Source organism: Dysidea avara, chromosome 1 (assembly GCF_963678975.1).
Source record: "Dysidea avara chromosome 1, odDysAvar1.4, whole genome shotgun sequence".
NCBI lineage: Eukaryota > Metazoa > Porifera > Demospongiae > Dictyoceratida > Dysideidae > Dysidea > Dysidea avara.
The window spans coordinates 32,689,524-32,833,702 of NC_089272.1; the positions used below are offsets into that span (position 1 = coordinate 32,689,524).

Below are 144,179 nucleotides of genomic sequence, written 5' to 3' on the forward strand. Positions count from 1 at the left end.
AGTGAATATAGCTAGTCAGTTGACTCTTCAATATTGCACTCAATCTGCAGACCTCTCACGCAGTGCACGTGGTAGCAAAAAATAATATCATGTTCCATTGGAGCTAGTGAGTCTGCATGTATACTGTATTCTCCATCAAGCATTTGACAAAACAAGCTAGGCTTCCAGCCTTCCACACACACCCAGTTTTAGGACTTTGAAGCACCATATATAACTCAATGTAGAAGTATGCAAATAGTTTCAAATTTGACCTGTTATTTCACTATGCTATGAAAGAATTATGCAAAATTTTTGAACAATAGCTATAGCTTACTGAGTAGTCAAGTTGAAGTCAGAGAATTGGATGTGTGTGTGGTTGCCCCTTGTTTTGTCAAATTTGGTCACAGTAAGGGCATACTCACTAGTACTGTAGGTCCATACAAATGGCAAATGCAGCCTTAAACCTCACTGGAGAAAATTGTCCTGTGGACACAGTACAAACGGACATCTGATCATTTATAGTTGTTTGACACCAGTTTGACTTACACGTGTAGTTATTTACTGAGTAAAAATTGTTTTGCAACATATGTTGTACATGTTTTGTTTCACTTTGAGTGGAATTGAATTTGCAACTATCCCCATGAGTGCCATTGAATGGAGAATTTGATTTACAGCAATTGCCAACACCTTGCATTGCTCTTCTATGTCAGGTAGTTTCTCTATATTAAATTGATTGATTTAGATTAATTCACTGTTACGTGCATGTGAAACTGTATAAAATAGCTAGAATGTACATCTTATATTATAAAATAAAACAGTTAAGTTCTGCTCTCTAATCCTCTGTCAGTACCAAGTATATATTGTCAGTCCAAGAACACACCCTCTGTGTGGAAAAATACTTCAGTACCTATGTATAAACACAAAACAATAGCTTACCAAAGAATTTGAAGACACATAACTCCATTTGCTGGGACAAGCCAATCATATCTATAGAATATATTAACACCAAGTATACATTACTGATTTACTGTGGTAATACAAGTCCATTTCCCTCCAATTAGAAAGCAACATGGCAGGATAATAAAAACCCCAGGATTATAAAATGTGCAAACGCTAACAGCACTGCAAAGTTAATAAATCATTTTTGTATGAGAAGCTAGTGTTGCACAGATTCGGATTGGTTATCAAAAAAACCATACGTTGGCTACTTTTTTGTATATCAGGCTGGCACCATGACAGAAAAAGTAGCAGATACAGATATAATTATTTATCCATGGTTATATATACAAACTGTTAAACTTTGTACATACACGTGTCAGTGTGCTAGAACATGTTTTACATGCAGCACTGTGTGCCGTGTAATGAAAATCTTGATGGGACAAAAAAAATTCCTGTCTCCTCACTGAAATTAACTTCCCTTTTAAGCTTGCTTGTATTTACTAGCTTACATGTATACCCTCACATGACAAAATCACGACATAAGATAGTCGTAGACTTTACCCCAACACAACTGGTTATCAAGGTTACATACAAATATAAGAAAGTATCAAATCTATTTTTCAAACAACAAATTTAATCACAAATACTCAAAATTTTTATTTATTAAAAAGCACTAAATAATGTATTTGACCCCAAGACTGGTATGCGTATAGCAAATGCTAACGGTCCATGTCTTACACAATGGTCCAGGTGGGACTTTGGGTACCCACCCCATTATCTGTGAGACATGGTACAGCCTCCTGTGGGTTACTAGTCTTGCTCCAGGAGGATTTTCTAGTGCCGACTCAAACCACCTGAGTAGCACACAGGTGTTCCAGTGCTGACCAGTATGGGTAGTCTAGGAATGGGACATGTCTATATTGTGTGTATGTTGTGTTCATGTGTAGTGTGTGTGTGTGTGTGTGTGTGTGTGTGTGTGTGTGTGTGTGTGTGTGTGTGTGTGTGTGTGTGTGTGTGTGTGTGTGTGTGTGTGTGTGTGTGTGTGTGTGCGCGCACAAGCACTATGCAGTGCTTGTGTATGCGTGAATGTGTGTGTAGTGTGTCTTGACATGCCTGTGTCTGTGACTAGACCTTGCTTAGTTAATACAGAGATGGCTCTGCACATTTAGCACATAAAATACACACCGAGGCAAGTACTGCACTGTAAAGCAGTTACTACAACAGTATGTACAAATTCATGTCTTTTGTTGTCAGAATTTCAAACATCATTAATGATTTTACATAAGCGTGCATAATAGGACAGGTACTACTACTAGCACCATTTGTACCTGTATGGTAAACACTATGGGTAAACACAATATACTACAGTTTGATTCTGAACATTATTGGTGTAACATTTTCTGAATGTGTGCCTTGAAGCATAGTCATGTTAAATTAAGTTAAAGTATAGACAAGTAATGTTTTAAACTTGGGTTTCCAATGCTGTGTAGGAAATTGTGTCACTAGACAGCTACAAGATTAAACTTAGTGTAAAGTGCATGACATTGCAAGCAGTCTTGCACTGTAGGGCAGGTACCAGTGCTAGTATGTGTATATGTGAATATGGGAATATACTCTTTGTTTAGTGTGTCCACATCATGGACGTAGATACACTGCACATACTGTACACACAACACTAAGCACACTGGACACACACAGAGTAGACACACATACTACACACACACACACGTGCGCACACACATACGCACACACACACATACACACACGCACACACACACACAAACACTCACATGCACACAAATATACACACACACACGCACACAAACACACACCAACACACACACAAACACATACATGCACGCACGCACGCACGCACAAACACACACACATGCACACACACACATACGCACACACAAACACACACACATACACACACACGCAAACACAAACACACATGCACACACACATACATACACACGCACGCACGCACGCACGCACGCACAAACACACACACACACACCAGCTACATATAATTGGGGTGTTAATTGCCGCACAGGAAAATCCACCTGGGGAAGAGCTAGTGCCCCGCAGGAGGGTTACATGTCCCAGGCTGATGGTGTGGGCACCAGAAGTCCCACCTGGGCCACACCCATTAGTGAGACATGGACAGAGGTTTGATATTTGCTTTCCCCAATGAACACCAGGCTTCCATTAAATCAGCTGGGTAGACTAGAGCAATTTCTTGCTCAAGGAAACAACAACACCAAAGTGGCATAACTAAGCATCGAACCTGGAACCTTTGGATTACTAGGCTGATGCTCTAACCACTCATTTATGCTGCCTCACACACTAAACTAAACTAAAGTGAGCTAAAATGTGTGCGTACGTATCACTGTATGGTATGTATAGTGTGTGTAGTGTAGTGTGTGTGTGTGTGTGTCTAGTGAGTAATGTGGAGTGTAGTGTGTGTAGGTGTAGTGTGTGTAGGTGTAGTGTGTGTAGGTGTAGTGTGTGTAGGTGTAGTGTGTGTAGGTGTAGTGTGTGTAGGTGTAGTGTGTGTAGGTGTAGTGTGTGTAGGTTTAGTGTACAGGTGTAGTGTGTGTGTAGTGTGTGTCTGTGTGTGCGTGTGTACATGGAACTTACCATAATTATGTGTATCCCTCTTCATCACCATTATTGCTGAATTCATACCGATTCTGTCCGCTCTTGAGAAAATCTAATATAAAATGTACAGCAGTGTACAGCTTGAAAACTGTCATCAAGAAATTAATCACACATGTATTCATGTTCTATAACACAGTGTAGATGGCTGCTTGTTAGTGCATACCATCAAGCAGAAGTTACACAAAGTGAACGATTTCATCTGTGAATATTTAAATATCATGGCAAACTACCTCTCTCTCCTTACACTATATGCATGAACACCCACGCACACACACACGCACACGCACACACACACACACATAGTCAAGCAAAGCCTTAGGCTACCTTGCCTGCCCAGTGTGCCAGCACTGTGACACCTCTGTGCTACTCAGGTGCTATGATTTAGTGTAGGCAATTCCTTCTGTGGTAGGATTAGTAACCCACAGGAAGCTGTACCATGTCTCACAGGTAAAGGTGTGGGCACCCGAAGTACTATCTGGACTTTTACCCACTATGTTACATGCTGGACAGTTGACATTTGCTTGCACTGTCCGCATGCACGCAGGCACACGCACACACGCACGCACACACACCTGTTTAGGCAATTAGGCAACAATCCTTCCTTACCCAGACACACCAGCCCTCCCTCTTATCTTAACACCTAGTAATGTCTCTTCTTGTCACTCTCTCCATTGATCTAAAGAAGACATAATTATGATTCATTTTCAAGGAAAGCAATGCACAAACACACACACAGCACACATACCCATGCAAACACTGGGTTCAATGTTTATAAATACACAATTAAAGGTAAGGAGTTAGTGGGAAGTGTGTGAAATTCTTATTCACATAGCTACAGCCATTGGTAAGCTACAATACTTTGAATACTTAAACCAGCATTTGTATTTTGGGGGATAAGACTGGTTTTCGCACATGAAGTCATAAATATATGCTCGGATAATACACTATGTGTGATTTTTATGTAACTGACAGCAAACCACTTTTTCTCTGTCACGACACTTATCAATTAGATTTATAAGAGCCAACTCCGAAAAACTCTACACTATGGCTACAGCACATATGGCAAGATTTTGCTCTGGACACATTTGCACAAACATTACGGTGTAGGTATAAACTAACTATATATTCTATAGACCCTTTTCAGGTAAGCTGCTGCCATAGCAACATCCGCCATTTTGGAGTAAAACCCATTTTGAAACCCTGGTAGCGTGGGGGAAAGCGTACGTTTAACCAGGTTAACCTTTGCTGTGAAATGCAGAAGCTTTACTTCCTGGGTATTGTTTTACTCTTATAGAAAGCAACGCTACCAGGGTTGCAAAATGGGTTGTACCCCAAGATAGCAGATGTTGCTATGGCAGCAGCTCACCTGAAAAGGGTCTATACAGCAGCTGGTGTACTGATAAGAGTTCATCTGACCATGTTACGATTTGACAGAACATGTTGCTGTCAGGCCTTCAGTGCTGGTCACTGTAAAGCTTTACAGTAACAACAACCATTCTTCCTTACACACTCAAACAATGTATGGTTTTTTTTGTGTTGCCAGGGATCCAGCTACCTGTGTTTCAGCTAGCTGTGTAGCCCTGAGTCTAGACCCCTTTTCCTTCCCTGTATGTATGTATGCATCATTTATTATTATTATTATCAAACTGTTTAAAGGGATACACAAAAGGCATGTGCCTGTACAAGGTGATACCCTTACAGTTACAAAAATACAATTACAAAAACAGAACAACATACACAATACAAGTACAGAATTAAACAATCACATTAAAATAAACTAGATCTGAAATGTTTAACCTGACTTCGTGCCAAAATGTCCTCAGGAATAGTGTTCCACAAGAATGCCACGGATACAAAAAATGTATGTATGTTGTCTTAATAAAACAAGACGTTTTCTCTCTTATTTTTATAATTATCATTATAAATATCCATATATGGTACTAGAACATACCTACAATCAGCCATTGATTGGAGTGATGATCATAATATTTCTCGCTGTGTCTTACAATGGCCATAGAATTTCTCAAATCATCTGAATACGTTGCCACGGCATCCGCCGTGACTCTCGCCATGACTACAACTAAGCTGTCACGTGCGAATAAATATTCCTATTAAACCCCATCAATCAGATGAGAGTGTTCCCCGGGAGTGTTCATGGGTTATTACTGCTTAACTATCCCTCTAGGGACAAGGAGGTAAAAATTAGCCGGTGGCACAGATTTAAAAGAATGGAAAAGATTGTTCAGTGTAACTGGAGGTGATCGGTGTTGGTATGTGCTTTGGAGTATAGTCTCGTGCACCCGACTGACCCTTTATGTCGGGCGCACGAGACTACGTGGAGTATTGTTGTACCATAGTTTGTATATATATATGGTTGTACCATAAGTGCAGCACGGTATACAGCCTCTGCCTATTAGGCCACTACAAATACAAGGGGGTGACACACAGGCACTCACTGTAGGTAGATCTGCGACCGCGGTCTAAGTCAAAGGTCAAGGCCACCAAAATCGTGCCAATTCAATGGTCAAGGGTAAAAGCTTCCAACCCACAATCGAAAAGTGCTGAAATATCGTCGCTAAGTCACCGGTCAAAGGTCGAAAAAGGCTCTTAGTCACAGGTCAAAGCGAAATTTCGGCTGGTCAAGACTTTGACCACGGTCGCAGATCTACGTACAGCGCATACCTACGTGACACCCCCTTGAAATAAATTTTCTGTTTCCCGTCCACCACCCGAATCTGGTTACTGCCAGTTCTAAATATTCCATTATTCCGTATTCTTCCATTATTTTACTGATAGGTTCAGTAAAAGCTATCTTGAAACAGTGTCGGCTCACATGTTAGTATTGCTATCAAGTCAGCACAAACTTCATGTTTGTGTTATTTTGCAACTTACAAAGGAAGGAACAAGCTTAAGCATGCTTTTAACCTTTGTTTTGAATTCCTTAATGCAGGAAGAATCATCATCATTGACTTCCAGTTTTGTAATCAGCCCAAGTACAATTGGCAACACACCAGAAATTGACATATTATTTTCTTCACTAAGAAACACTGTAGCAACCTCTAAATGCTCCAACACCTTTGACAAATCCTTCAGAATGACCCAATTTGCTGGTGACAACTCTAGGTATCAATACTGACGTTTTGTCACACTCTCATCAGCAAGCACTGCAGTCAGAGGCCACCTGTTGTGCAGTATACTCTGTATCATGTACAATGCACTATTCCATCTAGTAATGCAGGCCAGCTGCAACTTCTTTGGCTCAACAGACATTGCTTCTTGTTGTCTTCTGAGTTCAGCAGTGGCAAGAGCACTGTGCTGAAAGTGAGTTACTAGTTTCTTTGCTACACCTAAAGCTTGTGAAATGGCAGTGAGACTCAAACCTTCCTCAATACAAAGTTGCAACCAATGTGCACCACAACTGTAGCTCTGACAATTACCAGTCTCTTCATGCAATTTGTCACCAGCCAACTCCATGTTTGAGCACTGGTCATGTACCACAGATAGCAGGTGTTTCTTCTCCAAACCTTAATCTGCCATCACTTGCTGCACATTCTCGACAATGTTGTCTGCTGTATGGTGCTCAGGGGATGGAGATGTTGCTAGAACACAAGTAACCATATTCCATCTGCTGGTAATAAAGTGACAAGTAAGTGATAAGTAAGCATCATTGGCTCGACTGGTCCAAATATCCATTGTAAATGCAAATAACTCCATCTCTGTTTGAATGTAATCTTTGATGGCAGCTTTTCCATTTGCAAACTTCCATCTTGCCACTTCAGCAATATGTGTAGCAGATGGCACATGATATCCAAAATTCATAAGAGCCTGAAACCCTATTCCTTCTACCATGGCAGCTGGGCGAAGATCGCGTACAACCATGTCAGCGATGTGCTCTGTTATTCTCTTCACACGACCCTCCAGACACTTAGCTTTTGATAAATATGCATTTAGACAAGGTTGATCCTCTGGCGGACACAACTTCAAAGGGTGAGCAAGGACCAAGTAGTCTCGCAAATTACTGGTTCCTCCGTGATAAGTGTATTCATTCTTACAAACTTTACACAAGGCTTTCTGCCCTCTTTTCACAAAGAATTCCCATACTTCTGATTGTTTTCTTCAGCGGTATCAGTGTCATTGAGGTGTCATTTTCCTCAAGGTTATCTTCGTGGCCTTCCGCCATTTATCATTGTCACGTTTTTCGATAGTGATGTCATGATTTCAATTACGCATGCACTTGCAAACATTCGAATCTTGGCTTTTCCATTGAAATTTTACTACATTCGAATCATTCAACGAACATTCAACATTTGTTCATGCCCTAACACCTACAAACTCCACTACAATCAGAGGATTGAGTGGCCTCAGTCTTGACTGAATTGGTGACCAAGCATCAGCATTGAAGTATGATAGGAGTTTGTCATAAAGAAGGTGAGCTAATAACATTAAGCCATATCAAGACACACGATAGTGTGTCGTGCAGCCCAAGAAGCCGGCGTGTCACACCGTGGGTACAGTACAGCTCACGGGTAATGTCGCATGTACACGCATGGCGCGCGTGACGTTCACTCGAGTGACCCGTGTGGATGCAGCAAGGCTACAGTAATGCTCCACAATAGCTAACTTTACTCGAGAGCGTCACGCAAGACCAGATAACAGGTCTCACCTATGGTCTTGGGAGGCGGCACTGGCTCAGTTCCGCCAGCTGTGAAGTCTCCTATTGCAATGCAGTGGGGGATCTAGGATTTTAAAAGGGGGTTTCTGAATGTTGGTATAGCTGAATAAGGCATCTGATGACATCTCTCGGGAAATTTTTGAGACTATAGAAGTTCTGAGATCGGATTTTAGGCTATTTTTAGTTACAAATTGCAATAAATTCAATGCTTTAAATAAATACTATAGCTAACTATAGGGCAAAGATGGTGACTACAAGCTGTAGCTTTGATTGCTCTATTAGAGTAGTTACTTGACTGCTCTATTAGAGTATCTCGATCGTTTTTAATGCAGTGAGAGATGAAAAGTGAAGTGTTGCTGATGGTTTAATAGCTGTAAATGGTGTCAGTTAAGTGCAACTACATGCATGCTACTGAAATAAAGTGGTATATAGTATTTTGCTATGACAAATTGTCAGTGCAACAATGTTTATATATTTAGACTGCCACTGACCTAGATTTAAAAGGGGGTTTCTGTCGAAACCCCAGAAACCCCTCTAGATCCGCCACTGCAATGCCTGTGTTGTAGCTACCGAATACTTGGTAACTTAGCTACTGACTTGACCTTGACTCCGGCTGTCACGGACTACAGTCAATACTGTAGCTATAGCAGTAGCTACCGTAAACCTAGATGGATTGGTCGCCAAGTAATGCCACAGAACCCCAGTTAGTGCATTTTTCTAATTCGTATTTTCTTTATCTAGATAGTTAAAGGAATGGTCAACCAAAGTTTCAACTCTAGAAGCCAAGAAATTTCGAAGTTACAGCGCTACGAAGGGGCTTATAAGTGCTAATAGCAAAAAATCGATTTGTACAGTGACAATAAACTACAGGCGTTTAATAAAATGATCATAACATACGGATGCAGTCCTCTATCAAGATGAAACGTGTACCATCGAATTCTCCATGAACAAGCAAATCCATTGATGGGTACGTTTTGTCTTCCAGCTATATAGGCCTTTCCTACGTCCACGGGAGACCGGTGAAGGCGAACAAACGTGAGAAAAAGCAATAGTGAACCGCTCATCCAACTCAAGGCAGACTAACGCTGATATATTCTGTCTCCTTGAGAGTACTGACACAAAACAAAAGTTTTGGAACTCCTCTTGCTTTTGGGATCACGATGCTACCAAGGTTTTTGGCATTACCACTTTCCTTCATTGTGAAACAAGCGCTTTAGAATTTACAAATTTTTTCAGTTTCGTAAATATTCCACCTATTGCGTTCTGCTGGCCCAGCATCCATTTATTGCTTTCTACTGTATAATTAGCTAGCTAGGCTTGCACGAACATAATTATGGGACCGATCACAAATGTTTATGTGATTTAAGTGTTGTATGAAGTTACTAAACTCAGTAGCGAGTGTTCTCGTGTTTGGCAAATTTCTCGCACGGCTAGTGCATATCCACACGATATTCCACAGGTATTGTACAGTACATTGCAAAAGAATGATCCCGCGAGAAGATGCGAGCATTACTCGCATGTGTATACTCGTGACGTTACCTGTGAGCTGTGCTGTATATTGACAGGAAGAAAGAAAACGTCATTTTCACACTTTTGTATCTCGGTGATCCATTATCCGATTGGAACCACATTAGCTACAGAGTTGCCTGCCAGCCAGGGGAGTAATTTTTTTTCCTTGTTTTTTTTCTTCTTCGTGTTTTCGCACACTTGCAAAAATTGCTATAAAATGCAGACGCGTACTCCGATTGCCTTGAAATTTGGCACACAGAAAGAGAGTGCAACGGCAAACTCTAGCATCAAATTTGGTGCAAATCCAATGAATGGTTCGGGAGTTATGACCGATTATTTGCATAAAACAAGACCAATTTGTTGTCACACCTACAGGGTAAACCGCTTCATGGATGAGTTGAAAATTGCTAAGTAGATGGGATAACCATCGTAGAAATGCCTTTTGGTGGTTTGAAAGGAATCAAGATAAAGAGACCATGGATATATGACACAAAACCCAACCTGTGTCACAATTACGCGATCGATTTTTATGAATAAAAAAGTATTCATTTTTACGCCTACTAGGCAAACCACTTAGAACAATGAGCTGAAAATCAGGGTATAGCTGGAATAATCTTCATAGAAAGTCCTTGCAGTAGTACAGAAGAATCGGATTACAAACCACTCAGTTATGATCTGAAAGCCAACTCCGTATAGCAAATGCAAGATGTGTGTCATGTGGCCTAAGAACTGGTGCGCCACACCGTGAGTATATTAACAGGAAGAAAGTAAATGCAATTTTCACACCTTTGCAGCTCCGTGATTCCTTATCCGATTGAAACCAAAGTTGCTACAGAAGTGCCGGCTAGGTAGGGGAGTCCGCATTACAAATTTGAAGAAAATCGCTCCAGCCATTTCTGAGATACGAGCGGCCAAAGTTAGGGGTTTTTTTTCTTCATTTTTTTCTTCTTCTTTTTACACACTTTCCAAACTCCGCCATAATACACGAACGCGTGCTCCAATTGGGCTGAAATTTGGCACACTTAAAGGGCTCATTAAGGCAAATCTCAGTACCAAGTTTGGTAAGACTCCGATAAACATTCATGGAGTTATTACCGATTATTTGCATAAAATAAGGTTGAAGGTCTGTCACACCCACAGGGTAAACCGCTTGAAGGAATGTGCTGAAAATTGCTTTGCTATGTAGATAGAGTAACTATCGTAGGAGTGCCTTTTTGTGGTTTGAAAGGAATCCAGTTAAAGGCCATCGAGATATGACACAAAACCCAACCTGTGTCACAATTACGCGATCGATTTTTATGAATAAAAAAACTATTAGTTTTCATGCCTACCAGGTAAAGCACTGAGAGCACTTAGCTGAAGTGTAGCTGGGCCTACTTTATTCCACGGACTGGACTGGACTGGACTGGACTCACGGACTGAGCTGGAAGCAGCTTTTAAACAATAACCCAGGAATTATCCATCTCTTGCAACACTGGAGACACCACTATCGAGCTACAACTGCTGCTGCTGGCTCTTCCTTACATAACAAGTCATGACAGTAGCGCATGTACTAATTAATTAGAATACACTTACAATACATGCCGTACTAGCAGTGATACAGTGTGATAAAGGCTATTCTTGTAGCGTAGATGTTTTCTTTGTTGTTTTAACACTGGTGTTACAGCTGTAGAGATGAGCCAATAATTATTCTTAGCAGGTAGCTAGCTAGGTGGCACCACCAGGCAAGGTGATGGGGCTATGCAAATAATCTGACTCATCACTACAACCCCAACGCTAGTGTTAAGTACTGAAGCAACAAAGGAAAACATGCACGCTACAACAATAGCCTCTGTCACGCTATATCACTGCGAGTACATGTGTATCGTAAGTGTATTCTAATTGATTAGTGCATGCGCTAGTGTCATCTGACTTGTAAGGAAGAACAGTACCAGCAGTTATAGCTCGATAGTGGTGTCTCCAGTGTTGCAAGAGATGGATAATGCCTGGATTATTGTTTAAAGCTGTTTTCAACTCAGTCCACCAGTCCAGTCCAGTCCACGAGTCCAGTCCAGTCCGTGGAATAAAGTACGCCGTGTAGCTGGAATAGTTATTATAGGAAATCCTTGCAGTAGTACAGAAGAATCAGATTACAAACCACTGAGTTATGATTCCAAAGCCAACTACGTGTAGCATATGCAAGGTCGAGATACTCTAATAGAACAGTAACCCTAATAGAGCATTCAGCTACGTTTATAGCTTACTCCATTATAGAATTACATTACATTGCAAGTTATTCTGTAGGGAGTTCAGCTACAAACAGTTAATCTTATAGACAATTCAGCTACAAGCAAGTCACCCTGTAGAGAGTTCAGCTACTAATATGTTGTTGTAGAGATTCAAAACATTGTAAGCCAACTGAAGAGAATTCAGCTATAAAAAAGTCACTTAGTAGAGAGTTCAGCTACAAACAGATCACCCAGTAGAGAGATCAGCTAAAAGAAATCACCTTGTAGAAAGTTCAGCTACAGAGAAACCACCATGTAGAGAGTTCAGTTACAAACAAATCATCTGTAGGGAATTCAGCAAGAAACAAGTTCACCCTGTAGAGAGATCAGCTAGAAATAAGTCACCCTGTAGAGAGATCAGCTACAAAGAAACCGTGCTGTAGAGAGTTCAATTACAAACAGATAACCCTATAGAGAGTTTAGCTAGAAACAAGTCAACATGTAGAGAGATCAGCTAGAAACAAGTCACCCTGTAGAGAGATCAGCTACAAAGAAACCATCCTGTGGAGAGTTCAATTGCGAATAGAAAACCCTATAGAGAGTTCAGCTAGAAACAAGTCACCTTGTAGAGAGATCAGCTAGAAACAAGTCATCCAGAGATCAGCTAGAAACAAGTCACCCTGTATACAGCTAGAGTTCAGCTACAAACAATGAGAGTTTCAGCTACAGTTCAGTTATGTAAGAAGTCACCTTATGAACAACAGTATGTGATAATCATCATTCAATGTTAAATATACAAATATTCAATCAGACAAAAGCTATACACACGATTACTTCCTTTATTCCACAATTCCTGCAGTAAAGGAAAAAACAACAAGGTAAAAGGAAGCATCAAAACCATATGGCCAGCTTTGTGGCTTGCAATACAAAAAGAAGTGATATCTAAACCAAAACAGCCAAGCTGTAAAAAAAGAGTGTGGCCCCAAAAAGGCCAAGGTAGGAGGAGGCAACACAAATTCACCTGAATTGTCGTAATTATAACTTTTGCCATTAACCTACCATCACAGCCATTTCTTGGCCACCACTTTGGATTTCACATCTTTTTTCACCTTGGCCTTTTTGGGGCCGCACTCTTTTTTTATAGCTTGGCTGTTTTGGTTTAGATACTCTAATAGAACAGTCACCCTAATAGAGCATTCAGCTAATCCATCTACTCTGGTTCTATTACATTACAAATTATTCTGTAGGGATTTCAGCTGCAAACAATTAATCTTATAGACAGTTCAGCAACAAGCAAGTCACCCTATAGAGAGTTCAGCTACAAATATATTGCTGTAGTGATGCAGACATTACAAGTCACACTGAAGAGAGTTCAGCTACAAACAAGTCATGCACCCTGTAAAGAGTTCAGCTACAAACAATTCACTCTGCAGAAGTTCTGCTACAAACCAGTCTTCATGCAGAGAGTTTAACAACCAAAATCCACCATGTAAAGACTTCAGCTTTACTAACAAGTTACTCTGCAGAGAGATCAGCTAGAAAATAAGAGAGAGCTCAGCTAGAAAACATCACCTTGTAGAGAGTTCAGCTACAAACAAAACACACTGTAGAGTGATTGTAGAGGGTTCAGCTGTGAAGTGATCACCCTAGAGAGAGTTCAGCTGCAAACAAACCACCCTGTAGAGAATTCAGCTACAAATAAATCGTCTTGTAGAAAGATCAGCTAAAAGAAGTTACCTTGTAGAGAGTTCAGCTACAAAGCAACCATCATGTAGAGAGTTCAGCTTCAAACAAGTCACCCTGTAGAAAGATCAGCTAGAAGAAGTTGCCTTGTAGAGAATTCAGCTACAAAGAAACCATCAAGTTGAAAGTTCAGCTACAAACAAGTCACCCTGTAGAGAGATCAGCTAGAAGAAGTTAACTTGTAGAGAGTTCAGCTACAATGAAACCATCATGTAGAGAATTCAGCTACAAAAAAGTCACCCTGTAGAGAGATCAGCTACAAACAAGTCACCCTGTAGAGATATCAGCTGGATACAAGTTACCTTATAGGGATCAGCTACAAACATATCACCCTGTAGAAATATGTGTTGGAAACAAAATCATCTATCATTGTTAAATATACAAATATTTTTAATCAGACGAAAAACTGTACACAACATTTCTTCCTTTGTTCCAATATTCCTGCAGAAAAGAAAGAAAAAAAATAAGTTAGAAGGAAGCACCAAAGCCAGTTAATTGCTGGCTTTGTGGCTTGCAATACAAAAAGAAGTGATAACTAAACCAAAACTGCCAAGCTGTAAAAAAAGAGTGCGGCCCCCCAAAAGGCCAGGATGAAAAAAGATGTGAAATCCAAGGTGGCGGCCAAGAAATGGCTGTGATGTGGCAAATATTTTAATTACAACAATTCAGGTGAATTTGGTGCCGGATCATAGTGGAGGAGGCAACGCAAATTCACCTGAATTGTTGTAGTTAAAAGTTTTGCCATTAACCTACCATCACAGCCATTTCTTGGCCGCCACCTTGGATTTCACATCTTTTTTCATCCTGGCCTTTTGGGGGGCCGCACTCTTTTTTTACAGCTTGGCTGTTTTGGTTTAGATTACTTCTACAAGCAAGCTCTGGTCTGATGGGGTAAGAATTAATGCACTTTCTTTTTTATAACTACTGAACCATTAATGATTTTCTTTTTAGGGTTACCATCTTCCTTTTCAATGTCAGATTCATCCCTACTTGATAAGTCAGTATATCAATTTCAGCAGTGGGAGTGCTACACACATAATGCACTTAGTTAGTACATCGTACTGTAGGTGCTGCACCTCTACCTGTAGCTTGGGTATCATTCTGCTCATGGTAATTGCAAGGCTAGAAAAACGTTTGAGTTTGAGCACCTTCTGCAATAAGCTTGAGGACCAGTTACAAAACAATACTGTGCTTCTTAATTGTAAAAGTGTTTTTGTAATGCTATTGGATCTCTGATGACTACTCAAATTAATCACAAATCTTGAGAAATTTGTTGCATGCTAGCTATGTGTGCTGACCAAGTAATTTGTAAATTTCACTGCTTGCCCATAAATTTTCCACAAAAATGCAAATTTTATAGCCTCCAAACTAAGTAGCCCTGTGGTATAATATTATAACCTAATGTATCAAAGAAAAATGCAGTCTCGTAAGAGGATGGCGCTTCAAGTCCCTAGCTTTTTTGAGCTGGCCAAAGTGACAGTATTACTACTACTGTAATATAATGCAATCTTTGTAAAGAGGTGGTCTTTGTAAAAATGTGGCCACTATAAATGAAGTGGTCTTGTTACATGATCATTAAGTGTGCTAGTTTTGGCACCTAATTACATACAATGTGGTTTTTGTTCAGCAGCGGTCTTTGTAATAAGGTGGTCTTTCACTAAGCAAAGGTTCAGACCTTGAAGACTACCATAATTGCAAAATTGCATATTCCTTCATATCAAAACCCCTCATATGCATACAAAATTGTTAATTTAAGAACAGACTCAAGACTTTGTTGAGAGAAATTTTGTAAGAAAATACCATAGACAAACTATATATAAACATAAAAGAGTAAAAGAAGATACTGTAGTAGTGGGTATTGTTTTTAAAATCCAATAACATGCCATATGCATTTACTAATCCCCCCCAAAACACCTTTGCTGTAAAAAAAGGTGTGTCCAAGAAACTACAAGTATCTGCAACCCCATATACAAACAGCTCAGTTGTAGAAAAACACTCCATGAAATTAACTGGTAACTGAAAGAGCTGATAGCTGGGGTGGCCAAGAATTAATGTTACTGCAACTGACTATGTTTACCAAAGTTTTACCAAGTCCATGCAAGAATACCTTGGCTGTAAAACTGGCAAATAAAAGTAACTGGCAACAAAAACAGCTAATATCTGAACTGGCCAAGAATAAAAGATAAGCTGTATTTTATTCTTGGCCAGTTCAGATATCAGCTGTTTTTGTTGCCAGTTTTACAGCCAAGGCATTCTTGTATGGACTTGGTAAAACTTTGGTAATCATAGTCAGTTGCAGTAACATTGATTCTTGGCTGCTCCAGATATCAGCTCTTTCAGTCACCAGTTGATTTCATGGAGTCTTCTTCTACAGCTGAGCTGTTTGTATATGGGGTTACGGATACTTGTAGTTTCTTGGACACACCTTTTTTTTACAGCAAAGGTGTTTTTGGGGGGATATCACTAATGTTTATCAGTTATATAATTTATAGACTCAATGTTCAAGCCACTGGGTGTATGATGAATTCTACCTTGTAGGTGTTGTGAACAAACACAAATCTGCTGATAAGTGGTGAACATATAACATACAATCCTATAGTAGCTGTTAATTCTTATTAGGACAAGAGCCAGTGGAAATTACTGCAATTAACTGATCAGGCCAAGTAATGCCGGGCTACAGTCAGAGTTATCAAAGATGTGTGTAAAGCACTTATTTGCAAAGCATGCTTTTCTAGGTGATCTTGGGGAATGCAACCATCTTGAAATAGCAACTCTGAGATTGCATCATAGAATCACCAAAATTTTACTTGCCATTTTTCTAAACATGAAAGTGTACTAGTATAAACTATTCTTCATTAGTGAGTGGTTAGTCTTCCGCAAGTATCCTACTGAATACAGTATGGTTTTAGACTAGGAAATAGCTCTGGAAGATGGGCAATTCAGCTGCTTATGCACATGCCTCTCTACACATGTTCTAGTCTTGATTACTGACTTAGCGAGCTCAGTAGTGCATGTTGTTTTTGTCATAGCTAGCTAGCTATTTACATAAGAAGAGCACGTCAATTCAAATGAGAGGCTTTGAACTGTGTAGTGTACTTTGTCCGTAGACATCGCAGAGCTCCTTTGCCAATGCTGTCAGATTAAAATTGCGTGGGCAAAATATTATTTACCAATTTCTGTCAATGATCAATTCGCCAAAATTTTCTCCTGCCAACATTTTCCGCTATATGGTACTATGACCACATTACACATGGTACATACATACCTTGGAACCAGGTAGGAAGTCATGAATTTCAGAGATCATTTTACATACAGAAGAATTGTGTTATTATGTGTATTCTTTTTAGAGTTTTCAATTGTCAACTGTACATGGATCGACTATAGTGACATCAAGGGTGTAATAAATTTCCAGGTCGGTCTATGTACATATTAAGGAATATAGTTTTTTTATTATTTCTGGATCAGGGGAGTGCCATGGCACCAAACTAATACCCCTGTCAGTTTACATGTCGTGCTTATAAAGATGTTTTCCTGTATCCAGATTTTATGAATATTGTATTTAATGTCCACTTGTTGATTTTTGTAGGCCAATTGTATCATCAGATATCCAAGCAAGTGTACATGTCTTTGGTGCTGCGACCGATATTCCAGGTTAGTTACATGTGTGTTTAATTCAAGGTAAAGTTCAGTGCCTGCCTGTTCTTTTACAGGTCTCACTTAATTTTATGTTGTCATGCAGACATCCAAGAAATCATCACTGGTGTTAAAACTACTTTTAGTAATGTCTTTATGTTGATTGAAGTTGTGTTACATGTAATAGCATTGTTGTATGTTTACCATAAGGCAAGAAATTTTCATGGATTTTGTGGCCATCTATCCATCAAATTTGAATATTGTGCAAGTTGTGTTGAACAACCCCAACTCATATACACCATCATTCCAGCAATCCATTACAAAACTCGAAAGCCACAACAGAAGCTCATACACAGTCACTGACAAACCACATTCCATTACAAAATTTTGTTGTGCCATGGTATGTGCAAAATGAATAATGCCACAACACAAGCTCCATGGTGCACACTACAGAGAGATGGTAACCCCTATAGGCTTGTTGCCTTTTGTATATATCTTACCTTTGTGATTAATCTATTAAAAATTAAATAGAGAACTTGAGGATTATACTTAAAACATCTTCCCTAGTGGCTTTCTTCTTCACACCTTGTTCATAAGGCATCTGGCAATTGCAAATGCTCTTCACACCTTGTTTACAAGACATCCAGCGAATATAAATGCTTGCATTGGGAATGGCACTACACGGAGTCTAAAAGATTTCTGCTTAAAAAGCCATTCCAAGGGAACTTACGGTTCTGCACACTTTTGCAACTTGTTTATCAGACATTAGGGCTTGTGTCTACATTGTGTCTTTAAAAGTTATTGTAGGGATTAGAGGTTTGATCGAAGAAAATATGCATATGGGCAAACCAGAATTAGATAATGTCAGTATTAGATGGACTACACAAATATGGCTATGTTGACTGGTATAACATGACGGTGGACGTAACATAACATAGAGAAATAAAGTGAAATATGTGTAAATATGCATATTTTTTATTTTAACGAGGTCACAAAACTAAAGTTTTTTTATCACGTAACGCCAAACAAATCTATTGAGAGATATTGCATAATCCAGGGCTAATATTGTGAAACCGACGCTACGTGTAAATAACTCACAGTAGTGGCTGCACATCTTTTATATGGGTGTGCACTTTGTAGTTTCTTGGCCGCACAACTCGCTACCGTGAGTCTTGATACAAACCAAAGTGAAATTGACAAAATTAAAACAACCACAGTTCAACATAATTGGCGATAGTATTAACTGGGCACCTGGTTCTTTGCAGCATCATGAACCTGTTTCCTTATGGTGCTAACCTGATATTGATACACAAAAATACAGCCAGGTTTTATTCTATAACCAATTAATGCAACACGACACATATCAAACACTAATATATATATGTAAACATGGTTTAAGATATGACTATGCTGTGACTGTTCATTCCTGTATAACCATAGATAATGTATGTCATATGGATTGGAAACACCTGTATTACGTATATACATAGTGACATCATGGGCCATCCTTGTTTCACTGTGCATAAACTTCATAGCCTCGACAGGTGGAAGATTTCACTGTTCTTGTAACCAGCAAATTAGTGTTTGTTGTTTACAGCTGGGTTAGTTACCACCTACGTACACTAACTGGAGGCTGGACTGGGTAGGGACGCTGGAGAGTAGTAAACAACAGCATAAGGAAATTCAATTCCAAAGGTGAAATATGGTGTTTCAAAGTGGTTGTGCAAACTTCCTGAAGAAACAGAAGGTGCAGCATTGTTTCTTTGCTACTGTTTACACCACTTGTAGAAGGTAGAGTGTAGTAGGCTAGCTTGATATTTACTGCTTCGCTGTATATTTCCACTGTTTCGGTAAAACGTCAGAAAACAGGCACTACTTTGTTCAATTTTTTAGCTCAAACTGAGCAGTACTGTGGCATAAAATCTATTTCAATGTATCAGACATTCCCTTGGTTGTGTAAATGCGGTTAAAAGAGAAGTTGGCTAAGAGTACTGCTGCTGAAATATTAGCTGATACATCTCTGCCATTATCACCTGTCGCAAAAAATATTCTCCCAATGTCCACAAACACGCTGTGTTCTTGTTCAGTACACAACGTAACACAATAAACAATGTAAAAGGAATGTCCACACCTTCAAACTGGCCTTCAACAAGCCAGAGAAAGCCAAACAGTCACCCAGTAAATTTCCTAATGTAGGAAAATAACAAAAGGATAGGAAAATAAGTAACAGGCGTTTCCAATCCATTAGGAACACATACATTATCTATGGTATAACATACATATCATAATATCTGTTGCTTAAGATAATACTCACTAGCAAATATTCTCATCACAGGATCTGATGACCCAACACTGTTATTAGCAGTTATTGATATAGTATAGTTAACAGTGATGATGGGTAAAGTGTAACTGATATCAAGTGTGGTAACATCACTACAAGTAACATGTGTCACTGGACACACTGTGTTATCACTACAACTTGTAATGATAGTATAGTTCAGTATGAGATCAAAGTTAGCAAATGGTACACCCCAGTTGAGTGTGAAGTCAAACTGTGTAGGTTGTGCTGGGAACTGTGGTGTGGCACTGATAGAAGAAAGATCAACCATCACACCAGGAACCATGTTTGGAGCAGCTGTGTAGAATGCAAAAATAGGCAGAAGTATATTGTGCTATATGCAAGAATATTCTATCAACAAGCAGCTTGAAACTTTTATGTATGTACAAGAGCACTTGTGGGGATAAAAAGGTCCAGTTTTGTTGCAATAAACCAGAAGCTATACCACAATAGAAGTATCAAAAAGAATACACTGTATACAATGAAACTTACTGGTGATTTGCCTTTTTGGCACATTGGTCAATTTTCTGTTTTATAGTTAAAATGAAGAGCTAGGTGTTTATCTACCTTGTGTTAAAATTTTTGTTGGATATCTTAAAGCATTCCAGAGATATGTATATGTTAAAGCATTGCCACAAATGCTATAGCATGAGGCTTTGGCTTTATTAGAATCTCGGCTGCACACCTCATGCTTTATTTTTCATACAGCACTCGCGGCAATGCTTTAAATAATTTATGGAACTCTCCAGTGGCAGCTTGCAGCCAAACTCTAGGACTCATAATTAACATGCAGTTCACAGACTATTAGCAGCCTGAATGCACACAAACTAGTTTAACAAAGTAACTCACACGCAGTTCACCATATGGTAGACGTTCATTGCATATTTTGGCATGCTTTTGTCACAACCCACAATCAATTCTATTATGACACATGGTGAAGTATTTCTATGATATCTCCAGGACTTGCCCATTTACATTAACAAACATAACAGTAACGTTACCTTCTCTCACCCATCATCGAAGTATTTAGATATGTCCATAAAAGTAATCCAGTGGAAGAACTCAATGTGTGGAAGCCTTGTTTAGTCAAATTCGGTCACTCATATTGGCTGGGGTGATGATTGACCACTCAGCACGCCGTGGGCTTTCAGCCTGCACTGGCTTGCGTACTGCTGTAAGTGCCACAAGCTATTAGCCTGCACTAGAGCACATGGGCAACTGTTCTTTATTGCCCACAAAGAGTGCTTTATTGCCCACAAAGAGTGCTTTAATCATACATTATTGTATTTTGGGTGAAAAGATCAAAGTGAAAAGTGTACTTTTATTTCCATATTGTACACCTGGCTGCACACTTCAAAGCTGGCAGGATGCTGTATTTATTTCAACTGTGCTGTAATTGCCCAAGTGTGCTGTATTTTCCCTTTGATCCCAATACAGCACTGTTGAAACAGTAAACAAGTTGACCAAAGCATGACACATTATCGAATTCTTTTCACCAAACCACTGCAATGTTATGAAGCCATTCAACAACTATGACGTATCATAAACACAGAACAATGCCATGACCTAAACACAAGTGGGCGAATTACCCTGAGAGCCATTCTTAGCGAAAAGGAACAGAACACATGGCGTTATCAACACTACAAAATGACTCCTGTCCACGTTGTAAAGCCAGGTGGAACACAATAAGTTAATTCGCTCCAGTTGCCTTTGTGGTATCGTTCCCAGCACCACACCATGGCTTCTATAAATGCACTCGCCCGCCAAACACAATAGCAAGTCTCTCTATAACAAAGTCACAGACTTACTCATGGGCTTTAAGCCAGGCCTCAACCGAGAAAGAAGCAGTTGGCCACTTACTGTAGCTCTCAGCAGCTCAAATCAATTAAAGCTACGTAGCTAGCTAGCTTCATCACACTGGTGCTCTGACGCTGGAGGCAATATGAACGAGTATGAATAATGTTAATCACTGCAGTGAATACACACGGTTTCGAGCTTACGCAGATAGGCACTCACCTCCTGCTACTTGGCGTCACCCCCACTCTTCACAGCCACTACTTTAGTACAATAAACCAGTTAAAGCACCGCCATTGCTTGTGCAATATGGAAAAAAATAGCACTCGGGCATGGTCTCGAACCTAATACAGCACTTGGCTTCGCCTCGTGCTGTATTAGTCTCTCACCCATGCCCTCGTGCTATTTTTTCCATATTGCACTCGCGGCGGTGCTTTACCTAGTATATAAAGCATTCTTTGGGCAATAAGCACTGTTTGCCCTAAAGTGTACTTTATGAAATTTAAAATGCCTTTTTCCTTTGATCTTGCCAACGTGAAGTTCTATAAGGCTAATTTACTGTCTAATACATACATTACAAACTACAGTAACTTTTTGTATTAATGCAATGAGTTCTGTTAATGATTAAGCATGACAAAAGGTGACAAATCACTTCGTTGACAAATAATTCCATCTCTACCATCTAAGACATGTATATAAACAGATTTCTGATAGTTGGTACTTTTCTGCAATTAAATAACATGAATCATAGTCAAAGACTTAGTTTTATCCATTTTATCACCTGAACAAATCACCTAATTTGTAAATTAATTTGTGTTTGATGCATGTAAAATTACTACGTGGTCTGATATAGTAATCATTCATAATAATCTCCTAGAGAAAAGAAGCTATGAGAGTGAAACTTCACAGTAAGAAGATTTAACAGTTGCTTTATTCAAATGTGTAAAAAAATCAGTTTTAAAAAAAATGCTGAAATTACAATTGAAATTTCCCTCAACTTTGCTTGTCCCCAAAAGGTAGGTTTTCCAAGATACGGTTAAAGTCTGAATAATATTATCAAGAGTATATAATGGGGAGGGAGAGTATCGAACTACACTATATGCTGTGAAAAATGAGCCCGTAAAGTAACCCACATACTTTTGTTTCTTGTCGTAAACCTGACCGCTGTTGATTGTTCAGATTTAACACCTTAAATGTTTTAACGGGTGGTCCGTATGGAATCGCAATGGCTGAAATTCCATCTAGACGTGTCACTTTAACTAGTACAATTGTCGAGGCGAGGCATGGCATGGCGACCATGATGAAATCTCTACCATGATGAAATATCGAAATCTTGACCTCGCTCGACCATGATGAAACCTCGATGTTTGCTTTCCAGGTGTCTTTCTCTTTGTACTTTGAGTTCCTCTGCGTAATGTGCCATACTTTTCTCGAGTACACCGTTCTTTCACTCAGTAGTCACATGTACAAAGTGCGCCCACTGCGCTTATAATTGGTCACCAATTAACACAAATCACCGAGTCGTTTGAACGATGCCATAGGACTTTACGGGCTCATTTTTCACAGCGTATAGCGTAGTTCGATACTCTCCCTCCCCATTATATACTCTTGATATTATATAATCCAAAACAGCCAAGCTGTAAAAACAAGTGTGGCCCTCAAAAAGGCTATGGTGAAATCCAAGGTGGCAGCCAAGAAATGGCTGTGATGGTAGGTTAATAGTAAAAATTTTAATAACGACAATTCAGGTGAATTTGGTGCCACTTGGTCTTGGCACAAAATTCACCTGAATTGTCATCATTAAAATTTTTACCATTAGCCTACCATCACAGCCATTTCTTGGCCGCTATCTTGGATTTCACATCTTTTTTCACCATAGCCTTTTTGAGGGCCACACTCTTTTTTTACAGCTTGGCTGCTTTAGATTAAATTTCACTTCTTTTTGTATTTGTATACCCCAAAGCCGGCCTGTGGCCGGCTTTTGGGCTTTTTAACCTCTATTTTTTCTTTACCATAGGAAGAAGAAAAGATGAAGCAGATGTTAAATACTTTAAATATTTCTGACTTTATCAGTAAATGTACAAATTATATATAATACATATATTTATTACAGAACACTCTACATGGTGGTTTCTTTGTAGCTGAACTCTCCACAAGGTAACTTCTTCTAGCTGATCTTTCTACAGGGTGAATTGTTTGTAGCTGAACTATCTACAAGGCAACTTCTCCTAGCTAATCTCTCTACAGGGTGATTTGTTTGTAGCTGAATTCTTTGTAGGGTGATTTGCTTGCAGTTGAACTCTCTCCATGGTGGTTCCTTTGTAGCTGAACTCTCTACAAGGTGACTTCTTATAGCTGATCTCTCTATAGAGTCATTTGTTTGTAGCTGAACTCTCCACAAGGTAATTTCTTCTAGCTGATCTCTGTACAGGGTGAATTGCTTGTAGCTAGACTCTCTACATGATGGTTTCTTTGTAGCTGAACTCTCTAAAAGGTAACTTCTTCTAGCTGATGTCTCTACAGGGTCACTTGTTTGTAATTGAACTATCTACATGATGGTTTCTTTGTAGCTGAACTCTCTACAAGGTAATTTCTTCTAGCTGATGTCTCTACAGGGTCACTAGTTTGTAGCTGAACTCTCTACAAGGTGGCTTCTTCTAGCTGATCTTTCTACAGGGTGATTTGTTTGTAGCTGAACTCTCTGCAAGGAAACTTCTTCTAACTGATCTCTGTACAGGGTGAATTGTTTGTAGCTGAACTCTCTACAAGGAAACTTCTTCTAGCTGATCTCTCTACAGGGTGATTTGCTTGTAGCTGAACTCTCTATAGGCGATTTGTTTGCAGCTGAACTGTCTACATGATGGTTTTTTTGTAGCTGAACTGTCTACAAAGAAACTTCTTCTAGCTGATCTCTCTACAGGACGATTTGTTTGTAGCTGAACTATCTACAAGGTAACTTCTTCTAGCTGATCTCTCTATAGAGTGATTTGTTTGTAGCTGCACTCTCTACAAGTGATTTGTTTGCAGTTGAACTCTCTATATGATGGTTTCTTTGTAGCTGAACTCTCTACAAGGTAACTTCTTCTAGATGATCTCTCTACAGGGTGAATTGTTTGTACCTGAACTCTCTACAGGATGATTTGTTTGTAACTGATCTCTATACAGGTTACCTGTTTCTAGCTGATCTCATGAATTCTCTTCAGGGTGACTGCTCTATTAGGATGACTGCTCTATTAGAGTATCTGGATCTTGCACTTACTACACCAAGTTGGATTTCGTGTTATAACTCTGTGGCTTTAAGTCTGATTCTTCTACACCATTGAAGAGCCGTTCTAAGATTATTACTCCATCTGTACAACGATTTTCAAAGCATTATCCCAAGTGGTTTATCTGGCAGGCATGGCAAGTAGTCATTTTTTATTAGCTAATCTTGATTGCATAATTGTAACACACTGTTGGTTTTTTCGTTGTATCTTCCTGGTTTTTAACTCGATTTCTTTCACACCACAAAAGGTTTGAGGTTCTATAGTTAACCTATTCACACACCGATTTTCACCTTCTTCCCATAAGCAGTTTAACCGGTAGGCGTGACAACACATTGGTGTTATTTTTCGTAAATAATTGCTAATACCTCCTTGCCTGTTTATCATTTTCCAGCCAAAGTTGGTACAGAGATGTGCCTTTATATCCCCCTTCTGTGTGCCAAATTTCTAGGCAATCGGATTAGGCGTTCGAATTTTATAGCAGTTTTTGTAAGCGTGCAAAAAGAGGAAGAAAAATAAGACGAAGTAGAATAAAAAAAAACCCCAAGAAACTAAGCCAATTTTTGAAGTCACATATCTCGGGAACACTTGAAGCGATTTCACTCAAATTTGGTACGTGGAGTACTGAAGTTGGCGGGCATGTCCACAGCAAAAATCGTCTTGTTTCATTAAGGCAGCACAGAACTACAGAGGTGTGAAAATTGCATTTTCGTTCTTCCTGTCAATATACTCACAGGTGTTGCACGCCAGCTTCTTGGGCCGCATGACACACTACCGTGTGTCTTGATAAGTTAACCAAACCTGGAATTGCAAGCTAACTGCATACTTACATAAGTACATAAGTAATTGCTTCACTTGAGAAGTTGAATGTTTACTTAGAACAGGCAGTGTTCTATTTTATTATTAAAATTTGTATCTAATCCAAAACAGCCAAGCTGTAAATGAAGGTGTGGCCTCCAAAAAGCCATGATGAAAAAACATTTGAAATACAACCAAGAAATGTCTGTGATGGTAGGTAAATGACAGAAATTTTAACAATAACAATTCAAGTGAATTTGTACAGCCTCCTCCATGTTTCACTAGGACTTAGCAAAAATTCACCAGAAGTATCATTATTAAAGTTTTTGCCATTTACGTACTGTACCATCACAGCCATTTCTTGGCCACCAACCTGAAATTCGTGTCTTTTTTCACCATGGCTTTTTGGGGGCTGTACCTATTTTTACAGCTTAGCTGTTTTGGATCAGATATCACTTCTTTTGGTATTTGAATACTGAATACTCCAAAGCAGGGCATAGGCCAGCTTTGGGGTACTCTACCAGACAATTAGGCACCACAAAAATTTTATACATGCTCCCATAAAGACTTGTCTGGATTACTTTCATATTTGATTAATTATCAAGTTGGTTAGCTATACAGATTATGTAGTTTATCCTGTAGTGCAGTTTATTCCTAAAGTGCACCAGCTATTATTTTCAGAATACCTGGGTAAGAAAATTAACAGTAGTACTTGTATACGTATTCATATGACTTCTCATAACTTTGGCGCTTTGTCTTGCACTTTGTAGAATAGGTAATACAGAGACAGTGTTTTCTGCATTAAATGATGTAGTTAGATCGACTGATTGTTGTAACTGGCAATGAACCTGTGTCCGCGATTAGCAAGGTGTTGTACTGTAGTGCTTGCTATGTCTGGGAATTGTGCAGTGTCTGGTTTATGGAATAGAGAGGTGTCCACTACTGAGGGTGGATTAATACACAGATATTGGAAGTCGCATTTGAAACTTTATTAATTGTTCGGTATAAAGAGTCTGTCCGCCATTCAGGGGTGTCCGTTAAGAGTGGTTCTGCTGTAGTTACAAAAGTAGCTGACAGGTGAGTTGTTTGTAGCTGAAATCTCCACAGGGTGACATATTGGTTTGTAATTGAAATTTCTATGGGGTGATTAGTTTGTAGCTGAACTCTCTACGGGGTGGCTTGTTTGTAGCTGAACTCTCTCTCTACTGTGTGATTTGTTTGTAGATGTCTCTCTGGAGGGTGGTGTTTTTGTAGTTAAACTCTCTCAGTACAGGGTGGTGACCTGTTTGTAGCTGAACTCCACAGGTGACATGTTCCTAGGATGGCTTGTTTGTATCTGGACTCTCTACTCAGTGATTTGTTAGTAGCAAAACTCTACAGGGTGATTTGCTTGTAGCTGAACTCTCTACTGGGTGGCTTGTTCATAGCTGAACTCTCTACTGGCTGATGTGATTGTAGCTGAATTCTCCAGTGGGTGACCTATTTGTAGCTGAACTCTCTACAGGGTTACTTTTTGTAGCTTACCTCTCTACTGGGTAGCTTGTTTGTAGTGGAACTCTATAAACGTAACTTGTTTGTAGCTGAATACTCTACTGGGTGACTTTTTGTGGATGAACTCTCTACAGGGTGATTTGTTTGTAGCTGAACTCTCTAGAGGGCAACTTGTTTGTATATAACTGAACTCCCTACAGGGTGATTTGTTTGTAGCTGACTCTTCACAGGGTGATTTGTTTGTAGCTGATTTCTCTAGATGATGGCTTGTTTGTAGCTGAATTCTCCACAGGGTGATTTCTTTGTAGGTGAACTCTCTATAGGGTGACTTGTTTGTAGCTGAACTCTACTGGGTATCTTGTTCATAGGTGAACTCTCTCTATAGGTGATTTGTTTGTACCTAACGTCTCTACTGGGTGACTCACTTGTATTCTTCAAGATGATTTGGTTATAGTTGAACTCTCTACAGAGTGACTTTTTTGTAGCTGAATTTTCTACTGGGAGTCTTGTTCATAGCTGAACTGTATACTGGGTGACTTATTTGTAGCTGAAAGTTCAATAGGGTGATTTGTTTGCAGATAAATTCTCCACAGTGTGACTTTTCTGTAGCTGTACGCTCTAAATCAGCACAAATCCATCAGAATTGTTGTTATTAAGTTTTTTTCCATTAACCTACCATCACAGCTATTTCTTGGCCACCACTTTTTGTTTTACAACTTTTTTCACCCTGGCCTTTTTAGGGGGCCGCACTCTTTTTTTACAGCTTGGCTGTTGTTGTTTAGATATCACTTCTTTTGTATGGCTTACCACAAAGCCAGCCATAAGCTGGCTTTTTTGCTTCCTTTTAACTTGCTTTTTTTTCCTTTACTACAGGAAATGTTGAAAAAGAGAAGCAATTATAGAATAGGTTTTTGTCTGATTAAATATTGGTATATTTAACACTGAATAAAACGAATGATTATCACATAAGTAATAAGGTGACTTGTTACATAACTGAACTATAGCTGAACTCTCATTGTTTGTAGATGAACCCTTTACAGGGTGACTTGTTTCTAGTTGGACTCTCTACAAGGCGACTTAAAAGTAGTTGAACTCTTGTTTCTAGATGATCTCTCAACAAGGTGACTTGTTTCCTGCTGATCTCTCTACAGAGCAACTTGGGTGATCTCTCTACAGGGTAACTTGTTTCTAGCTGAACTCTCTACAGAGTGACTTGAAATGTAGTTGTACTCACAGGGTGACTTGTTTCTAGCTGATCTCTCCATACGGTGCTTTGTTCTAGCTGAACTCTCTACAGGGCGATTTTTTTCTCTCTACAGGATGACTTTCTTTCTAGCTAAAGTCTCTACAGGGTGACTAGTTGAACTCTCTACAGTCACGTTGATCTCTCTACAGGGTGATTTGTTTGCAGTTGATATATTGGGGTAATTACTTGTTTCTAGCCAGGTTGAGGTAATGCGTTACTTATGTAACAAGTTATGACTTTTTGTGGTAACTATGTAGTTAATAATTATTATAATGAAATATGCCATAAAAGTAGTAATATAACTCAAGTTACTTTACTTACAAAAATAACGTGTTACCTAAGTAATGAAGTTACTGTAATGAATCTAACATTAAGTAATTTTATTACTACAAGTAACAAAGTTACTAATCTTGTTATTAATGCCTAGCCACAACAAAGTAACAAAGCCCACAGCTACAATTAACAAATGAAGCTTATTGAATGGTTTTTTCTTGAATACAAGATTTACACATCGGCCAACAATGCAATCACATCACATGTAATGGTTGCAACACTGTAGGGAGTGCATTGCCTGATATGTGCACACGATTCCCGAGGGCACGCAGCACCCAAGGGCGAGTGTGTACATATCAGGTAATGCACGACTTACAGTGTTACAACTAATATGTTACACTTCAAAGTAGCTTTGTAAGTCTTTGAAGGTACTTTGTAAAGTAGTTTTAAGCCTTTCAAGTTATTTTTAAAGTAGTTTTAAGCTGCTAAATTCACTTTTTAGGTTAAAACGCTTTTGATGTGGTTGAGGGTACCTTTAATGTGGTCTAGTATTTGTCCAGGATCCTTTGTGATGGCTGAATATCATACAGTACAATAGTAACTGTATAGTAGGGACCACAAAGGAGTAGGTGTGGCCCACGAAATAAAACCACCCAAAAAACCAGCCTCAATTTTCCCTGATGACGATGAGGCAGTATTGGTCAAGTAAAACTAAGCCCAAACAAGCTTTCAGATCGACCCGAAATGTTTTCAATAAGTTGTTACAGAATTTTAAAAATTTTTATTCAACGGAATTTTCTACTGACTGACTGAGTAAGTAAGTAACTGACTGACTGAGTGATGCCTTCAGACAAGCGTAACTCGATAACGGCTAACACTACGGGCTTCATTTCTTCACTGTTTGATGTCACTTTGGCCCGACAGGTGCCTTTTGGCATACCACAGTACGTACAATGCATTCTTCATGGACTTACCAGTGTCCTCCATTGTGTCCCATTCATCTTTACTGACAGGAAAAGGTGTCGATTTGGTGTGAGCAAGTGATGGCTTCCCTTCGAAATGGAAATTGTCCGTATTTTTCATAGTGGTTATTTTGATTGCAAAGGTGCTTTTCAATCAGTTCTTGATTCGTACTGCTGTGTAAAGGGTTGAACATAGCCGACAACAAAGTGTAATGGATACTTCACTTTTCAGTCGATAATTAATAAAATTAGGCCGCGTCACCATTTCATTTGGTATGCATAGATTGTAGACGTGCTTCCGGAAAAGTTCTTGATTCGTATTGCTTTGTAACGGATTGAACATAGCTGACAATCAAGCATAATGGATACTCAATAATCATGACACACGGTAGTGTGTCGTGCGGCCCAAGAAGCCGGGGCGCCACACCCGTGAGTATATTGACAGGAAGAAAGAAAACATCATTTTCACACCTTTGTATCTCAGTGATCACTTATCCGATTGGAACCAAATTTGCTACACAGTTGCCCGTCAGCCAGGGAAGTCTACATTCCAAATTTAAAGGAAATCACTCCAGCCATTTCCGAGATACGAGCTGCCAAAGTTTCATATTTTTTTCTTTGTTTTTTTCTTCTTCGTCTTTTCGCACACCTGCAAAAATTGCTATAACAAGCAAACGCGTACTCCGATCGCCTTGAGATTTGACACAAAGAAAGGGAGTCCAACGGCGAATCCTAGCATCAAATTTGGTACACATCCGATGAATGGTTCAGGAGTTATGACCGATCATTCGCGTAAAACAAGATCGATTTGTTGTCACGCCTACAGGGTAAACCGCTTCATGGAATGAGTTGAAAATTGCTAAGTAGATGGAGTAACCATCGTAGGAGTGCCTTTTGGTGGTTTGAAAGGAATCGAGATAAAGACCATGGAGCTATGACACAAAACCCAACCTGTGTCACAATCACGCGATCGATTTTTACGAATAAAAAAGTATTAGTTTTCACACCTACTAGGCAAACCGCTTAGAGCAATGAGCTGAAAATCGGTGTATAGCTGGAATAATCTTCATAGAAAGTCCTTGCAGTAGTACAGAAGAAACCACTGAGTTATGATTCTAAAGCCAAATCCGTGTAGCAAATGCGAGATCGAGATACTCTAATAGAACAGTCACCCTAATAGAGCATTCGGCTAATTTATTTACTCCATTATAGAATTTTATAGCATCACAAATTATTCTGTAGGGAGTTCAGCTGCAAACAGTTAATCTTATAGACAGTTCAGCAAGAAGCAAGTCACCATGTGGAGAGTTAAGCAAATATATCACTATAGAGGTTCAGAACATTACAAGTCACACTGAAGAAAGTTCAGCTATAAACAAGTCATGCACCCTGTAGAGAATTCAGCTACAATTAAGTCACTTTCTAGAGAATTCAGCTACACAGAATTCAGCTACACACAAGTCACTGTGGAGAGAGTTCAGCTACAAACAAATTACCCTGTAGAGAGATCAGCTACAAATAAAACACTTTGCAGAGTGTTCAGCTACAACAAATCAACCTTTAGAGCGATCAGCAATGAACAAATCAACACAAATCTACCTGTAGAGAGATAAGCTAGAAACAAATCACCCTGTAGAGAGTTCAGCTACAAAAAATCATCCTGTAGAGACATCAACTAGAAACTAGACACAATGTAAGGCGTTCAGCTACAAGCAATCACCCTGTAGAGAGTTCAGCTGAAACAAATCAACCTGCAGAGAGATCAGCTACAAACAAATCACCTTATAGAGAGTTCAGCTACAAACAAATTACCCTGTTGAGAGATCGGCTACAAACAAATCAACCTGCAGAGAGATCAGCTACACACAAATCAACTTGTAGAGAGATCAGCTATAAAAAAGTCACCCTATAGAGACATCAGCTAGAAACTAGACACAATGTAAGGAGTTCAGCTACAAGCAATCACCCTGTAGAGAGTTCAGCTAAAACAAATCAACCTGCAGAGAGATCAGCTACAAACAAATCACCTTATAGAGAGTTCAGCTACAAACAAATTACCCTGTAGAGAGATCAGCTAGAAACTAGACACAATGTAAGGAGTTCAGCTACAAGCAAATCACCCTGTAGAGAGTTCAGCTAAAACAAATCAACCTGTAGAGAGATCAGCTACACACAAATCAACTTGTAGGGAGATCAGCTACAAACAAATCACCCTGTAGAGAGATCAGATAGAAGAAGTCACCTTGTAGAGTGTTCAGTTACAAAGAAACCATCATGTAGAGAGTTCAGCTGCAAACAAATCACTCTGTAGAGAGTTCAGCTACAAAGAAACCGCCATGTAGAGAGTTCAGCCTCAAACAAACCACCTTGTAGAGAATTCAACTACAACAAATCACCCTGTAGAGAAGAAGTTACCTTGTAGAGAGTTCAGCTACAAAGAAACCATCATGTAGGGAGTTCAGCTACAAAGAAACCACCATGTAGAGAGTTTAGCTGCAAACAAATCACCTGTAGAGAGTTCAGCTAGAAACAAATCACCCCGTAGAGAGATCAGCTGGACGAAGTCACCTTGTAGAGAGTTCAGCTACAAAGAAACCATCATGTAGAGAGTTCAGCTGCAAACAAATCACCCTGTAGAGAGTTCAGCTACAAAAAAATCACCCTGTAGAGAGTTCAGCTAGACGAAGTCACCTTATAGAGAGTTCAGCTACAAAGAAACCATCATGTAGAGAGTTCAGCTACAAAGAAACCACCATGTAGAGAGTTTAGCTGCAAACAAATCACCCTGTAGAGAGACCAGCTAGAAGAGGTCACCTTGTAGAGAGTTCAGCTACAAAGAAACCATCCTGTATATAGTTCAGCTACAATTCAAGTCACCCAGTAGAGAGATCAGCTGTAAAAATATCCTGGGGGGAATAATGGCCATGTAATAAATATATGTATATAATTTGTATAATTACTAATAAAATCAAAAATAATTGAAGTATTACAAATCTTCTTTAAGTTCTTTTCTTCTTCCTGTGGTAAAGAAAAAAACACATGGGTTAAAAAAACCCCAAAGCCAGCCATAGGCCGGCTTTGCAGTATACAAATACAAAAAGAAGTGATATCTAATCAAAAACAGCCAAGCTCTAAAAAAAGGTGCGGCCCCAAAAAAGGCCATGGTGAAAAAAGATGTGAAATCCAAGGTGGCGGCCAAGAAATGGCTGTGATGGTAGGTTAATGGTTACATTTTAATAACGACAATTCAGGTGAATTTTGTGCCACTTGGTCTTGGCACCAAATTCACCTGAATTGTCGTTATTAAAATGTAACCATTAACCTACCATCACAGCCATTTCTTGGACGCCACCTTGGATTTCACATCTTTTTTCACCATGGCCTTTTGGGGGGCCGCACCTTTTTTTACAGCTTGGCTGTTTTTGATTAGATTGATATAGCTGGGGCACACAGCACTATTTCAGATGCGGTATACGTTGGTTCAACAGTCATAATGAAATTATTTACAAAAAAAGTTAACAAACAAGTACACGGAAAAAATTGGAATTTTCAACTAGAGTAGGGACCATAGCACATCGATAAAAAGTACTGAAACAAGTTGGAATAGCGCATGATATTAAATCGCAGTAAAACAATAAGAAGTGTTATATCTTTACTGTGCATTAAGTTCCATTATGGTATCATGAGCACAGAACGGATATAGCACTTCTTATTGTTTTACTGTGATATAATATCATGGACTACTCCAACTTGTTTCAGTACTTTTTATCGATGTGCTATGGTCCCTACTTGAGTTGAAAATTTCCTTGTGTACTTGTACCATTATGGTTACTGTATCAAAGTTTCATATTAGCTCTTACTATAACACTAGTACTTACTATGTAAGGTTTTCAAAATGTATAAGAATCCTTATCACCAAAAGACAGTTTTGACTGTGGGATTCAGTTGGTCTCAATTGAGAGCCACAGGAGGCTCAATTGTAAGCCACAGGAGATCACTGAAGCCCACAATGTAAAGTGCATCTTGCTCATAATTATGTTACCCAATTTTGGAAAACCATCATTTTTGGCACAATGGTCATTTGTAGCTAAAATGGGGCACTGGGTGTTTATCCATTTTGTGTCAAAATTTCAGCTTGATATCTTGAAGGGTTCTAGAAATATGGTCAATTTACCATCTAGTACATTACAAAGTAACTTTTAATATTAATACATTGAATTCTGTGAGTGATTAAGTGTGACAAATTGTAACAAATCACTTTGTTTACAAATAATTCCATTCCTACTGTCTAAAAATACTATAAAGTGTTAAATACTATAATCAAGTGTTCCTGGTCTTTTCCTTCAATTAAATGCCATGTATCATAGTCTAAGACTCAGTTTTAACCATTCTAGCACCTGAACAAATCACCCCATTTGTAAGTTAATTGGTGTCCCACGCATGGTGAAATCACTACATGGTCTGATAAAATCATCCATGTCATCTAGCAGAAAGAAGTTTTGGCAGTGAAATTTCACAGCAAGAAGGTATAATAATTGCTTTAACCAAATGTGCAACAAAATTAATTTTAAAATATTGCTGAAATATTCAATTGAGTTTTCCTACAAATTTTACATGTGCCCAAAAGGATGGTTTTCCAAAATTGGGTGACATATAGGTTTCATATCAAGACACATGATTTTTTTTCTACAGAAAGTATAAGATTGTAATAATGACACACAAGTAGCTATAGTAAACAAAACTTTAAGTAAAATCAGGTCATTAAACGTGACTCCACCCTAACTAGATCCATTAGAGGTGGAGTTCTGTCAAAGCAACCAAATGATGACCAAGCACCACGGATACATGCAATAGCAGAATGCAGCAAAGAAAAGGAAAGACAACAACGGAGCCAGCCTAGATAGTGTATTGTGCAGCCCAAGAAGCCGGCGTGCCACACTATGGGTATATTGACAAGAAAGAAAACATAATTTTCACACCTTTGTATCTCGGTGATACCTTACCCGATTAGAAGCAAATTTGTTGCAGAGTTGCCCGCCAGCTAGGGGAGTCCACAGTTCAAATTTGAAGGAAATCGCTCAAGCCATTTCTGAGTTATGAGCAGCCAAAGGTTCGTGGGTTTTTTTTCTTTGGTTTTTCTTCGTGTTTTTGCACACTTGCAAAAATTGATATAAAATGCAAACGTGTACTCCGATCGCCTTGAAATTTGGCACAAAGAAAGGCAGTCCAAAGGCAAACCCTAGTAACAAAATTTGGTGTAAATCCAATGAACGGTTAAAGATTTATGACCAATTATTCGTACAAAACAAGATCGATTTTGTTGTCATGCCTACAGTGTAAACCGCTTCATGGAATGAGTTGAAAATCGTTTTGTGGATAGATCAACCATTGTAGGAGTGCCTTTTGGTGGTTTGAAAGCAATCGAAATAAAGATCATGGAGATGTGACACGAAACCGAAGGTGTGTAGCAATTGTGCAATAAAGATTAGTGAATAAAAATACCAATAAATTACACGCCTACCAGGCAAACTGCTTAGCTGAAAATGGGTATGTAGCTGGAATAGTCATTGTAGATAGTCCTTGCAGTAGTACAGAACAATTGGATTACAAACCACTGAGTTATGATTCCAAAGCCAACTCCATGTAGCAAATGCGAGATCGAGATACTCTAATACAACAGTCACCCTAATAAAGCATTCAGCTAGTTCATGACTTTCTCCATTACAGATTTCTATTACATTGCAAATTATGCTGTAGGGAATTCAGCAGCTACAAGTAAATATTGTAGACAGTTCAGCTACAAGCAAGTCACCCTGTAGAGAGTTCAGCTACCAATATATCACTGCATCAAGACACAGTAGTGTGTTGTGCGGCCCAAGAAGCCGGCACACCACACTGTGAATATACTAACAGGAAGAAAGACACACCTATGTAGCTCCGTGATCCCTAAGCTGATTGGAAACAAATGTACTACAGAAGTGCCGGCCAGCCAGGGGAGTCTACATACCAAATTTAAAGAAAATCACTTCAGCCAATTCCGAGATACAAACGAACAAAATTTCATCTTAATTGTTTTGTTTTTTTCTTCTTCATTTCACACACTTTGCATAATCCACCATAAAACATGAATGTGTGCTCAGATTGGGCTGACATTTGGCACACGTAAAGGGCTCATTGAGGCGGATCTCAGTACCAACTTTGGTAGGAATCCAATGAACATTCACAGAGGTATGACTGATTATTTGCGTAAAATAAGGTCGAAGGTCTGTCACGCATACAGGGTAAAACCCTTGGAGGAATCAGTTGAAAATTGATATGTACATAGATGGAGCAACCATCGCAGGAGTGCCTCTTTGTGGTTTGAAAGGAATCGGGATAAAAACCATGTAGATATGACACAAAACCCAACCTGTGTCAAAATTATGCGATCAATTTTTATGAATAAAAAAAACTATTAGTTTTCGTGTCTACCAGGCAAACCGTTTAGAGCAACGAGCTGAAAATCAGTATGTAGCTGGAATATAATCATCATAGAAAGTCCTTGCAGTAGTACAGAAGAATCAGATTACAAACCACTGAGTTATGATTCGAAAGGCAACTACGTGTAGAAAATGTGAGATCGAGATACTCTAATAGAACAGTCACCCTAATAGAGCATTCAGCTGTGTTTATAATTTTACTCAATTATATTACATTGTAAGTTATTCTGTAGGGAATTCAGCTACACATAAGTCACCCTGTAGTCAGATCAGCTAGAAGAAGGTACCTAATAGAGAGTTTAGCCACAAAGAAACCATCATGTATAGAGTTCAGCTGCAAACAAATCACCCTGTAGAGAATTCAGCTACAAACAAATTGCCCTGTAGAGAGATTAGCTAGAAGAAGTTACCTTGTAGAGAGTTCAATTACAAAGAAACCATCATGTAGAGAATTCAGCTGCAAACAAATCGCCCTGTACAGAATTTAGCTACAAACAAATCACCCTGTAGAAAGATCAGCTAGAAGTTACCTTGTGCTACAAACAAATCACCCTGTAGAGAGTTCAGCTACAAATAAGCCATCCGGTAGAAAGATCAGCTAGAAGGATCACCTTGTAGAGAATTCAGCTACAAAGAAATCACCCTGCAGATAGTACAGCTACAAACAAGTCATCCTGTAGAGAGATCAACTAGAAGGATCACCCTGTAGAGAGTTCAGCTACAAAAACAAATCACCCTTTACAGAGATATGCCAGACAAAATAACCCTGCAGAGATACTGTATCAGTAAGAAACAAACCACCTTGTAGAGAGTTCAGTTACAAACAAAATCACCCTGTAGAGAGTTCAGCTACATTTCAAGTCACCCAGTAGAGAGATCAGCTGCAAACAAATTATCTATAGGAAATAATTGACATGTAATAAATGTATCAAGACACACGGTAGTGTGTCGTGTGCCGACGCACCACACCGTGAGTATCAAGACACATAGTAGTGTGTCGTGCGGCCCAAGAAGCCAGCGAGCCACACCGTGAGTACATTGACAGGAAGATCAAGACACACGGTAGTGTGTCGTGCGGCCCAAGAAGCTGGCGCGCACACCGTGGGTATATTGACAGGAGGAAAGAAAACGTCATTTTCACACTTTTGTATCTCGGTGATCCCTTATCCGATTGGAACCAGATTTGCAACAGAGTTGTCCACCAGCAAAGGGGAGTCTATATACCAAATTTGAAGGAAATCGCTCCAGCCATTTCCGAGATACGAGCTGCCAAAGTTTCGATTTGTTTTCTTCGTTTTTTTCCTTCTTCGTGTTTTCACACATTTGCAAAAATTGCTATAAAACGCAAACACGTGCTCCGATCACCTTGACATTTGGCACACAGAAAGGGAGTCCAAAGGCGAATGCTAGCATTAACATTGGTGCACATCCGATGAATGGTTCAGGAGTTATGACCGATCATTCGCGTAAAACAAGATGGATTTGTTGTCACGCCTACAGGGTAAACCGCTTCATAGAATGAGTTGAAAATTGCTATGTAGATGGAGTAACCATCGTAGGAGTGCCTTTTGGTGGTTTGAAAGGAATCGAGATAAAGACCACGGAGATATGACACAAAGCCCAACCTGTGTCACAATTACGCGATCGATTTTTATGAATAAAAATGTATTAGTTTTTACGCCTACTAAGCAAACCACTTAGAGCAATGAGCTGAAAATCAGTGTGTAGCTGGAATAATCTTCACAGAAAGTTCTTGCAGTAGTATAGAAGAATTGGATTACAAACCACTGAGTTATGATTCGAAAGCCAACTCCGTGTAGCAAATGCGAGATCGAGATACTCTAATAGAACAGTCACCCTAATAGAGCATTCAGCTAATATATTTACTTCATTATAGAATTCTATAACATTGCAACTTATTCTGTAGGGAGTTCAGCTGCAAACAGTTAATATTATAGACAGTTCAGCAAGAAGCAAGTCACCCTGAGGAGAGTTAAGCTACCAATATATCACTGTAGAGATTCAGAACATTTACAAGTCACTGTGGAGAGAGTTCAGCTACAAACAAATTACCCTGTAGAGAGATCAGCTACAAACAAAGCACTTTGCAGAGAGTTCAGCTACAAACAAATCAACCTATAGAGCGATCAGCAACAAACAAATCAACTTGTAGAGAGATCAGCTAAAAACAAATCAACCTGCAGAGAGATCAGCTACAAACAAATCAACTTGTGGAGAGATCAGTTACACACAAATCAACCTGTAGAGAGATAAGCTAGAAACAAATCACCCTGTAGAGAGTTCGGCTACAAAAAATCACCCTCAGCTAGAAACTAGACACAATGTAAGGAGTTCAGCTACGAGTAAATCACCCTGTAGAGAGTTCAGCTAAAACAAATCAACCTGCAGAGAGATCAGCTACAAACAAATCACCTTATAGAGAGTTCAGCTACAAACAAATTACCCTGTAGAGAGATCGGCTACAAACACATCAACCTGCAAAGAGATCAGCTACACACAAATCAACTTGTAGAGAGATCAGCTACAAACAAATCACCCTGTAGAGAGATCAGATAGAAACTACACACAATGTAAGGAGTTCAACTACGAGCAAATAATCCTGTAGAGCGATCAGCTAGAAACAAATCACCCTGAAGAGAGGTCAACTAGAAACAAATCACCCTGTAGAGAGTTCAGCTACAAAGAAACCATCCTGTAGAGAGTTCAGCTACAAACAAATCACCCTGTAGAGAGTTCAGCAAATCACCCTGCAGAGAGTTCGGCCACAAACAAATTACCCTGTAGAGTGTTCAGCTGCAAACAAATCACCCTGTGGAGAGTTCAATTACAAACAGATAACCCTATAGAGAGTTCAGTTAGAAACAAGTCATCCAGAGATCAGCTAGAAATTATTCATCCAGTAGAGAGATCAGGTAGAAGGATCACCTTGTAGAGAGTTTAACTACAAACAAGTTACCCTGTAGAGAGTTTGGCTACTTTGTAAACAAGTTACCCTGTAGAGAGATCCACTAGAAAAAAAGGAAAGATCAGCTAGAAATAAATCACCTGCAGAGAGTTCATCTACAAGCAAATCACCCTGTAGAGAGTTCAGCTACATTTCAAGTCACCCAGTAGAGAGGTCAGCTGCAAACAGGTTATCGATGGGGAATAATAAATAATTTATATGCATTATATATATATATATATAATAATAATAATTTGTACATTTACTGATAAAATCAGAATTAGTTAAAGTATTTAAAATCTTCTTCAGCTTTTTTTCTTCCTGTGGTAAAGAAAAAAGATGGGTTAATAAAGCCCAAAAGCTGGCCATAGGCCGGCTTTGGGGCAAATACAAAAAGAAGTGAAATCTAATCCAAAACAGCCAAGCTGTACAAAAGAGTGCAGCCCTCAAAAAAGGCTATGGTGAAAAAAGATGTGAAATCCAAGGTGGCAGCCAAAAAATGGCTGTGATGCTTGGTTAGTGGTAAAAATTATAATAACGACAATTCAGGTGAATTTTGGACCAAGACCAAGTGGCACCAAATTCACCTGAATTGTCGTTATTAAATTTTTTACCATTAACCTACCATCACAGCCATTTCTTGGCCACCACCTTGGATTTAATTTCACATCTTTTTTCACCATGGCCTTTTTGAGGGCCGCACTCTTTATTTTACAGCTTGGCTGTTTTGGATTAGATACATTTACTACAGTATTCAGCAGTAAGAAGCATTTAAGTTGTACAGTTTGTGGAATGCAGTAACGAGTTGTCAGCACACTTTGCAGTGCGACATCTGGATGTTGCACTGCTAAGTGTGCCACATCACATTTGTAGCATAAACAATTCCTTTGATCTGAAGTGTGAAGGTGTTACTTGATAAGGTGGTAGTTGCACACATGATAGCTTAAGGCTGTGTACACAAAGTAATATAATATGTAATATTATTATAGTTACTTTATTTTATGGGTAATATATAACACTATATAGTTTTAGTTTTTGTTGCAAGTAATAGTAATATGTAATGAGATCTTTCAAAAAGTAATTTCCCCAACACTGTTTCTAGCTGATCTCTCCTCAGGGTGACTGCTCTATTAGAGTATCTCAATTTCGCACTTGCTATACTGAGTTGGATTTCGGGTTATAATTCTGTGGTTTTAAATCTGTATCTTCTCAACTATACACCAAATTTCAAATCATTCCACTGAGTGGTATGTCTGGTAGGTGTGGCAAGTAATCAATTTTATTAGCTAACTCGATTGTGTAATAGGGCAGTTTTATGTAAGGGAAAGTGTTTTAATTGATCTTTTAATTGTAGTTGTACAACCACTGGTGCTGTGGTTAGCCATAAAAATGTACAGAAACCATTGGGAAACGGACAACTGTGGACACAAAATCTACTGTCACATAGAATCTTATGGAAATATCCGAGTTTTTAAAGCAGCACTGTAAACTATACATTCATTTCTACACCCTGTAGTGTTTGTCTACTGTAAATACGCTAAACCACTAGTGAGTTATGAGCCAATAAAGGATAGAATGTGTGATGAAATGTTTTCTGGAGACAAAAAACACAAGCAGCTGCTTGTTATCCTTGTTTACCAGACCAAGAGTTCATAATATAAGGTAGTAAGAGAGAGTGTCAAACAGGAGTACATTCCAGCAAATACAATGAGTAAGATAGAATATCAATTGTACAAAGGTTTCACCATCTCAACACATATCAACACTTGCCTTCCACCAGTGAATGTGTCAATTGGACCAAAACTTTCAAAAGTCTAATTTTACTCAGTGTGTTTGTACAGGCTATATTGGCAGTTTGACACTCGTCCTTAATATGTATACTAGACAGATGCTAAAGCATGTGGGGGCGAGCCTGAACTATGTTTTATTTGATGTTTGATTGCATATAGCTTAAGTTGAGTAAAGTTAGCAATATGTTAGTGATCTCATGATTACATTGGTGAAAATAGCTAATGGGTATACAAAAATTAGTGATTTGTTAATACATCAAATATCAAATATGCCTAAAATAGCAGTTATCAACCGAAGGTAAACTGTGTGTTTTGCGTGCATGCTTAATATGTAGCTACAGTATATGAAATTAAGAACGTGCTAATCAAAAGGTTGCAGGTTTGATGCTCAGGCTGCGTTCTGTACTGTTGTTTCCTTGAGCAAGAAACTTTGCTTCCATTGCTCACAGCCACCCATCTGTTAAACTGGGAACATATTGAATGAGTGTATCTATGTAATCAGGGCATGGCTGAAAGCAGCCTGCTTGGCTGATGCTGTCATCCCTGCAGAAACAAACAAAAACATTAAATCTAATTTAGTTACCTGAAGCTTTTTTATCTGTAGGGCAAGATAAGACTGGAGAGAGAGAAGACTTGGAAATCAGGTGCTTAATTGCATGCTTATTGATGTAAGTTAACTGCAGGATGTTAAGGTCACTGAAGCAATGCCAGAGAAGTAGCTATATCAACATGTGATAGTAGAGGATTCACAACATTCAAAGTGCACTTTTTATTAAGTTTTGGAATTATTGAATACAAATGAAAGAAAACAACCATTAAGCATGCAGTGGTCAATAATCAAAGTGTTGCAGTATGGTTTCTCATTGTTCTGGAGTCATTGGTGCTTGCCTAGCTCTGTCATATTCTCTGCGTCTAGCCAATCTATATACATATAATGGCGATATTATATCAAACATCATTATAGGCCACACCAAATTAATTATAAGTTTCACGGATTGTTATTGACCTAGCAGGTCAGAAAAATAACAAAAAATGTGCCTGCGACCATAGATAATATGCTGTGTAACTGACTGTTTTATTAGAGTAAATGTGACTGCTCTATTAGAGTATATTGATCTTACGGATGACAGTACTAAAAATGCAAAGGACTTCCGTTTTCCTCACTTGAAGCTCTCCATCGCTACCAGCTACTACGCCAATTACTGATTACACATTATTAATAAGTTTAGAGTCTTTTATCAGTCTTTTTAACCAACCATGTGATTTTTTATTTTGTTTTCAAGTTTGGTAAAGCACTGACCCACCGCATCTGTGAAACATAAGACATGACCTTAGTGATAAACCTTGCATCTTTTCATCTCGTGATTCTTGGGCTCTTTTTTCTCTATCACGTTCTCTTCTTCTCCTTAATTTTTCGACTCTTTCCGTGTGCATTCGGGTGCTACTGTGCATGTGGGACCAGTACCAACTGTGGGGACTTTCCGATTTGTATAGGAAATTTTTGTACAAGCGGCGTACGTATTATTTCAACTACCAAGTGTGGGGCTTTCCGGTTTCTTTTGGGAATTTTCGTGCACGCGACGTATGTACCATTTCAACCAGCAAGTGTGGGGCATTCCGTTTTCTCTTGGGAATTTTCGTGCACGCGACGTACGTACCATTTCAACTACCAAGTGTGGGGCTTTCCAGTTTCTTTTGGGAATTTTCGTGCACGCGACGTACGTACCATTTTTAACTACCAAGTGTGGGGCTTTCCGGTTTCTTTAAGGAATTTTCATGCACGTGACGTACATACCATGGCCACTTGACAATACTGGGGCTCGCTCAGGTTCGCCCCAATTATAAACTCTTGACCAGACGTACAGTACAAGAGCAAGCCTTACAATCACCTGGATGATGTATCTGGGCAGAGACAAATATAATGTTCAGCAGTAGACCCACCACAATGTCCTATCATGTGCAGGCTTGATCTGTCATGGTAGGACAAGGTAGGACATTCCAATCAATTAGAGTCAGAATGTACTAATAAATCGGGTAAGTAGAATTCAAGGAAAACGGGAACAGGACAGGAACGGAAAACGGAAACGAGAACTACCCACGGAAAATGCCTGATACAGGTCATCATGCAATAACACAGGTTGGACAGGTTGAATTTTTCAGCACAATGTTTCTTTGCAGCATTGCCTGGATCCTTCGCTAAAACAATCAAAATACTCTAACAGAGCAGCCACCTGCACTGAAATACTCTAATAAAGCAGTCAAGAATGTTTTGTTAACTATCCTACCAGGGACCCACGTTGATGACCTGTGAATTAATAGACTACAGCTGTCATAGATTTATAGACTAGCTAAGTCATCAATATTGAAAGTTAGCTATTTCTTTGAAACCTGGAATAAACATTTTAAAATATTAAACATTTGACTTTTTTTCAATTGTTACTTTGACTTGAAATTAATACAGATGAAAATTGAGATTCACAAAGTATTCTAGTTAACTGACAGTGCCTATAGGTTTTGAAAACTACACACCACTGCTTCCAGATAAGAAGTCATATGATGGGGGTATGTATGCAGCATTGGTACGCTTGTCAAGTCCCCATGCATGACTGCTTAGTCTCCTCATTTGAGCCATGCACCTATACATATACTCCAGCTACCACATACCTATCATGTGGCTTATTCCTGAGGTTGCAGGTACAACTTCCTACATCTATATGCAGGTACTGTCAGTTAATTAGAATCCTTTGCAAGGTTTCAAAGGAGTAGCTAATTTTCAATATTGATTACTTAGCTAGTCTATACCTAATCTATGATAGCTATAGTCCATCAATTCACAGGCCATCAGTGTGGGTTCCTGGTGCAATAATTACCAAAACATTCTTGACTGCTCTATTAGAGTATTTTAATACAGGTGACTGCTCCATTAAAAAGTTTCGCTTGTTTTAGCAAAAGGATACAACAGTGCTGCAAAAAGAAACATTGTGTTGCAAAATCCAACCTGTTCAACCTGTGTATTGCATGATGATCCTTGATGACCTTTATAAGGCATTTTGCATGGGTCATTCCCGTTTCCGCTTTCCATTTCCATCCTGTTCTTGATTCCCTCAGAATTTACTTACCCTAATAATCAATGTCGTTAACACTTGCACACAGCATTGGTGGTTATAGTTGTGTGCTAATCACTGCTGCTAATTGAATGGGAGTAGGCCTACTACATTCATGGTCACCCTCCTTGGGTTGTCTCCTAGCAACCAAGTGGTAGTTATGATTAGCGGTACAAGTCACAAACCAAAACTGTATTCCTTAGGCTCCTTTCATTTGATAGCTAGGACATTATGTCTGAGCAAATTAATTTATGGTCAGACATGCAGACTACGTATTTGGACAGCAAATTCCAGATGACCAACCATTATGTTTGTCTCTGCATCTGGGCTCCCTAAACATACTGTTAACTTAGTTGGCTGTACATGCTGATTCAGTGCTTTACTGTGATGCAATTCCAACCAAGGCTATTGTTGAATTTTCTGTGTGATTTTCTGACTCTGAACTCAAAAATATCAGCTGTGGAAAGCCTTGTTTGGTAATATTTCTAACTTCCCCGCACTATAACTCAGGCATCTTTCATCCTATTCACAGAAGACAACCACAAAACAAAGAGAAATCAATGTAATTTCTTTCCGTGTACAAAACATAGAACATATTGTATACTTTGTAAGTAACCAAAGTTTTTCTGTCGGTTATTATCGTTTCCCAATGGCTTTGATACATTTTTATGGGCATCCACAGCATCCAGTGGCTACACAACAGACAATGAACACTGATTACATTCCTAAGGCCTTACATGAAACTGGCCTATTGTTACATACTATCAAGAGTTCATAATATATATATCTAATCAAAAACAGCCAAGCTGTAAAAAAAGGTGCGGCCCCCAAAAAGGCCATGGTGAAAAAAGATGTGAAATCCAAGGTGGCGGCCAAGAAATGGCTGTGATGGTAGGTTAATGGTTACATTTTAATAACAACAATTCAGGTGAATTTGGTGCCAAGGCCAAGCGGCACAAAATTCACCTGAATTGTCGTTATTAAAATGTAACCATTAACCTACCATCACAGCCATTTCTTGGCCGCCACCTTGGATTTCACATCTTTTTTTACCATGGCCTTTTTGGGGGCCGCACCTTTTTTTACAGCTTGGCTGTTTTTGATTAGATATCACTTCTTTTTGTATTTGTATACTGCAAAGCCGGCCTATGGCTGGCTTTGGGGCTTTTTTAACCCATGTGTTTTTTTTCTTTACTACAGGAAGAAGAACTTAAAGAAGAATTTTAGTACTTCAATTATTTTTGATTTTATTAGTAATTATACAAATTATATACATATATTTATTACATGCCCATTATTCCCCACAGGATATTTTTTTGCAGCTGATCTCTCTACTGGGTGACTTGAAATGTAGCTGAACTATATACAGGATAGTTTCTTTGTAGCTGAACTCTCTACAAGGTAACCTCTTCTAGCTGGTCTCTCTACAGAGTGTTTTGTTTCTAGCTGAACTCTCTCAGGTGGTTTGTTTGCAGCTAAACTCTCTACATGGTGGTGTCTTTGTAGCCAAACTCTCTACATGATGGTTTCTTTGTAGCTGAACTCTCTATAAGGTGACTTCGTCTAGATGAACTCTCTACAGGGTGATTTTTTTGTAGCTGAACTCTCTGCAGGGTGATTTGTTTGCAGCTGAACTCTCTACATGATGGTTTCTTTGTAGCTGAACTCTCTACAAGGTTACTTCGTCCAGCTGATCTCTCTACGGTGTGATTTGTTTCTAGCTGAACTCTCTACAGGTGATTTGTTTGCAGCTAAACTCTCTACATGGTGGTTTCTTGTAGCTGAACTCCCTACATAATGGTTTCTTTGTAGCTGAACTCTCTACAAGGTAACTTCTTCTCTACAGGGTGATTGTAGTTGAATTCTCTACAAGGTGGTTTGTATGAGGCTGAACTCTCTACATGGCGGTTTCTTTGTAGCTGAACTCTCTACAGAGTGATTTGTTTGCAGCTGAACTCTCTACATGATGGTTTCTTTGTAACTGAACACTCTACAAGGTGACTTCTTCTAGCTGATCTTTCTACAGGATGAATTGTTGTAGCTGAACGATCTACAAGGTAACTTCTTCTAGCTGATCTCTATACAGGGAGATTTGTTTGTAGTTGAATTCTGTACAGGTGGTTTCTTTGTAGCTGAACTTTGTACATGATGGTTTCTTTGTAGCTGAACTCTTTACAAGGTGACTTCTTCTAGCTGAACTCTCTACGGGGTAATTTCTTTGTAGCTGAACTCTCTATACGATGGTTTCTTTGTAACTGAACTCTCTACAAGGTAACTTCTTCTAGCTGATCTTTCTACTGGGTGATTTGTTTGCAGCTGAACTCTCTACATGGTGGTTTCTTTGTTGCTGAACTCTCTACAAGGTGAATTCTTCTACCTGATCTCTCTACAGGGTGATTTGTTTGTAACTGAACTCTGTACAAGTGCGTTTTTGTGGGTGATCTCACTGCAGGTTGATTTGTTTGTAGCTGAACTCACTAAAGGGTGATTTTGCTTGTAGCTGAACTCCTTGCATTGTATCTAGTTTCTAGCTGATCTCTCTACAGGGTGATTTGTTTGTAGCTGATCTCTCTACAGGTTGATTTGTGTGTAGCTGATCTCTCTGCAGGTTGATTAATTTGCAGCCGATCTCTCTACAAGGTAATTTGTTTGTAGCTGAACTGTCTGTAAAGTGATTTATTTGTAGCTGATCTCTCTGCAGGTTGATTTGTTATAGCTGAACTCTCTACAGGGTGATTTACTTGTAGCTGAACTCCTTACATTGTGTCTAGTTTCTAGCTGATCTCTCTACAGGGTGATTTGTTTGTAGCTGATCTCTCTACAAGTTGATTTGTGTGTAGCTGATCTTTCTACTGGTTGATTTGTTTGTAGCCGATCTCTCTACAGGGTAATTTGTTTGTAGCTGAACTCTGTACAAGGTGCTTTTTTGTAGGTGATCTCACTGCAGGTTGATTTGTTTGTAGCTGAACTCACTAAAGGGTGATTTGCTTGTAGCTGAACTCCTTACATTGTGTCTAGTTTCTAGCTGATCTCTCTACAGGGTGATTTGTTTGTAGCTGAACTCTCTATAAGGTGATTTGTTTGCAGCTGAACTCTCTTCATGGTGGTTTCTTTGTTGCTGAACTCTCTACAGGGTGTTTTGCTTGTAGCTACTCTCTACAGGGTGATTTGTTTCTAGCTTATCTCTCTACAGGTTGATTTGTGTGTAACTGATCTCTCTACAAGCTGATTTGTTTGTAGCTGAATTCTCTGCAAAGTGTTTTGTTTGTAGCTGACCTCTCTTCAGGGTGATTTGTATCTAGCTGATCTCTCTACAGGGTGATTTTTTTGTAGCTGACCTCTCTTCAGGGTGATTTGTTTCTAGCTGGATATCTCTACAGGGTGATTTTTTGTAGCTGACCTCTCTTCAGGGTGATTTGTTTCTAGCTGATCGCTCTACAGGTTGGTTTGTTTGTAGCTGAACTCTCTACACGGTGATTTGCTTGTAGCTGAACTCCTTACATTGTGTCTAGTTTCTAGCTGATCTCTCTACAGGGTGATTTGTTTGTAGCTGATCTCTCTACAAGTTGAATTGTGTGTAGCTGATCTCTCTGCAGGTTGATTTGTTTGTAGCCGATCTCTCTACAAGGTAATTTATTTGTAGCTGAACTGTCTAAAAGGTGATTTGTTTGTAGCTGATCTCTCTGCAGGTTGATTTGTTTTAGCTGAACTCTCTACAGGGTGATTTATTTGTAGCTGAACTCCTTACATTGTATGTAGTTTCTAGCTGATCTCTCTACAGGTTGATTTGTTTGTAGTTGATCTCTCCACAAGTTGATTTGTGTGTAGCTGATCTCTCTGCAGGTTGATTTGTTTGTAGCCGATCTCTCTATAGGGTAATTTGTTTGTAGCTGAACTCTCTATAAGGTGATTTGTTTGTAGTTGATCTCTCTGCAGGTTGATTTGTTTTAGCTGAACTCTCTACAGGCTGATTTGTTTGTAGCCGATCTCTCTACAGGGTAATTTGTTTGTAGCTGAACTCTCTACATCGTGGTTTCTTTGTTGCTGAACTCTCTACAGGGTGTTTTGCTTGTAGCTGATCTCTCTACAGGGCAATTTGTTTGTAGCTGATCTCTCTACAGGGTGATTTTTTTGTAGCTGACCTCTCTACAGGGTGATTTGTTTCTAACTGATCTCTCTACAGGGTGATTTTTTGTAGCTGACCTCTCTTCAGGGTGACTTGTTTCTAGCTGATTGCTCTACAGGTTGATTTGTTTGTAGATGAACTCTCTACAGGGTAATTTACTTGTAGCTGAACTCCTTACATTGTGTGTAGTTTCTAGCTGATCTCTCTACAGGGTGATTTGTTTGTAGCTGATCTCTCTACAAGTTGATTTGTGTGTAGCTGATCTCTCTACAGGTTGATTTGTTTGAAGCCGATCTCTCTACAGGTAATCTGTTTGTAGCTGAACTCTCTATAAGGTGATTTGTTTGTAGCTGATCTCTCTGTAGGTTGATTTGTTTTAGCTGAACTCTCTACAGGGTGATTGCTTGTAGCTGAACTCCTTACATTGTGTCTAGTTTCTAGCTGATGTCTCTACAGGGTGATTTTTTGTAGCTGAACTCTCTTCAGGGTGATTTGTTTCTAGTTGATCTCTCTACAGGTAGATTTGTGTTGATTTGTTCATTGCTGATTGCTCTAAAGGTTGATTTGTTGCAGCTGAACACCCTGCAAAGTGTTTTTTTTGTAACTGATCACTCTAAAGGGTAATTTGTTTGTAGCTGAACTCTCTCCACAGTGACTTGTGTGTAGCTGAATTCTGTGTAACTGAATTCTCTAGAGAGTGACTTAATTGTAGCTGAATTCTCTACACAGTGCATGACTTGTTTATAGCTGAACTTTCTTCAGGGTGACTTGTAATGTTCTGAATTTCTATAGTGATATATTTGCTTAACTCTCCACATGGTGACTGTCTTCTTGCTGAACTGTCTATAAGATTAACTGTTTGCAGCTGAACTCCCTACAGAATAACTTGTGATGTAATAAAATTCTATAATGGAGTAAATAAATTAGCCGAATGCTCTATTAGGGTGACTGTTCTATTAGAGTATCTCGATCTCGCATTTGCTACACGGAGTTGGCTTTCGAATCATAACTCAGTGATTTGTAATCCGATTCTTCTGTACTACTGCAAGGACTTTCTATGAAGATTATTCCAGCTATACACCGATTTTCAGCTCATTGCTCTAAGCGGTTTGCCTAGTAGGCGTGAAAACTAATACTTTTTTATTCATAAAAATCGATCGCGTAATTGTGACACAGGTTGGGTTTTGTGTCATATCTCCGTGGTCTTTATCTCTATTCCTTTCAAACCACCAAAAGGCACTCCTACGATGGTTACTCCATATACATAGCAATTTTCAACTCATTCCATGAAGCGGTTTACCCTGTAGGCGTGGCAACAAATCGATCTTGTTTTACGCGAATAATCGGTCATAACTCCTGAACCATTCATCGGATTTGTACCGAATTTGATGCTAGGATTTGCCTTTGGACTCCCTTTCTGTGTGCCAAATGTCAAGGCGATCGGAGTACGCGTTTGCTTGTTATAGCAATTTTTACAAGTGTGCGAAAAGATGAAGAAAAAAAAACCAAACTTTGGCAGCTCGTATCTCGGAAATGGCTGGAGCGATTTCCTTCAAATTTGGAATGTAGACTCCCTTGGCTGGCGGGCAACTGTGTAGCAAATTTGGTTCCAATCAGGTAAGTGATCACCGAGATACAAAGGTGTGAAAATGACGTTTTCGTTCTTCCTGTCAATATACTCACGGTGTGGCGCGCCGGCTTCTTGGGCCGCACGACACACTACCGTGTGTCTTGATACTAAGGAGAGTATCCTACTCTCATATACCCCTGTAGAAAGGCGTATCGTGAAGTTATGACGTAACGACAAGATGTTGTGGTTTGTGACGTACAGGAAGCCGTAAAAGTGCAAGAATCGTTAGCACCGTTTCACACTTGCGACGCTCAGGACAGCCGTATTCGCGAATGGCCTAGTAAGAAACGCCTACGAAGCGGTCTTAACCCATGAAGGAACGATTGTAGTTGGGTGAGAAACACTTAGAACTGGAGTTAATTTGGTTGCTAGCGACGTTGGTAGGCACGCGTTCAATTGATACCATGTTCAACTAATGACATCATTAATTATACAAAGAAAAACGGGCGAACTCAGAAGTGTTACGTCATAACTTCACGATACGCCTTTCTACAGGGGTATATGAGAGTAGGATACTCTCCTTAGTATATATATTATGAACTCTTGATACTATTGATTGTTTCACTGTATCTTCATGGTGTTTAGCTCAATTTCATTCGGGTTTGAGGTTCAATAGGTAACCTATCCACATACCGATTTTCAGCTACTTTCCATAAGCGGTTTACCCTGTAGGCGTGACAAGATATTGGTATTATTTTTCATGAATAATTGCTAATAACTTCATGACTACTTATTGTATTCCACCCAAACTTGATACCATGATGTGCCTTTATACCCCTCTTCTGTGTGCCAAATTGCAAGGCAATTGGATATTGTGTTCACATTTTATGACAGTTTTTGTAAATGTGCGAAAAGACAAAGAAAAATAAGAAAAATGAAGAAACTAAGCCAACTTTTGAAGTCTCATATCTCAGGCATGGTTCAAGAAATCTTGCTGAAATTTGGTTTGTGGAGTACTGATGTTGGTGGGTGTGTCCACAGCAAAAATGGTCATGTTTTGTAAAGGTAGCATGGAGTTACAAATGCATAAAAATTGCATTTTCTTTTTTCCTGTCATATACACACAGTGTTGTGTGTCGGCTGCACAACACACTACCGTCTGACTTGATATCCTAAATACTTCAAGGGAGAAAATTATATTGATTTTGAGGTTTTGAGGGTTAACAACAAAATTTATCCTTTGAAACATTTCAGCCTCCATATAGCCTAATACATTTTGGGGTTGTTTGCAAATCCACAGAATGTTTAATTATGGCAGCATTGCTCAACTTTTGAAAATATTGCCCTTGAGATACATAGTTAGGCTATATGGTACAGTAAGTGAAATCGCAAAGCCTATTGGGCTGCTCACACACCAATTATCACGAGGTACCTATCATCAGCACCCAGTACTTCAATAATTGACCAATTATCAGCAAATTGCGTGAATTCATGAGTATTACCACTCTGGTGACTCATGGTTTTTTGTGAAATTGTTGTGGGGTATACATTTGGATAACTCTGTTTCACAGAAGTTTAACTGTTTGAAAGATATTCCAAAAGCATACTGGTTTCCAATACAAAATTATTGTTATGCAACTTCATGGTTAGTGCCTGTAGGAGGAATAAAAACAATTGTAAGAATTTTTTTGGAGAGTACGTATAACAGCTCAAGGTGTTACGGGTATAGCTTCTATATACTCCATAGTGTGTATACTTTACACATGCCGATAACTGATACCTGTTGGTAATTGGTGACTTCATTAAGCATATTTAAGAAAAACACAGGATATTACATAGGTATTAACCAACAATACACATAGCTGTTGCTTAGTAATACCTGCCAAATATACTATTCCAGTATCAATAACAGGATTAGGATCAACAAATAAACCACATCCATAAAGTGTGTTGTTAGCAGATTCAGTAACAATTAACATGTTTCCATCAGCCATTACTCCATCTGGTAGTTCACCACTGGATTTAAAAGTTGTAGTATCATTAATAATCCAAAATCTCCCAATTGTGATGTTACAAGAGAAAGTCACATTACCACCAGGAAATAGTACTGCAGTCTCAGGTGTAAAGGAGACTATTATATCTATGTGTATATAAAGCAAAACATTATATAAACACTGTATAACATACATATGTACCGGTACAATTTTCACACCTTTTTATTCAATGGGAAGAGACAATGTATATTAATAGCACTGCTATCAGTGCTCAGGATGCATTAACAAGAAATAATATTATAAGTAATACAGTATGTAACTCTATATCTACCATCATAATTTTAGATAGGAATCTCCCATGCCATAGTAGCTTCCTGGTATTATATACTATGCTTGTGTAGGCCAGAGCCTCATAACTGGCTTGTTCTAGCTGTGTGGGTCAGACCACGAACAAGTTGAGCTGAACCCTGAGAATACAGCTAAAAATGAAAGAGGATATTTTCTCAGCGTTTCAACCAACCAAGATGGTTGGTGATGACAACAAAGATGTCAAGAGCAAACAAGTGCTTCCACCAACAGTTCAGGAAAAGTTAATAGGCTATATACCTTTATGGCTTCCTAAAATGTATGGTGAAAACTTTGGCTATAAATAATGCATCAGGCATTTGAATGATCAGCGGGTAAGTCAATACTACAAATGAGTTAATATTTTCGAGGGCTCAGCTCAATGTGTACATAGAGTAGGCCGTAATTATTATGCATCGATTGATTGATGTGATAATAATATCTAATCCAAAACAGCCAAGCTGTAAAAAAAGAGTGCGGCCCTCAAAAAGGCTATGGTGAAAAAAGATGTGAAATCCAAGGTGGCGGCCAAGAAATGGCTGTGATGGTAGGTTAATGGTAAAAATTTTAATAACGACAATTCAGGTGAATTTTGTGCCAAGACCAAGTGGCACAAAAATTCATCTGAATTGTCGTTATTAAAATTTTTATCATTAACCTACCATCACAGCCATTTCTTGGCCACCACCTTGGATTTCACATCTTTTTTCACCATAGCCTTTTTGAGGGCCGCACTTTTTTTTTACAGCTTGGCTGTTTTGGATTAGATTTCACTTCTTTTTGTATTTGTATGCCCCAAAGCCGGCCTATGGCCGGCTTTGGGACTTTTCTAACCTATATTTTTTTCTTTACCACAGGAAGAATAAAAGATGAAGCAGATGTACTTTAAATGTTTCTGATCGTTATGTATAACACATAAATAATGGTGACTTCTTCTAGCTGCTCTCTCTACAGGGTGAATTGTTTGTACCTGAACGATCTACAAGGTAACTTCTTCTAGCTGATCCCTCTACAGGGTGGTTTGTTTGTAGCTGAACTATCTACAAGATAACTTCTTCTAGCTGATCTCTCTACAGGGTGATTTGTTTGTAGCTGATCTCTATACAGGTTACTTGTTTCTAACTGATGTCTTGAATTCTCTTCAGGGTGACTGCTCTATTAGGGTGACTGCTCTATTAGAATATCTCGATCTCGCACTTGCTACACCAAGTTGGATTTTGTGTTATAACTCCGTGGCTTTACGTCTGATTCTTCTACACCATTGAAGAGCCTTTCTAAGATGATTACTTCATCTGTACAGCGATTTTCAAAGCATTACCCCAAGCGGTTTATCCGGTAGGCGTGGCAAGCAGTCGTTTTTTATTAGCTAATCTCGATTGCATAATTGTTACACACTGTTGGTTTTTCATTGTATCTTCCTGGTTTTTAGCTTGATTTCTTGCAAATCACAAAAGGTTTGAGGTTCAATAGTTAACCTATTCATCCACCGATTTTCAGTTTCTTCCCATACGCGGTTTAGCCAGTAGGCGTGACAACATATTGGTGTTATTTTTCATGAATAATCACTCATAACTCTTTGCCTGTTTATCATATTCCAGCCAAAGTTGGTACCGAGATGTGTCTTTATACCCCCCTTCTGTGTGCCAAAGTTCAAGGCAATCGGATATAGCATTCACGTTTTATAACAGTTTTTGTAAGTGTAAGAAAAGAGGAAGAAAAATAAGAAGAAAAAAAATAAACTAAGTCAATTTTTGATGCCGCATATCTCGGGAACACTTGAAGCGATTTTACTCAAATTTGGAATGTGAAGCGCTAAAGTTGGAGGGCGTGTCCACAGCAAAAATCGTCTTGTTTCATCAAGGCAGCACAGTGCTACGGAGGTGCAAAAATTTTATTTTCGCTCTTCCTGTCAACATACTCAAGGGCGTTGCGCGCCGGCTTCTTGGGCCGCACGACACACTACCGTGTGTCTTGATAAGCAGATCTGAGACAACCATTGACCCTACTATATAGTAACTGGGCAGATATATAATAGAGTTATGTATACTCTGATATTATTGTTGAGTGTTGTAGTTTGCCAATGGTCAAAGCTAAATTAACCATTTTAGATAGCTTTTTGTGATGTTGAAGGTGTCAGGCAAACTCCAGTTAGGGGCAGGCAATAAAATTTTCAAAACAGGAGAGGAACATGCTTAGGCCCACAAGGTAAAGGCTTAATCTACTTACCCCAGTAGATGCACCATATTATATATAATGCACATATCAATGTATTGCCCTACTAACCCCCCCCCCCCTCCCCTTCGGGCATATATAGGGCTATAGTGGGCACAACCGAATGTTAAATGCCCCATGGTAGGACAAACCTATTGTGTCAAATCCCCACCATTGGCTCCAGTTGCAACGTGGGGGATTTGACATAGCGTAGAAAAAATACTTGGGTGCTTAATGAATGATTGTCAAATGCCCCATAGTGAAGCAGCAGTTTCATGTCAATTCAACTTGTAAAGCCCCCACTTACAGGCTTTACACCCAAGGGGGTGGTGGGATAACACATTGGTAGGTGCATAATGAGTTTGCATCATAAACCTTGTGTTAAAATAATTTAGTCTGTCTTGCTTTTTTCATGCTTATAGCAGCTAATGTGCTTATTCTCAAACAATCAGGACTGGAAAAACTACAAATTGTCTTCTACTTTTATCTATCAACTATCCAATCACTGCTAGTATATTAAAATTTCCTTTGCTGTTGTGTAACTTGTTTACCATTATGCTATAACCATTAGTCCCTCCTAGTTTATGTCTCCTAGCAACAAAAATTGTTATGTTAACAATGTAGGTGAGAACCACAAAACAAAATAAGTAATATATTCCAAAATTGGTCAACAACTGCTGCAGTATGCTGAATACATCTTGGGAATGGCTATGTGGGATGCTCACTTTAACAATAGTGGAATTAAGAGTTTGTTGACATGTTAATCTGACTATATGATTACATGTTTTTAGTTAGCTGTGCCTTACCATACTGTATCTATTTCTGTATATGCAGGGTGGATACTGATGTTGTGACTGTTGGTGGGTGAGTTTATGGACAAATCACGCAAATGGTGAAGAAAGTTTAACATGTGGTACCAAGACCCCACTGCTATATTATGAACTCTTGGTGGTACTTCATAGCCAAACACTAGTGTATCTGGCTTCTTGTGCTATTGTAGTCATATTTTTAATTTTATGGGATTATCATAATGTAAATGTTTACTATTACAGTATATTCATGCTATCATGAAAGAGTTTCTATAATTGTGGGTTAAATGCTGAAAGGTGATGTGCTGATGCTGGCCATTAAGTGAACACTGAAGTTTCACAGGCACTCAAGGGCTGGGACGGGATTAAAGACGTGCACGGGTAATGTAGCAGTAAGTTACTTCAACTATATCATTACAGCAGGTATGAAATAGCTGGCTATAGCTATGTACGGCCCTGCATGGGCCGGGGTCACACTACGTGGTGAATTTAAAACAATTCAGTGACTGTCACAATTAAACCAAGAGTTGACAGCACAATGTCTATCAAATCAGCCAGCTCGCTATGGCTAATGACCTTGCCCACTTCCACACTGTTTGGGTTTGGGAATTGAGGTGGGCGCCTCACACCTCAACGTCATGGCAGCAAGTTTGAATCTTCAAAGAGCACAAAAGCGATCTCGTAAACTAACAAATAACCTTTAGCGAAACTAAATATACAGATACATTGTGTAAAAAGCCCCTGATAGCCGCAGCTTTTTTACAATACAACTTCATGGTTGAAAGAAAATTGCTCCAATGGGATGCGATGACGAAGAAAATGAAAAAAAGAACGATGCACATTTGAATAAATAATTTACTTAATACATTGTAAATGGGTGGGCGATGGAACAAACTACTCCAACAATTCACCTGACTTTTTGTGTGGTAGTTACTCATTATACAAAGGTTACATGCCCCTGGTTTCGAGGCAGAATCTTTTAGTAAGGCTGAGATTTCGCCAAGCGGATTTTAAAAGATTGCATAATCAATCCCTCATGTAAATGACTCACAGTAGTGGTCACATGTTTATTATTATTGTGGGCGCGCGCTTTGTGCTTCTTGTACCGTGAGTCTTGATACATACATATGTATACTGTACAGTACCTCTCAGCTGCACTATAAAATGGTTACATAGTGACCCACCCTTAACAATCGGAACACAAGCCATACCCATAAATTATTTAGATCATGGTGATCCTAGCTGCAGTTGTTTACTATAAACAAGATATCGCAACCACACATCCCTTAATTTATAGCTTACAGATCACTCAAGATTGGCAGGATGTTTCTAATAATCACACATGTATGTCATACATAGTTATGCTATAACAAAAAAGTTAACCCATTAACAACCACTGCTTTAACATGACAGCATGGTATCATAACTCAACCACAGTGTCTCGATTTAACTTGTTTCATGTGTTTCATAGCAAGATGCACTAGTACTGGAACAGACGCACCCATAGAAGTCCCACTTCCTAGACTAGTGCATATGTAACAGTGCTAGGATTGGGCAATATTTCAATAAATTGTCAATATCGCCTGATCAAGTGTGCACAGTTCAATTATTGCATATATTGTATAGGCAGCACAGAGAGGATGTACTTAATACATTTTGCAACAACCTGCTCCTATTAGTAATGGAGCTATATTTTATCTAATTAGTGTCAATTCTGGGCCTCATATTTGATGCAGTTTGTACATACTATTGCTGACCATGTTACTTGGTTAACTTTTAGCAAGGAAGTTACGTATAATAGTAAACAGATTCTCAGTGAAAACAAGCATTTATATTGACATTGTATACTTTTCAAACTATGTGGTTGTGCTTTAATTTTCATATGCAATATTGCAATAATCACATTAACAACTGATGCAATAATCGTATGTCACAAATTAAATATCACCCAACCCTATCCTAAATAGTGTGAAACGTTCCCATTTCATAATAGGCAAGTTAAATTGTTCTTCAAGTAGAAAGTACTATTTGATAATAAAGAAAGCATTATACGTACGTCGACAGACAGAGATAGAGTCAAAATGTGGCATGGTGGACAGGACTACGTACATATAGTCTATGAATGTGCAAAAGCAACAATGAGACAAATAAAAAGAAAGCAGCTGTGGAATGGATTGCACTGTAAGTTAACAATGCATATAATGTAGAATAGCTCTTTGGAGTGCATCCAGAGAATGCTTTGATATTTGCAAAGTATACAGGGTTTTTATTCTGGTAAGAGACTGCACACAAGTGTCTTACACCTAGCTACAAATTGACAAACAAATCACATACTTTGTGGGTTACTAACAAAATTCCAGATACAGGGGTCATTTGTCTACATTACTAAGACATCTGTTAGCTGTGATTCTATTGTTTGTTCAGGCTGATTTTTTACCAAAGTTTAGATTTTGCTGTTTGATAACTTTGTTGAGGTTAAACAAAAACAACACAGTTGACCTACTTAGTTTATAGCAAATATTTAAATTTATGGTTTCTAAGTACAGGTAGTTCTGTGTATTGGATGGTTAGTACAGTATAACGCAGTGAAAACAGTAGTCCTTGAAAGTTTGGCTGTCAGTGGGTTATATAACTATTAATGTACTAGTACAACTACAAATTACCAATTAAAAAATGAAATTGGGTTCCAGCGGTAAATGTAGTGAAACAAAAGTGACCGTATCCACAAAACCCCTATGTATTATGCATTTTAACAAATATTTATTAGCCAAGTGTATGCTCTGTTGAAGTTTTAGTCTTATATACTAGGAACTTTTGGAGTTACACTGTAGCAACGATTGATTTGTATGGCAAGTACAGTCTATAGGAAACATAATGTACAGGTGTTTACCAAAGCAGTACACTGTAACTTATGAAACAGCAATATATGGAGTTGCAACTTGTGCCATTATATTTACCATGCATAGGGGAATGCAATGCTGGATAAGGTTTTCCATGTATTACCTTTCATCACCACAGACAAAGACAAAATCAAATAAGAAAGATTGATTGTGCTGTCAAGTTACTATATACAGTAAGTATGTAAAGGGTTTGCATATTTCTATACTGACAGGTTGCTCACATGGTCTCACTTTTTAGCATTAAGGTAAAATGCTAGATATCGTTTTAATCCTCATTCCTCACAAGTAACATGACATCAATTGTGTACTGTTACAGTGCTTTGTCTAATACACACATATTTTACCCAGTTTTCTGAACTATGGCTTCAACGATTAAATTTTTAAATAGTACACATGCTCTAGAGTAAAGTATCAATTATCGGACAATATGATGTTCGGACAGCTGCCATTCACTTCCTGGGAATCCTGCAGCTTTGGTTATTGTACCAAAAGGTAGGCTACAATAAGCAGTAATTATCCTCCAATAATCAGCTTTGCATGATTAAAAGTTTAAGAGTTACAGCCAATAGTATGCTTAGTCCGATAAAATCTATGCTCGGATAAAACTATCAGTTGTCGGACTTTGATTTTTACTACCAGTAAACAACGTCCAATTTATTTTAAATTTGTATGCAATATACCTGTACTCATTAGCTATTAATGGCCAAAAAATGGTTTCGTTATCTTTAGTTTAGAGGGAGTACGAGCCTCCCAATTTTTAGTGGTATTGTCGGACGCCCTCCGCTTTAATTTAGCCATGCCCACCAACAGAGTTCATGCTTTTTGCAATAAATGCACCAGTGCTAAACCACAGAAGAAGGTAAATAAATATCTTTCAAGAGTAGAGGTGTGTTTTAAAGTTGATATTCAGGATATTTCTATTGGAACGCAGTATTTTTGGCTCCTAACTGAAGGAGATACACGCTAGGTGGAAAAATGAAATTACGAGGCACAACTTTTTGACCAACCACATTTGTTAGTCTTGGTGCCTCAATCGCGAATACCACCTAGAAATGAAAAGATGTTCCATTTTCTACCTTCTATGGATGCACAAAGCAACATTTTCGTCCTTTTTGTTTCACCCATATAAGGTAGAGAAAGAAAAGCCTTTCAATTTCCGTGACAGTATTTGTGATAGGACACCAAGACTAGCATTTGTAGGTGGTAAGAAGGTGGTTTTGCATAACTTCATTTTTCCACCTTGCGCACATCTCCTTCATTTAGGAGTCAAAAATACTGCGTTCCAATGGAAATATTCTGAATATAAACTTTAAAGCACACCTCTACTCTTGAGAGATATTTAATTACCTTCTTCTGTGGTTTAGCACTGGTGCATTTGTTGCAAAAGCATACAAACTCTGTTGGTGGGCATGGCTAAATTAAAGCGGAGGGCGTCCGACAATACCACTAAAAATTGGGAGGCTCGTACTCCCTCTATGCTAAAGATAACGAAACCATTTTTTGGCCATTAATAGCTAATAAGTACAGGTATATTGCATACAAATTTGAAATAAATTGGACATTGTTTACTGGTAGTAAAAATCAAAGTCCGACAACTGATAGTTTTATCCGAGCATAGATTTTATCGGACTAAGCATACTATTAGCTGTAATACTTAAGCTTTTAATCACATAAAGCTGATTGTTGGAGGATAATTATTGCTTATTGTAGCCTACCTTTTGGTACAATAACCTAAGCTGCAGGATTTCCAGGAAGTGGGTGGCAGCTGTCCGAACATCATATTGTACGATAATTGATACTTTACTCTATACCCATTGCGATAAACGCTTTACACTGTAAAATTAAACTTGTGCGATCATGTTGGGTTTTCACGACATAGTTATGTAGGAATATCCCTACTTTGGTATTGTACACATGATGATATCATGCAAATGTAGAAATTTTCCCACACACTGTAGCTACAGTATGTTGTAATAGCTACCATCACTTGTTTCACTATTTTTTAACATGCATGCACATATAATTACTATCCCTAACATACGGAGCTGTTCTGAGCCACCTTAAAAATGAAGTAGAGTCTGGTGATAACAAGTTGATGTGCTACTTCTAAAAGCCAGGCACCATGCAGCTAGCTATATAATGTATAAAGTAATGTTACATGCTATAATAATGCACACAATAATAATAAAAATAACTGCTATTTTATAATTAGTAAATTATTTGTAGTTCTTAAATTATGTTGCTATGCACTGCTAAGAAGATGCCATTTGAACAAACCACTTTAAACAACATGTTACACACAGAAGTATCTTTCAGCTGTTTTATAATTTGTCTATTGTGCTTTACCCCATAAATTCTCTCAACAAAGCCACAAGGCTGTCCTACATTTTTATTCGCATCAGTATGGGACATACCCCTTTTCAACTGGAATGGATAGGCTGTTCCTGGTAGTCAACACAAGGCCTGCATCATTGTTTTCAAGCATTAAAAACCTGTAAAACCCAAAGGAAAGGTAATTTACGAAGTCTGAGCAGAGTCACAAGACCGTCAAAAAGAAACCACCTCAGAGCAACGTTTACCAGTACAGAATAGTTTAATACAGAATTTATTTAGCTTTTAGTTCAGGCTGCTTTTGCAATTTAACAGTTTTACTCATGTGTGTGCGTACAGACAAACATAGGTAGATATGTATGTAGGCAGATAGGTACACACACGCACGCACGCACGCACGCGCGCACACACACACACACACGCACACACACACACACACACACACACACACATACACAAAGCTAACCCACACACTTTTTAGGGAAAAACTATTTCAGTAAACCAGGCTCATGCCTATAGCCGGCCTTCAGCCTGCTATGGGCTCATGTCTGGTTCAGTTGTAGTAGTTGTACCTTCAATTAGAATAATGAACATGTGAAACATTGTGTCAGAAGTGATTTTAAGACTACAGAGTCGAGATGGCGAACAGTCATCTTCCTCTCCCTGACGCTATGGTCTGTGCCGGAAACGTTGCAATGAATTGGAAAGTGTTCAAAGAAGCTTACACTGATTTTGCTACTACCATGCAACTAACTGACAAATACAATATGATACAAGCAGCTACATTGAAGACAGTGATTGCCAGCAAATCCTTTCATGCCTAGAACTTACTGAAGAAGACAAGAAAAAACCAACAAAGATTCTCGATAAGTTGGAGGAATATTTTACGCCTACTCAGAACATTTTATACAAACGATACTTGTTTCACTTGGCTCAGCAGCAGCAAAGCGAGACTGTGGACCAATACATAATCCATCTACGACACTTGGCAGAATCTTACAAATTCGGAAACTTGAATGATGAGATGCTACATGATCACCTTGTGCTAGGCTGCCGTGACCAAGGTGCAAACGCTTGCCTATTTACAGAAAACGAGTGTACCCTTAAAAGCATTAGAAGCCCTGCAAATCAGTGAAGCAGCACAGGAGCAACTAAAAGACATTGGCAGTGAAGCAAGCAACCCAATTCTCATTAACACAGTGAATCTGAAGAAGAGTGTCAAGTACAAGAAACCTAAGGCTCACCACCCATCCTGCAAGTACTGTGGAGGAAAACGTGCACTAGACAGAACACACTGTCCAACTTATGACAAGACTTACTATCTGCTTGCAAGGAAAAGGAGGAATCAAGCCTATATCCATAGTACAGGAGTTGCTATCTGAAGCATCAGAGAGTGAGGATGAGCTATTCACTATTGAACAAGTGGGAACTGTCAAATATGATCAGAAAGGGAAATTCTTTGTCAGGGCTGGAGGAAGCGGTCCAGCCAGTCAGGCCATAGCCTGACCACTTTTTCAGCATTAATTTTAAAAATATATATCCAAGTCGCTGATAGGCACTGGCCAATTATGCTGGCGTGTTTTTGGGAATGATAGATGCCTAAAGCATCATGCAAGCATTGTGATATAATGATTTACAACATACTGTTAAATCCTTCCCTGTGACAACTGGTCACGGAGAAGATCGAAACACTCTAATAGAACAGTCACCCTCATAGAGCACTCAGATGCTTACTGCGATTTATTGGTCAAATGCTTTATGAAGCTAGCAAACATGAAATATAAATAGTTTTGCATGGATGCATACATAATTGAATGAATCTTTGAGCACTTCAGCATAGCATGATAAGGCAAGCATATAGTTTAGTGCCTAGTTAGCTATTCACTGAGTTGTGACTTCATCACATTAAATTAGTTATAAGTTATATAGCTATCAGTTTCAAATGTTAGACTCCTACTGCATGCATATAGCTATAACAACTGGGAACAATATATGTGTTACAACTGCATTATTATGTAAGAAATTGACATGAACATATGATGTACCTACATGTATGCAGTGAGTTTAACACAAGTGTTAGTTGCTAGGGAATTTACAGCTGAAAATATAATAGTTTCAAAATTTAATCTCAAAGCATGCAATTTTGAAAATTTTCCTGGGGCAACATGCCCCCAGGCCCCCAAGCATTCACACAAGTGCTCAGCATTTCATAGTGCCTACCCCATGGCCTGACCACTTTAGAATTGCTTCCTCCGGCCCTGTTTGTGCCACTGTGTTTTATACAATAATAAATACTTTAGGTTTAAGGAAGAAAATCCATCCCTCCTGGAGGAGACTGAGTGTGGCCCCGACTAGACATTGGGTGACCTGTAGTTCGAATCCTGGGGTTGGAGGGATTTTTTTCCTTACTTTGGCCCCTTTTCTGTTACACCTTTTCAGCTATAAGCCACTAAGTCTAAGTCCTTGCAATTAGGTTAGGTAATCCTAAGGCTGCAGCGCATGTTGCTGTCAGACCTTCAGTGCTGGTCACTGTAAAGTGCTAATAATAATAATAATAATAATAATAATAATACATGAGCTGGGACCAACCTGTAATGTGATGAGTATGACAGGTGAGTGTGCAATTCTTCATACCACAAACCCACCTCTGCAACCAGAAATCTCACAACTGAAATGTTATGACAATTCACTGATTAACACTTTAGGACAGTGTACACTACAATGCAGTTACAATGCCAAAACACACCAGCTGACCTTTTAAGTCATAGATGGAAAGCAGAAGCCACTTTTATCAGGTAGCAGATGTATGGAATTAGGAGATAAAGTTTTTCAATTACTTCAGGAAAACAGGTTGTACAAAGAAGTTGAAGAAACTGAACCAGCCAAGTATGTCAGACTCAGTGAGAATGGACTAGATAACCTTAGAGAAGCTACCCTTAAGGATGACACACTCAAGGAGCTAATCAAAGCCATCCATAATGGATGGCCAGAACTCAAGCAGGATCTACAACCCTCCATCAGAACGTACTGGCCTTACAGAGACGATTTGGTAGCAGACAATAATATTATATTTAAAGGAACAAAAATAGTAGTCCTAAACGTATGCGCCCTCTCATGCTGAAAAGGATACACTTGAGTCATCAAGGGACAGAAGCATGTGTAAGACAAGCAAGGGATGTCATATTCTGGCACAGCATGGCAAGTTAAATCTGGCACCTAGAAAGCCAATGCCCCACAAGTAATGATTATGCATCCAAACAACAGAAAGAGCCACTGATATCACCAGAAATACCAACTACACCATGGGCTATTGTAGCACAAGACCTCTTTACATTAGCATGCAGGAAAGTCATACCTCATAACCATTGACTATTACAGTGGTTTTTGGAAATTAGATCAAATAACTGACACATCAAGTGATACTATTGTTAAACACACCAAGGCTCACTTCGCTAGGTATGGCGTACCTGTAACTAATATCACTGACAATGGGCCAAAATTCAGAGCTCAACAATATGACAATTTTGTTAAACAGTGGGGAATAAAGCACGTGACTAGCTCTCCGTATCACAGTCAAAGCAATAGCAAGGCAGAATCAGCAGTGAAAATTACAACAACAAAAAACATGCTGAGAAAGATGACCCAAGATGATGTAGACATAAGCGCCAACAGAAGGAGGCCAATACAGCCCAGTGCAAAAGTTGCAGTCATGAAGAACACGGACACAGTTAACAACCTCCAGCAAATTGCTGAAACCAGAACTAGCAGAAGGAATAGTAAAGGAAATTCAATGTTGAAAGACAAAAACAAAACAGCAATATGACAAAACAGCTAAAGAACTACAAGTCCAGCACCCTCAACACATAGTCACTCAATCTGGCACAATCTTTAAGCCAACTAATCGGTTAAATTAATGATTATGACAAAAGCTAATTTCCAGAATGTTTTTTATAAGTAGCTAAGTATTTACTGCTTGATTGTAATGGAATTTTGTAGTTTTTTTTATGTATAGGGATGAGGATGTAGAACATTATGTGCTGTTGTTGTTGGTGTTGTTGTTGTTGTTGTTGTTGTTGTTGTTGTTGTTGTTGTTGTAAAGGAGGGAGATGTTAGGGATGGTAATTGTATGTACATGCATGTCAGTCATTGTTGTACCTCCCTTCAGTTAGAATAATGAACATGTGAAACACCGTATGGTTTCACCATGAAATATACAGGGCCCAAAACAAACAAGCTATCACCATGAAGCACCTTGTACTAACAGAATTCTATGAAGCATTTTGTTCTGTACCCTTTATAACAAATAGAAACTCTCTGGGATGTGTGTAGCACAAGTTACAAATTTAGCCCTTTAAAGTGAACTCTTCCTTTGCGCTTGGTGCTATCAGGCTGGGTTTGCTATAAGACACAACTTATCTGATTATCTACCATTGTGCAGAGCTACTTTTCTTATCAGGTCTTTAGTTCACATGTTAATTCTACCCATGTCACACTAAGATTTGAAACAGGTTTTTTAACATAATTCACTACTACCAGGTGGTTCAAGCAAGTATTAAAAATCGGCTTCTGCACATTTGCAGCTTATTTACTACTGCTTGCTCATCCAAAATTTGACATTCACATCTTGAAAAACCAGCAACTAGTTAATTTTTGTATTGAAGCTTGTAATAAGAACACATGATGATCTGTGCTTACATAACATACAGTGTAATTATATTCATTTGCAAATCACAGGAACTGGTGGTCAACTACAGTAATGATAATATTTAAGCCTCGCTGCTAATATGATTGATTGCATAACACCTTAGGAAAATTGTTCCAAGCCACTTTAAATTAAATTAATAATTAAACAAGTACACAACTTTTCGACATAGTACATCGATAAAAAATACTGAAACAAGCTGGAGTAGTGCACAATATTAAATCACAGTAAAACAATAAGAAGTCCCTAGTGTACTCAAGATACCATAATAACACTTCTTATAGTTTACTGTGATTTAATATTGTCAGCTATGTTCAACTCATCACACAGCATTATGAATCAAGAACTGTTCGAAAAGTACTTCTACAATCAAAGTAACCACTATGAAAAATATGGACAAATTTTATTAAGAAGGAAAGCAATTCATCACATGCTATCACTAAATTGACACCTATGGAACACAAAGGAGGACACTTGTAAGTCCATGAAGAATATATTGTATGTACTGCAGTATGCTAAAAGGAACATGTCCAGCTGAAGCAATGACAACAGTAAAAAAAATCAAGCCAGTAGCCTTAGCTGTTATCGAGTTACGCTTGTCTGAAGGCATCAGTCAGTCAGATACTCAGTCACTAGAAAATTCCATTTAATTTTTTTTTAATTCTGGAGCAAGTTCATGAAAGTGTTTAGGGTTGATCTGAAAGCTTGTTTTGGCTTAGTTTTACCTAACCAATACTGTTTCATCATCATCAGGGAAAAGTGAGGCTGGTTTTTTAGGTGATGTTTTACATGGGCCACTCCTATGCCTTTGTGGTCACCACTATCATACTGTATGATAGTTTCCTTAGCAAAAAAAATGTCAGAAGATAGAGTTAGTTGTGGTACTTCTTCATAATGAACTTCTAGGGTGACAACTTGTAGGTTACATTTGTACAGGACAAAAGATAAAAAAACACATACACACATTTCATCAAGTACTACTGTACATGCCTTGGTATATTATACAAACATAATATGTAACTCATTTCTCCTAAACATCACATGTGCATGAGATAATGATAGAACCTTAAATTCATACTGTACCTTGTGCAGTAATAAATGTACACCAGCTAAACAAGATGATCAATAAGATCTTCATGTAAACCATCATTCCTGCATGCAATATGTGAGCACCAATGAATACAAAATAAATAAGTAGATTACTCAGTGCCATGCATTTGACCCCATCCAAACTCAAAAGACAATTCACTGAATCATTCATTTTTGGTTAATTATTACTCAATTCTCTATAATTATAGGAAGGAATTACACAAGATTCATCCAAATTGTATGTCTCTTGTCATCCAATATCAGTATGTACATACATTTTTTAATACTTATAGAACTTTGCATGGGGGAGATCAAAGGAAAAGTGTACTTTAAATTTCATAAAGTACACTTAGCTTCATCAACCACAAAGAGTACTTTATTGCACCGCAAAGAGTGCTTTATTCGTTCAATAAAGCACTCTTTGCGGAGCAATAAAGCACTCTTTGTGGGCAATAAAACACAGTTGCCCACGTGCCTTAGTGCAGGCTAATAGCCTGCGGGGCTCACGCCAGTACAACTAATCACCCAAACCGGTGAAGGCTAATAGCCTCACCACGCTGAGTGATCAATCACGCCAGCCAATACGAGTTCTACCACTGGATTGCTTTTATAGACATACCTAAATGCTTCGATGATGGGTGGGAGAAGGTAATGTTGCTGTTACAATTGTTAATGTAAATGGACAAGTCCTGGAGATATCGCAGAAATATTTCACCATGTGACTCACAACAACATCGATTGTGGGTTGCGAGCAAAACCTGCCAAAATATGCGATGAATGTCTACCACGCCAAACTATGGTGAAATACTAGTGATGGGCGATGCCAGGATTTTCAGAACGATACGATATCGACACGATATTGACTAAAATTAATCGATATTGATACTTTTCGATATGATATTGTAACATTAATTAGCATGCATAATTGCTAGTTTTCTCACATAATTTGACAGTAGGTAACTATGGCTATACACAATGGGGATTTCCCGCCTACGTACACAAGAGTAATAGTGATTAGAAAATTGCTGAAGGTAATGGAACGCTACAATTAACTATTAAATAAGCTAAAATACATTAATTCAGATCACGTGATGTATCGTATCAAAATATCAAGTTCTGAAAAATATAGATACTTTTCGATATCACCAAAAAATCAAATGATACAATACCATATCGATATATCGCCCAACACTATGAAATATGCGTGAGTTACTTTGTTAGCCTAGTTTGTGTACATTCAGGCTGCTAATAATTCATGCAATGCGTGCTAATTACGAGTCCTCAAGTCAAGTGTATGGTGAAGCTACACGACTAGAAAGTTCCATAAATCATTTAAAACATAGCTTTGCTCGTGCTATGTGAAAAATAAAGTACTCGGCACTTGATCTCGATGCTAATACAGCACTCGGCTTCACCTCGTACTTCATTACCATCTCGGCTGCGCGCCTCGTACTTTATTCTTTATATAGCACTCGCAGCTATGCTTTAACATCAAGACACAAGGTAGTGTGTCGTGCGGCCCAAGAAGCCGGCGCGCAACACCCGTGAGTATATTGACAGGAAGAACGAAAACTCAACTTTCGCACGTTCGTAGCCCTGTGCTGCCTTGATAAAACAGGACGATTTTTGCTGTGGACACGCCCTCCAACTTTAGCACACCACATTCCAAATTTGAGCAAAATAGCTTCAAGTGTTCCCGAGATATGCGACTTCACAAATTGGCTTAGTTTCTTCATTTTTTTCTTCATATTTTTCTTCCTCTTTTTGCACACTTACAAAAACTGCTATAAAACGCGAACGCCATATCCGATTGCCTTAAAATTTGGCACACAGAAGGGGGGTATAACGCCGCATCTATGTACCAACTTTAGCTAGAATATGATAAACAGGCAAAGAGTTATGAGCAATTATTCATGAAAAATAACACCAATATGTTGTCATGCCTACACGGTAAACCGTGTATGGGAAGAAACTGAAAATCGGTGGGTGAATAGGTTAACTATTGAACCTCAAACCTTCGTGGTTTGAAAGAACTCGAGCTAAACCAGGAAGATACAACGAAAAAACCAACAGTGTGTAACAATTATGCAATCGAGATTAGCTAATAAAAAAGCAACTGCTTGCCACACCTACCAGATAAACCGTTTGAGGTATTGCTTTGAAAATTGCTGTATAGATGGAGTAATCATCTTAGAAAAGCTCTTCAATGGTGTAGAAGAATCACACCTAAAGCCACGGAGTTATAATACGAAATCCAGCTTGGTGTAGCAAGTGCGAGATCAAGATACTCTAATAGAGCAGTCATCCTAATAGAGCAGTCACCCTGAAAAGAATTCAAGAGATCAGCTAGAAACAAGTAACCTGTATAGAGATCAGCTACAAAAAAGTCACCCTATAGAGAGATCAGCTACAAACAATTCACCCTGTAGAGAGATCAGCTAGAAGAAGTTACCTTGTAGGGAGTTCATGCAACTATGGAAAGAGATAGTTCAGCTAGAAGAAATCATCTTGTAGAATTCAGCTACAAAGAAACCACCATGTAGAGAGTTCAGCTACAAACAAATCACCCTGTAGAGAGATCAGCTAGAAGAAGTCACCTTGTAGAGAGTTCAGCTACAAAGAAACCATTCTGTAAAGAGCTCAGCTGCAAACAAATCACCTGCACAGAATTCAGCTACAAGCAAATCACTCTGTAGAGAGATCAGCTAGAAGAAGTTACCTTGTAGATAGTTCAGCTACAAACAAATCGCCCTGTAGAGAGATCAGCTAGAAGAAGTTACCTTGTAGATCATTCAGCGACAAACAATTCATCCTGTAGAGAGAGCAGCTAGAAGAAGTCACCTTGTAGATTGTTCAGTTACAAAGAAACCACCATGGAGAGTTCTGTAATAAATTTATGTATTATATATATAATTTGTACATTTACTGATAAAATCAGAAATATTTAAAGTACATCTGCTTCATCTTTTCTTCTTCCTGTGGTAAAGAAAAAAAGATAGGTTAAAAAAGTCCCTAAGCCGGCCATAGGGTATACAAATACAAAAAGAAATGAAATCTAATCCAAAACAGCCAAGCTGTAAAAAAAGAGTGCGGCCCTCAAAAAGGCTATGGTGAAAAAAGATGTGAAATCCAAGGTGGTGGCCAAGAAATAGCTGTGATGGTAGGTTAATGGTAAAAATTTTAATAACGACAATTCAGGTGAATTTTGTGCCAAGACCAAGCGGCACAAAAATTCACCTGAATTGTCGTTATTAAAATTTTTAATAACAAAATTCGACTTTCCACCCCTGTGTTGTATGTCTGATGAAATCATGAAAAGAAATCATCTTTCAGTTTGTAGATATGAATCATTAAATTTGGGAAGTAGCTGGGAGTGGAAGGCCCCCTTTTGCAAATCCATTGACAGATGGATTTAATTATAACTATAAGTTTATTATCAAGGCACACAGCAGTGTGCTATAAGTTTATTATTAAGACACACAGCAGTGTATTGTGTGGCTATTTAAGCTGACATGGCACACTGTGGGATGAAGACACATGGTAGTGTGTCGTGTCGCCCAAAAAGCCAGTGTACAATACCATGAGTATATTGACAGGAAGAAAGAAAATGCGTTTTTACACTTATGTAGGTCTGTGATCCCTTATCCGATTGTAACCAAATTTGCTACAGAAGTGCTGGCCAGTTAGGGGAGCCTACATACTACATTTGAAGAAAATTGCTCCAGCCATTTCCAAGATACGAATGGCCAAACTTTGTTTTAATTTCTTCATTTTTTCTTCTACTTTTCACACACTTTGCAAAATCTGCCATAAAACACCAATGCGTGCTGCAATCAGGATGTAATTTGGCACACTTGAAGGGCCCATTACTGCGGATCTCAGTATCAAGTTTGGTAGGAATCCGATGAACATTCACAGAGTTGTGACTGATTATTCATGTAAAATAAGGTCAAACTTCTGTCACGCCCACAGGGTAAACCCCTTGAAGGAATGAGCTGAACATTGCTATGTATTGTAGATGAAGTAACCATCATAGGAGTGCCTTTTTATGGTTTGAAAGGAATCCAGATAACACTCATCAAGATATGATACAAAATCCAACCTGTGTCACAATTATGCAATCGAATTTTATGAATAAAAGAACTATTAGTATACACACCTACTAGGCAAACCAATTAGATAGGGTCCGCAACGTAAAATTTCAGCTTCCGAGAATCAACTACCAAACCATCCACAAATGCTAGGCTAGATACCACTTAGAAAATGCCACATTGGTGCTATTTTTCACTAACGTCTAGTCATGCAAATCGGTGAATATATATGTTTACAAATTATGAGTTTTTGGTATATCTTCAAAGAAGTGTCTTTTCAAGCACTCTCAGCGTCTCATGCTAACTGTACTCTAAATTCAAGCCATCAGCGGCTGTATTGTCTGGTGCGATTTCCAGCCTCAGCATCCCGGTAACGAAATTTCAGACTTGAAAAAAGTTGTGATGCTGCTGGAGCACACTGTTGATTTATTTAAGTACTCTTTTTGTCAAAGAGCCATCAGACTTTGGAACAGTTTGCCAACTAAAATAGCATGACTTAAGTTGTTCCAACATGTTGGTTACACTGCCATAATGGAAATAATCATTCATAACGAAGCAAGCTGAATTCTGTTGCACTTTTTCTATCTGGTTTTTCTAATACTGTAGAGGTGGCAACCATACCGTAGCTGTGTATTCCAGTAAAGGCCTCACTAGAGATGTATAAAAATTTGCTTTAACTGATCTAGGGCACCTAAAAGATTTTGTCGTAAAAATGCTACTTCATTGATGTGTTCTTTCCATGTTAGATGATCATCAATTGTAATTCCTATGTAGGTACTCGGCTGATTTATTTCGCTGGCTTTGCTGACATAAATTTGATAACAAGGTTTTATGTAGTCTTTTTCCTTGTCATAACTATGCAAGTGTACACATTTAGTAGGGTTAAATTCCATTTGCTATGATTTTTCCAGAGTGAGCAAATCATTTTGCAGGAATATAGTGTCAGTTTCCATGTTAATTACTCTATTAATCCAAAACAGCCAAGCTGTATAAAAAGAGTGTGGCCCTCAAAAAGGCTATGGTGAAAAAAGATGTGAAATCCAAGGTAGCGGCCAAGAAATGGATGTGATGGTAAGTTAATGGTAAAAATTTTAATAACAACAATTCAGGTGACTTTTGTGCTAAGACCAAGCGGCACAAAAATTCACCTGAATTGTCATTATTAAAATTTTTACCATTAACCTACCATCACAGCCATTTCTGGGCCGCTACCTTGGATTTCACATCTTTTTTCACCATAGCCTTTTTGAGGGCCACACTCTTTTTTTACAGCTTGGCTGTTTTGGATTAGATTTCACTTCTTTTTGTATTTGTATACCCCAAAGCCGGCCATAGTAGGCTGGCTTTTTAACCTATCTTTTTTTCTTTACCACAGGAAGAAGAAAAGATGAAGCAGATGTACTTTAATATTTCTGATTTTATCAGTAAATGTACAAATTATATATATAACACATATATTTATTACAGAACTTTCCATGGTGGTTTCTTTGTAACTGAACACTCTACAAGGTAACTTCTTCTAGCTGAACTCTCTACATGGTGGATTCTTTGTAGCTGAACTCTCTACAAAGTGACTTCTTCTAGCTGATCTTTCTACAGGGTGATTTGTTTTCAGCTGAGCCCTTTACAGAATGGTTTCTTTGTAGCTGAACTCTCTACAAGGTACCTTCTTCTAGCTGATGTCTCTACAAGGTCACTAGTTTGTAGCTGAACTCTCTATATGGTGGTTTCTTTGTAACTGAACTCTCTACAAGGTGACTTCTTCTAGCTGATCTTTCTACAGGGTGATTTGTTTGTAGCTGGACTCGCTACAAGGAAACTTCTTCTAGCTGATCTCTCTACAGTGAGATTTGTTTGTAGCTGAATTCTCTACAGGTGATTTGTTTGCAGCTGAACTCTCTACATGATGGTTTCTTTGTAGCTGAACTCTCTACAAGGTAACTTCTTCTAGCTGATCTCCCTACAGGGTAATTTGTTTGTAGCTGAACTATCTGCAAGATAACTTCTTCTAGCTGAACTATCTCTTTCCATAGTTGCATGAACTCCCTACAAGGTAACTTCTTCTAGCTGATCTCTCTACAGGGTGAATTGTTTGTAGCTGATCTCTATACAGGTTACTTGTTTCTAGCTGATCTCTTGAATTCTTTTCAGCGTGATTGCTCTATTAGAGTATCTCGATCTCGCACTTGCTACACCAAGTTGGATTTCGTGTTATAACTCCGTGGCTTTAAGTGTGATTCTTCTACACCATTGAAGAACCTTTCTAAGATGATTACTCCATCTATAGTGATTTTCATAGCATTACCCCAAGCAGTTTATCTAGTAGGCATGGCAAGCAGTCGTTTTTTTTATTAGCTAATCTCGATTGCATAATTGTTACACACTGTTGGTTTTTTCATTGTATCTTCCTGGTTTTCAGCTCATTTTCTTTCAAACCCAAAAGGTTTGAGGTTCAATAGTTAACCTATTCACCTACCGATTTTCAGCTTCTTCCCATACGCAGTTTACCCTGTAGGTGTGACAACATATTGGTGTTATTTTTTGTGAATAATCGCTCATAACTCTTTGCCTGTTTATTGTATTCCAGCCAAAGTTGGTACTGAGATGCGCCTTTATACTCCCCTTCTGTGTGCTAAATTTCAAGGCAATCAGATATGGCGTTAGCATTTTATAGCAATTTTTGTAAGTGTGCGAAAAGAGGAAGAAAAATAAGAAGAAAAAAAACCAAGAAACTCAACCAATTTTTGAAGTCGCATATTGCAGGAACACTTGAAACGATTTCGCTCAAATTTGGAATGCGGAGTGCTGAAGTTGGAGGGCATGTCCACAGCAAAAATCATCTTGTTTCATCAAGGCAGCACAGAGCTACAGAGGTGCAACAATTGCGTTTCCGTTCTTCCTGTCAATATACTTACAGGTGTTGCGCACCGGCTTCTTGGGCTGCACGACACACTACCATGTGTCTTGATATATCAATACATGGTCTGCATAAAGTCTGGTAATACTTGTGATGGACTTAGTAATGTCATTGATTTAGATAAGAAATAGAGGTGCTAGTACAGAGCCTTGAGGTATCCAGCACTTGTAGTAGGGCACATCATTTATTCTGTTTTCTCACTTAGCCAAATATAACATACATGTATTAAGCAAGAACCGGCATGGCTTTCGCGCAGGTTGATCATGCGACACACAATTACTTGGAGTTACAGAATAAATGATATCCATCACAGTCTTGAAAAAGGTATTAACTCACATTAATACCTTTTTCATAGGTTTTGCTTGTTGTTCCACCAGTGAGACTATCACTATAACAAAAATGAGTGATATCCACCCCAAAAACACCTTCGCTGTAAAAAAGGCGTGTCCAAGAAACTACAAGTACCTGTAATCCAATATAATTAAAAACAGCTCAGTTGTAGGGAAAGACTTCATGAAAGTAAAAATAACTGGTAACTTAAAGAGCTGATATCTGGAGCGGCCAAGAATCAATCTTAATCCAACTGCTTATACAAATTTTTTTTTAATCTGTGCAAAAACACCTAGCATTGGCTGTAAAAAAAGTGCACCCATGAAAGTAACTGGCAATTGAAATAGCTGATATCTGAAGCGGCCAAGAATGAATGCTGATATACAACTAATTGGAACTAACAAAAAGTTTAACATTGAACCTTTGTCTTTCAGCTGTGTTCTACATTTACTCTTGCTGCATCATAAATTGATTTCTTTTAACTCTAATTGGCTGGTAATTTGGCCACCTTTTCTTTTGCTCTATACACTGAATATTTTAAAAAAGCGGCCAAATTACCAGCCAATTAGAGTTAAAAGAAATCAATTTATGATGCAGCAAGAGTAAATGTAGAACACAGCTGAAAGACAAAGGTTCAATGTTAAACTTTTTGTTAATTCCAATTAGTTGTATATCAGCATTCATTCTTGGCCGCTTCAGATATCAGCTATTTCAATTGCCAGTTACTTTCATGGGTGCACTTTTTTTACAGCCAATGCTAGGTGTTTTTGCACAGATTAAAAAAATATAGTATAAGTAGTTGGATTAAGATTGATTCTTGGCCGCTCCAGATATCAGCTCTTTAAGTTACCAGTTATTTTTTACTTTCATGAAGTCTTTCCCTACAACTGAGCTGTTTTTAATTATATTGGATTACAGGTACTTGTAGTTTCTTGGACGTGCCTTTTTTACAGCGAAGGTGTTTTTGGGGTGGATTGTATATATTGTATTGTGATAGAAAATAATTATTGCAATATTTCAATATATCAATATACTGCTGCACTCCTAGTGGAAATGGTATTTTCTGGTTCTGTAAAAGGAGTATGTCGCCCACCCACACTGACTGTACTTGGCCACACGACAGGCCATTTTCATAATTTTTGTATTACTCTAATAGAACACACATTTTTTTCTGAGCACTTCAATACAACGCATACAGAATGGTCTAGAATTTCCCTGATAGATCTACAAGTTATCATTCTAGTGTATTAAACCAGAACTTTCATTCAAATTGAGTGAGGTGAGCAACTTACAGTAGTGGCACAGTGGTAAGGGTTCGGGTAGGTAGGTGTGGAGTTCCCTAGTTTAAACCCTGGAGGATTTTTTCCGAGGTTTTTTTGTGCACCTTTTTTTTTACTTCTCAGTGACTGTTCTATAAGAGTATCTATCTCGATCATGCTTTTTTTCACATGTTTGGTTTTGCTTTAAATCTCCTTAGCTAATACTCTCAGTACTTTCAAACCACAAAAGGTTTGCACTAAAATAGTAGTTTCATGTACAGACCAATTTTCAATTTATTCCATCAACGCATTACCCTGTAGGCATGACAACAAATCACACTTAATTCCGTTATTCTTAGTTCGATCTGTATGAAACTTGGGCTGTACACATGCTGCATTATGCTCTTACCGCCCTCCAAATTTAAAGTCAATCGACTAAAGCATGCACAAGCTTTATAACAGTGATGTACATAAACTTGAAAATATTCAAAGAAGAGCAGCAAGATGGGTATTGAAAGATTACAGTAGATACAGCTCAGTTACTTCCATGCTCCAACATCTCTCCTGGCCTGAACTTAAAACTCGACACAAGATATCCAGACTGCAGACATTTTACAAAGCACTTCACAACCAAATTCCCTCCATCCAATTATCTTCCAATGACCAGAGAAACCAGGCAATATCATCAGTACCATTTCATACTCCCTACAACATCTACTACAGCTTACCAAAAAAGTTTTTTCTCCAGAACAGCTCAAGACTGGAACTCGTTGCCACAATTCCTAATTGATTTAATGACTCTGACTCTTTCTCAGTTAACGTTTCTAATTATTGTAGTAATGTACATGTGTGAATTTTTTTTCCTGAGCGCATCAGCAGTGCTGGCTGTTCAGTAATAATAAATAAATAAATAAGCTGTTGCAATTTTTCTAAAGTCAGCGAAAAGAAAATTTACGTAAGAAGATTAAGAAGAAAAATACAACAGTTTACAAAGAAAATAAAACGAACTTTAAAGGCGCATATCTCAGTGATGGCTGGGCAGATTCAGCTCAAATATGGAATAGGAGGTGCCCTACTCCGAGGGAGTGCCCGCAGCAAAACTGATTAATTTCCTTTCAGGCATCATTGAGCTACGAATGCGAGAAAAACAGCATTTTCTTGGTTCCTGTAAAATACACACTTATCTGTCATGCATCCGCCCTAGCTGTACTTGACCACACAACACACTATCGTGTGTCCTGATATTCCATCATTCTGTATTCTTCCATTATTTTCCGATTATGTTTGCATACTGTACAGGCTCGACCTAGCTATCTTGTAAATAGCATCTGCTCACATGACAATGTGCTATCAAGTTGGCATAAATTCATGTTTGTGCTATTTTTTGCAACTTAAAATGGAAAGTACAAGCTCATGTATGCTTTTATGTAGTTTTCTATGGTTGTGCCAGGCACATAATGGCTTGAAAAGCTGTCAATCTTATAATGGAATAATGAAAATGGACCACCCACCCGCATGTAAATAACTAAATATTCCCGAATCCAGGACGGGAAACAGAAAGTTTTTTTGAGTGGCCTAATCGTGTGCTTGAGGAGTGCACATTCTTCGTCTGGCAAACCACAGCTGGCTGCTGGTGATGTTTCCCTGACAGTTGGCAAGGCCAGACTTTAATTATATGACAGACTGTATGTTTTATGCTATTGCTACATTCAAGTAAAACAAACAAAAAAATAGCACACTATTTACAGTAAATTAAAATAACTACATGAATATTTTGCATTCGTGTTCATAACTTATGATCAACGAAACCGATTGCAACTAAATTTGAGTACAAGCAACATACGTACATTAATGTATTCTACGTATACCAATTTATGAGTGATTCAACATAGCCATTACAGAAATATGGCACAAAGCACCTGGCTGTGTCAAAAAACGTGTATAGGGTAACTTCATGAATTTCTGACACAAATTTACAACACCACCAACCTTTCTATAATTCAAGTAAATGATCTTACTTTGTTAGAAAACATGCCCAAAAAGTAAATCAGTACTTAAGCTGTAGCACTATCTCAGGAAGCTTCAAGCTTCAAGGAAATTTCAATGCGTGCTACCCGGCGCTACACTACTTCGATCAAACTGAGCTGACATAAAAACCAGAGCAGCTAGAAACTAGCTACCACTTTGGTACAGGTAATCATCATGGCCTAGTGTATCTTCACAAATATTAAACTATTTTGTTAAATGGTTTAGGAATTTCAGTGAAATTCACAAAGTTTTTCAAGCAAAAATCGCATTACAGTACTTAAAGCTATCGCAAGAACCAGAAACTACCACTTTGGTACAGGTAATCTCCATAGCCTGGTGTATCTATTTCTTCAGGCTGTGCCTAGAGTCACGGCAGTCACGTGAATAAAAAAAAACACTTAGACGAAAAGCCTAAGAAAAATACAAAAAAATTGGACTAAAGTAAGGATTGAACCCAGGACCTCCCATACTCTAGCCCAGTACTCTAACCACTGTATCACTGTGCTGTCAGCTATGTTATGCTCTTAGTTTGTACCTCATATATGTCATTCATGAAGAAGGCTATGTAAATAATACCAGTAAAGAATAAACCAAACCTGAACCCTGACCCTAACCAACGAATGTACAAGATGTGTGCCCTAAAGTCGAATACTCCAAGGGGGTGACACACAGGCACCCACTGTAGGTAGATCTGCAACTGCAATTAAAGTCTGAGTCAAAGTCAAGGTCACGAAAATCTTGCCAAGTCAACGGTCAAGGGTGAAAATTTCCAACCCACAATCGAATGTACTGAAATATCATCGTTAAGTCACCAATCAAAGATTAGTCTCGTGGCGCCCAACCCTAAAAAGAGGGTCTGAATGAAACCGTGTACAAAAAGTTTGGTGCTGCCGGAATGTTGGAAGCTCCAATCAGATCGCTCCATTTCAAATTGATTATGTAATGCGTACATTTCAAAAGATTCACGGCTTACAGTTAATTACATCCAGTGACTTTGCCGCTAAAAATCGTTGAGAAAACAGCCATACAATTCTGTTGGGTTCGTTATAATGTTGAATAAATAAAGTAGCGCCATTAATTTGGTGAGATGCTGCAAGGGATCTGGTTGAATGGATGTTGTGACGTAAAACAGTGCACTTACGTAACACGTAAACGTCATTCAATAAACATTCCAGAGCTCAAACTTTTTGTACAGAGTTTCACCAGACCCTCTTTTTAGGGTTGGGCGCCGCGAGACTAATCAAAGAATGAAAAAGGCTCAGATCAAAGTAAACTTCGGCGGGTCAAACTTTGACCGCGGTCGCAGATCTACCTACAGTGAATGCCTGTGTGTCACCCCCTTGTACTGGGAGCATACTGCCAACCCTAGCTCGGCTCTAACTCAGTAAAAACTGTGAATTACTGGGTGATTATGCCGTGAATTTAGCAGCAAAATGTTCAGTCACAATGCCGTGACTCTAGGCACAGCGATTGAGTGGTTTAGCCTCCGGGTTTAGCGGGAGTTACAGCCCATCAAAGTAAAATTCACGAAATTACCTCCATTTAGCCTACTCTCAGAATGTACGGTGTATTATACATAGCTACTCTACTGGATGTGTATTCAGAGTATCAAGAGCATAACATAGCTAGGTAGGGGTGTCTATGGTGGGAGTATTAACAACTTACCTCGCAACATACACAGCACTTCACTTCTTCCGATGCTGTAAAATCCTTCTACTAAGATATAAACTGAGGGGAAACAGACTCGTTGTATCCTTACGACAGAAAAGTCCGTCAAATGCGCTTTAATCAAGATGCAATATTTATTTATAGGCGCTTGAATAAGCAAGCACCATGCAGAGGTAGCAGCAAAAAAAAACATGTCTACATAGTTATCCAAACCACCCCATGACCTCCAGGGTTTAAAATACATCAAATCTGTTAAACTTGAAGGGGTAATCCTGTGTACCAGTGTAACAGTGTAATAATTCCTAGGTATCATTAAAAATCATGATCAACTGTTACAGTAGCTACCTACCTGTTTTGTTGTTTGTTTTTATCTGCTTTACTAGTTAGGCACTGGAGAATTGTGAGAAGCACACTAGCATGCGAAGCATTCCAATACAGGAGCATGCCGTCACCGAAAAGCTTATCAGTTTGAATGCTTTGAGATTGAACTGAGAGCATTTCAGTGCACATGATACCAGAGACTGATCCATGATCCAGATGAGGTGGTTAGCTATAATACCCACCCACCATGCATGGCCTTTGCAACTACCCATGACATGCAATATTTACTAAACTTATTCTATAATCATAATGTTAACCAAGATAAACTAGCTAAATCCCTGCATTGCATTCCAATAAGATTCCAACGCTACCCAGTTTATTACCATTATAACTGTAGCACTATGCATTAATGAATTTGTATATATGGACATTATATTAAAATAATAATGTATAGGCCTGTGTCAAATATGCCAGCATAATAAAACATAATAGGAAATTTTGAGCATATTTGACTCAGGTCTACTAATGTATGTGTTTTCCTCATCACTATAAGATAATGGGTAGTGCAAATTAGCTACCACCAGGCAGAGGAATTCTTGAAGGAATTGGGGTGTAGCTGCTTTAGGGCTGAGTCAGTTTTACCCATAGGTGGATCTAGAAGGCATTGTCAGGGGGGCCAAGGGGGGGGGGGGCAAGAAGCTTTAGTGTACAACAGTGTTTGGTCCACTAAGAGGAATTCTAGTACACAAGTTATGTTCAGTTGCATAACTTTATTCAGTATAGCTGGATGAATGATAGACATACAGTTGTAAGACTGTAGTTAGAGAAAAAAGTTTAAAATTAGACTTCCTAGGTTTGAATTTGGGAGCATTTTTGATAACTTTTAGCTAACAAAGTGTATGCTTGCAATGCATATAAAGATTAGTTAGCCTATCTGAGATAAAATCTGTTTGATGGTAAAGTGTACTAAATCAAAAATAAGGTGTAGCTAGTATTGGTATAATGACATTAGAAATGTGACTGTTTTATTAGAGTAGTGACTGCTCTATTAGAGTACTTCGATCTTAGCACAAAAATTCAAACTTGTTTTCCTCAATTTCTTTACAATGTACAGTATAACTGTATAGTACCTTTATAACTGTTGTCTTCTATTTGCACATTGGCTTTCTATACTTCTGAGTACAGTGTGAATGTATGATTCCAGTTTCTAGTATGAATATAGTACTGTGAGCCCAAGGGGGCAAGAAAAGGGCCAGGGGGGAGCACAGCGCCCCTTGGCCCCCCCTCAGATCCGCCTATGGTTTTACCTATAGTTACAGTGGTGGATCCAGGCCTCATTCCTTTCAAAAAATATTGCATACAAGATAGAGATACTCTAATAGAGCAGTCACTCTAATAAAGCAGTCATAGTGTTCATCAGGCAATGTAGCTTAACTACGAAGCTATGAATAAGGATCTTTATACACTGTAAAAAATTAGTAGTGAATTGCTCTGCCACAATACTCACTACTTTTTGCAGTGAACGTCACTACTTGGTGGTCAGTGTAGTGACATTCACTACAAACTTATAGTGAACGTCACTACACAAAAATAGTGAGTATTGTGGCAGCCATTAGTAGTGACGTTCACTAGTTTGTTTTTACTGTGTAGCTATACTTTATAGTAAATGCATTTGGTAGTAGTAGTTTTTTGTTGTTTTTTTTGTTCTTTAACTTTTCAGCAACGTGCACCCCCCTTTCCAAACCCTGGATCTGCCCCTGAGCTAACTGAATGCAAATCACCCTAGGGCTGTCGTATAATGCAACTACGTTGGCTATTTACAAGTAGTGAAAAACATTAGACTATTAGCAATATATTTCTTCCAGTGTGGCATGAGATAAGTACTAAGTTCACATTTACTTCATACTCTATGTACCTTATCAGGCCACAATCAACATATAACTTAAATATAGGGCTGCTGCTGAGAAACATACTGCCTCCTTTTAATTTTTGCCTTTGTTGTCTCATGTGGATGGTTCTTTGGGGCATGAGGCCATTTTCTTTTTGTGCCATTAGCGTTTGGCAACTCTATTAGTGCAGTTGAGGGAATTGAAGAGCTATAATGAGGAATTGGGTTGAATCATGGCACGACTGTCATTTGCCCTCATCTGATTGTGAGCTGCAGCTGCACTGTTTGAGAGGATCATGGGTAGGTTGGAAACGAAGTCAGATATATATATACAGGTATCAACGATGGGGTTAGTCTTCACAAGTGATGACCTGTTTTTATTTAGCTGTTTATTGTGATTAGTCTGATATGTGAAGAAATATTAATAAAAAAATATGCATATTACTATGTACCATTATTGTAAACTTACTTGAAATCAAAGTCAAAGCAGCTATCAAACTACTGCATCACCCAGTGTAAAACACCTCTAAAACAATTATTGAGTTGCTATGAAACATTGCTATAAGAGATGATTATTTTTTACTTTAAATTTCAGCAACTAACAAGAGAATCTGCTCTCCCCACTGAGCCACCTACAATTGTGCCCCTCCCCTCCCTCCTAAGCTAGATCTGCCCCTGATAAGTAGTATAATTATAATTGTGTAAATTTCAGGTTTCCAGAACCTCTAAGGGTCTGATACTAAAACTTTGTTCATCCCTTGACCTTTTTCCATACTTTTTTGTATGTCCTGGTAATCTTTTTTCTGAGTAAACAGAAAGTTCTTTCTTTAAGCTACTGGTTTTTATTTGCTTAGTAACCTCTAAGCACAGGTAAAAAATAGAAATTTCCTTAAAAGGATCTTGTTTATGCTTTCAAGCAATGTAATGGCTACTTGTATTCCTCTTCTTTCATGTGGTAGCAAACAACATTATTCTAGTCATAAAAACATCACAGAATATACTTTTCTATTCCATTTTTTTTCTAAAGGTAGCTGAATGTTGTGGCTATTCACTGAAATACCAAAGATTCCTAATAGAGCAGTCATTGTATGTAGTAAAAATTATTGAAAATATTTAATGCTTAACAGTGCCCCAATCCTCATTAGATTATTTGATGATCACACCCATGCTCTCAACTGATCGATGTGGTGTAGAGAAGTAGTGCAGGAAATTTCATGATGATAGCTAAATGTATGAATGAGATATAAAGCAATATGTGAAGTAGTGTAAATGTGACCGGATTTGTGAAAAGGTACCTATTTCACACACATGCAACATTTGACCCATTTTTTAAAACTTTACAGCTTCATCACGTTTTAATCGTTGCATATAATCATCTGAAATTTTCCATGAGTGTAGCAACAGTATCCGGCTGTATTTTGATTAGGAATGTGGCGATTATGCCGGCATAATTTATATAGGTACCTATGTGTGGGAACCAGGAATTATTCTAGCATTTTGAGGTGATTTTAAAGTTTTAACAGTAGGAAAATCTGCAGATTGCACAATTCCGTTAAGAAAGATCAAGATACTCTACTAGAACAGTCAGAAACTCTAATAGAACAGTCACTGAATATTATTTACTCTAATAAAGCAGTCACATTGAAATAAAATACTCTAATACAGCAACTAGGGACCGGCCGATTATGCTGGCATAATTATGAGCATAATAGGTGTCTGAAAGCATTGAGCATAATGCTAGCATAATAGGTAGAATATTTGTGTAATAGTATGAATTCTTGCTTATCAAAATACTAAGCTATCACAGAAAGATCGATATACTCTAATAGAACAGTCAGTAACTCTAATAGAACAATCATATAACTGACTGTTCTATTAGAGTATATCGATCTTTTCTGTGATATGCATTTTGACAAGTAAGTTTGTGCTTCAGCCTCTTATTATTTATCCATAAATTGGAAATTATTACTAGAGCATGGGAACTGAAGCATAAATAGTTGGGCATAATTTGAGCATAATGGGTAAGTATTGAACATAATTTGAGCATAATGGGTAAGTATAATAGGTAAATTTTTGAGTAGTGCAGCATAGCATAATAGGTAAAATTTTGAGCATAATCGGCGGGTCCCTAACAGCAACTAGCTAAAGAAATCAAGACTATTGGAAAATAGTCTGATACAGCAATAAACTGGTATTATTAGCCAATTATGGTGGCATAATTTTGGGAATAATAGGCAATTCTCAAAAGCATGATAGGTGATTTTTTGAGCACTGCTCAACTGAAAAGCATAATGCTCATTGTTTGGAGCATTATAGCCTCATGCCTAATTTTGATGCAAAGATGTCAATAATTATGACATTTTGTTTGCTGGTATGTAAAATGTGTGGAAAAAGTATCTTTTCACAAATCCATGCCAGTCACAAATGTTGTGCAATACTTAAGGGTTAATGTATTGTTTATATTGTACATGCACTGTACGTATATTATCAGCTCATTTGATTGCCAGTTACAGTTAGGGACCCACCGATTATGCTCAATATTTTACCTATTATGCTATGCTGCACTGCTCACAATTTTGCCTTTTATGTTCAAATTAATGCTCAATAGTTACCTATTATGCTACAATTATGCTCAATATTTATAACTCAGTTCCCATGCTTTCTGGAAACAGTAAGTTGCTGAAGCACAGACTCTAAATCCTTGCTTGTTAAAATGCATGTCACAGAAAAGATCGATATACTCTAATAGAACAGTCAGCTGTCTGATTGTTCTCTGACTGTTCTATTAGAGTATATCGATCTTTTTCTGTGATATGTTTTTTGATAAGTAAGAATTTATGGTAATGCATAAGTGTTCTGCCAGCATTATGCTCAATGCTTTCAGGCACCTATTATGCTCATTATTATGCCAGCATAATCGGCGGGTCCCTACTAATAATCATGGTCACTCCCCTGGGCTGTAAAAATGCATTATCACCTAGTAACCAAGTGGTAGTTATTATTAGTAGAATAAACAAGCCACCAAACAGGTAAACAGCAACCTTTCCTCCTTGTACTTTCATCTAAACCAAACTTCATTATGGTCAATAAACTACGTACAAGCCACATAACCAATTTGGGCTGTCCAGACAACAGAGGTGCCTGGATAATAGAGGTTCCACTGTACTTAATGACACATTGAGAAGCTATTTTATACATTATTAAACTAATTGAAGTATATGAAGGCATGAAACGACATAAACGTATACAAAAATTAATAAGCAGCCATCAATGGTAAAAATTAAGAAATTTAATTAGCTTATTCACTATGATGTTTTGGATAAAGCTAATTTTTGCATCATACATGCACTGCATTATTGCGGCTAAAAATCATGTGCATAGCTATATTATTTTGATGTGAAAAATATAATGACCACCACTTGTAGTAAAGAAAATGTCCCATATATACCACATGCTCAAAACAGATAGTGAATGTGGGTGACACAAGCAGAAAGTTTACCAGAAACAGGTTAATATTCTCAAATTTGGCTACTAAACTTATTTCTGATTTCCATACTTTAGTGTATACATCTGAGCAGGTCATTATTCATTACTGGTGGTCACGAGATACTTTTCCTGCACTGACAAACATCAGAAAATGAATTTGAAGTGGTAGTCAAGTGATACTTGATCAGGCATGAAAGCCCAACATAATAGTGGTATTAATTTTACACACATAACTGACTATTGTTCTGTAGTATATCACCTAGATACATTGCACTCTTATAAATTGGTTGCCAAAGATTTCACTGTATGACCACATTATACAGTACTTTGTGCTGTGCTTTGATCAAAGTATATACAGTAATATGCAAAGTCAATGAACACTACAAACTGATTGAGAGTATGAAATTATGGAAATGATGAAATTAAATGTAAGTCAAATGTGCAGCTGTCACTAAACTTCTTTGCTCTTACATACACATCATAATAATGGTTATAGCAACAATCATCATCATCGCATTACTGATAACTGCTCCTCCTGCACCTCCAGCTGTAATACAAGAAAGTGTGATGATAAAGTTACTCATAGAACTGTGCAGATGATGTCAAACAGAAAAGTGTATTTATTTTCCATTAGGTAGAAGTATTAGCTGTAATTTGTAGACTATCAACTGTACTCATGGAGCTTCAATGCTTTATAAAGTTGGGCTATAAAATAGTTGTAAATAGTTGGTGGAGAGGAGCTATTGTCAGTAGGTAGTTACCTTTTTTATAATTTATCCAAAGGCAGTTCTAGGGGAGTTTCTGAGGTTTCCATAAACTGGTCAAGCAAGATTGAAATATCTTAATAGAGCAGTCACCATAATATTTTAACAATGATCTTACCAAACTGCTGATTCACTCAAATTATAAAATTTCCCTTAGGAGAGTATACTGCCAGGCCCCTTAGATTGAAATGTTTTATACGCTATATAATACATGCTATGTATATAGTGGCCACGCATGCCATCAATTGCTATGACTAAAATTACCTCCACATTCAAACTTGTTACACCTGTTTCTCAGAATTCCAGACCCCTAACAGGAGCATACTATAGAATGCATGCATCATTTCATGGCCTTCTGTAAGAATTGCAAGGCTTACCTAACCTATTTAAAATTTCTAGCTAGGCCCCTGGAATAGTACATAAAATGGTCATTTCACTTTGTTTCCGGCCTGATACAAAGTTTAGCAAACAAAAAAAATGCCTCTGCAATCAATTGAGGCCCCTTTCAACTGATTTCCACTATAGATGTGCATGCAATAGTCAACACAAAAGCCATTAATTTGCTACCACAAATCAACTTACACGATAGTGAGAAAGAAATGAGGCAAAGGAGGACAAAGTAAATCCATGAATGGTTGAAGGCATCAGTCAGTTATTTAGTCAGAACTAAACTTTTTCTACTTTAGATTCTGAAGTGTGTGTTTGGGTGATATATGACAAGCTGTTATTTTTCCAGCGTGAATATTATAGTGACTATATAAAACCACGCAGGCTTACGTACATAGCACTTTCACTTTTTATTCAGATAGAATGTTCTACACAAGCTATCAAAGTGGATTGACGGATTAGAGTGTACTATAACTCAACCGTTGCAAAATTGAACCCTATACAAAGCACCTCAGACGTTCCTTGAAATAGTTGCTTTATTGATGCATGTATATAGTAAGCCTGTACTTCACACACATGTAGGGACCCGTCAATTTTGCTGGCAAAAAATTTGGTATAATGGGTGGATAAAAGCAATGAGCAAAATGCTGGCATAATAGGTGAAATTTTTGTGAAGTGGACATAAAAATTGCACAAAAGATCGAGATATTCTGATAGAACAGTCAGACATGCTAAAATATCGACAATGCATAGCTAATTGTTACAGGAACAACAAGTGACAATCAAGATACCCTAATAAAACAGTCACACATGTTAAGCAATATTAGCTAGCTTCTTGCTTTGCATGTTAGTACATGCTGATCAAGATACTCTAATAGAACAGTCACTTTAAGGCGAAACTGTAGCTTTGCTATTGGAAATATTCAATTAACAAAGATCAGTGCTGAGCAAAATTTATAATTCTGGAGCAAAATATGGAGCATAATAGGTAAAAAATAAAAGAATTGCTGGAAAGAAAAATAGGTGGGAAAAAAAAGCAATATAGACTGGTCCCTACACACATGGCCCTTTTCAGATTTACACAGCAGATAAGCTCTGTGTATGTATATGTAATGTAGCTAATGTACTGTACAAACACATAAATTTTACCAGCACAAGGAAGAGTAGTGGTACTAGCAAACGCAAATCCTACAAATGCTTGGCTAGTTGACATCCTTCCTTCAGCAGTGATGTTGTACCTCACTCCGCACTGTAATCCAGTAACTATCACCTCAGCTTGTCCATCCCTTACAGGACCAAGATCTGAACAATAAGTATAGGAAATGCACACTGCAATGTACATATAATGTATGACCTGATTTAACCTATACCATTTCAGCACATTAACAAGCCTTCAAAATTAATAAATAGTCTATGAATTTTCGAAAATGGCTTAAACTTTTTGCCTGTAATTTAACTTTCCAAAACTTCAACTTTCTTCATAAATTCCAGTAATTCCACAATCAGTGGTAATTCAAAATTTAACTGCAGGCATGTTTCATCAACTTCATTTTTCAAAATTTACAGTATTTAAGGTTATAATTCATCTTTTCGGAAATAATTTCAGAGCAAACTATCAAATTTCCAGTCCTTGCTTACCCCTCAAAAACCCATCCAATACTGAGAAATAATTGTTTACTGTACAAAACTGGTGACACAAACTTCCTTTAATTTTGGGCCTAAACAAAGCACATATGTATAGTGTAAATATTACCTCCCCCAGACCCTAACCATCTCCAATAGAGCCCACACAGTGTTCTGGTGGCCTTGGAAAAGACACTAGAGTGATTCAGAGGCGTAGCCAGGATATTGTGAAGGGGGTTCCAAGAGCAGTATAGAGTTACCAGAAGCAGGGATCTGGGGGCACAGTCCCCAGCCGCTGAGAGACTTTCAATATTTTAACGAATCAAGTCTCAGCAAATTGCTATTTCTTATGCAAAAAGGACATTAATTATAAAGCATATAAGTGCTGTTGGGATGAAGATAGTACTAGATAAAGCTACCTATAGCGGAAACAGACAGCATAACACATAGAGACACATATAACTAGACATTTTAAAATTTTTTAATTTAAAATAAGAAATAGGGATCGCTGAAAAAAGCCACAAAACAAGAAGGGATCACTGGAGTGGTAATGTAAACCAACGTTGAAACCGGGTCACTACTGCTGACCCGGATGATCCACTGACCCGGATAGCAATCCGGGTCAGACCTGGATGTGACCCGGATTAATTAAAGCCGAGACTTGTTTCGGCTAGTCTCGAGTGAGCGAACGAGTCTACATTTTCAGCGTTCGATTCGTGTTGAGTAAATATTGCAACTTCAGCCTAGCTGTAGGTTGAAGACCAAAAAAAAAAAAAAAAAAAAGTCTTCACCTACTGACAATAGCTACCCTTCACCATAGATACCCTCAATTTCGTGCTATATACTACACTTACTAACAAATGAGCGTGGCTGAGCGTATGTTGGTAATGCGATAAGTGGGCGTGGCTCACGAAACAGCTACGCGATAGCGTTTATAAGTTTCCACGTCGTCAAACGAACAATTTCGTTTCTCACGTGATCCAATCCGGGTCAGACCCGGATAAATTGTAAACCGGGTCAGACCCGGATGACCCGGAGAAAATGTGACCCGGATGACCCGACCCGGTTTCAACGCTGATGTAAACCACAAATCCCTATTTTGACCTTTTATACTCAAATGGAGCATTTATAGAGAGTCAAAATAGGGATTTGTGGTTTACATTACCACTCCAGCGATCCCTTCTTGTTTTGTGGCTTTTTTCAGCGATCCCTATTTCTTATTTTTAATTTTTAATATGTCTAGTTTGTGTACTTTTTTCCAAATCCATTTACGGATTATAAGTTAATTGGCACATTAGTGTAGTAAGCTAACAGAGACTCCTTGGTTTAAAAGGCTAACTCATTAGATATGTTAATGCAATATTAATTTTGTAATCTATAATAAAGACTGTATTTTCATCCTGATTCATTTGTACACACACAAAATATAAGGTAGGATAACATTAATTCCTAGTCTATACTCAGTGTTTGAGCCATTATCGTCACACTTTGTTCCATCGCTGAAAACACACTGCTATATGAGCTACATGTACCTACCTGTCAGAAGAATTACTGATTGTGCACCTATCATACAGGAGACAGTGTTGATGGCAGCACAGGAGACTTGAAGAAGAACAAGGTGTTTATTCTAACAGAAGGACAAGAATGAAACTCTATGATACAATTTATAAGAATAGTAACTGTTAGTGTTATAATTCCTGTAGAGTCCAATTTTTTTTCAAAAGAGAAGATAAAATTTCATGTGATATAATGATGCATACATCAAGTACGTGCATTATAGGTGTAGAGTTGTCCAGCAGAATAGGTAGTGAAGAGATAGCTATACATTGTAGCTGTAGTGCTATTATTGTAGCGATGATGCTTTACAACACTTTGTATAGCTTACTGATTGCACGCCTATCATACAGGAGACAGTGTTGATGACAGCACAGGAGACTTGAAGAAGAACAAGATGTCTTAGGTGTTTATTCTAACAGAAGGACAAGAATGAAACTCTATGATACAACTTATAAGAATGGTAACTGTTAGCATTATAATTCCTGTAGAGTCCAATTTTTTTTCATAAATTTTCACGTGATATAACAATGCATACATCAAGCATGTGCATTATAGGTGTAGAGTTGTCTAGCAGAATAGGTAGTGAAGAGATAGCTATACATTGTAGCTGTAGTGCTATTATTGTAGCGATGATGCTTTACAACACCTTTGTATAAATGCACGTATGAACAGGGCTGAATACAGCAGCAACATTGTGAGTTGGTATTAATCAAGCTAAATAGGAGATGGCTAGGCTTGGCCGAAAAGTCTTCCTATGCCGGTGTCTGCATGTACAAATCACAATGTCACTGCTAGTGGCCAGTGGTGTAGCCAGTCTTACATGATTACCAGGGATTAGGCAGTCATTACCCATACATGCAAGAGTACTTTAAACTGGCATATTGAGTTCCAATTGCCAGGACTTAGACTGGGCTCTAGCCCTGAAAAGCCTAGGTGTAGCCTGCTAGCAACAGTGTGTCACAAAGTGGAACACCGTATGTATAGTCAGCAAAGTCTGGTTAGCATGCATGTGGTCATGGCTAAATGTTTGCAACTGTCAATGTCACTAGCTGATCGGAGAGTGTGCTAGAATATGTACACAGTAGCTAGTTACGGGACATTGGAAACGGTGGAAATTGAAAACTGAAACTAAAAACTGAAACTGAAAAACTGAAACGGAAAAACTGAAACTGAAAAACTAAAATTGGTCAAAACTTCATATTAACAGCTACCTCTTAACAAAGACCGCCTCTATAATAAGACCACCTCTATAATAAGACTGCCTCTAAAATAAGACCACCTCATAGTAGTTATGTCAAGTAGGTTCAAAAATATAGCTAAGGTGTACTCATAATGTAATAAAGTATCAATCAATCAGACAGTACTTAAAAGTTGAAATGACAGCTGCAGGGTTGTACAAAAGGATATACTATCTTATCATGCCAAGACCTAAAGTCCATGGTCATGTCACAAATAAAAATGGAGCAATTGCATGCATAATTGAATTTGATAATGGATTTCTCATGAATATTATTGTGCATGATTTAGGAGTTGCATAGTTACAAAATCAACATTAATGATTCTTGACTTTGTGTCTTAATAATTGTTAAGCACATGTAATAGGCATCCTCGAAGATTTAAAAACCTGAGGTGACATCAGTAATTACCGAAGCACAGGTAATTATTGACAGGTTTTTAAATCCTCGAAGACACCTATCACAAGTGTCTAACTATTACCAAGACACAAAGTCCAAGATCATTAATTTAACTATGAAACTCTTAAATCATGCACAATTCATGAGAAATCCAGTATCAGCAGAGTAATTGTGTATGCAATTACCCCATTTTCATTGTGACATAACCATGGACTTTAGGTCTTGGTATGGTAAGATAGTATATCCTTATGTACAACCCTGCAGCTGTCGTTTTAACTTTTAAGTACATACTGTCTGATTGATTGATACTTTATTACATTATGAGTACACCTAATGGCCTTTTTGTTGGACCTACTTGACATGACTACTATAATGAGGTGGTCTTATTAGAGGCGGTCTTATTATACAGGTGGTCTTATTACAGAGGTGGTCTTTGTTAAGAGGTACCTGTTAATATGAAGTTTTGACCAATTTTAGTTTTTCAGTTTCAGTTTTTCCGTTTCAGTTTCAGTTTTCAATTTCCACTGTTTCCAATGTCCCGCTAGTTACAGTGACATAAGCACAGTAGCACACAATCCTCCCATATAAGACTGTCAGGCTTCACACTCTGTAAGTTGTTTATGACATGGATACCATATGGGAGGGTTGTTGATGATATGTGGTTAGACCACAAAATATTTTTAAATGGTAGGGATGTAATAAACACCCCACCCAACCTTTTTTGCATGTGAAAAGCAGCCATGATATCAGCGCTACCATTTATCTTCCATCTATAATGGACAAACAAAGCACCCACTGTGATGGCTAGGAAGAAGAATAAACTGCATGATGCCTTGCATACGCGCTTGAACAACTTCTCGTAGCGAAGGCGGGCAGCTCACTAGATACCCTATTATGGCGATCTTGTAAGGTAAAAGAGTGCTGCACAACTTCAATCTGCCATCTATTAACGTTATAAAGACTATAGTCGAACAATATGCATCCCTGAGCACACAAGATCCCGTAATTTTGTTCTTCTACGGCTTCTTCCGTATACGGAACAGCAGGCAATGGCGAAGAAGAACTTAGAAATTTATCGAGGTGGAGGCCGGTTAGCGATCTGTGGAGTACGGGTTAATTAATGGGTCATGGACACGCGGAAGGACTCAGTGAGTAAGGCTGTGTAGTTTTTATCGCGAAAAAATGGAAGCCTTGGGCTGTACACGAGTGAAACAAAATAATAATAAGATAGGGGCGGGTGTTTCCGGACAAAGTTTGCACACACATTAGAAATTTGTTCATTCCTCCTCGAAAGAAGAGCGGATTTTAAAATGCTTAGTGCCGAATTGTAGCTAATGAACTAGGCTATCGGTGGTATAAATTGTGGGTGGTGAAGTATAGGGTACTAGGAGAAAGAGCAGTTTAAATTTGCAGTTTGAGAAATTGTCAAAAATTTATGTGGCTGGGGTTTCCGGACACCACTTAAAAAAGACGTACCTGCTATTGTTATGGGAAATGCTGCACTCTATTGAGTGTCAAGGCCAGCAGATACTGATAGCATTCTGTTTGTGTGGTTACTTTGTTGGTGACAGCGATTTTTAAGAACCATTATCGTTATGGGAAATGCTGAACCCACTATCGTGGTTCATGATAATCTGTAAGTGATAGTTATCTCACTGGTATAGGAACCATGAATCCACTGATACAAATAGAATGACTTACAATCAAAACATTATAATTAACTACAAAATATGCAAAATTAATATGCATAGCATAGAAACCAATTATTGGAGTTCTATATCTTTATACACTGCACACCAAAGCTATAGCAGTATACAAGGTCATGCTCAGTTTTGCATTTAATGTTAGAATGTCTGATAAACTTCACTAATTCATTAACATATGGATATGGATATTCACATGCATATTTTATTAGAGTATATTTGACTGCTGAGTATACGTGACTGCTCTATTAGAGTATATCGATAGGTTTTGGGCTCATGTAATTTGTTACCTCTGTAAATCCAGATGAATGCAAGTTTTATCAAATGTTGTGCTGTGCCATACACTATAATATTACTCACTCATTCTGTCCTGCCACACTAAATGGTATGTTAGGGTCCTGCATGCTGTAAACTCAGAAGTTTAAATTTTAGAGGGGGTTCCTGAACCCCTCGGAACCTCCTCTCCCTATACCCTTGTGACTTGGGATGGTGTCACTGGGGTTTGGATTGGCTGGAAAAGAACTGAAAGTATGAAATATGTAAAAATTGTGCCATTTGAGAACTTTCAGAGGCATGTAATTTGGTCTAAAGCTTGCCATATGCATAACTTACTGCCTACCCCAACACCATTCCTTAGTGAGGACTGTGGCAACACTTGTGTAAAACATGGTAGGAAATATAAAAGCTGTTTCTTACAATTTAAACAGTCTGTAAAAAAACCATAATATGTTAGCAAAAATTCACCCATGTGCCATTAGGTAGATCACATATTAAATGAGTTATTGTATACATACAGTACACAAAACAAATACTGTATATAATAAATTTTAACACCCTGACAATGCTTAGAATTATATTTACTTTCTCTGGCTGCAAGCATCACACTACAAAACTCCACATCACTATCAGGATGAATGGTACAGTTGAAAGTTGCAGAATACACATTTCCATTAGTTCTGTTGGATGCAGTACGTGAAACAGAAGTTACTGAAGAGCCATCTAAAGGAGCAAATATTTTATCAACATGTATGCACACTTGCAAATAAACTCAGGAGTTTATAATACAGGTATACATCCACGCAAAAACAGCCAAACTGTATAAAAGAGTGTGGCCTTCATAAAAGGTGTGGCCTCCAAACGCCTGGGTGAAAAAGTTGTGAAATCAAAGGTGCAAAGATGTAATTATTGTTAACATCATTGCAGTCATTTCATGGCCGCCACCTTTGATTACACAGCTTTATTCCCCCAGGCTTTTGAATGCCGCACCTTTTATAGAGCTAGGCTGTTTTTGCATAGATTTCACTTCTTTTTTTGTATACCAAAGCCAACCATAAACTGGCTTGAGGCTTGGTTTTACACAAGTTTCTTCTTATCTACAGATACAGTGATAAAATATGTAATGCTCTACTAATACAGAAAAAACATCTACCAATCTGATGCCAAAGCCAAAGGGTCTATGCAATAATCTGATAATTGCCTATAGCTAATTTTGTGCTTGCTTGTTCATGGCTATGGCTATATTATTATAGTGCCAGTATCAAAATGTTTTGTAGCAAAGTACAAGTTAGGTATATATGCATGATTATATTAATAGGATTTTTATTATGCAGTGACTGTTCTATTAGAGTATCTCAATATATACCACTCAGAGCAAAACATACCGATGTTGAAGTTTAATACACACTTCATTAAGCTTTTAATCTTATGTGCAGGCTACTTTCACCATTTAATGGTTCTGCTCACATGTGTGTGTATGGACAAACATAGGTACAAACATGTATATACTGTAGGTCAGGAAACTAGACGCATGCCTACAGAGGCGCATGCCTGTTTTAATAAAAGCAATGCTGATAAGGTACAAGAATTTTTCTCTAATTCATTACCCTTTAGTAACTTTTTTAATACAGACTAAAAATTTTCCTGTGGCATCTTCCTCAGAAAAAATTACACTATACAAGTTCAATATCCTTTATAATTCTACGATGCCTCAACACAACGTATTGTTTTTTACAAGCCACAAACTTCAATAAATATTGTGTATAGTGAGCTTTTATTTGTGATTTAAATGGCTCCACTCAAATTAAGGTACATGGCTAAAATACATAAAGAAACGGAAAATGAACTCAATCCTAAACTAATGATTTATCAGCAATACTTCAGCTTGCAGTATAAGCAATACAAAAACATGTTATCATATACACAACAAGATTAATGTTTTGCACAAGCCTCTGAACACATTACAAAGCGTGCTTAAGACAATGTTAAACCCTGCACTAAAAAATAGCATATTTATCAAAGTATGAGTGAGAGTAAAATTATCACTGTTAGTGCGGCAGTTGCTAACAAGCATTAATGTGCTGTTTGTTAGAGTTAAAGTACCGCCGCATGTGTGTACGGAAATACAGTACGAGGGTGTGTGTCAAGAGACTAATAAAGTATGAGGCAAAGCCAAGTGCTGTATTTGCCTCAAGACACCCCCCAAGTACTGTATTTTTCATACACGCAAGCAAGGCGGTGCTTTAAGTGTTATATTGTACTTCCTATTGTAGTTGTCTGGCTCAGAGCAATTTTCTCTAGTACTCAAACCGCTGTGATTTTTGGTGATAAGGATATCAGTAAGTGTTTATATAATCCATTTCTAGTCACAGAATGGACTAATAGGATTAGTTTGGCTAGTTTTAGCGATTTACAATGTCATACATGTGATCAATTTTGCTGTCTTAGTGGAGTCGTTTTTAGAAAGCTTCATGATCAGACAATCAGTAAGTGTTTATACAATCTATTTCTAGCCATATAACGAACTCATAAGATTAGCTTGGCTGGTTTTAGCAATTTACAGTGTGTTGTTTATGTAACATTCCTTAAATAAATTCTCCGCATAGCTGGACTGTATTTGCCCAAGTGTGCTGTATTTGCCCAATTAAGCACATAACTGTACTGTATTCACCCAATTAGCTGCATAACTGTACTGTATGACTCATACAGTACAATTATGCAGTTGATTAGTACTGTATGGACAATACAATACACAGCATTGCTTTGATCCTCCCATGCAAAGTACAATAATTCTATAGCAAGACAACATTAGTAGCAGCTAATTGTTATTGCTGATTTGCTCCAATGTAGTCTGGCCTTGCAACCAGCACCAACACTCATCGACCATAAAACCAAGAAGGCACAAGGATAATTGCTGTAAAAATCTAAATACATTAACAGCATTCTGCAACAGTATATATGCATATCAACTTGTTTACAGCTGTAATGTGGAATGTGCACTTTACAGAAAATGAACTTACTATAATTCAAGGCTTACATTCAAACAGATAGATTACAGGTTTTTACAATTGAGTTTGTCATCTTTGCAATAGAATTCATCCTGTTTGCAGTTCATTGCATTTGCACAACAATTCATCAATTACATAAAGCAGTTACTCATCACAAAGTGGATCATATTTGCCAAGGAGAATACCACTTGAGACACTAGAGGGTAACTGGAGCTGGTTATATGCAAAGCCATTTGAGCTAATTAACTTGTTGGCAAGTGACCACCCATCATCAGTGGTGAAGCACAATAGCGAATGCTATTGAAGAAGCTGTAGCAGAAGAATTATTGCCTTACAAAGCATTCTTTACAACAGTTGTACTTCAACAAGATTATGAAGCAGCTACTACATCTTGTTTTCGTGTTTACTGCAGCTGCCAATCTTACAAACAACATACGAATTTTTATGCAAACACAACAAGTTCAAGTGCAAAACTGACAAATTCAATTGCAAACAGGATGAATTCTACTGCAAAAGCGACAAAGTCTACTGCAAACGGGACAAAGTCAATTGCAAAGGCGACGGATTCAATTGTAAAAACATGGCTGTAATATCAGTATAGTACATAAATGGAGTAGGGTCCCAGTGATAAAAAGTAGTGAAACAAGATACATGAATGATGGTAGCATTTAGCTTTGTGGGAAAATTTCTACATTGACTTGTTATCACCATCTGTTCAATGCCGAAGTAGGGATTTCCCTACATAGCTATGTTGTAATAGCTAACATCACTCATATCTCTTGTTTCACTACTTTTATTGCTGGAATCCTATTTCAATAACAAATTTTAGTGTAACTTTTGTTGTAGCATAGCTATGTGGTTGTGACTGCTTCATTAGAGTATATCATCTCCCAGCTTGTCTAAAATTAATAGAGTAAGGGCGTGGTTTGTCATTATAGTTTTCTACAACAAAACCAAGCTAATTGCAGCTAGATGATTAAGGGATGTGGTGACAGAGTGCACTCATCGTTAAATGCGAGGCACATGTTCTGGTCGCTTAGGGTGTGGTCAGATCAGTGATCACTCTTATATGTGAACTATGCATATCTACTCCTCCTACAGTAGCTTGAGAACTTCAAACAATTTTGTGGCATCTAAATACGCTCCTCTAACAAAAGTACCGATGCAGAAAATTACTACCTTGGTATGGTTTCCTTGCATGAAGAATAAGACCATGTAATTGAAAAGGCAAAGAGCAGAAGGCAGATACTTTTTGGAACCAGAAAAGCTCATGTCACCAATAAATTTGTTATTGTAACATGAAATGTAATGATTAATTTAACCTCTAGCCTTGTGACTATGATCAGGTAGGCAGTGAGGCAGGTAGGCAGATAAAAATAAGGGTTTTGACAATCGCTTTTAAAATTTAATATCCAACCGTCTGTAAGTACTTTTTGTTTTTTAATACTGGATTTGAATTAGATACACTAAGGCTATTCCATAAAAGTGATTTGGATCTAAGTCATACACAGAGGTTTGTTTAAGATCATACAGTAGTCATGTATGTTCTGCAACATTAAGTCTAGCTTCCTCCCTTCCTCAGTCTGTTAGCAAGTCCATTTCAAGTCATTCATTTCCAATCCATTTTGTATGGCAATTGTAATTTATAGTATTTCTAAGAGTCATAGATGTACATAGTCTTGTTCGTCTCTAAAGGCACCTGTCAGGTAGTCTGTCAGCCAGCCAATCCTCAGTTCGAAAAAAATGGTTTGGCAGGTACATTTGAGGATTGAGACTAACTATACCCAGATCAATGCTACCGAATCATTGTGGCAAAGAGGTGATTTACAGTTCGTTCAGGTCAATGTTTAGCACAAGTCTTTGCAAATCCTACTAGTAAGCAATATACAGTATATACTGAATAGGCGTAGGAAATAGAGGGCTGGAGGTGGGGGGCATGACCCCCAATAATTTGACCAGCTACAGTATTTCAAGTCACCTCTTAAGTAATCAACTGTTTATTTACCTTACCTCCAACGTTTCAGATTACTCTATAATTCACTTTTCTACTCAATCAGCACTCCATTATGTATTTATGAAATTATCAACTTACACGGTGTCTCCTCAGCAATACCTCAGATCGATGATTGTGACAAGTGCCTCTAAATGAATTTTTGGATAAGCAATGCTGTTTGTGACTGATCAAGACACACGGTAGTGTGTCGTGCGGCCCAAGAAGCCGGCGCGCCACACCGTGAGTATATTGACAGGAAGAACGAAAACGTCATTTTCACACCTTTGTATCTCGGTGATCACTTATCTGATTGGAACCAAATTTGCTACACAGTTGCCCGCCAGCCAAGGGAGTCTACATTCCAAATTTGAAGGAAATCACTCCAGCCATTTCCGAGATACGAGCTGCCAAAGTTTCGTTTTTTTTCTTCGTTCTTTTCTTCTTCTTCTTCTTCTTCGTCTTTTCGCACACTTGCAAAAATTGCTGTAACTCGCAAACACGTACTCCGATCGCCTTGAAATTTGGCACACAGAAAGGGAGTCCAAAGGCGAATCCTAGCATCAACTTTGGTACAAATCCGATGAATGGTTCAGGAGTTATGACCGATTATTCGCGTAAAACAAGATCGATTTGTTGTCACGCCTACAGGGTAAACCGCTTCATGGAATGAGTTAAAAATTGCTATGTAGATGGAGTAACCATCGTAGGAGTGCCTTTTGGTGGTTTGAAAGGAATAGAGATAAAGACCATGGAGATATGACACAAAACCCAACCTGTGTCACAGTTACGCGATCGATTTTTTATAAATATAAAAGTATTAGTTTTCACGCCTACTAGGCAAACCGCTTAGAGCAATGAGCTGAAAATCGGTGTATAGCTGGAATAATCTTCATTGAAAGTCCTTGCAGTAGTACAGAAGAATCGGATTACAAACCACTGAGTTATGATTCGAAAGCCAACTCCGTGTAGCAAATGCGAGATCGAGATACTCTAATAGAACAGTCACCCTAATAGAGCATTCGGCTAATTTATTTATTCCATTATAGAATTTTATTACATCACAAGTTATTCTGTAGGGAGTTCAGCTGCAAACAGTTAATCTTATAGACAGTTCAGCAAGAAGACAGTCACCATGTGGAGAGTTAAGCAAATATATCACTATAGAGATTCAGAACATTACAAGTCACACTGAAGAAAGTTCAGCTATAAACAAGTCATGCACTGTGTAGAGAATTCAGCTACAATTAAGTCACTCTCTAGAGAATTCAGTCACACAGAATTCAGCTACACACAAGTCACTGTGGAGAGAGTACAGCTACAAACAAATTACCCTTTAGAGTGATCAGCTACAAACAAAACACTTTGCAGGGTGTTCAGCTGCAACAAATCAACCTTTAGAGCGATCAGCAATGAACAAATCAACACAAATCTACCTGTAGAGAGATAAGCTAGAAACAAATCACCCTGTAGAGAGTTCAGCTACAAAAAATCACCCTGTAGAGACATCAGCTAGAAACTAGACACAATGTAAGGTGTTCAGCTACAAGCAATCACCCTGTAGAGAGTTCAGCTAAAACAAATCAACCTGCAGAGAGATCAGCTACAGACAAATCACCTTATAGAGAGTTTAGCTACAAACAGATTACATGTAGAGAGATCGGCTACAAACAAATCAACCTGCAGAGAGATCAGCTACAGACAAATCACCTTATAGAGAGTTTAGCTACAAACAGATTACATGTAGAGAGATCGGCTACAAACAAATCAACATGCAGAGAGATCAGTTACACACAAATCAACTTGTAGAGAGATCAGCTAAAACAAATCAACCTGCAGAGAGATCAGCTACAAACAAATCACCTTATAGATAGTTCAGCTACAAACAAATTACCTTGTAGAGAGATCGGCTACAAACAAATCAACCTGCAGAGTGATCAGCTACACACAATTCAACTTGTAGAGAGATCAGCTACAAACAAATCACCCTGTAGAGAGATCAGCTAGAAACTACACACAATTTAAGGAGTTCAGCTACAAGCAAATCACCCTGTAGAGAGTTCAGCTACAAACAAACCAACCTGTAGAGCGATCAGCTAGAAACAAATTACCCTGAAGAGAGGTCAGCTACAAAAAATCACCTTGTAGAGAAATCAACTACAAACAAAACACTTTGCAGAGAGTTCAGCTACAAACAAATCAACCTTTAGAGCGATCAGCAACAAACAAATCAACCTGTAGAGAGATAAGCTAGAAACAAATCACTCTGTAGAGAGTTCAGCTAAAACAAATCCATCTGCAGAGAGATCAGCTATGTACAAATCACCTTATAGATAGTTCAGCTAGAAACAAATTACCTTGTAGAGAGATCGGCTACAAACAAATCACCCTGCAGAGAGAACAGCTACAAACTAGACACAAAGTATGGAGTTCAGCTACAAGCAAATTACCCTGTAGAGATTTCATCTACAAACAAATCAACCTGTAGAGCAATCAGCTAGAAACAAATCACCCTGAAGAGAGGTCAGCTACAAAAAATTACCCTGTAGAGAGATCAGTTAGAAACAAATCACCCTGAAGAGAGGTCAGCTACAAAAAAATCAGCCTGTAGAGAGTTCAGCTAAAACAAATCAACCTGCAGAGAGATCAACTACAAACAAATCACCTTATAGAGAGTTCAGCTACAAACAAATTACCCTATAGAGAGATCGGCTACAAACAAATCAACCTGCAGAGAGATCAGCTACACACAAATCAACTTGTAGAGAGATCAGCTACAAACAAATCACCCTGTAGAGGGATCATCTAGAAACTACACACAATGTAAGGAGTTCAGCTACAAATAAATCACCCTGTAGAGAGTTCAGCTAAAACAAATCAACCTGCAGAGAGATCAGCTACAAACAAATCACCTTTTAGACAGTTCAGCTACAAACAAATTACCTTGTAGAGAGATTGGCTACAAACAAATCAACCTGCAGAGAGATCAGCTACACACTTGTAGAGAGATCAGCTACAAACAAATCACCCTGTAGAGAGATCAGCTAGAAACTAGACACAATGTAAGGAGTTCAGCTACAAGCAAATCACCCTGTAGAGAGTTCAGCTACAAACAAACCAACCTGTAGAGCGATCAGCTAGAAACAAATCACCCTGAAGAGAGGTCAGCTACAAAAAATCACCTTGTAGAGAGATCAACTACAAACAAAACATTTTGCAGAGAGTTCAGCTACAAACAAATTAACCTTTAGAGCGATCAGAAACAAACAAATCAACCTGTACAGAGATCATCTAGAAACAAATCAACCTGCAGAGTTATCAGCTACAAACAAATCAGCTCGTAGAGAGATCAGTTACACACAAATCAACCTGTACAGAGATAAGCTAAAAACAAATCAGAGTTCAGCTAAAACAAATCAATCTGCAGAGAGATTAGCTACATACAAATCATCTTATAGATAGTTCAGCTACAAACAAATTACCTTGTAGAGAGATTGGCTACAAACAAATCACCCTGCAGAGAGATCAGCTACACACAAATCAACTTGTATAGAGATCAGCTACAAACAAATCACCCTGTAGAGAGATCAGCTAGAAACTACACACAATGTAAGGAGTTCAGCTACAAACAAATCACCCTGTAGAGAGATCAGCTACAAACTAGACACAAAGTAAGGAGTTCAGCTACAAGCAAGTTACCCTGTAGAGAGTTCATCTACAAGCAAATCAACCTACAGAGCAATCAGCTAGAAACAAATCACCCTGAAGAGAGGTCAGCTACAAAAAATCACCCTGTAGAGAGATCAGCTAGAAACAAATCACCCTGAAGAGAGGTCAGCTACAAAAAAATCACTTTGTAGAGAGATCAGCTAGAAACAAATCACCCTGAAGAGAGGTCAGCTACAAACAAAACACTTTGCAGAGAATTCAACTACAAACAAATCAGCTTGTAGAGAGATCAGTTACACACAAATCAACCTGTCGAGAGATAAGCTAGAAACAAATCACCCTGTAGAGAGTTCAGCTACAAGCAAAACACCCTGTAGAGAGTTCAGCAACAAAGAAACCACCATGTAGAGAGTTCAACTGCAAACAAATCACCTTATAGAGAGTTCAGCTACAAACAAAATCACCCTGTAGAGAGATCAGCCAGAAACTAGACACAATGTAAGGAGTTCAGCTACAAGCAAAACACCCTTTAGTGAGTTCAGCTACAAACAAATCAACCTGCAGTGAGATCACCTACAAAAAGCACCTTGTACAGAGTTCAGCTACAAACAAATTACCCTGTAGAGAGATCGGCTACAAACAAATCAACCTGTAGAAAGATCAGCTACACACAAATCAACTTGTAGAGAGAGATCAGCTACAAACAAATCACCCTGTAGAGAGATCAGCTAGAAACTAGACACAATGTAAGGAGTTCAGCTACAAGTAAATCACCCTGTAGAGAGTTCAGCTAAAACAAATCAACCTGCAGAGAGATCAGCTACAAATAAATCACTTTATAGACAGTTCAGCTACAAACAAATTACCTTGTAGAGAGATCGGCTGCAAATTAATCAACCTGCAAAGAGATCAGCTACACACAAATCAACTTGTAGAGAGATCAGCTACAAACAAATCACCCTGTAGAGAGATCAGCTAGAAATTAGATACAATGCAAGGAGTTCAGCTACAAGCAAAATCACCCTTTAGTGAGTTCAGCTACAAACAAATCAACCTGCAGTGAGATCACCCACAAAAACGCACTTGTACAGAGTTCAGTTACAAACAAATTACCCTGTAGAGAGATCAGGTAGAAGAATTCACCTTGTAGAGAGTTCAGCAACTAGGGACCCGCCGATTATGCTCATAATTTTACCTATTATGCTATGCTGCACTGCTCAAAAACTTACCTATTATGCTTAAATTTATGCTCAATACTTACCCATTATGCTCAAATTATGCCCAATTATTTATGCCTCAGTTCTCATGCTCTGCTAATAATTTCCAATCTATGGATAAATAATAAGTGGCTGAAGCACAAACTTACTTGTCAAAATGCATATCACAGAAAAGATCGATATACTCTAATAGAACAGTCAGCTATGTGATTGTTCTATTAGAGTTACTGACTGTTCTATTAGAGTATATCGATCTTTCTGTGATAGCTATTTTGATAAGCAAGAATTCATACTATTACACAAATATTCTACCTATTATGCTAGCATTATGCTCAGACACATATTATGCTCATAATTATGCCAGCATAATCGGCGGGTCCCTATCAGCAACAAAGAAACCACCATGTAGAGAGTTCAGCTGCAAACAAATCACCCAGTAGAAAGATCAGCTAGAAGAAGTTACCTTGTAGAGAGATCAGTTACAAAGAAACTATCATATAGAGAGTTCAGCTACAAAGAAATTACCTGGTAGAGAGTTCAGCTAGAAGAAGTCACCTTGTAAAGAGTTCAGCTACAAAGAAACTATCATGTACAGAGTTCAGCTACAAAGAAACCACCTGTACACAATTCAACTACAAACAAATCACCCTGTATAGAGATCAGCTAGAAGAAGTTACCTTGTAGATAGTTCAGCTACAACAATTCACCCTGTAGAGAGAGCATCTAGAAGAAGTCACCTTGTAGAGTGTTCAGTTACAAAGAAATTATCATGTAGAGAGTTCAGCTGCAAACAAATCACTCTGTAGAGAATTCAGCTACAATGAAACCGCCATGTAGAGAGTTCAGCCTCATACAAACCACCTTGTAGAGAATTCAACTACAACAAATCACCCTGTAGAGAAGAAGTTACCTTGTATAGAGAGTTCAGCTACAAAGAAACCATCATGTAGGAAGTTCAGCTACAAAGAAACCACCATGTAGAGAGTTTAGCTGCAAACAAATCACCTGTAGAGAGTTCAGCTAGAAACAAATCACCCCGTAGAGAGATCAGCTGGACAAAGTCACCTTGTAGAGAGTTCAGCTACAAAGAAACCATCATGTAGACAGTTCAGCTGCAAACAAATCACCCTGCAGAGAGTTCAGCTACAAAAAATCACCCTGTAGAGAGTTCAGCTAGACGAAGTCACCTTATAGAGAGTTCAGCTACAAAGAAACCATCATGTAGAGAGTTCGGCTAAAAAGACACCACCATGTAGAGAGTTTAGCTGCAAACAAATCACCTGTAGAGAGTTCAGCTAGAAACAAAACACCCTGTAGAGAGACCAGCTAGAAGAGATTACCTTGTAGAGAGTTCAGCTACAAAGAAACCATCCTGTTTATAGTTCAGCTACATTTCAAGTCACCCAGTAGAGAGATCAGCTGCAAAAAAATATCCTGTGGGGCATAATGGGCATGTAATAAATATATGTATATAATTTGTATAATTACTAATAAAATAAAAAATAATTGAAGTACAAAATTCTTCTTTAAGTTCTTTTCTTCTTCCTGTAGTAACGAAAAAAACACATGGGTTAAAAAGCCCCAAAGCCAGCCATAGGCCGGCTTTGCAGTATACAAATACAAAAAGAAGTGATATCTAATCAAAAACAGCCAAGCTGTAAAAAAAGGTGCGGCCCCCAAAAAGGCCATGGTGAAAAAAGATGTGAAATCCAAGGTGGCGGCCAAGAAATGGCTGTGATGGTAGGTTAATGGTTACATTTTAATAACAACAATTCAGGTGAATTTGGTGCCAAGACCAAGCGGCACAAAATTCACCTGAATTGTCGTTATTAAAATGTAACCATTAACCTACCATCACAGCCATTTCTTGGCCGCCACCTTGGATTTCACATCTTTTTTCACCATGGCCTTTTTGGGGGCCGCACCTTTTTTTACAGCTTGGTTGTTTTTGATTAGATATAGAATTACACAAGTAAAAATGCATTGCTGGAATGATTCAACCATGTTTCACTACTAAAAATACTCTAATCTCAAAGTGTTAGTTTTCGAAAAATTGCTCGGGGGCATGCCCCCATACTCCCTATAGTTTAGCGTGCTTGTCATGCTCAGCATTTATTTTTCCTTACAATTATCTGCCCCCCCCACACACACACACAAACCACGAGGTGCTTGTTACGCCTATGTTACATTACTATAGAACATCACATGATCCATACTTATCGGTGATGCATACCTCAAGCAATGAGTTGTATATTATGATTTTATCTTCTTAAAAATACGAGTTACCTAGTGTTATATACTGAATTTGTAGGTTGAGAACTGGAGTTTTAGAGCTTTGGGGGCCACCTTAGCCCCAAGGCCCTAGGCAGCTGTCTCTACCCTTAAGGCCGGCCCTGTTTAGTACTTCTTTTGCTATGGATTATCGCACACAACACACACACACGCTCACATGCATGAATGTTTGCATATACCCAACAAAAATCATCAACTGATCACTTTGCTACTTGGTAGCTCTTCTACTAGGCTACTTTAACACCACAACTTTATATTACATTTGGTGCTTTCCTTAAAAAGTAATCACTGCAATTTCTTTTAAACAACAAAAGATTTGAGCTATGATGGGTAACTTACACACAGAAGGATTTTTTGCTATTCCACTCCACTAAGTGATTTATGCTGTAGGTGTGACAAAATATTGGTCTTTTTAACACAAATAGATGCCCATAACCCACTGTTTGTCAGATTTACACCAGAGACTTGCTACATGAACTCAGCACAATACATCCTAATTTCACAGCAATCAAATTATAAAATTATAGTTTTTATAAATAAGCACCCACAAAACGCAAAGGAATAAATGAAGAAATTAAGCCTAACTTTGAGGGTTTGAAGTGATTTTACTTAAATTTGGTGTGTGGGATGCCAAAGATGGCGGGCAGCTATAATGCAAACATCACATGCTTTTTGAGAAACGACAATGAACCTATGCATGTGTGAAAACATGAAAACCCATTTTCTTTTTTTCTGTAAATGTACCCAATGTAGTATGCTGACTTTCTTGGCCACAAAACACACTACCATGTGACTTGATAAGTACAAAGCCATACCAATACCCATCAGGTGAAATTAACTTACAAACTGTAGCAGGGGCAGTATTGCTAGATATTCCACTGCCAAATCTGTTGGCTGCAGTCACTATGAGATGAATATTATCACGATATATTCCAACAGGTAGTGGTGAGAAGGGAAATGTTAATGAAGTAGTGATGTTATCAACATCCCTTGTTGTACCATTGTAGTATACTCGGTATACCAGTGGTTGCTCCAGCGGACCATTACCCATTATGACAGGCTGTGTAGAGCATAAATATGTTAAAAGAATCACACTCAGGCAGTTACAGTACATAGTTAATGGACTATACCATTTATGTCACATAAACAGTTTCTCAATAAAAATTTTGTGTGTGCATTTGCAAATTATTTAGTTGATATGCAGTAGAAATATATACGCATTTTTGCTATGACTATACCACAATTCGCTTTTTTTCTCCATTGCAAAATAAACTAGACATATTAAAAATTTAAAATTTAAAATAAGAAATAGGGATCGCTGAAAAAAGCCACGAAACAAGAAGGGATCGCTGGGGGGTGGTAATGTAAACCACAAATCCCTATTTTGACTCTCTGTCATAAATTTTTAGTTACATGCTGTCAATTTGAAGTGAGTCAAAATAGGAGTTTGTGGTTTACATTACCACCAACAGAGAGTCAAAATAGGGATTTGTGGTTTACATTACCACTCCCAGCGATCCCTTCTTGTTTCATGGCTTTTTTCAGCGATCCCTATTTCTTATTTTAAATTTTTAATATGTCTAGTTTGTGTACTTTTTTCCAAATCCATTTATGGATTATAAGTTAATTGGCACATTAGTGCAGTAAGCTAACAGACATTCCTCAGTTTAAAAGGTAAACTCAATAACTAGATATCTTAACGCATTATTAATTTTGTATTTATAGAGAGTCAAAATAGGGATTTGTGGTTTATATTACCATCACAGCGAAATTTTTAATATGTCTAGTTATTGTACTTTATTCCAAATCCATTTACGGATTATAAGTTCATTGATACATTAGTGTAGTAAGCTAACAGAGATTCCTTAGTTTAAAAGGCTAACTCGTTAGATATGTTAATGCAATATTAATTTTGTAATCTATGATAAAGACTGCATTTTCATCCTGATTTGTACACACACAAAATATAAGGCAGGATACATTAATTCCTAGTCTATACTCAGTGTTTGAGCCAATATCGTCACACTTTGTGCCATCGCTGAAAACACACCGCTATATGAGCTACCTACCTGTCAGAAGAATTACTGATTGTGCACCTATCATACAGGAGACAGTGTTGATGGCAGCACAGGAGACTTGAAGAAGAACAAGGTGTTTATTTTTAAAAGAAGGACAAGAATGAAACTCTATGATACAATTTATAAGAATGGTAACTGTTAGTGTTATAATTCCTGTAGAGTCCAATTTTTTTCAAAAGAGAAGATAAATTTTCACGTGATATAACGATGCATACATCAAGCACATGCATTATAGGTGTAGAGTTGTCCAGCAGAATAGGTAGTGAAGAGATAGCTATACATTGTAGTTGTAGTGCTATTATTGTAGCGATGATGCTTTACAACACCTTTGTATAGCTTACTGATTGCGCACCTATCATACAGGAGACAGTGTTGATGACAGCACAGGAGACTTGAAGAAGAACAAGATGTCTTAGGTGTTTATTCTAACAGAAGGACAAGAATGAAACTCTATGATACAATTTATAAGAATGGTAACTGTTAGTGTTATAATTCCTGTAGAGTCCAATTTTTTTTTCAAAAGAGAAGATAAATTTTCACATGATATAACGATGCATACATCAAGCACGTGTATTATAGGTGTAGAGTTGTCCAGCAGAATAGGTAGTGAAGAGATAGCTACACATTGTAGCTGTAGTGCTATTATTGTAGCGATGCCGCTTTACAACACCTTTGTATAAATGCACGTATGAACAGGGCTGAATACAGCAGCAACACTGTGAGTTGGTATTAATCAAGCAAATAGGAGATGGCTAGGCTTGGCCGAAAAGTCTTCCTATGCCGGTGTCTGCATGTATAAATCACAATGTCACTGCTAGTGGCCAGTGCATGGCGTGGCCAGTGCATGGCGTGGCCAGTGCATGGCATGGCGTGGCCAGTGCATGGCATGGCCAGTGCATGGCGTGACCAGTGCATGGCGTGGCCAGTGCATGGCGTAGCCAGTCTTACATGATTACCAGGGATTTGGCAGTCATTACCCATGCAGGAGTACTTTAAACTGGCATATTGAGTTTTAATTGCCAGGACTTAGACTGGGCTCTAGCCCTGGAAAGCCTAGGTGTAGCAGTGTGTCATAAAGTGGAACACCATAGGTATAGTCAGCAAAGTCTGGTTAGCATGTGGTCATAGCTAAATGTTTGCAAGTGTCAATGTCACTAGCTGATCGGAGAATGTGCTAAAATAAGTACACAGTAGCTAGTTACAGTGACATAAGCACAGTAGCACGCAATCCTCCCATATAAGACTGTCAGGCTTCACACTCTGTAAGTTGTTTATGACATGGATACCATATGGGAGGGTTGTTGATGATATGTGGTTAGACCACAAAATATTTTAAATGGTAGGGTTGTAATAAACACCCCACCCAACCTTTTTTGCGTGTGAAAAGCAGCCATGATATCAGCGCTACCATTTATCTTCCACCTATAATGGACAAACAAAGCACTCACTGTGATGGCTAGGAAGAAGAATAAACTGGATGCCTTGCATGTGCGCTTGAATGGTTTCTCGTAGCAAAGACGGGCAGCTCACTAGAGACCCTATTATGTCGATCTTGTAAGGTAAAAGAGTGCTGCACAACTTCAATCTGCCATCTATTAACGTTATAAAGACCATAGTTGAACAATACGCATCCTGAGCACGCAAGATACCGTAATTTTGTTCTTCTACGGCTTCTTCTGTATACAGAACAGCAGGTAATGGCGAAGAAGAACTTAGAAATTTATCGAGGTGGAGGCCGGTTAGCGATCTGTGGAGTACGGGTTAATTAATGGGTCATGGACACGCGGAAGGACTCAGTGAGTAAGGCTGTGTAGTTTTTATTGCGAAAAAATGGAAGCCTTGGGCTGTACACAAGTGAAACAAAATAATAAGAATAATTGCATTTCGGAAGGCTCTGTTTCCATATCAACATGTAATGAGCATAATTACAAGTATAACAGCCATTTTGAAGTTCACGTGACAACGATGACATCACTACACACAGCTCCTATAAAAGGTCCACATATTCACACTTGCTCGGCTTTTTACTTGGCTATAACAGCAAATGCTACGATTTGTGTTACAAGAATGAGATGAGTGACAACGACAATTCCACAGTGAAGACTATTGCCGAACTCCAAGAAATGATGTTTCTTTTTTGGAAGGAACTGCAAGAATTGAAGAGCGGAGCCACAAACGTTGCCACCAATCCGCCACCGTCTGGCAACCAGCCGCCGGCCGCGTTAGGTAACGCGTTGAATACCGGCAACTCTGGCAACCGCTCGGGCGGTGCTCAGAGAAAACGCGGTCGAGAGACCAACGAGGAGGAGCCAGACACCGACGAAGAGTTTGACGCCGAGATTGATGCTGACTCCTTTCAACTATCTGAGGCCGGCGAAGCTTTCCTACAGACTGCCTTCAGTAAGAGGATGGACCGTAAGAACCGAGCTCAGCGAGTAGAGAAACTAGGGATGCCCGATTGCCGCTGGACGAAGTGCCCTACCTTGGACCCCGTCGTTGCAGCTAACCTACCTAAAGACACCATAAGGAATGATCTACGAGCGAAGCAACTACAAGAGTACTGGCTAGATGCAGCATCCCCACTGATTGCGGCCCTTGAAGATATCCAGGAAGATAGAGCAAGTCTTCAAGAGGCCACCAAGGCAATGCAGGAAGCCTTGTATTTCCTGGGAAATGCCTCGCAGCACCACGCGGTGCATCGCAGACAGGCTATACTGCAACAATTGAATCCCCAGCTCAAACCTCTTGTTAAGGATGAGGACTTTGTGGAGGCTCCACCTTTTTTGTTTGGAGAAAATTTTTCCTCGGTGGCAAAAGAGTGTCTGGAGGCAGCCGCTGTTCTCAAGAAGTCTGTGTGCACTACCAACACCAAACAGCAGGGTTTTTACAAGAGCCACCCCCAGAAAGGTGCCTGGGGTCGCAGGGGTGGCCGATTCCGAAGTGGCCAGGATCACTCACGAAGCCGGAAGGGACATGGAATGGTGGCCAGCTCAGCAAAGCCTGGTACCTCCCAAGGCAAGAAATGACTAGAGACTCAATACCCTGCACCACATCACTTAAATTTAATAAAATGTGTTCAACCTATGCAGTTATCAACACCTTTGCATGGGGTTCAGCCCAGTCAGCCAGGGTCACCTCAACACCTAGGGGTGTTGATTGCCAGTATGAACATGGGCTAACATGCCCAGCACTGGCAGGGAGACTGCCCAAGTTTCTGGAAAACTGGCAGCAGCTTACCCTAGACCCTTGGGTTCTCCAAGTAGTGAAGGGCTACTATATCGAGTTCACCACAGCCCCTCAGCAGTATCAAGCCCCCTCAGAGATACACACCTCAGAAACAAGGTGCTCTCTGATAGCGGAGGAAGTGACAGAGCTCCTGTCCAAAGGGGCTATAGAGGAAACTCAAGCAGGTCCCAACAACTTTATTTCTCAGATATTTCTTGTAGAGAAAAAAGGTGGGGGGTACTGTCCGGTGGTGAACCTCAAGGAGCTGAATCGATTTGTCAAAGCAGAACATTTCAAGATGGAGGGGCTCCATCTTCTTCCATCCCTGATGCTACAGGGAGACTGGATGGCAAAATTGGACCTCAAGGATGCTTATCTGCAGGTCCCAATTCACCCAGACCACTACCAATTTCTTCAATTTCAATGGGAGGGCAAGACCTACCAGTTCAAGTGTCTCCCATTCGGCCTATCAGCAGCACCCAGAGTTTTTACCAAACTGCAAAAGCCAGTGGTTGGACTACTCCGACAGATAGGAGTAAGAATGATCATTTATCTGGACGACATTCTTTTACTCCACCAGAGCTTAGATCTACTAGAGATCCTTGTTTCCCAAGTATGCCAACTTTTCGAGGCCCTGGGGCTCTTAATAAACAGGAAGAAATCACTTCTAGCCCCAACTCAGCAGATAGAGTTTTTGGGTTCCAAATAATTATGCTCCCTGACACTCAGCATCAGCAGAGAAGCTCCGAAAGATCCGCCAGGATGCTCTCCGCCTACTAAGCCAAACCACAGTGTCTGTGAGAGAACTAGCAAGGTTTGTAGGGAAAACATCAGCTACAACCAGAGCAATCCAAGCAGCCCCATTGCACTACAGGGCCCTACAGAGGCTAATGAACTCAGCCCTACCACCAGACACTCCCCACTTAGCAGTGGAGAAGTTCAGGACCCAGGTAGAGTTATCCCCTGCAGCAAGAATGGATTTGACCTGGTGGTCAGAGCAGGCCTCACAGATGAATGGGGCACCGATTCTCCCAGCAACTCCAGTGCTAGTGATAGAATCAGATGCATCCAACATGGGATGGGGGGGCACGAATGGTCACGAACAGACAGGGGGACTATGGTCTGTAGAGGAAGCAGCCCATCATATCAACTATTTGGAACTGATGGCAGTATTTCTGGCACTGAAAACGTTCACCAGGGATCAGAGTCAGTGCACAGTCCTGTGCAAGTCCAACAATGTAACAGCAGTGTCATACCTGAATCACAAGGGCAGACTACACTCCGACCTTCTTTGCAAACTAGCAGTGGAGACTTGGGAGTGGTGTCTAAGTCGGGGGATTACACTAATAGCAGAACATCCCCCGGGCCTGGACAACACAACAGCGGACTGGGAATCCAGGACAAACCACGACCGGAGAGACTGGAAGCTCAATTCATCAGTGTTTCAGGTGCTCCAGCAACAGATGGGACCACTAGAAGTGGATCTGTTTGCATCACGTCTCACAGCACTACTCCCACGTTTCTACAGTTGGCGCCCAGATCCGGAGGCAGAGGCCACAGATTCCTTCACACAGAAATGGGCTCTACACAGGGGATATGCCAACCCACCTTGGTGCCTCATCAACAGGTGCCTGGGACAAATAACCCAACAGGAAGCAAGAGTGGTGCTAATAACTCCACGGTGGACAACTCAACCTTGGTTCCCAGTAGCCCTGGGAATGCTCGAGGACTACCCATGCTTACTTCCCAACACTCCAGATTTAGTGACCCTGCCAGCGGGGAAACGGTTCATAATGGCTCGGGGAATCCCACAATTGATCGCATGGCCCATCTCCGGAGTACCTTTTCATCACAGGGACTTTCTACAAAGGCTTCAGAGCTCTTACTCTCTTCCTGGAGATCAAAGACTAACAAAAGTTATAACTCCTTGTGTTCCAAATGGATTTCTTGGTGTCAGTCAAGGGATAGAAATCCCTTTGAAGGACCTGTGAGTGATGTGGTAAATTTTCTGGCAGAATTGCACTCTCAGGGCTATCAATACCGCTCACTTAACTCATACCGGTCAGCAATATCCTCTATTCACAGCAAGATAGAGGGTCACCCAGTGGGTGAGCACCCGCTGGTTTCAAGAGTACTAAAAGGGGCATATAATGCTAGACCACCACTACCACGATATAACACCTTCTGGGATGTAGGAGTTGTGCTACAGTACATTAAGGGTTTAGGGCAAAATAGCTCCCTTACCCTACACCAAATTTCAATCAAAACAGCTATGCTGCTAGCTTTAACCAGGCCATCTCGCTCAGCTGATCTGGCTAACCTGGATATCAGTGCCCGCACCTACGTGGCAAGTGGAGTAATTTTTAAACCCCTACACCTTTCCAAGCGGAGTCGAGCTTCACGTCCAATGGAGGATTTCTTTTTCCCAGAGTTTACACAAGACCCAGGCCTATGCCCTGTGCAGGCCCTAAAGGCCTATGAATCTCGGACAGTTGCATTCAGGAATTTAGATGAAAACACTACTCAGTCTAAACTGTTTCTTTCATGGATTGGAAAGCATGCTCCTGTGACCAGTAGCACTATTGCTAGGTGGCTTTGTACATGCTTGTTTGAAGCTGGTATTGACACATCAGTGTTTAAAGCTCATTCAGTCAGAGGAGTTCATGTTCAACAGCAGCATGGTCTGGGGTGACAATAGGAGATATCTTAAAGGCTGCAGACTGGTCTTCAGAAGGGACCTTTCAGACGTTCTATCACAGAAATAAGGATTCAAGAGAATCATTTGGAATATCAGTACTGACATCTGCAGCTTCTTCAAACTTACATGTTGATATGGAAACTGAGCCTTCCGAAATGTAATTTACGAATGGCTCAGGGCACAAAGTGCCTGCATGCTATTTGTGATTACATGAGGAAGGTGAAGTTGAAATATCAACATGTCCACCCCCCCGCCCTATAATATTTGTGCTAATCTTATGTGTACCTTTTAGATCAGCTAGAGCTGACTACTGAGGTTTTTCACTTCATAGGTCGTTTAGATAGGTACAACCTATATAGTTGTAATTTCAAGAAAGCATACACATACCTGAGAGGTTGACTTCTAAAACGACGAGCAAGTGTGAACACGTGGACCTTTTATAGGAGCTGTGTGTAGTGATGTCATCGTTGTCACGTGAACTTCAAAATGGCTGTTATACCTTGTAATTATGCTCATTACATGTTGATATTTCAACTTCACCTTCCTCATGTAATCACAAATAGCATGCAGGCACTTCGTGCCCTGAGCCATTCGTAAATTATACAACCAAGTAGTAAGAACTAGATGAATAAAAATTGGAAATTTTAAAATGGGAATAGGGATCACTAAAAAAGCCACCAAACAAGAAGGGATCACTGGGGTGGTAATGCAAACCACAAATCCCTATTTTGACTCATTTTAAAATGACTCGGGGAAGCATGTAACTAATATTTATGACAGACTCAAAATAGGGATTTGTGGTTTGCATTACCACCCCAGCGATCCCTTCTTGTTTGGTGGATTTTTTAGCGATCCCTATTCCCATTTTAAAATTTCCAATTTTTATTCATCTAGTTTGTGTACTTTTTATTAGTCCAGTAATGGATTTGTTTTACTGATAATGATAATTGTTGTAGATATACGTAGAGCAGTTTACAATTAGTGGCTGTCAAGTTCAGTGTAAGCTTTGTTGTTATCAGACACACTTGACTGCATTATTAGAGTATTTACCTGACTGCTCTTGACTGTGGACGAGACTATACATTACACACAACAGTGAGCAGCTGTTGTCTAACTTGTCTTACTACATGTCTCAGGACTCTAGTCTCTTACTCACATTAGCATCCTAATGCAGTGCTCATGAATATATCTAATCCAAAACAGCCAAGCTGTAAAAAAAGTGTGCGGCCCTCAGAAAGGCTATGGTGAAAAAAGATGTGAAATCCAAGGTGGCGGCCAAGAAATGGCTGTGATGGTAGGTTAATGGTAAAAATTTTAATAACGAAAATTCAGGTGAATTTGGTGCCGCTTGGTCAATTGGCACAAAATTCACCAGAATTGTCGTTATTAAAATTTTTACCATTAACCTACCATCACAGCCATTTCTTGGCCGCCACCTTGGATTTCACATCTTTTTTCACCATAGCCTTTCTGAGGGCCGCACACCTTTTTTACAGCTTGGCTGTTTTGGATTAGATTTCATTTCTTTTTGTATTTGTATACCCCAAAGCCGGCCTATGGCCAGCTTTGGGACTTTTTAACCTATGTTTTTTTTCTTTACTACAGGAAGAAGTAAAGATGAAGTAGATGTACTTTAAATATTTTATCAGTAAATGTACAAATTATAAATATGTGAACGGATTTGCGAAAAGGGGTCTTCCACACACATCCAATTTACAAACGTTGGCAGTTCATAATGTCAGATAGGAAAATAGTATTGCCTTGAAATTTGGACAGTGATGAGTAACAACATAGGTTAATACATGAACAAAATTTCAGGTTAGTATCTTCTTTGAGCACAAAGGTATGGTCATTCAAGTTCATAGAATTGGATGTGTGTGGAAGACCCTTTTTCGCAAATCCGGTCACATATAATACATATGTGACCGGATTTGTGAAAAGGGGCCTTCCACACATCCAATTTGCCAACTTTGACAATTGATAACTTCAGATTGGAAAGAGCTATTGCCTTGAAATTTGGGCAGTGGTGATTTCTTTGCAGCTGAACTCTCTACATGATGGTTTCTTTGTAGCTGAACTCTCTACAAGGTAATTTCTTCTAACTGATCTCTCTACAGGGAGATTTGTTTGTAGCTGAACTATCTACAAGGTAACTTCTTCTAGCTGATCTCTCTACATGGTGATTTGTTTGTAGCTGAACTCTCTACAAGGCAGACATGGGGCCAAGTACATTTAAAAGTACTTAAGTAAAGTACAAGTACTTTTGAATTTTCCAAGTACAAGTACAAGTACACCAGCAGCAATCAAGAGAGTACTTAAGTAAAGTACAAGTACATGCTGGAAGTACTTAAGTAAAGTATATACAAGTACATTTTGCTGTAGTAAAATATATGCTGTATTCAGTGTATTGTAGTATGTAAGTGCGCCTAGGGGGTTGGTTTTTGTCAACCATTCTCTCTCTTAAACTCTTAAAATTCACTGACTTGAATAGCAGCATTGTTTTTGTTTGCCAGAATGCTATGACATCATTAATCGTGGCAACATGGTACATAGTAAGGTTGGGGAAGGCAGTAGAAGAATCACAAAAAGTTGTAAACTGCACCTTCACCCACTGTGTACAAACTACGTACAATGTTTGCAGTACTTACAAGTACTTAAAAGTACTTTAAGTACTCAAGTACATAGCAAAGTACTTGAGTATAAGTACAAGTACATTGGGGAAATTAAGAAAGTATTTAAGTAAAGTACAAGTACTTTCAAATCTGTACTTAAGTGTACTTAAGTATAAGTACTCATGTACTTGGCCCCATGTCTGCTACAAGGTGACTTCTTCTAGCTGATCTCTCTACAAGGTGATTTGTTTGTAGCTGAACTATCTACAAGGTAACATCATCTAGCTGATATCTCTACAGGGTGATTTATTTGTAGCTGAACTCTCTACAAGGTAATTTCTTCTAGCTGATCTCTCTACAGGGTGATTTGTTTGTAGCTGAATTCTGTACAGGTGATTTGTTTGCAGCTGAGCTCTTTACAGTATGGTTTCTTTGTAGCTGAACTCTCTACAAGGTAACTTCTTCTAGCTGAACTCTCTACATGGTGGTTTGTTTGTAGCTGAACTCTCTACAAGGTGACTTCTTCTAGCTGATCTTTCTACAGGGTGATTTATTTGTAGTTGAACTCTCTACAAGGTAATTTCTTCTAGCTGGTCTCTCTACAGGGTGATTTGTTTGTAGCTGAATTCTGTACAGGTGATTTGTTTGCAGCTGAGCTCTTTACGGTTTCTTTGTAGCTGAACTCTCTACAAAGTAACTTCTTCTAACTGATCTTTCTACAGGGTGATTTGTTTGTAGCTGAACTATCTACAAGGTAATTTCTTCTAGCTGATCTCTCTACAGGGTGATTTGTTTGTAGCTGAATTCTGTACAGGTGATTTGTTTGCAGCTGAGCTCTTTACAGTATGGTTTCTTTGTAGCTGAACTCTCTACAAGGTAACTTCTTCTAGCTGAACTCTCTACATGGTGGTTTGTTTGTAGCTGAACTCTCTACAAGGTGACTTCTTCTAGCTGATCTTTCTACAGGGTGATTTATTTGTAGTTGAACTCTCTACAAGGTAATTTCTTCTAGCTGATCTCTCTACAGGGTGATTTGTTTGTAGCTGAATTCTGTACAGGTGATTTGTTTGCAGCTGAGCTCTTTACGGTTTCTTTGTAGCCGAACTCTCTACAAAGTAACTTCTTCTAACTGATCTTTCTACAGGGTGATTTGTTTGTAGCTGAACTATCTACAAGGTAATTTCTTCTAGCTGATCTCTCTACAGGGTGATTTGTTTGTAGCTGAATTCTGTACAGGTGATTTGTTTGCAGCTGAGCTCTTTACAGAATGGTTTCTTTGTAGCTGAACTCTCTACAAGGTAACTTTTCTAGCTGATGTCTCTACAAGGTGACTAGTTTGTAGCTGAACTCCTACATGGTGGTTTCTTTGTAACTGAACTTTCTACAAGGTGACTTCTTCTAGCTGATCTTTCAATAGGATGATTTGTTTGTAGCTTCACTCTCTACAAGGTAACTTCTTCTAGCTGATCTCACTACAGGAAGATTTGTTTGAAGCTAAACTTTCTAAATGATGGTTTCTTTGTAGCTGAACTCTCTACAAGGTAACTTCTTCTAGCTGATCTCTCTACAGGGTGATTTGTGTGTAGCTGAATTCTGCGCAGGTGATTTGTTTGCAGCTGAGCTTTTTACAGAATGGTTTCTTTGTAGCTGAACTCTCTAAAAGGTAACTTCTTCTAACTGATCTTTCTACAGGGCAATTTGTTTGTGGCAGAATTTTATACAGGGTGATTTCTTTGCAGCTGAACTCTCTACTTGGTGGTTTCTTTGTAGCTGAACTATGTACAAGGTAATTTCTTCTAGCTGACCTCTCTACAGGGTGATTTGTTTGTAGCTGAATTCTGTACAGGTGATTTGTTTGCAGTTGAGCTCTAAACAGAATGGTTTCTTTGTAGCTGAACTCTCTAAAAGGTAACTTCTTCTAGCTGATGTCTCTACAAGGTGACTAGTGTGTAGCTGAACTCTCTACATGGTGGTTTCTTTGTAACTGAACTTTCTACAAGGTGACTTCTTCTAGCTGATCTTTCTACAGGGTGATTTGTTTGTAGCTGAACTCTCTACAAGGTAACTTCTTCTAGCTGATCTCTCTACAGGGAGATTTGTTTGTAGCTGAAGTCTCTACATGGTGGTTTCTTTGTAACTGAACTCTCTACAAGGTGACCTCTTCTAGCTGATCTTTCTACAGGGTGATTTGTTTGAAGCTGAACTCTCTACAAGGTAACTTCTTCCAGCTGATCTCTCTACAGGGAGATTTGTTTGTAGCTGAACTCTCTACAAGGTAACTTCTTCTAGCTAATCTCTCTACAGAGAGATTCGTTTGTAGCTGAACTCTCTACATGATGGTTTCTTTGTAGCTGAACTCTCTGCAAGGTAACTTCTTCTATTGATCTCTCCACAGGGCGATTTGTTTGTAGCTGAACTCTCTACATGGTGGTTTCTTTGTAGCTGAACTCTACAACGTGATTTTTTCTAGCTGAACTATCCCTTTCCATAGTTGCATGAACTCCCTACAAGGTAACTTCTTCTAGCTGATCTCTCTACAGGGTGACTTGTGTGTAGCTGATCTCTATACAGGTTTCTTGTTTCTAGCTGATCTCTTGAATTCTCTTCAGGGTGACTACTCTATTAGGATGACTGCTCTATTAGAGTATCTCGATCTTGCACTTGCTGCACCAAGTTGGATTTCGTGTTATAACTCCGTGGCTTTACGTCTGATTCTTCTACACCATTGATGAGCCTTTCTAAGATGATTACTCCATCTGTACAACGATTTTCAAAGCATTACCCCAAGCGGTTTATCTGGTAGGCGTGTCAAGCAGTCGTTTTTTTTTATTAGCTAATCTCGATTGCATAATTGTTACACACTGTTGGTTTTTTCGTTGTATCTTCCTGTTTTTTAGTTCGATTTCTTTCAAACCACAAAAGGTTTGAGGTTCAATAGTTAACCTATTCACCCACCGATTTTCAGCTTCTTTCCATACGCGGTTTACCCTGTAGGCATGACAAATATTGGTGTTATTTTTCGTGAATAATCGCTCATAACTCTTTGCCTGTTTATCGTATTCCAGCCAAAGTTGGTACCGAGATGTGCCTTCATATCCCCCTTCTGTGTGCCAAATTTCAAGGCAATCGGATATGGCGTTCGAGTTTTATAGCAGTTTTTGTAAGTGTGCAACAAGAAAAAGAAAAATTAGAAGAAAAAAAAACGAAAGAAACTGAGCCAATTTTTGAAGTCGCATATCTCGGGAATGCGCTAAGCGATTTCGCTCAAATTTGGAATGTGGAGTGCTGCAGTTGGGGGGCATGTCCACAGCAAAAATCGTCTTGTTTCATCAAGGAAGCACAGAGCTACGGAGGTGCGAAAATTGCGTTTTCTTTCTTCCTGTCAATATACTCACAGGTGTTACGGTGTTACGCGCCGGCTTTTTGGGCCGCACGACACTGTCTTGATATGCACCAAATGGTATGATACTGAGCTATAGCTACCTGTCATGAGACAATTGAAGACATGGAACTCTGACAGCATATAATTATAAGTTAAAATAGTCAGTGGCTGTGCATTTATTATTTCAGCCAAGACCGTACACAATAAGAAGAATCATAATATTACACAGATTTTCCATGGGTGCATGGACTACAACATTGGCTCACTGGTGCACAGTAGTATAAATGATAATATAATGCTACGTACAATATAGTTTGTGTAGCTAGAGTTTGTTGTTCATGTGAGTATTGTATTCGTTGAGTATACCACAGTGAAGAAATTTATGTTGAAATGTATATGAATGCATGACTTCCCACAAACATTATGCGTTATTAACACTTTACAGTGAAGGTCTGAAGCTAATGTGCATGCACACACATCATTCACAACAACAAAGTCAGGTACTGTGTATAGCTGAAATGTCTATTGTAAACCTAGTCTCGCGTGCCAGACGGTTTATTTGCCGCCCCCACACAAACCGTCTGGCATGCGAGACTATTGTAAACCATGGGTTATCAACAGCATGAAGCCATGTTGTTTACACAATGTGGTCAGACAATTATGGCACTCATGAACATTTTAATTAACACTAATACTGACTCCACCCAACTTTAGGCTTTGCGTGGAAAGGAATATGGTTTATAGAAACTATATTCATAACAATGAATAATCTCTGGTGTCAGCGCTATCACTTCTATATGTCTCTGAGAGAGCACTTGTATGGTCGCTCGCAGCGAATCGCGACCGTGCGCTTACAGGAAGAAGTAGACTATACTCACCACACAGAGACGCTATGCACGATCTTTTAAGTCTAAGAAGTGCTGTTGAGTACTTGATTAACTCTGCAACAAAACCCAAAGAAGCTCACACAATGGAATCCTGTAATATTATTGTTATACGGCTTCTTTAGTATACGGAGCTGCTGCCAATAGTGTATGGCGAAGAGAACTTAGAAAATTATCGAGGTGTAGGGTGGTTGGCGATCTGTGGAATACGGGCTTATTAATAGGTCATGGACACGTGGAAGGACTCAGTAAGCATGGCTATATAGCTTTTAGGGCGAAAAAGTGGATAACTTTTGCTGTACGTGAGTGAAACAAAATAATATTATGAATAATTATACAACCAAGTACTAAGAATAATACAAAATGCGGTTAAAATTATGTCATTAATAATGAATGAATAAATAATAAATAATGTTTGAGAAAACTACAAGGCCTAGAGACATGAACTAAACGGGGATAGATTCGCCTGTGAATGAAGGCACAACCGTATAATAAGTATGCCTGTTCGTGCTGATGACTTTACCGTACGTGTAATTCTATATAACGCCCGGCACCACGCCCTTGTTTAATTACAGATTGCTCGAACGAGAAGATTAGTAAACGTCCGCGGAGAGGCCAGGCGCCACTTTACTGGTAAGCAACAACATTACAAGTATGTTTAAATGTTTGTAACTGTGTATTTTATGTGTAGGATATGCGCTCCAGGCATCATGCAGTGAACGACCAGCTGATGACCAGTTGGGATACCAGCTGATGCGCTCATTAACAACCAGCTGGAACAGCAAGGTAATGAGTAATGTAATACTTGTACTGGTAGTTGTATTATAGGTCTACATCTTCATCCTTCATCTGGCTTACTAGCGGCTGGAATTATTTTCATTATACCGCCACCTTCATCTGGCTTGCTGGCGGCTGGAATTATTTTCCACTTGGCTTAACTACTAGTCTACTATGAGTCTGTAATAGCTAAACAAGAAGCCGATGCAGTGCTGCATATACAACAATGTGTAACTATCTCCTGTATGTTGTGCATGGCTGTATGCATAATATTATAGACTGTGATCAATGTGCCAATGCCACACCGCTGATATACAGGTACATCACCAGTGGCCTCTAGTTACAACAGAGTCTGTTGTGCCATATTGGCTTGATTGGGATCAATTGCTAATTGTGCCTTCACCATATCCCTTATTCTGCATAGCCTCACTTCACTGCTGAGTCATCTTCAGAGACACGTCACACCTACAATATATAGTTACTTTCAATATAGCTAACTTAACTTGGTTTTTTGTGTAGGTTGTGTTTTAGTATTGTGGTTTTCTGATGCCAGTTAAACTCCCTTGCCTGTGTACGTATGCATATGTATCATTTCCACAGGTACATGCACACTGCTCTGAGTGTTTCCTATGGCACTGTTTATACTTTCCCAATGGGTAGGTTGCAACGTTGGTGTATGTACTTGGTTGTATGTGACGCAGTCCTAGTAATAATAATATTATGAAAAATAAAATTATAAATAATAATATGAAAAATTCGCAATTTTTGAATGTTTCCAAATTTCGTCTAGACCATTTTTACTGCTATATCACAATCTTTCTGAGTTTAGTGTTTGATAATAAGCCTTCTGAGGGTTATTTTATGCTCGAGTCTACTTTCTAAGGCTGGTTTTAGGTGACTGCTCTATTAGGATTTTCAAAAATTCCACTGTGATCCCTATTATGAACCCACTATCGTGGTTCATGATACAGTACTGTATGTAAATTGTGCAAAAATATTTTACTCTATTACACAATGCATAACTACTGTACATATACGGCTACTAGCCACACCTTTGTATTAATTGAGTTTCAAAGTTTTCTAGCACGGGGCTTACTACAACCTTTAGTACTGTACAGTAGCTATTTTAACTTTCAACTTAGACATACATATCAAGTAGCTTGCAAAAATTGCTGCAAACAATCTTTTCTAACACTGTTGCTGCAAAAGATTGAGATACTGTAATAGAGCAGTCACACAGTAGCCACAGTCTGATTATACCCTATAGTAGCATAATTATTATACTGTACATAGTCAAACAGTACAGTAGTACTGTTTAAGTAGGGATCCCCCCAAAAATAACGCGTCCACCTAAACTGCCACCTTTTAAAATCATCTTTACGCAACAAAAATCACCTTTACAGAATAATATTAGTCCATCTAACATCAAATACAGCAATAAAAACAAGAAAAGACTTACAGGCAACCAGATATAGGATTTTTAAAAATCATCAAAACTCGAATTTCCATCTGCCTGCCAGCCTGCCTGCTTGCCTGACCACAGTCGCAAGGCTGGAGGCCAAATGAAGCAGTGCATGGCCACTATTTTATGCCACAATAACAAACTAACCAGTGGGATGTGCCTTTAGGGGTTTTGATGAGTGTCTGCCCACTGCGCCTTGTTTTACCTTTTATCTTAAATCAGGTTGGTCTTCATCCTTCTTCATGCAATGAAACCATGTTGAGGCATTAACTTTCCCTATAACACTTTCCTTGAGCAGCATAGTTAAACACTGCAAACTTATTTAATCACTTATTTTTGGTAGATACCTATAACTTCACGATAGGTCCAATACTACACCTATTAACACAACTTGGCTGATAATAGGGCTGGGACAAAGTTTCGAATGTTTCATGAGTTCGAAGGTTAAGTAAACTTTGAATTATAAAAGTATCCTTCGAAGCTTTGTAATGCACTCATAGTCTACGAAAGAATTGGAAATAAATGTCGTTATCTTTATTGCAGCTGCTTATTCCTTTTGCGTGATCAATGTTCATCTCTTCGCAATTGATCTCCGTGTGCCATGCCCACTTTTAAACTATAGCAGTTCAACGTGCTACTATAGTGTAGCCTTAAAACACCTTATAAAGTGATAGATAATGCAGGGAAATTAGCCATTGCTAAATGTTTACCTACATGTATGCATGATTGCAGTATAGCAGACACACCTATTTGCAATCAATCGATTGCGTCATTCAGTACTGCTGCTATGCGCTTTCCAAATGCTTACAAACTTATTAAATAGATTTAGAAAGATAAAACTTAAGAAGGATGTGCATAAATACAAGAAAACCTGTAACTTGAAAGCTAACACCGAAGCTTCGAATGTTCGAACATTTTATTAGCGAATGTTCAAAGGTAAATTTCAATATTCATCCCAGTCCCAGTGGATTAATAATAATCGAGTACCGAGACCACACCTCTTAGCAATCTATTTAGTTGATCACAATGACACACCCCGTTATTATTGGTATAGCTGTATTCATAATGCTAGCACAATGAAAATATGAATTATGAATGAAGCAAAATATGAAATAGTAACACACCCCCTGGTAAACGAAGGCTGACTCAAGATACTCTAATACAGCAGTCACCCTAGTAGAACAGTCACAGGTGTATAGCTGTACACTACAACAAATAAGTCACTCTCTAGAGTTCCTATGGATACATACACATGAAACTGACAAGGGGAAAACATCCCAGTGGTGGATCTAGAGGGGTTTCTGGGGTTTCAACAAAAACCCCCTTTTAAATTTAGCTCAGTGCAAGTCTAAATACATAAACATTGTTGTACTGACAATTTGTAATATCAAACAACTATATACCACTGTATTTCAGTAGCATGCATGCATGCAGCTGCACTTAACTATAACACCATTTATAGCATTAAACCCCTTCACTTTTCATCTCCCATTGCATTAAAAACGATCGAGATACTCTAATAGAGCAGTCAAGTAACTACTCTAATAGAGCAATCAAAGCTACAGCTTATAGTCACCATCTTTGCCCTATAGTTAGCTATAGTATTTACAGTTTAAAGCCTAAAATCCAATTCCAGAGCTTCTAAAATCTCAAAAATTTCTGGAGAAATGTCATCAGATGCCTTATTCAGCTACACCAACTTTCAGAAACCCCTTTTAAAAAATCCTAGATCCGCCTCTGCATTCTGACCACCTGTCAGACTCCTGTAAGCATTTGAGTGTTAATCAGATGGCTGTAGGTTTGAGGCTGCCCAGGTCCAGTCATGGATTTTTTTTTCTCCTTTCTCCACCTTTTCAAACATACTTTCTGCAACAACTTTAAACAGGCTGTAGGACTGGGTGTCCTACAGCTTCCCACAAGTGCTGAAGGTCTGTAGGACTGGGTGTCCTACAGACCTTCAGCACTTGTGCTGTAAAGCCTTAATAAATAAAAATAAATTAAATTTTTTTAAAAAGCAAACAAACAAAACTAGTATATATATACAGTATATATATTATAGTTAAAGCACCGCCGTGCGTGTGTATGGAAATACAGCACGAGGGGGCGTGTCGAGAGGCTAATACAGCACGAGGCAAAACCGAGTGCTGTATTTGCCTCGAGACACCCCCCGAGTGCTGTATTTTTCATACACACAAGCATAGGCAGTGCTATAACTGTTATATTGTACTTCCTAGTCATCTGGCTCAGAGCGATTCTCTCTACTACTCAAACCGCTGCGACTTTCAGTGATCAGGATATCAGTAAGTGTTTAACTAATCTATTTCTAGCCGTAGAACAAACTAATAGGATTAGTTTGGCTAGTTTTAGTGATTTACAATGTCATGCACATGATCAATCATGCTGTCTTAATGGAATCATGTTTAAAAAGCTTCGTGATCAGACAATCAGTAAGTGTTTATACAATCTATTCCTAGCCGTAGAACGAACTCGTAGGATTAGTTTGGCTGGTTTTAGCGATTTACAGTGTGTTGTTTACGTAACATTCCTTTTAAAAAATCTCCACATAACTGTACTGTATTTGCCCAATTAGCTGCATAACTGCAGTCATACAGTACATTAGTATAATACGCGGCATTGCTTTGATCCTCCCACACAAGGTACAATACATATATATATCAAGACACACAATAGTGTGTTGTGCAGCCAAGAAGCCGGCACACACCACCATGAGTATGTTGACAGGAAGAAGAAAACACGATATTCGCCCATCTGTAGTTCTGTGCTGCCTTCATGAAACCAGACAATTTTTGCTGCGAACACACCTGCCAATGTCAATACTCTACATAGCAAATTTGAGCGAAATCGCATCAAGCATTCTCGAGATATGTGACTTCAAATGTTGGCTAAGTTTCTACATTTTTTCCTTCTTATTTTTCTTCCTCTTTTTGCACACTTACAAACACTGCCATAAAATGTGAACGCCATATCCAATTGCCTTGAAATTTGGCACACAGAAGGGGAAAATAAGGGAGCATCTTGATATCAAGTGTGGCTGGAATATGGTAAACAGTCAAGGAATTATTAGCAATTATTCACGAAAATAACACTAATATGCTATCATGCCTACAGAGTAAAATGCTTATGGGAAGAAGCTGAAAATCGGTACGTGAATAGGTTAACTATTGAACCTCAAACCTTTTGTGATTTAAAAGCAGTCAAGTTAAAGACCGCAAAGATAAAACAAAAAATCAACAGTGTGTAACAATTACATGATCGAGATTAGCTAACAAAAAACGATCACTTACCACGCCTACTAGAAAAACTGTTCAGGGAAACCATTTGAAAATTGGTGTACAGGTGGAATAATCATCTTAGAAAGGCCCTTCAACAGTGTAGAAGAATCAGACTTAAAGCAACAGAGCTATATTCTATTCTTGCAATTAAAAATTAATGTTATTAATTTTACTCAGCAAGTACCCCTATTTTCTAAAGCGAGTGCTAGAGGATTTTTGAATGAAATGGCCAGTGCCTCAATCTCCGCTTTACAACAGAGAATTTTCTATGCTAGAAACTCCAATGAATGGACAATCAACCTAGACTGTTTTTAATTTGTATGCTAGCTGTAATTACGTAGCTGTAATTACGTAGCTGTAATTTCAGCTTTATAATTAGCATGTTTATTTTCCTTGCCATGCACATAGCTGACCCAAGTTGGTCAGATATGTGGTCGCATGTTGACCGAGGATCCACATATCATGTACTTAATTTTCATTTGTTCATCATAATCATGATGGTGTTTAATAAATAACATGAAATCCAAGAGATATCAGCTAGAAACAAGTCACTCAGTAGAGAGATCAGCTATGTAATCATCCTGTAGAGAGATCAGTTGGACACAAATCACTTTGCAGAGAGATCAGCTAGAAGCAAGTCATCCTGTAGAGAGATCAGCTGGAAACAAATCACCTTGTAGAGCTAGAACAAGTCACCCTATGGAAAGATCAGCTGGAAACAAAGAGAAAGTGATTAGCTAGAAACAAATCACTCTGTATAAAGATCAGCTAGAAACAAGTCACCCTGCAGAGAGTTCAGTAGAAACAAGTTTCCCTGCAGAGAGATCAGCTACAAACAATTCACACAGTAGAGATATCAACTAGAAACGAATCTCTCAGTAGAGACATCAGTTAGAAACAAATCAGCCTGCAGAGAGATCAATCACCCAGCAGAGAGTTTAGCTACATTTCAAGTCACCCTGTAGAGAGTTCAGTAGAAACAAGCTGCCCAGTAGAGAGATCAGCTAGAAACAAGTCACCCTGCAGAGAGTTCAGCTACGTTTCAAGTCACCCTGTAGAGAGTTCAGTAGAAACAAGCTGCCCAGTAGAGAGATCAGCTAGAAACAAGTCAGCCAGCAGAGAGTTCAGTAGAAACAAGTTGCCCTGTAGAGAGATCAGCTATAAACAAGTCACACAGTAGAGATATCAGCTAGAAACAAGTCTCTCAGTAGAAAGATCAGCTAGAAACAAATCACCCTGTAGAGAGATCAGTCAGAAACAAATCACCCTGTAGAGAGATCAGCTAGAAACAAGTCACCCTGCAGAGAGTTCAGCTACGTTTCAAGGTACCCTGTAGAGAGTTCAGTAGAAACAAGCTGCCCAGTAGAGAGATCAGCTAGAAACAAGCTGCCCAGTAGAGAGATCAGCTATTACCCTGCAGAGAGTTCAGTAGAAACAAGTTGCCCTGTAGAGAGATCAGCTATAAACAAGTCATACAGTAGATATAAAAATATCAAATCTTTTAGTATCGAGATCTGCTAAAAACAAATCACCTTGCAGAGAGATCAGCTAGAAACTAATTATCCTGTAGAAAAAACAGCTAGAAACACATCATCCTGTCATCTGGAAACAAATCACCTTGTAGAGCTAGAAACAAGTCACCCTGTGGAAAGATTAGCTGGAAACAAAGAGAAACTGATTAGCTACAAACAAATCACTCTGTAGAAAGATCAGCTAGAAACAAGTCACCCTGCAGAGAGTTCAGTAGATACAAGTTGCCCTGTAGAGAGATCAGCTATAAACAAGTCACATAGTAGAGATATCAGCTAGACACAAATCTATTAGTAGAGAGATCAGCTAGAAAAAATATCCTGTAGAGAGATCAGCCAGAAACAAATCAAGATCAGCTAGAAACAAATCACCCTGTCGAGAGATCAGTTAGAAACAAATCACCCTGTAGAGAGATCAGCTAGAAACTAATCATCCTGTAGAGATCAGCTAGATACAAGCCATCCTGTAAGGAATTCAGCTACATTTCAAGTCACTCTGTAGAGAGTTCAGTAGAAACAAGCTACCCTGTAGAGAGATCAGCTACAAACACGTCACTGTGTATAGAGAGTTCATGGAGCTACAGTACAGTCCATTTATAGCTTCACACACGCGTGGCATTTTTGGCATTGCGCCATGCAGCACCATGGCGCTTGCCACAGAACATTGTTGCATGGCCCACGCCAGGTTTGTTATGTGGCCCACGCCAAATTTGCTGCATGGCACATGCGCGTGGTGTGCCACACATGACCCTCACTGGCTGCAAGCGTGGCTGTCAATCACGTGTGTGTACAGTTGTATAAACAACAAACTGTACAGTAGTTACGTGTACAGTACTTTGCTATAGGACTGGGATGAAGCTTCGAATGTTTCGTGAGTTCAAAGTTCAAGTAAATTTTGAATTATAAAAGTATCCTTCAAAGCTTAGTAATGCACTCACAGTCTACGAAAGACTCACAAATAAACTTCGCTATCTTTATTGCAGTGGGATCTTAGTGATTGATCTTCGTGTACCACACCCACTTTTGAACCATCAAAGTTTAGCTTGCTACTGTAGTTGTAGCCTTAAAACACCTTATAAAGTGATAGATAATGCATAGAAACATCCCTTTAGCCATTAGTTGGTGTTTACCTAATAGCATGATTGCAGTATTGTAGACATGCCCATTTACAATCGATCGATCACGTCATTCAGTACTGCTGCTATGCACTTTCCAAAACGCTTACTAGCTTTTTAGAAAGATTTAATATAACAGGAAAGCCACAGACTCCAATATTTTTAGCTTGCAGGCTAATTTGGGGACAAAATTGGGCAAGCCCAGGACTTTGCTGGGGCGTGCAAAATCTCTCAGACAAAAGGGGCAGTGCCACTGTTAATATTTGTTTGATTTGCTGCATCTGAGAGATGGCTATGCCAATCGGCATTGCAGTTATTCTTCACGCAGTATTACTGCGCCCCTCCATCCTGGGATTCCAGGTTTGTTGTCGATTATTGAAAATGGGTGGGTGGGTGGGTGGGGAAGCATCCTGAAATACTCCAATCACTGCAGCTAGCTACTGATCACGAGGCAGACTGAACACTTAGGTGCCAATACAAGGAGTAGACTGACAGGTGCTACAAGTTGTGGCTTATGATAGTGTGAAACTGCTATCCCATAGCATGCAAAGAGGTGATGCAATGCTTTGTTAGCACATTCCAGATGGGTTGGGCCTGTTTGCATGTGATTGCAACATGCACTCCCATAGTGCATGCCTGTTATTTACAAGTACATTTGTATTAAAACTTAAGAAGGATGTGCTGAAAACATGTAACTTGAAAGCTAACACCGAAGCTTCGAATGTTTGAACATTTTACAACTGTATTAGGTAGCGAATGTTCAAAGATAACTTTCAGTATACACTGTAGCTACAGTAAATATTGTGCGTTGTATTTATTTCATTGTGTCTTAGTCAGAATGGCCTTTACTCACTATCAAAGTCACTGTCGAGTCCAAGATCTTTATTCTGCGTAATTGCACAAACCTTCAAAAGGCTGATCCATCCAGCCAGTACAATAAAATTTACATTACCCCTGATCTAACTCCTTCAGAGAGAGAAGCTAACTGTCAACTATGCTCAAAGCTTAAAGAGATGAATAAGGATGACAATCGCTACAAAATAAAAAAAAGGGAGAGTAGTGCAGAAGAGGGATTAGATTCCCCTCATGCACTGATAAATAATAACCCAATCCTGGCCCATTAAAATTGTTTGTAATTAATTTTCAAAGTGTGCTAGCTAAAAGAGCAGAGCTCTCTAATCTGATTCATGAACATCAACCTGACACCATCTTTGGAACTGAAACATGGTTCTTACCAAACATCAATTCCACAGAATTCTTTCCAACTGGATATACTTTGTTCCGACAAGACCAATCTGATGGATACTGTGGGGTTTTACTAGCTTTTAGAAAATACCTAAGTGTGATAGAGTACCAAATAACTAACTTGAACCAATGTGAAATAATTGCCTGTACACTTAGGTACAAAGGTGAACAAGTTATTGTTTGCTCTGTGTATAGACCACCATCATTAGATATCACTTATTTTCAAGATATAATCTCAATACTTGAAGAAATTGCACAAATAATCCAGCAACTCCTATATGGATAGGTGGCAACTTAAATCTTCCTAAAATCAATTGGAACAACAACACAGTTGTGAATAATACCTACTCACTAGCACTTTGCAATGCTGTACTAGACTTTATAGCAGATCATGGCTTCTCTCAAACAGTATTGACCCTAACAAGAAACCAGAACATATTAGTTATCTTCCTTACTAATAGACCAACTACTATTACATCATGTGAAGTCATACCAGGTATCAGTGATCATGAATTGTCTCGATCTCAACTTCAGTTACTGCACCACACCACAAAGAAACATCATAAAGCCAACTTTGACAACATAAGGAATTACATCACAGAGTAGTTTTCCAACACATTATTACATGTTTATGACCACAGTGACCCAATCGATATACTATGGAATGAGTATAAAGCACTATGTAAAGCTTGTATGGCAATGATACCACAAAAGAAGTCTATCAAACACCAACTACCTTGGATCACAAACAGCATTAAGAGACTGTCAAGGAAAAAGCAGAGAAAGTACAATTTAGCACATCAAACAAACACAGACGACAACTGGGCAGCCTATCGCAACTTGAAGAAACAAGTACAAAGATTATGTCATACTTCGCACAATAACTATGTTTCATCTCTTTTAGATTCTCACAATAAATGTACAAAGAAGGTTTGGAGATACATCAAAAGCATGCGTAAAAATCAAGTTTCGATCAATACCCTACAGGTAGATGGTGAATCCTACTCTGACAGTTGCTCTAAAGCAAACACTCTTAACAATTACTTTTGTTCCGTTTTTACTAAAGATGAAGTCTCCTCATCCTGACATAAATAGTACACCAGTTCCTAACATCCAACCAATAACAGTTGAAGTAGATGGAGTGTATAACCTTTTAGTCAATCTGGACCCTCACAAAGTAACAGGTCTGGACAACATCCCAACAAAATTATTAAAGAGACTGCACAGCAAATGGCTCCATTACTTACATTAATTTCAAGCATCGTTTAACCAAGGAAAACTGCCTTCTGACTGGAAATCAGCTAATGTAATACCCATACATAAAAAAGGTAAAAGAACAGATCCTTCAAACTACAGACCAATTTCCCTGACTAGTGTCTGCTGCAACACTCTAGAACATGTGATATACTCTTCTATATTCTAACATTTAGAAAACCATAAGGTATTAAATGATAGTCAACATGGGTTCCATGCACGACGATCCTGTGAAAGCCAGCTAATTGGTGCCATCACTATACGGTAGAAAGCACATCGATGCTCTATTTCTTGATTTTGCTAAAGCGTTCAACAAAGTCTCTCATGACAAGCTCTGTCACAAACTATCTCATAATGGAATTAATGGACAACTCCTTTCATTAAGACTATCCACACAAAAACAACCAAGCTGTGAAAAAATGGTGCGGCCTTAAAAAGCCCTGGTGAAAAAGTTGTGAAATCAAAAGTGGCGGCCAAGAAATGGCTGCAATGATGTTAATGCTAATAAATCTTAACAATGCACACAGCCATTATTAAAATTTTTTAGCATTAACATCATTGCAGCCATTTCTCGGCCGCCACCTTTGATTTCACAACTTTTTTCACCCAGGATTTTTAAGGCCGCACCATTTTTTCACAGCTTGGCTTTTTTGTGTGGATTTCACATCTTTTTTTTTTACTTTATAAAGTCCCAAAACCAGCTTATGGCTGACTTTGAGGTTTGTTTTTACTCACATTTCTTCTTTTCTATGTAGATACAATGATGATTATTGAAGGCAGACTTATAAATGTATTTCATTGCATGATTTAATTCAATATTTGATAATATTAATGAGGGACAGTACTAGCCCCACTGCTATTTCTACTATACATCAATGACATAACTACCTCAGTAAATAGTACTGTATGAAGATGATGTCCTAATACATAGAGTTATCAATTCGGAAAACGACTGCCTAATCTTACAAAATGACATCAACAAACTAGAACATTGGGCTGACTTACGGTCAATGAAATTCAATCCTACCAAATGTGTACACCTAACAATAACAAACAAGAGAACTTTCTTTAATTGTGACCGAATTTTGGAAAACCGTCGATATACACACAATAGTAATTTTGTAATAAAAATGCATTTAAAAACTATGGGTAAAAAATGCAAGCTCCTGAAAAAATTATGCAAGTTTTTATCACCTGACTGGTGGGCGAATTAAGCCTCTAATAGATAAATCCTGGGCATCATCATGTTCGCCTGTTCATAGGGAGTACAAAAATCTTTGTTTCATCTCCATACATGAAAGGATTTCAAAGTTACAGACGTTTGATTACGTTGCAGTGACAAGAATTCACCAACAGTTTTTCAGTGAATTTGCCTTTCTTCTCAAACACAGAAGCATGCCTGGGGCAAAAACTATACCTTGGTGGATGCACAAATTCATAGCGAACACAATGAGCGGAGATTCAATTCCGTATGCCATTGTATCAGTAAGTTATGATAGTTTATGTAAGCGCCTGTAGATTGTTTTCTCAATAGCTTATGTACATATCAATTTATTTGCTCGTCCAGCTGTCTAGTGCTGTATTTCCAATGCTGCTTAACTTATGAAGCTGAAACTTAGCTACTCCATTCCTCTGTCCCTTTAGAAAACAAAGAACAAATAAAATGCATTTTGAAAATTGTGCGGATATCGACGGTTTTCTAAAATTAGGTCACAAATACAGTTACAGTATTTATGACTAACAACTACAACAAGCTTCATCAGCTAAGTATCTGGGAGTCACTATTGACAGCTATCTTACTTGGAAAGATCACATCAATGATATCTGTTCCAAAGCTAACTCTGCAAAGGCGTTTCTACAAAGAAATATATACCAGTGCCCAAAAGCCATAAAGTCAAATTGCTATAAATCACTAGTCAGGCCAATTCCAGAATATGCTGCATCAGTGTGGTGTCCCTTTCTACAATGCCAAATCTATCAGATAGAGAAGATACAGCGTAGTATAGCATGCTTGTAATGAATGACAATTCTCGATATAGCAGTGTCACAAATATGATGGATCATTTATCTTGGCCAACATTAGCAAGTAGACGAAATTACCTGAAACTGATTCTGTTCTACAAAATTGAAAAAGAATTTGTTGAAACCACTGTTAGCTTGATGCCACTAACTACAGTTACACGAGGACACCCCTGTCGTTACACCATCCCTCCAATCAGAAATGAGACTTTTGCCAACTCTTTCCTACCCTCCACTACCAAACTGTGGAACGAGCTACCTGAGCCACTAGTGATGATAGACAACTTAACTAGTTGTAAGGATCGACTAACACAGTATGTTTTGTTATAACTAGCACTTAATTGTAATTGTATCTGTGTGTTTATACTCCCTGTGAGGTTCTACACAGTAATAGTACTAAGAATAATACAAAATGCGGTTAAAATTACGTCATAAATGTTTGGGAAAACTACAAGGCCTATGAACTTGCACTAACCGGGGTTCGACTCACCGGTGAACAAAGGCACAAACATATAATAATTATGCCTGTTCGTACTGATGACTTGAACGAACGTGTAATTCTATATAATGCCCAGCACCACACCCATGATTCCAAAGGCCGGGAGAAGATTAGCGACCACAAGCGACCATCCGCAGGTCTACTACTAACTTGTCTACTAATCGTTTCTGCCCAGATCTTCATTTTCTAAGTGTTCAGACAAGTGTCAGTTGCCACTGTAAGCCTTCCAAGTCACCATGCCAGCTGCCAGCACATGCGTTCAGCTGGACTATTAACAAAGGTAGACTATGTTTCATGTTGTAATACTGTTTGCATTGTTTGTTTGTACTGCGTTTGTATTTAACTACCCAGTAACAATAAATAAAATAATATCTCCCGTAGCTGTGAAGTGCCAATCACTATTGTAGCTACCATTCAGTGTCTGCACACCACTGATGTGCCATATCCATGAGTATTCCTGTAAAGGCACTCCACCTTTCACAGTGATCTGCTACACATTTTATTCCATCTTGCAGCGTATCCAAGACACCATGTGACCATTTTTTTACATATTGGTCCATCTCATACTTAAAAATGTAACTCAGCGGATGGGTCAGATAACAGTTGTCTGTGACACAAAGTGGAAATACTTGGCTTCTTTTGTCCCAGATATCAGTGTGGTCTGCCCTTGGCAACTCCAGCCATGTTTAATCCATCACCCTGATCCATCCTTGTTTAAACAACTTGTATCACATGAGGAGGACACAAATTGTGTACAGAACTACAGATACACAATATCCTAGATTTAATTAAGCATTTGTTGGTGTGCATGAATTCTGAGGGCCTGCCAGATATGTATATAATTAATTATATTAGAGTGCATGTGACTGTTGTGCTTAATCATCTGATAATAATTGCATTTATGTGCCAACACACATCAGGGGCGTATCTAGCCCAAGCATGACGCCCGGGCAAGCCCATTTACCTGTACGCCTAGTTCAGTGAACAATCTGTGTGGGTTCATACGTGCATTCATCAAATTGTTGTTTTCAGGTGGATGGCATGGCTAGCTACAGTTATTAACTCTTATCTGTATGCATATATAATAGCTCATCAGTCTGCAATCACTCCATACTAGTCTCTAGCTACGATGCATGTAATCGATTGTGGGACTGCAGCATCACGTGCCACAGTAGATAGTGTATTCTCCGCACCGGAGAATATACTATCCATGGTGCTACACAAAAGGATACTTTCAATTCATAATGAACAATACTACTGAACCGATAGATTTCTTGCACTGACTCGTACTTGTGCGGATCACAAAACCGTCATGACACCGGTTTATCTACGTACTCACTAGGGCCATCCATTCCCTGCACCGCCAACTCTACCACGCTCTGCTGAGTAGTCCTACAAAGTATCGTCAGCAGTTCTCTTACGTTATTCCCTGACATTCCTTCAGTTCGTCGTAGTTGTATCACAATAAATCCGGGCACTGATTATTCAGAATTAGACCATTGCCTGCTGAAATCAAGTAGCCAAACAGCTAGTCGTTTTCCACTTCACGCGGTCTATATACAGGCAAAGTCCGAACTATCATCACTTAGATTAGACCACAAATTGGCACTATTCACTAGATTTTGAGCGGGCACATCTCTGTTTTTCAGATTTAAATATAGTAACTCGTAATCTACTGGGCTATTATTAGAAGTCAGACTCTTAATTAAACGCGCAGCGCTTATTTTCTATGCAAGAATTCGCTGTGAACGTTCGTGGTGGATAGAATCATAATTACTGAATTGTGAGCAGTGTGTTTTCATGCGTGGCTGCCACACCAGAAGATTTTCTGATGCCCGGGCAAGATGAGCTGATGCCTGAGCAAGTGCCCGGGTATGCCCGGGTGTAGATACGCCACTGACACACACACACACACACACTGTACTGGTCATCCACTGCCTTTTTGGTAGGTTGTCCCAATGGTGATTGTACTTGGTTATATGTGCCCTTGGCCTAGTAATAACTATACAACCAAGTACTAAGAATAATACGAAACGCAGTTAAAATTACGTCATAAATAATAATAAATTAATGTTTGAGAAAACTACAAGGCCTAGAGACATGAACTAACAGGGGATTCGCCTGTGAATGAAGACACAGACGTATAATCGTCGCTCCTGTTCGTGCTGATGACTTGACCATACGTGTAATTCTATATAACGCCCAGTACCACACCCTTGCTTAATTATTTACAGATAGTGCGAAGGAGAAGATTAGCAATGCCCCGTGCAGGAGAGCCAGAAGCCACTTGTGTAAACAAGATTACAAGTAAGTTTTTATGTTTGTAACATCTCAAGTCTCCATGCCAGCTGCCAGTGGATTCATTCACGTAAATAAACAATACAAGAAAACATTAAAACACATGCCACGCTCTTTACAATACAGTTGCATATAAAATACAAGTAAACAATTTTGTCTTGTGCAGCTGGCATGGCGAACTTCCTTTGTGTTGGTGTCAGGCAATTCAATACGTGCTTAATCTTTTTTTTGTCTTCACCTGGCATAGCTACTAGGCTCTGGTTGGCTTGGCTGTCTTCCTTTATCTGGTTCATCTGGCTTGCATACTCCTACAGTATTGTGTAGCTATCTCCTGAAAGTTGTGTATGCATAACTATAGTGTGTCACCCTGGCATCACTGTGCCATTGCTACGAACCCTATGTAGCTCTAGTTGATACTGTGCTGTATATTGGCTAATAATTTTTATCTGATGATGTTGCCTATAATGTATTGCTGCATACAATACTGCAATAATGTATAGTTCTCTCCTGTATGTTTTGTATACATATACTGTGTACACATCACTGTGCCATTACCACACCAATGATGTACTGGCACTTAGCTACTGGTGGCCTTTAGTTACAATGCCACTATTGTGCTGTATCTGTCACTACTGTGACATATTGAGTTGATTTGGGGATCGTGCCTTCACCACCTAATAACCTCACCAAGGGGGCTGTCACGTTGGTGTATGTACTTGGTTATATGTGACACGGTCCTAGTAATAATAATAATAAATAAAGTGTTCCGTGGAGGACTGGAAGGAGACTTCAATTCACCTCAACTACAGATTCTACTGATACTCTACACCTGCATTTTTAAATACTAGTATATGTATCGCCATTGCTATATTACTAGTTAATATAGAAAAAATATGTACAGGTACAAGTAGAATTCAAAACTCAAAGAACAGTTGCATGTGAGCTTAACGGGTTAATCTGGTTCATCTTGTGCAAGATCCTGTGTTGGTGTGTAAAAGAGACCTGGCGTGACCTGTAAAATACAAAGCGTTAGCTAATAGTTGAGTTTTAATAATGCAATGCACAGTGAAGTAAAGTAAGTATACATGTAGTTTGGCTTTTCACCTCATGACCACGCATGGCATTGGCTAATATTAGCCACGCATGGCAATCAGAGGATTCCATGCGTGGCACTGTCATGGCATGGAAATCTCTTTTTCCACGCATGGTAATGCCTTGTGCCACGGCATGACAATGATCAATCCCACGCGTGACTTGCTTTTGCCACGGGAAAAATCACGTGGCACCATGCCAAAAATGCCACGCATGTATGAAGTTATAAATGGACTGTACTGTATAAGCAAGTCACTATGAAGAGAGATCAGCTAGAAACAAACTTCCCTGTAGAGAGATCGGCCAGAAACAAATCACCCTATAGAGAGATCAGCTTGATCAAGTCACCCAGTAAAAAATTCAACTACATTTCAAGTCACCCTGTAACTAGAAACAAGTCACAGACCAGGTCACCCTGTAGGTTCAGCTAGAAACAAATCACCCTGTAGAGAGATCAGATTACATGTAGAGAGATACAAGTCTCCCTGTAAAGAGATCAGCTAAAAACAAGTCACTCTATAGAAGTTCAGCTACATTTTGCAGAGCGTTTCGGCTAGAAATAAGCCACCCTGTGGAGATTTCAATTCTCTCAGTAAAGAGATCAGCTACATTCCAAATCACCTTTAGAAAGACCAGCTTGAAACAAATCACCCTGTAGAAAGATCAGTTAGAAACAAATCATCCTGTAGAGAGATCAGATAGAATCAAGTCACTCTGTAGAGAGTTCAGCTAGAAACATGTCACCCTGTAGAGAGTTCACCTAAAAGAAAACTATATTTTGAAAGTTCGGCTATTTTGCAATTATTTCTGTTAGGTTATGAGTCACTCTGTGGTGAGCTCAACCACAAACTGTTCACCATGTAGTCTAAGAGTACAGGTACATTGCAAGTTTCGCTGTAGAAATTTCAGCTACATACACATTTCCCTGTAGAGTATTCAGCTGCAAACAATTCAGCCAGTATTGAATTTTAACGATTAATCAACAAAATTGTAATAATTACTGAATCACATTGTTAAATGTATACATATATAGCTAAATAAACAATTAAAAAATTCTCCATCACATCCATAGCTAATCCTCATTCCTATAGAAAAGAAAAAGACAAGTCAAAAGTAATACCCAAAGCTGGCCATAGGCTGGCTTTAGGTATGAAATTACAAAAGAAGTGATATCTAATCAAAAACAGCCAAGCTGTAAAGAAAGGGTGCAGCCTCCAAAAACGTCAGGGTGAAAAAAATATGTGAAGTCCAAGGTGGCGGCCAAGAAATGGCTGTGATAGTACTGTAGGTTAATGGCAAAAAATTTAATAACCACAACTCAGGTGAATTTCATGCCGAATCCTAGTGAAACTTGGAGGAGGCAATGCAAATTCACCTAAATTGTTGTTATTAAATTTTTTGCCATTAACCTACTACCATCACAGCCATTTCTTGGCCGCTACCTTGGATTTCATATCTTTTTTCACCCTGACTTTTTGGCAGCCGCACCCTTTTTTACAGCTTTGCTGTTTTTGATTATATTAATTATTAATTTAAAAATGAAGTAGGGATCCAAGTAATAAAAGCAAAAGATGAATGAAAGTATTACAGAATAGCTACAGGAAATCCCTACTTTGGCATTGAACAGAATGATTGTTATAACATGCCAATTTAGGGAATTTCCTATGCTGTAATACCATCATTTATCTCTTGTTCCACTACTTTATATTGCTTGGATTCCTACTTCATTTTTAAATGAATAATTTTTAATATATGTACTAGTATACATACAGTATCCAACAAGCTTACTTTTATACATGTACAAGGTAGGTTATTGGAGCATAAATAAGGCAAATGGTAATGTATTTATGTACACAATGCATACTGTAGAGTCTGGTTGTTAAGCTCACATATAAACAGTATGCAACTGGATTTATGAAAAGGTACCTTTTCCACACATTTTACATACCAGCAAACAGAATATTGTAACACTTGACTCCTTATACTCATTAACTTGCGCTTACCATCAAACTACAGCCAGGTAATATACTTACACTCATGAGAATTTCAGGCAATTATTTGCCATGGCTAATAAGTTACGAAGTTTCAAAGTTCAAAAAAATTGGTCAAATTTTGTGTGTGATAAGGGTACCTTTTTGCAAATCCAATCACATACGTATTATGTAAGTGCATACTGTATAAATTAAGTGCATACTCATTTCTTGTAGTTGATATGGTAACTGCAAATCACACCACTCCAAGAGAATTAATCCATGAACAATCATGATGAGGTTTTCTTATTAGGCGTATACGCTTAACCCTTAAACCCGCATAATCTAGAAAACTGGATTTGATAAAAACGAATTGAAAACACATAATACTTTCGCCAATCTACATAGGCGGTTACAAACAAGCATATCTCATGAAGCGTTTATCTGATTGCTTCAAAAAACAGATTTTATTAATTGACAAAGAGTAAGCTATCTGCCAGTATATAAACTTTCAACATACAAACAAGGAACTCACCCACTAGTCTATGACACACTGAATCATTTTGAGTCCTTCCATGTTCATATCGTCATTGTGCTCATCCGACAGTGATGTTATCATGTGATATTTATATAGTAACTGAATCACCATCACGTGAGGAGTAACATGACATCAAGCAAAAGTCGATATGACGAAGTATGGCTGAGTTATGGCCCTTTGTTCATCGTTATGTGAAGAAGGAAGACAGAGGGATAGTTCTTTTACTCTTTCAAAGTGAAGCGAGTATCTCTGGGTTGGATGGACGCAACGAAGTGTGGGACCATTCAAACCAACATTTAACAGTGAGTAAGATGGTGTTTGTCATTTTTAGGTAGCTTTAACAGTTTTTGTGTTATAGAGTTCAGTTTTACAAGGCATGGATTATGCATTTTCAGTGCTTGCGTTTTATAAAACAGCTGCAAGTTTAAGGGTTAACAAACGTTACCAAATTTTTGAAAATCATCGATCTGTGCACACACCAGTGAAGTTCACTTTTCACCATGAATGGATAGCCACACCAGTACTCTACACATTTGCACCATCGCCATGCCTCTGGTTTGATCAGGCTGCTTTTCACAAGTGGATTTCTAGAGACATGTGCCAGCCACTGGGAATGCTCTGGAACCTTGTAATGTCACTGGCAAGTTGAAACACGAGACTAGAGACATGAACAGCCTTGGACAGTTGTCCAGATATTTTCTACATACATTTCTGTGTTTTTCAGTGGCACTAGTGGTCTTGAGAGCCAAATATTAAGGCTGGAGACACCATATTACCCACCCAGTCATTTTCTGTTCATATATCAATTACCCACCCACAATCCCCACCACCACCCATGGTGACGTGCTTGTGTTACAGATACCATCATGAAAAAGGTGCTCAAAATCATGGTTATATCAACAGCTTGCTTTCTATGGATTGAATTGCAATAAACACTATGGTTGGCTGCATTCACATTTCAAACTCGTAGCTTTTGACTTTCCCAAGCTATACTGGATTGAAATGTTTAAAATCACATATCTCACCATCTATTGATGTGCATAGATTGACGGTTTTCCCAAATTAGGTCACAAATACATGTCAATAATAAAGTTTTTTGGAAAGTTTTATTACGCACAATGTACCTAACGACCAGACTCTATAGTACATGCATGCAGACATATCACTCACATTCCACATAGCAGTACAATTATTAGATGTTGCTGCTGGTTTACAAGTGAGAGTAGCTCCAGTGACTTCACCTGGTACTGTAAAATGTACATCATGATACAAATATGGGTACATACATAAAATAATGAGGTAAATCAGTAAAAAATGAGGTAAATCAGCACATGTTGCTGGTCCAAAGTTATTTCAAAATTCAGAGGCATACTGTATCAGTGGCGTATCTAGACTTCTTACTTTACCCGGGCACTGGGTGGGCAAGTTACTCAGCCACATACATATGCCATCTTCATATGGACATCAATATAACACCCAAAAATAATGTGTTGTGCATCGCTATGTATGTGCTACACCTACACTAATGCACCTATCAATGTGTTGCCCCACCACCCTCTCCTCAGGCATAAGTGGGGATTGACACAAAACTGCTGCCCCACTATGGGGCATATGACGATCGTTCATTAAGCTCCCAAGTATTTTTTTGTTACTTTTTATGCTATGTCAATCCCCGTGATGCAAATGGGGGGATTTGACATGATAGGTTTGCCCTACTATGGGGCATTTGACTTTCAGCTGTGTCAAATCTCCACTATAGCCCCATATATGCCTGAGGGGGAGGTGGTGGAGCAATACATTGATAGGTGCATAACTGCATGCAAAATAACTAATATCACTAGGCACAAACATTGACTACTATCGTCTGCTTGACACATACTACTCGACTAGGAGGAAACTTGGATTTATAGCACCAGGCGTTTATACAATCACGTGACAACTGTGAACTAAAGCAGTCAACTTACAAATAGAATAAATGAAACATACACTGACTAAACAAGTACTCCATACCTATGACTAGTCAGTAGCTAGCTATCATCTACCAAAGCACCACACAGCCATATGGGGTACGTACATGTCTCAAAACTTGCTCACGTCTGTTCACATCTGAATTTTGTGAACTATACATTACTTAATCCAAACCAAACTTGAATGGGCACTATTCACCACACTACGAAACATTCATTCAGTCCCTGTCACGATGCTGTAGCTGGTAGTCACGTTACCTTCTTTCTATTAAGTGCCTTACATTGGCAATACCACAATCGAAACCAATGCAAGATCGCCATTTCTCCTCTGGAAAGAAAGGCTTGATTTAACATGGATCAGCATTGCATAAGTATTCTTTACAATCATTAATATTTTGTAATTATTCAACACTGATGGTGAAAAGCAATTACAAGGGCACAAGTCAAATTAACCAGGGCACAAGTCAAATTAACCAGGGCACAGGACCGGGTAGGCCCAGGTGTAGATATGTCACTGTACTGTATACTGTATGTATGCAACACTATGTACATACACAAGTTGGTATATATACTATGTTGATAAACACACACAAAATAATCAATACAACGTATAGGCTGGTGGAACTCAGTCATCACCATTACAAGTACACAGAAAAATACGGAATTTTCAACTAGAGTAGGGACCATAGCACATCGATAAAAAAGTACTGAAACAAGCTGGAGTAGTGCCCAATATTAACCCTCTCACCGCCACAACCGCCATATGGCGGTTTCGATTATAAATGCCTGTAGCATCACATTCTAAATGCTCTCCAACTTCAGTCAAGGGTTTTAGTGTCCCCTGCGCTTATCCTGTAGTGGGCACGTCCTTAAGTGAACGGGAACAGGGATAACCGGTCTCTCGCGCACCATTGCGCGGTTAGATGATGCAATTGCGTACTTTCGGAACGTCAATAACAAGCATTGTAGACGATTCTTCGGCGTAATAAAGAAAAACAGTAAGGAGAGGGATTATATAGGTTGGAGTGGTGTGTTCCTAATTTTGTATGCCTCGAAACAGTGACCTCGTGCTTGTATGTGCATGCGCACTTGCTCAAATGCTGGAAAACCAGACTTAGAGATAATCGCTTCAATTGTAAACTGGTTAGTGATGTTTATTGTATTATTATAAACAGTGCTAGCCTGTAAAGTAGTGAAATTTCACGTTTGGTTTCGCTCAGATCGATTTTCGTACTTTAAAGTTATATAATGGATTTGTGGTTGCTCTTGTGTAAACAAAAACTTCATATTCGAATTCTTTGTTCTATAGCGAGTAAATTGATATATAGTTTTATAGGATTATATGGTATGATGTGTAAGTTATAGCAGTTTAGAAACAGTAGATTGGAGCCTCTACAAATTTGGCAGTGAAAGGGTTAAATCACAGTAAAGCAATAAGAAGTGTTATATCCCTACTGTGCATTTCCATTATGGTGTCTTGAGCACAGTAGGGATATAACACTTCTTATTGTTTTACTGTCATTTAATATCATGCACTACTCCAGCTTGTTTCAGTACTTTTTATCAATGTGCTATGGTCCCTACTCTGGTTGAAAATTTCAAATTTTTTCTGTGTACTTGCTTGTAACTTTTTTTTGTGTAAATAATTAATATGACTGGTGAACCCACGCCGCATCTGAAATGGCACTGCATGCCCCAATTATCGTCTGAAAAGTGAAGTATCCATTATGCTTTGTTGTCAACTATATTCAATGTGTTACGCAGCACTTTGAATCAAGGACTGTTTGAAAAGTATCTCTGCTATCAAAATAACCACTATGAAAAATACTGACGATTTCCGTTACGAAAGAAAGCTATCACGTGCTACCGCAAATTGAAACTTTTCACTATCAGCAAAGATGAATGGGACACAAAGGAGGACTCTGGTAAGTCCATGAAGAATGCACTGTATGTACTGCGGTATGCCAAAAGGCACCTGTCGGTCCAAAGCGACGTCGAATAGTGAAAACATCACGCCAGTAGCCTTAGCTGTTATTGAGTTATGCTTGTCTGAAGGCATCAGTCAGTCAGTTACTCAGTTACTCAGTCAGTCAGTAGAAACCATTAATTATTTTTTATAAATTCTGTAGCAACTTGTTGAAAGCATTTCGAGTCGATCTGAAAATTAGTTTTACCTAACCAATGCTGCCTCATCATCATTAGGGAAAACCGAGGCTGGTTTTTGGGTGATGTTATCCCGTGGGCCACACCTACTCCTTTGTGGTCCCTACTATACTATTGTACTATATGATACTCCTCCATTTTGAAGGGGCTTCAGAACATTTAAAGACCTTTTAGAAGCCACCAAAACAGTGTGTGAATATGTGGTAGAATAGTGTAGATTACACTTCATTAAAGATGCTGGTTTAATTCCCCAAGTATTTTCTTTATTTGGACCTATTAAGTACACCTTTTAGATGTTCCTCCACTGCTCTATTAGAGTAGCCAACTGTTCTATTAGAGTATATTGATTTTTTTAGCAGAAAGTGGTTGGTTGTTCTTGACCAGTTCAATAGGTAGTTGGGCAGTCTTTGAGCTAATTGATCAGTAAATGTCTGATGGCCAACTATTATAATCTGCTCTGCATGCATCACATATGTGGTGGTGCTGCCGGGTGCTGTCTTCACACATGTGGTGGTGCTGTTGTCACACATGTAGTTGCGAGTAGACGAAACTGAACATTCCCTGACATTTCAGGAAAGGTCACATTCCCTGACAATTCAGGGAAGGTTAGATTCCCTAAGATATAAGAGAAGATTCCCTGAGAATTCAGGGAAGATTCCTGTGAAGTTATATTTAAGCAGTACATAATTGCTATAGATTGTGATCCAAATTGCATCATATCGACTCATCATAATCTATGTATGAGGCTTATCATTGATGCAGTGCATGGCTGCTGAAGGAGTTTTGGGTGTCAAAATACTCATCCTTTAAAATCTCCAAGCATTGAAAATCCAAAAATTTCTGAGGGGAAGGGGGAGTATGCCCCATTTGATTGTATGACAATGTCAAATCAAGTCAGATCAACTTTGATCTGAGATCAACGAATGCTAGTTATAATCTACTCTGGATGCATATGCGTGGACAAATTAAAGGTAATACCCAAAGCTGGTCATAGGCTGGCTTTAGGTATGAAATTGCAAAAAAAGAAGTGATATCAAAAACAGCTAAGCAGTAAAAAGAATGTTGTCTCCAAAAAAATCACGGTGAAAAAAAGATGTACGTGTGTAGATGTACTAATATGTGTGTAGTTTACTTTACAAGTATGACTCTGAAGAAAATCACAGTAGATACAGTATGCACGTAGCTGAAAAACACATGCAAGGCTCATAATGTAACTAGTTGCTGTATTACATAAACACCAGCATGAAACATTGCTGTACCACAGGTAATATCATAATTCATTTGTGCTGTGATTTTTTCACTGTAGATCACCTGAGGATGCCACTACATAGTAACATGGGTGGGGCACATGTACAGCCGTTGCGATGTACAGTACAGCTGTAACACTGGAAAACGGTGCCATGGATTCATGTAATTAGCCTCAGGATTTTCTCACTTCAAGTGATGACTGCCAACTCACAGCCATAGACTAGGATTAGGATATTCAATAAAAATCTGAATAAAGTATTGTATGTCGAACACAAAATTGCAATTAGCATATCACGTGACTACCACACCAACTGCTTGCTGAAAAGGCTTTTATGTAATAACAGTAGAGATTGTGTAACATTTGAATGTAGTGTATTCAATTAAAAGTCCAGAGATTGTACCCTTGAATTCACTTCTCGAGATCCAGATCATTAGCTATGTGGCTTTAGTTGGATGATCATACCAGTGGATTATCCTACAGTGAAAAACATATGTAGCTTGATGTATGAAATGGTTTAGTTAAGTACACTTATAATACTGCAAATTGGTCTTTGAACAACCCATCACTGCTGTAACTACACTATATAAGTTTGTCAGCCTAGACATGTGTACATGCGAGTTATAATATTAATCTTGCACAATGGTGTACACATAAGTTGCAGCCTTGCATACATGCATGTAGTAGCTACATGTTTTTCACATGCATGGATTCTGAAGTACACATTTAGTGCCACACGTTGTTGCACAATGTGTGTGTGAAGCTAGATTTTGAGCAACTGTACTGTACAGAGATAAAT

At 38.7% G+C, this 144,179-nt stretch overlaps 2 protein-coding genes across 10 annotated transcripts in view; both read right to left on the reverse strand.

The window, feature by feature from the left end:
- Positions 1-703: 703 nt before the first annotated feature.
- LOC136262116 (uncharacterized) lies at positions 704-65,985 on the reverse strand. Of its 8 annotated transcripts, none has more exons than XM_066056267.1 (6): positions 65,921-65,985; positions 51,425-51,685; positions 4,189-4,258; positions 3,562-3,634; positions 916-966; positions 704-862 (listed from the first exon to the last, which is right to left on the reverse strand). In XM_066056267.1, exons 1-3 carry the CDS (start codon positions 65,982-65,984, stop codon positions 4,242-4,244), a joined length of 342 nt encoding a protein of 113 aa, XP_065912339.1. In that variant the 5' UTR covers position 65,985; the 3' UTR covers positions 704-862; positions 916-966; positions 3,562-3,634; positions 4,189-4,241. The 8 variants fall into 8 exon arrangements, 3 of the variants coding, with proteins under 3 accessions (XP_065912339.1, XP_065912356.1, XP_065912348.1); XM_066056284.1 differs by lacking the exon at positions 916-966 and adding an exon at positions 1,657-1,816 and having other exon boundaries at positions 704-886; XR_010704133.1 differs by lacking the exons at positions 51,425-51,685; positions 65,921-65,985 and adding an exon at positions 6,039-6,455 and having other exon boundaries at positions 4,155-4,258.
- An 18,184-nt stretch (positions 65,986-84,169) lies between these two features.
- LOC136262149 (receptor-type tyrosine-protein phosphatase S-like) overlaps positions 84,170-144,179 on the reverse strand; it is a gene marked incomplete at its 5' end in the record, with an annotated part of 65,007 nt that continues 4,997 nt past the window's right edge. The window contains 5 exon segments of one of the 2 annotated variants that reach the window (XM_066056315.1): positions 84,170-84,461; positions 86,215-86,367; positions 92,444-92,581; positions 104,878-105,094; positions 139,175-139,251. In XM_066056315.1, coding sequence (XP_065912387.1) covers positions 84,382-84,461; positions 86,215-86,367; positions 92,444-92,581; positions 104,878-105,094; positions 139,175-139,251 — 665 coding nt within the window. 2 annotated transcript variants of the gene reach the window in all.

What these genes read in the sequence shown, in the direction of transcription:
- LOC136262116 (XM_066056276.1), bottom strand. Translation starts at nt 65,984, where the DNA reads ATGGTTTACATGAAGATCTTATTGATCATCTTGTTTAGCTGGTGTACA. An exon ending in TACATTTATTACTGCACAAG is followed by an intron (nt 51,686 to 65,920) that starts GTACAGTATGAA and finishes ATATACACATAG; the next exon opens with ATATAATAGTCTCCTTTACA.